The 121,896-nt window shown below is 43.6% G+C and overlaps 7 protein-coding genes and 2 long non-coding RNA genes across 18 annotated transcripts in view; 6 read left to right on the top strand and 3 right to left on the bottom strand.

Annotated features, from left to right (window-relative positions):
- Positions 1-6,279: 6,279 nt before the first annotated feature.
- commd7 (COMM domain containing 7) lies at positions 6,280-10,660 on the bottom strand. The gene is made up of 9 exons (XM_046397849.1): positions 10,479-10,660; positions 9,553-9,606; positions 9,272-9,374; positions 8,727-8,783; positions 8,524-8,561; positions 8,294-8,384; positions 7,020-7,069; positions 6,850-6,898; positions 6,280-6,462 (listed from the first exon to the last, which is right to left on the bottom strand). Exons 1-9 carry the CDS (start codon positions 10,557-10,559, stop codon positions 6,386-6,388), a joined length of 600 nt encoding a protein of 199 aa, XP_046253805.1. The 5' UTR covers positions 10,560-10,660; the 3' UTR covers positions 6,280-6,385.
- A 966-nt stretch (positions 10,661-11,626) lies between these two features.
- Positions 11,627-40,136, top strand: dnmt3bb.1 (DNA (cytosine-5-)-methyltransferase 3 beta, duplicate b.1). Of its 5 annotated transcripts, none has more exons than XM_046396779.1 (22): positions 11,627-11,827; positions 17,685-17,793; positions 26,290-26,440; positions 27,450-27,535; positions 27,916-28,050; positions 28,985-29,128; positions 31,328-31,486; positions 31,581-31,688; positions 33,140-33,281; positions 33,373-33,480; positions 33,818-33,862; positions 33,949-34,028; positions 34,449-34,561; positions 34,655-34,838; positions 34,978-35,062; positions 35,630-35,775; positions 36,530-36,620; positions 37,080-37,225; positions 37,426-37,511; positions 37,623-37,692; positions 37,781-37,899; positions 38,016-40,136. In XM_046396779.1, exons 1-22 carry the CDS (start codon positions 11,820-11,822, stop codon positions 38,155-38,157), a joined length of 2,457 nt encoding a protein of 818 aa, XP_046252735.1. In that variant the 5' UTR covers positions 11,627-11,819; the 3' UTR covers positions 38,158-40,136. The 5 variants fall into 5 exon arrangements, with proteins under 5 accessions (XP_046252735.1, XP_046252734.1, XP_046252738.1 ...); XM_046396778.1 differs by having other exon boundaries at positions 37,077-37,225; XM_046396782.1 differs by lacking the exon at positions 11,627-11,827 and adding an exon at positions 11,890-12,075 and having other exon boundaries at positions 37,077-37,225.
- A 3,273-nt stretch (positions 40,137-43,409) lies between these two features.
- LOC124063104 lies at positions 43,410-58,173 on the top strand. The gene is made up of 26 exons (XM_046396432.1): positions 43,410-44,217; positions 44,600-44,743; positions 45,365-45,510; positions 45,686-45,845; positions 46,505-48,018; positions 48,102-48,263; positions 48,472-48,570; positions 49,187-49,445; positions 49,561-49,620; positions 49,912-50,009; positions 50,980-51,117; positions 52,144-52,251; positions 52,362-52,503; positions 52,709-53,197; positions 53,309-53,353; positions 53,582-53,661; positions 53,763-53,875; positions 53,993-54,176; positions 54,364-54,448; positions 54,854-54,999; positions 55,160-55,250; positions 55,819-55,967; positions 56,245-56,330; positions 56,514-56,583; positions 56,705-56,826; positions 57,238-58,173. The coding sequence occupies exons 2-26, from the start codon at positions 44,662-44,664 to the stop codon at positions 57,455-57,457; spliced, it is 4,848 nt and encodes a 1,615-aa protein (XP_046252388.1). The 5' UTR covers positions 43,410-44,217; positions 44,600-44,661; the 3' UTR covers positions 57,458-58,173.
- Positions 58,174-59,317: 1,144 nt separating this feature from the next.
- On the top strand, positions 59,318-67,855 carry LOC124063099 (microtubule-associated protein RP/EB family member 1-like). 2 transcript variants are annotated; one of them, XM_046396427.1, is made up of 7 exons: positions 59,318-59,539; positions 61,386-61,519; positions 62,813-62,958; positions 64,286-64,487; positions 64,599-64,705; positions 64,846-64,998; positions 65,908-67,855. In XM_046396427.1, exons 2-7 carry the CDS (start codon positions 61,399-61,401, stop codon positions 65,950-65,952), a joined length of 774 nt encoding a protein of 257 aa, XP_046252383.1. In that variant the 5' UTR covers positions 59,318-59,539; positions 61,386-61,398; the 3' UTR covers positions 65,953-67,855. The 2 variants fall into 2 exon arrangements, with proteins under 2 accessions (XP_046252383.1, XP_046252382.1); XM_046396426.1 differs by having other exon boundaries at positions 59,321-59,539; positions 61,389-61,519.
- Positions 67,856-72,492: 4,637 nt separating this feature from the next.
- acss2 (acyl-CoA synthetase short chain family member 2) lies at positions 72,493-93,449 on the top strand. 4 transcript variants are annotated; one of them, XM_046396396.1, is made up of 19 exons: positions 72,493-73,315; positions 74,615-74,810; positions 81,155-81,246; positions 81,370-81,473; positions 81,605-81,677; positions 83,176-83,251; positions 83,489-83,600; positions 84,467-84,511; positions 86,280-86,417; positions 86,954-87,124; positions 87,285-87,418; positions 87,615-87,747; positions 87,944-88,000; positions 88,525-88,605; positions 88,701-88,809; positions 88,962-89,030; positions 89,287-89,463; positions 89,739-89,813; positions 90,713-93,449. In XM_046396396.1, exons 1-19 carry the CDS (start codon positions 73,189-73,191, stop codon positions 90,838-90,840), a joined length of 2,097 nt encoding a protein of 698 aa, XP_046252352.1. In that variant the 5' UTR covers positions 72,493-73,188; the 3' UTR covers positions 90,841-93,449. The 4 variants fall into 4 exon arrangements, with proteins under 4 accessions (XP_046252352.1, XP_046252351.1, XP_046252353.1 ...); XM_046396395.1 differs by having other exon boundaries at positions 72,494-73,315; positions 84,464-84,511; XM_046396397.1 differs by lacking the exon at positions 84,467-84,511 and having other exon boundaries at positions 72,494-73,315.
- A 2,302-nt stretch (positions 93,450-95,751) lies between these two features.
- Positions 95,752-101,130, bottom strand: LOC124063100 (galactose-specific lectin nattectin-like). The gene is made up of 7 exons (XM_046396428.1): positions 101,007-101,130; positions 98,882-98,947; positions 98,161-98,179; positions 97,912-97,991; positions 96,841-96,975; positions 96,613-96,721; positions 95,752-96,027 (listed from the first exon to the last, which is right to left on the bottom strand). The coding sequence occupies exons 2-7, from the start codon at positions 98,945-98,947 to the stop codon at positions 95,963-95,965; spliced, it is 474 nt and encodes a 157-aa protein (XP_046252384.1). The 5' UTR covers positions 101,007-101,130; the 3' UTR covers positions 95,752-95,962.
- A 5,390-nt stretch (positions 101,131-106,520) lies between these two features.
- Positions 106,521-107,206, bottom strand: LOC124063110. Its single transcript, XR_006844053.1, has 3 exons — positions 107,152-107,206; positions 106,991-107,009; positions 106,521-106,733 (listed from the first exon to the last, which is right to left on the bottom strand). It is a non-coding gene; the product is annotated as an uncharacterized LOC124063110 (long non-coding RNA).
- A 3,738-nt stretch (positions 107,207-110,944) lies between these two features.
- Positions 110,945-112,302, top strand: LOC124063108. Of its 2 annotated transcripts, none has more exons than XR_006844049.1 (5): positions 110,945-110,959; positions 111,076-111,181; positions 111,434-111,649; positions 111,798-111,816; positions 112,090-112,302. It is a non-coding gene; the product is annotated as an uncharacterized LOC124063108 (long non-coding RNA). The 2 variants fall into 2 exon arrangements; XR_006844048.1 differs by having other exon boundaries at positions 111,057-111,181.
- A 6,966-nt stretch (positions 112,303-119,268) lies between these two features.
- LOC124063948 (ER degradation-enhancing alpha-mannosidase-like protein 2) overlaps positions 119,269-121,896 on the top strand; it is a 5,669-nt gene continuing 3,041 nt past the window's right edge. The window contains exons 1-5 of the mRNA XM_046398117.1: positions 119,269-119,558; positions 120,443-120,553; positions 121,015-121,054; positions 121,246-121,351; positions 121,449-121,574. Of these exons, the coding sequence (XP_046254073.1) occupies positions 119,467-119,558; positions 120,443-120,553; positions 121,015-121,054; positions 121,246-121,351; positions 121,449-121,574 (475 nt within the window). The 5' untranslated portion in view covers positions 119,269-119,466. The remainder of the gene's footprint in view (positions 119,559-120,442; positions 120,554-121,014; positions 121,055-121,245; positions 121,352-121,448; positions 121,575-121,896) is intronic.

Genomic DNA, 121,896 nt, shown 5'->3' with positions numbered 1-121,896 from the left:
CAGATATTTTTTGATGTGCAAATTCCAGAATCGTTGGATACTGAACTTTAAAAGTTTAAACTAATGTTCATTTAAAGCTCCACTGAGGGATTACCAGGAAGCTTATGCACCTGCAACAGGCCAAACACTTTTGGAGGTATGAAATATTAAACCTTGTGCTTTATGACATCGAGAAGTTACTGCTGCTGCTTCCGTTCTGGGCCCAGCAGCTGCACGGGGGCCCCAGGCTGAAGGAGGATGCCCCTCCTCCACCTCCAAGTCCACTTTAATGGGGGTTGGGACGTATACCTACAAAGTACTTTGTGTGTCGACCTTTACTTTAGTATTTTTGCTTTATGTTACTTCAAACTTAATCACTACCTTTTGAAAGTATAATAATTAGGAATTTGTCACAGACTGCTTTTCTACAACTCAACAACTCACAAAATTGCACATTTTGAAGGGAGTCTTTATGAATGACAAACTGCATTTGTAAAATCTGACATGTTTACGGTCAACAAAACGTCGCCTTCTGTCATACATTTAAACGATGAGATCAGTAAGATCATTTCTATCTGCGGGGGCTGCAGCCAAACTCCATCAATAAGCTCAATGATCATAAGAAACATTTTTCTGACTGTGTCCGGTCTCAGCAGAGAGGGAACAGCGGAAAAGGACCACATGGCTCCACAACATGACGTGTGCATGAAGTGGGATGTTTCTCAGCTGGTTTTCAGGGAGGCCTGAGCCCTTGTGACTCCTGATGCTCCTGGCTTGTGAAACGTGCCTGGACACTGTCCTGTATTCACTGTAGGGCAAAAACGTGGTCTCTTTAACCCAAAGCTGGAACCTCTGATGAAGTTCAGGAGACACCGCACTCATACATTCACAGCTTGTTGTCACGTACTTCCTGTGTGTTCTCAGCTTGGGGGCACAATGAGAAGTAAAGTGACAGTTGTGAGCTATTGGAGTTCCCAGGAACTTCCTCTTCTCTCCGTAGGTCCAACGGTAAAACACACACACACATCTTCATTTCCTCTTTTTCCAAACATTAATCCCCACTGGGAAAACACAGACACTCAGGTTGTATCAGTCCAGACTTTTGAATCTGTCAGCCAAACGGAGTGTAACATTTTTAAATTATTACCTGAGATAGTCAACATAATTCAAGCTCAGATCAAAGTGGGTTCTGCAGATTTGCACCTGACAGCTATGAGTGGGGTATCAATGTTCTCATTTATTGTATTTATTTATGTTTCTGTTAGCATAATGGTGAGGTAACATCAGGAGAACAAACACTTACTGAGAAGACAGAGATTTAACATTTATCAACATGAGCTCGATTTCAGGTTATTTTATGCCACAACACACCCGAGCAGAATAGCTGACATGTGCAAGTTTACATACACTATATAGACAAAAGTATTGGGCCACCTGAGCATTATATACCAATAGGGACTTTAATGACGTCTCATTGTAAACACACAGACAGCTTTGCAGCTCTAACAGCTTCCACTCTTCTGTGAAGGCTTTCCACAACATGTTGGAGTGTTTCTGTGGGAATTTGTGCCCATTCATGCAGTAGAGCATTTGTGAGGTCACACACTGATGTTGGACCAAAAGGCCTGGCTCACAATCTCCGTTCCAGTTCATCCCAAAGGTGTTGGATGGGGTTGAGGTCAGGGCTCTGTGTGGGCCAGTCAAGTTCTTCCACACCAAACTCATCCAACCATGTCTTTATGGAGCTTTGCTTTGTGCACTGGGGCACAGTCATGCTGGAAGTCAGGGGCCGAGCCCAAACCCTGAGAAACAAGCAAATACTACACCTGAACACAATAATAAAGAGGTGTGTCCCAATACGTTTGTCCATATAGTGTGTTAAAGATGCTTAACATATTTAACACCCAGCATGGATCTCAAAGGCACTCAGATGCTCATAAGAGATGTGTTGACTGTGCTGTGTGGTCCGTCAGTCATAGCGTAGGTTTGGGGATTAATTACCCTCAAGGTGTTGGTTGTAATGAAATCAGTCAGTGTCAGACATGTCATATCACACTGCTGGCTTCAGGCCTTCCATTCGTAAAACAGCATTTTTCCAAGGAACCCGAAATGTTGTGCCTCACTCTGTCTGGCTGGCACAGCCTGACTTTGGCTGGTTGTATCCTGCTCAGGGTGACGTTCAGAGCTTTCAGCACTGTGGCTCACACACGGCCATTGAAAGTCTCTTTGAAAACAAGACAAACACAACCTCATATTGTCCAGCAAAATGAGGACATGTCTGTGACCATCAGCTGAGACTGATGGTGAACGTCTATTACCTTCAAGACAAATGAGTTCACAGAGTGCTGATTAAGCCCCTCACCACTGGATAAAGCTGTGTGTGTGTGTGTGTGTGTGCGCGCGCGTGCGCGCACACGTGCACTTTAACAGTGATTGTGTAATTACTCTCACTGCCAGAAGGGGGAAACAGACTGTGGGTTTAAATATGGAAAATTCTTGTCACGAATCCCAAAGTTGAAATGTCCTCAGGGTTTTCACTAAAGTTTCCCCATAACCTTAACCAAAATGAATTTTTCTAAGCAAATCCATTAAATAACTGCTGAGGTATTTTGCTGCTGGAGCAAACTACCAAAGATCAACCTTTTGTCTGATCCCGACCGGCAGACTGACTTCAGACTTTCATTGTCATATATACTAAGAAAGCAGGAAAAACTGGTGGAACTGGACATCAGCAGATGAGCAACGGTCCATTCGTATGAGGTGGTAAAAACACTTAAAGGTTTCCAATGCAGTGTTATAACTGAACACCTGACCTTGTCCTCACTGGCTTCAGAAAGGCCTGGCTGTACGGTGCTCTGCAGTGCTGTGGCTTTAGTGTGGAGGATGGTGCTCGTTCTGCTCTCTTTCCATCCCGGGATCTGAACCAGCGACCCCATCTGCAAGCTTCTGCTCCTGAATGCTCTCAGTTGTCTTAAACTTGTCATGTTTCACAGGGCTGTGACTTCAACATGGGGCCTGTTCGATTATCTCTGGGCGGGTTTTAACGACAAACCGAAATCCAATAACAAAAAGAACAATTGAGAGAAGCAGGGGAGATCTTCAGACGTTTCCTGAGTGGCTGAGAACATGCAGCGACACGCCGGGTCACACGATGAGAGGGAGGAGAGGCAGCAGGAACAGAGAGAAAGACGAGGACGAGGAAGTGAAAGAATGTGAAGGTAAAGATGAGAATGAGACAGAGCAGAGGGAAATCCCTGAGAGAGGAGAGAAACCAGGAGTTTAGTTACTGTGCCTCAAGCTTTGTGAGAAGGACATGTAACAGTAAGAAAGGAATTTTTGCAAAGGGGGATATTTGCTCAGAAAGTAATAAGAGGACAGTGTGGGTTCTATTGGGGAGGAGACGTTGATCTGAATCGGTGAGAACAAGAAGAACCGTCCTTTGGTTAAGAAAGCGAGGCTGAGGATGGAATAAAGCCCAGAATATGAAGGTGAAGCAGACGGGTGGAGGACACAGGACTCTCAGTAGCCTCCATTAGCATGTCAGATGAGAGCCAGGCTACAGAGTGATAACAAAAGCCCCTGGATTAATACATTCCTTAATTCCTCAATACACTCATCCTTGCTGACAAGAAGCTGATAAAATTGGGTGAGTCTGCAGCTCCACTGATTGCCAAACACATCAACTGATTTTGAAGGTGTAATTCTATTGGCCTGGAAGGTTTACGAAGTCAGCCCCTCCATGCTGCCCACAGACAGTCAGGTTGTCCCTTCGTTACCTGAGCTGTCCTCAGCCACAGACGAACTGCAGTCAGTTTTTACTGTCTGTGTATTGGAAAATGTCGCCCCATCCAGGAGACAAAACCTCAGGTACAAGCATCAGGGACTGCGGCGTTTCCTGTAACTTTGGAACGGGGGACGGCTTGAGGACATGTTTCAGGAAGACATTATTATGCTGCGTTCATTTATGGCTGAAAGAGGAAATGCAGAAACCATATGTTCATGTTTCAACAATTTCCTGCGGGATCAATAAAGTTCTTATCTTAAGCCAACACACACACACACACACACAGGCACCTGCAGGATTTGCTCTTTTGTTCCTTAAATATAAATTATGAATATATTATTATACATAATATTTATTGTCTGTTAAGTCAGAGCCCCTTTTTGCAAACAAACTTTGAATTAAATCTAAAAGCATTCATTCTTGTTGATCTGACTTGAGGTCCAGAACTTGCGAGATGTTAGGAGAGCACATCTCCTGAAGACGAGATTTATGCCTCCAGCCTGGGAAAGAAGGAGGTCCGCAGTTGTCATTTGCTTATACAAGAACATTCTCGCAAACGAAGGCGCAGCATTACAGGAACATCGGGGGAGTGCTGAATGCAGAGCCATTAGGGGTGAGTTTAAAATCAGGAGAAGATGTGAGGAAACACTGAAGACACATAATTACACAGCCAATAAATAAAGTTAATCATACGGTTTCAGACAGAGCGTGTTCAGACCGGGTCCTGACTGATTCCATCACTGCCACATGGTAATGATGGATGGGGCCAGTTCAAAATATCATGTTTTAACTGGGACACGATTGTCAGTCACCTGATGGCGGGAAGGATGTCTCATAGACACTGCTGGCTGTGAAGGTTATACACATGCAGCACTTCCTGAGAGGAAGAGCTGGCGAAGCCCAGCGCGCAGGCGGTGTGTTAGAGGTACGAGGTACATTATGAGTCTGATCTTGCTCATGATTATGATAAATTGCATGTTTGAGGACAAACACAAAGTGGGTTGGGACGGTAGGAAAGAGGCAGACGCATCACTCAGTCACCCACATCCCACAGCGAACGCTAAATAACAACCATCCACAGCTAAGACGTGCAGCTGCAGGCTGTCAGAGGCAAACTGTGTGTGGTGTCTAGTGAGAGAAAACGTAATACTGTATGGATAACTTGAAAAGGACATAAGCTCCAATAACATAAATGACAACTTCCATCACCCTTTATTAAAACTGGAAGAGTATATACACTGTATGGACAAAAGTACTGGGACAGCTCCATAACTGCCCATAAAGACACGGTTGGATGAGTTTGGTGTGGAAGAACTTGACTGGCCCACACAGAGCCCTGACCTCAACCCCATCCAACACCTTTGGGATGAACTGGAACGGAGATTGTGAGCCAGGCCTTTTGGTCCAACATCAGTGTGTGACCTCACAAATGCTCTACTGCATGAATGGGCACAAATTCCCACAGAAACACTCCAACATGTTGTGGAAAGCCTTCACAGAAGAGTGGAAGCTGTTAGAGCTGCAAAGCTGTCTGTGTGTTTACAATGAGACGTCATTAAAGTCCCTGTTGGTGTGATGGGCAGCTGTCCCAATACTTTTGTCTATATAGTGTAAGTATAGAAAAACTGTTCCTAAAATATGCAAGACATACAAGCAATTCAATCAACACTGGAACATTTCATTCTGGCGAAGGAGCTGAAATATCTCCATCGTGAAGTTGCACTTGTTGTTGTTTGTTTTGGGGACAAAATGTTTCCCTGACAAAAACGTACATTTACACTTTTGCACAAAGAGACGTCGAAATGAAGTGCAATGAAAGACGAGACATCACGTGAACTCGAGGGCAGACTGCCATAAATCTGATGGATTTGCTAAAATGGAGCAAATTTCTAAGAGATAAACATGTTTCTGTCATCTCAGAGGGCCTACAGCTCTCAGTTAATTGCTGACAGCTATTGTATTTTGTAAAAGAGCTGAGAAGCTGAGGAATGACGAGGACTAGCAGACACACGTACAGCTGAGTCGCTCGCTGCTCTGAAATCTGCCTCAAGCTTTACAAGCACGAGTCTGCGGTATTCATCGCCATGTAGGCTTCCATCGCCACTCGTTCTATCTCCCTCTCGTCTACTCCGACCGCTGATTAACATTTTGTTTGTTTGTTTGTCTTTTTTGGAAGACAACAGTGTGTGCTCTCAGGTGGAAAAGGTCACCAAGCTTTGTAATGACTATTACAGCAGCTGTCTAAATGTAAACAGTGTCGTGTGGATGTATTTAAGTCATATTATTTCAGTTCCAATTAATTCATCGTTCAGGCAGAAACTCCAGGAATAAACGTGATCAAACACGTCTGCCTGAGGTTAAGTTTCAGTGTTTGATTTGGATCAAATAGTCGAAAGCTCCCCCACAGATCAGTTTCATCTCAGCAACAGAGAAGGAAGGACAAAGCTTCGATGAAACGTCAGATTTCATTCACTTCCCCTGCGAATGCCAGAAAAAGAAACTCAGTGACAAGACCATTTGCTTTTTATTCCTGTTTATTATTACGTTTGGCAAACTGGCAGGCTCATCAGTGTCCCACACACACACACACACACACACACACACACACACACACACACACACTCAGCTGAAACACTCCATGCTAGCCTTGGCTCTCTCCATCTCATGCAGGAAGTTGTAAAACTGGGGGAGCGTCAACTCTGGAAGAGAGGAGGGAAGAAAACAGGAAGGACTGGATAAACAGATTTACTACGACGCCTCCACTAAATCCATAAAAATGTCACTTTGCTGACTTCCTTTCATGCGTTTTGATTCCGTCTGATTTCGCTGGTGACGGTTTATCAAAACAATGAAACTTGAGGGTGAGCTTCAGCATCACATTACAGCCCTTCAGTGAGTCCTGACTGCATCACCTTCGTGCCAGCAGCGGCGCCGAAGCTCACCCTCACCGCTCCATTACAGCTTCTTCACAGTATTTAACACCTACAGAACCTCTTCAGTCGAACGCTCACTCGCGCTGCGTCAGCTTCTTGACATCCAATAAATTACATGATTGAAGTGTTTTCTGTGGAAGTGCAGTCGCTCACCCATGTAGACGTTTTCAGTGGAATTCCCCTTTCTGACCACCAGCTTCAGCTGCAGGAGGACAAAGTCTGCGTTCAGCAAAACTGAACAAGTCATGTATGAGTGTGTGTGTGTGTGTGTGTGTGTGTGTGTGTGTGTGTGTGTGTGCACAGGCTTTACTGGGCTTTCGTACCTGCAGAAAGATGTTTCCCACTTTGTGCACTTCACTGGTGCCGACAGTCACTGTGGGGGTCAGAAAAGAACAAAATGGTCACCGTCGTGTTTTCAGCTTTACGAGTTCACAACACAGAGGATCTAAAACTGCACACAGACTGCTGACTCTGTGTGTAAATGTCAACACAGTCAGCTGGTGGAGTTTGAAAACATTAAGCTTTTCTTTAAGTGCAGGTTAAGTTTCCTTAACATAAAACTGGTTGCACAAAGCGCCCTTCGGTCTTCTCCTTAAGGCTTCCTTAAATGTTCAGTGTTTAAGGTTTTCTTCTGATCCTGGTCTCACACTGAAGGAATCCCTTAACATCATGAGTACAAAAGCTTTGGCTTTGCAGCCAAAGTAAAGAGAAACACTAAAGTTTCCTCTGACTTATCAGATCCTGGAGAACTAATAAATAAATAAGTCGTTAGCAGAAGGCGTCGCCTGATTGTCTTTCACCATCAGCCGTATGACAGTCAGCCTAACTTCAACGGTTAATTCAAGTAAGTTAACATTCCTTCCTGTGATTGGTGATCTCTTGTTTGACTAGAACAGACAAGTTTTTTTTGTTTGTGGTTACTTGCGGATCAAATTTACCTTTCAGCACATGTTTTCTTTTATTACATTCCTCCTTAAGTGTAATCTTTCCCTGCTCGCTTCAGTCTGGTTGTCTTGTCTGTTTTCCCCTCTGCTGAAAGTGCAGAACTTTAGTGCAGTAAAATCCCTTTCAGTGCCGTAAATACAGGAAGACTTTGGGGGATTCTGTGCAAAGCCCTCAGTGTTCATGTCGCAGGTAAGGAGAAAACAGCACCTGGACTGTCTTTTTTAATCCCTCATCACATACGTTCAGCATCGTCTGAGACCCGACTGCAGACCTGTGGGACGAGCAACATGCAGAGACACGTCCTCTTTGCATGTCAATAAGTGTACAGTTGTGTAAAGCACAGTGGAGGGACACTCCCTGCCCACTCCGCATGAAGATCACCACTAGCTTAGCATAATGCTGATCGCTCTGCCGCATTAGCACTTCCATGCCCTGCGAGTCCTGTGGGTCATTAGGCTCATCAGCTGCACACCTCTGAGCTGACAATGAGGGAAGGACACAAGCTATGCTAATGCTGGAGCCTCGGTGGCTGTGAATATGTACAGTGAGCCTGAGAGGAGAGACAGCTGTCGCCCTGCTCAGAAGTGAGCCAGTAACTCTGTAAGGAGTCTGATGAATCCCATAAGGCGCCCGCTTGTCTGCTTGGTCTCACCTCCAAACTTCCAGTCCATGTCCACCAGCTGGTTGACCATCAGAGTCTGTCTGACGGCGAGTGTGGACAGCGTGGCGTAGTGTTCGCCCCACTGCAAAACACGGTCACAGAGAATAACATGTGGTGTGACGAGACGCCACACAGAAGGCAACATGAGACGCGTCTGTGAACGGGAAAGTCGGCACAAAAGCAGTTTGTGGTGTTGAACTCGGGAATTTATTGAAACTTACCTGCTGTGAAAAATAAGCTGCTTTGTCTTTGTTCAGTCCTGAAGCATCAACAGAGAAAGCAGGTTTGGTTTCAAATACTCACAATAATGAGATTAAGAGCTGGAGTGCACTTCATACTGTAAGACTGGCTGTCAACAGAGAACACCGTCCAGCAGCCAGACTTAACCACCATCGAGTCTGTGGTGAAAGATCTGGACGTGTACCTAACGTCTCCAGGTCTTCTTTGAGCTGCTCGGCTGCCAGGTTTTTCTTCAGGGCTCCTGAGGAGACAACGGGCGAGTCACGTGACCGAGACGGAAAGCATCCCGCCGCTGAAGTCCCCCTGGACGTTTTTTGTCTCTTCCTCTGAGACAGAGTCGGAAGAGAAGGTTCATACTAATCTCGTGTTCGTACCCTCAACACACAGCCAGCAGCCAGCGAGCTTAGCACAGCATTATCAAACTGCAAGCACCACAAGCTTGGACTTTACGCTGAGCTGGGTGAAACGGCTACATATTTAGTGTAGCAGCATCAGAGCTGCAGAGAACCTCTCATCTAACCTCTAATAATGGACGATTTTTGTCTCATCTAAGACAAAAAGTGAGGAGGTGTATTTCCAAACTGTCGAATTACTTTTTTAAAGAATGGTGTGTTTGAGGACAGTACAGAGATCTCAGTTTATACTCTACACCAGTCCGACATGTTTAAAAACTGTTGCTTTCCCCCACCTGCAGTGTTGAACCAGTGTGTGTGTGTGTGTGTTGCCCACCCTGTGGCACCAGGAGGACGCTCTTCATCAGGTTCCTCAGAGGGCCGGCACTTATCCCATGTTCCCCTGCAAACTCACTGAGCTGCTGCATGAACTTCTCGGTCTACACACACACACACACACACACACACACACACACACGCATTCATTTACACACACAAACAATAGGGCAGGCAGTGTTTTGTCTCGGTTCAGTTATCAAGGCTAATCACTCTAAAGTCCATTAACATCAAAACTGTTTGTGTGTGTGTGTGTGTGTGTGTGTGTGTGTGTGTTTTCACCTCTTTAGGCTCCAGCAAGAACTGGAACAGAATTTCAATCAGACGAATAAATTGCTGCACAAAATGAAAAAAGAAGAAGAAAAAGAAATCAGAGTTAATGTTTGAAAAACCGTTTGGAGTGTGTGTGCTGTCACACTTTGATCAGCTTTTTAAAATCACGATGACTGGAAAGGTTGAACTGTTTTTCAAATTTTCACCTCAGCATTTTGTTGATCTTCTGACTAAAAGTGTCAGTTTGTACGTTGGTGACATAAAAAATAATATTAGGGATCTGCATCACTGACTGAAAGTTCACTGTCGTGTTTTTTAATGTATCAGTCTAATCAAATATTATTATCAGTGCAACACCTTCTATGACATCCATGTCTATAATGCACACTAATCGTATCATTATAGTTATGAGGACTTCTTAACTTTAAGCACTGAATTGTTTATCTACATAATAAGTGAAACCATTCCACTTATACGTGTATATGTTTATAAGAAATATACGGTATATCGTCATAGAAATCGTTAGAATTGATCTGAAAAATCCAATATCGATGAGGTTGTGTAATGATTTTCATATGTTTTGATGACAACACAGAAATACGAGATAACTCTGCTCATTTACAGACGCGTGGACTGTAATGTTGGGATTTCAGATCCAATGGAAACAACAGGCTGCTGTCACATGACCGGTCAACTGGTGCGTTTACAGACAGCTCGGGATACAAAGCTAAATTTCTCCCCAAATTCAAAACCACTAGTCCTTTCATTCACCTTTAAAGCCTGAAACCCCACTCACACACTCTCAGCTCTTCACAAATACGCTCGAAGGAGAAATAAAGCTCAGAAACGCGTTGAGCTCGGACACACAGCTCAATTAGCTGACCCGCTGCTCGCCCGTTTCTGAGTAATAACCAGTAAAAACCTGCCGCATTCACCTGCTCGTTGAACTTGTTCAGGTTCTGGAAGTCGGTGCTGACAGAATCCGGTAAAACATCTTTCGTGAAATGGAGCAGCATCTTCTTTTTTATCAGCAGAGTTTGCCTGGAAAGCCCTCAGAACTACTCCGCTCTATTGTGCGGGTCACTTCCGGGTTTTTATATGCGCATGCGTCCCAAGCCTCAGAAGTGAGAGACGAAGGCAGAAGTACAGATGTTTTATCCTAAAAATACTTTTTAAACAGACAGGCAGTTAAAACTGTCAGTGTAAGACTATTACATGCTGCTAACTTCAGCTCAGTGTTTTTTGACCCAAAGTGTGTGACAGAAAGTTTAAAGTTTGTGGAGCATTAAAAGAACGTTCACTTACAAAACAAAAGTAGTTTTTAAAACATGAATGACATTCAGTTGTAAATGCTTGCCCCATAATTCCAACATGAATATTACAGCTGCAGCTGGGAAAACGAAGAGGTTGCATTTATGCACAGAAGTACAGTGTTGAGGTACTGCGTAGCTCTGCTCCGCTCCATGTCAGGATGGAAAACGTTTAAATCTGACCGAACCATTGGAACATAATCGCCTATTGACTCTGGTGTCGGCTACATGTAGTCTGTGCTCTGCAACAGTTTGCGGGGAGACGGAGGCGTTTTTCCTGTTCACATTCTTAACCTGTGGGGACAGAAAATGGGAGTTGACTTTCACACCTGGGAAAACCTCGCGACCAGTCCGCTCTCCCGACTGTCTGCAGGTCTGCAGGTGACCCGAGGCACAGCGCAGCTCACGCAGTGTACGGAGGGACACACGCACACACAGACAGACAGACAGAGAGGGAGGGGGGCGGGAGAGAGGGAGAGAGAGAGAGGGGGGAGGGAGAGAGAGAGGGGGAGAGAGAGGGGGGGGGGAGAGAGAGAGAGAGGGAGGGAGAAAGAGAGGGAAGGGGGGGGAGAGAGAGAGAGAGGGAGAGAGAGAGAGAGAGAGGGAGAGAGAGACAGAGAGAGACAGAGGGGGAGAGAGAGGGAGAGGGGGTGGAGAGAGAGGGGGGGAGAGAGAGAGAGAGGGAGAGAGAGAGGGAGAGAGGGAGAGAGAGACAGAGAGAGACAGAGGGGGAGAGAGAGGGAGAGGGGGTGGAGAGGAGGAGGGAGGGGGAGGTGTCTGCAGCAGCCTGCTCCCACACTCTGAGCTCCTGCCGCGGGACAACACAGACTCCTGATCCGCGCTCAAGTTCAGGTCTGAGTTGTGAGCTCGCTGAAAGCCTCAGTTTTTCTGCACCAGTTCGAGTCTGCGGACAACAACACGCCTTCCCCCTCAGCTTCCTGCCGTGGATGAGTGCAACACGCGTGGATGGTTATGTAAGTTTTTCACCGGGAGACCGTTTTGGGTGTTTTTTTATTGCAGCCACTGAGCGAACGAATTAAAGAACGTGATGAAGACTGCGAGTGTTTAAATCGTTTTGGTTGTTGTGTCTGCGGCGGTTTGCGGAGCCGAGCTCGCTGCGTGTGCCGCCTTTTCATTGATTTCGCCGTGCACTTGTGAAGTTTGTGGCTCGGTAGTCTTTTTGTGTCCATGTGCGCGACAGACCGAGATGGAGCCGAACCTGGTGAGCTCACGCGTGATAACCATCAGTCACAGTGTGTTTGTGTCGAGTTTATTGGGACTTTACAGCAGTTGCTGTCGAGTTCCTGCAATAATCCCACCGAACAATCTCAGTGTCGCTGCTGCGGTGCACATTTTGCGTTTCAGCGCGTCTCTCCGACTGAGCACACTCGCCTCACGCTCGGCACCCGCGCGTCTTTCTGTCATACACATAACATTTGTGCTTGTGGTGAGTTTAAAGTCTCTGCTCCTCAGTCACGTCGGTACGTTATAGCGCTGTTATTACGACTCAGAGCCGAGTCCGAAGTGATTTGGACGCGGGTTTCGGACGCCCCTGCGGTGTTCCTGTGGACTGAGCCGCGCGCTGATGTTGGGTCTGATTTGGCGTGAGCTGTTGGGATTGCACCACAGGGTTTCCTGCTTTTCGGCGTGTCCGGACTGTGGACGTTAAGCGGCTGAACTGCCACGTCCCTTGGTGATACATTAATAGGGCTGCTGTTGGCAGATCAACACACAGATCAGATGGTGGACATAAGAGCGCGGTGTGATCCAGGCTGGAGTTCAGAGGGAAGCCATGCGGTGGAAGGTGAAGGGGAGGAGTCCTTTGGAGTTGGTTCACTGGGAGGTTGACATGATTGGGGTAGGTGGATCAGATCCTGAAGGAGAGGCGGACGGACCTCCCGCCAAGCTCCATACTTTAAACACACTCTTAGTTTTTAGTCAGCTGATGATAAGGTGTGCGCGCGCTGCGGAGAACGTGGCCTCTCGTTCAGCCTTCGGGACATATTTTTGACATTTTGTGCCACATCTCTCCGCCATTTGGGAGCGTTCACAGAATGAAGGTCAGTGGGTTCACTCTTTAACACTTTGGTGAGTGACTAACTCTGTCACTCACAACAACTTGTTGTGAGTGTGGCGTTTGTAAGATGACAGTTACTGATCCAGAGCCTCATCCAAACTCAACACCAACGCCAGAATTCCCACTTTTTCCAACATTTCATCCCAAATCAAAGTGGCTGCTGCTAAAGGTCTGGCTGTTCTGTTATGACATACTGTTAGGAAAATATCTGCCCAATTACTAAGCCATCACAATGTTAATATTACTGTGCATCACATCTGTCAGATTTTAAGCAACAGCAGTCATCTTTCATTCAGTCACTTTCAGTTTCCAGCCACTAAATGTGAGGAACGACTGCTCTGATTTACGCTGTCGTAAACTTTCAGATTTTTCGAAAGCCACCCCAGGCTTCAGGGGGACGTGATGGGCAGGTTTATCTGTTTCATGACCTTTTGGTGGACCGAGTCATTCTTCAGGGTAGTTGCGGTTGTACTGATGTTGAAGACTAGACGTCGTATTTATGTGTGTCATGTGTGTGTGTCGGGGCTGAAGGCCGAGGAAGAAAAACGTTGAAGCTGGTAAAAGTTTTGCCTGCAGGCTGTGATTAACTCTGAAAACCTGCTGTGTGTCTGAGGCTTCGAGTGCGGTTCACCACATTCAGTTTGCTGTCTGCATATCCACAGCTGGACGTATGTCATTCACACTGCATCCTTCTAATTGCTCACCTGTCATGGTGACACCTGGAGCCAAGACTTTCTCAAGAGGGCTTCAGGAGAAGCTGAACCACCTGAACGCCGAGTCGTGTCTGCATACCTACAAATCGTCCACAATTTATTCTCAGGCACGAGGACAAATTAGGCTTTACAGGTTGTAGTGGCTGTTAAGGTCTGGTGGGGGGGGGGCAATTAAAGGGACAGTTCACCCCAAAATTTTGTTTAGACAGTTTTGATGTGAGCTGCGGTGTTTTGGTGACATCGACGGTTGAGATGTTTGAACATGATGGAACCGGACGGCACTTCGCTTCACAAGTTGCTTAGCTCAGTTAGCCAGCCTGTCATCCACGAGTAGGTGCACGTTTCCTCCTGAGCCGCGACACGGAAGGAAAATAGTTACGACATGAAACTGCCCACAACGAGGCCTGTGGATTATCTTGAATAAGCAGGTCATGATTCCTGCTGTTGAGTGACGTGTCAGTTAGTTCAGTTATATGCAAGAGAGGGCAGGCAAAAACCTGGCAAAACGTAAAGTGAACTGCTCAGTGCACATACAGGCAGGTTGTCGGCGCTGAAGAGATCCTTTGTTCGTTTGGCGTCGGTCTAATGTGGCCGTGAGAGCTTCTCCATCATGGCTGAAGTTTATTTAACGTTTCATCTCAGTAGTCATGTGATGTAACCTGACTGGACAATTTATACTTTAAACTACTGTGGGTGCCCTTCATCACTTGGTATTAGCTTCTTTCGGGTCTGCTGCTTCGGTTGGTGAGACACAGCACATCGTTGTTACCCTCATAGTTTTAGGCGCTCTTAGTTTAGGTTTGCACTGATCTTCGTCCGGTTTGCTGACTGGATGATATACTGTGTGAGCCCGCGAGCCTTGGGTCGGTACAATAGCTGACAAAGTAGACAATGTATAAAGTGTAGGGCTCGATTTGAGCTGGAAGGGGCCATAAAGTACAGGACAGACAAGGAATGCAGCCCCCAGAGGGAGACCCAGAGGAGCTGACCCCCCCAACACACACACACACACACACACACTTGGAGTGAACAATCCCCTCTTGCAATGCAGTCCCTAATCTCCAACCACCAGACACAACTTTGATGTGAAGTCCCCCCCCTCCACCCACCCTTGTCCTCCGTGTCCCCCTTTTCGAGGGCCCCTCACTCTCTGCCCCCCGTCCTTCCTCGCTTCTTCTAATTCATCCTGGCTTGCAGCCCTCTCCGTTCCCGAAACGTGTTCCTGCAGGGCCACGGCGGACAGACACCTCAATGCATCGATGCAGACGTGGTATGTGTTCGTGTCTTCCTGGTGAAGCCGCTCGGTCGAGTGAGATGTGACAAATAACAAATAAGCACAGCTATGAGCTAACGCTAACCGGACAGTTCAGTATTCTAAAGACAAGCATGGACTGAGTTAGGTTGCACTTCCTGTCCTGAGGCAGGTGGAAGGGGTTTAAGATCCTCCATCACAATTTATGTGATTTTTATTGATAAGGGATCAATCAGTGACTCTTTTTCTAAAGGCCAGTACAGATTATTAGTAATCAGGGAGACTGATGGGACAGTTAAAATCTTACTGTCACAACTTGTTACATTTACTCAAGTGCTGTACTGAGAATGAACTGAAAATGGACGTGGAGTGAATGAAACAGCTGACATCGTACCTCATGAAGCGCAACAGAAATGATGCCTCACGGCGTTTGCTCCTTTGCTCCAGTAGACGATATTTAGCATCAGAAAACAAGCAGAGTCTCTGTAATGTTGTTTGCTGCAGACGAATAGCAGGTCGATCACATTTATCACGTGAGTTGGTGTTTCGCTTTTAAACAGACAATTAAAATCATGTTCAGTGCTTCAGTACAACTGCTTAACTGTTTGTTTTTATTTTAAATACGAGACATGAGGAAGCGCCGAGACATGAGGTGAATCACCACGAGAATCAGATCCGCATGTGAGTGTGGGTGAAATCAAAGCTTTTAGCACAGGCAGAGAGCTGGCAGGTGCCTGTTTGCTGTGTGTGTGTGTAGGTGAAAGGTCGAAGGTGTGTGTGTGCAGGAGACTTCCTGTCTGAATGATGATCTCCTTCACCTATCTGGTACCTGTTGAAGGGGGAGCCCCTCACTCATTAATATGTATTGATGTCAGGTCTGAGGTCATTGACTCCCTCCTGCCCGTGTGGGACAACATGGAGGTGTGTTTGTGTTTGTGTGTGTGTGTCAACTTGACGTTACCTTTCTGATTTCTTTCAAGTCTGTTTCAACACAACAGTCACATGTGAGGCCTGAATCACAGACAGAAACGCCCGGTTTGAGGTTCTTGTGGTGTGAGTCACGACTTCAGAGAAAAGTAGTTTTTGCCCCTCACTTTCACTGAAAAGCAAAGTGTCAAAGCCATGAAAGAGACATGCTGTCGGCCATTTTACCGGTAGCAGATAATTCGGTTCTGATTAACTGTTCAGATGAGAGAGTTTTGTGTTGCTGACGTTGCCCTCCTGTCCATACTGGCCACGAAGATCCCTTTGACTGCAGGAGGCCAACGTCCACGGTCCTCACTGTACAGTTATTGGTTTCTGTGCCCACGTGGATCCGTGTGGTCTCTTCAGTGCAGTTTGCTTGTGGTGAAAGCGTGTTGGTGTACGTCCAAACGTGCATGTTTATACACCACATGCACCTCACACACGTGCTGGTTATCTGAGCTTGCGATCACGAGCAAGCAGAAATACATTAAAACCCCTAAGGTGTAAGAAGACGTCTCCACCGCTCCTTCAATACAAACTTATCATAACATCCATCTTGTCTTATGTCTCACGATGAGACGGTTAATCAGGCTTTTGTGGAGTCTGTGCCAGTGTGCCAAGACTCTGTGTCTGCTGGGTCCAACTGATCTGACAACCTGTTTGGCAGCTAACCAAGCATCGCGCAGAAGCTCATTAATTTGATCTTTCAGTAGCTGAATGTTGTGATCACATAACATTGTTATTCTGAGAAACCACCACCCAAAAATAAAACTCATGTCTGGAAGGCTTTTGTTTTGATTGTGTTTCTTGCTCTTGGTTCATCTCATTTACTTTATGGAGGAGCTAACATGTCAAGAACGTCTCCAATCGGATTAAATCCAGTGTAATAAGTTTGATGAACCAGTACACAAGTGTGGGTTTGGACTGAATTACTCAACATAAAGTTGTTCCTATTTGTCTCGTCACTCTGCTTTTGTATGTTTTCTCCGTTATGTTTGTATATGTGTGTGTGTGTTTTTAAACGGTTCTGTTTGTGTGTGTCATCATGCGATTTGTGTTTCTCTGATGAGAGTAAATCTCAAACTGTCACTCTGAGGTCTGCAGGTCTCTCTGCACAGGCTTGTTTGACAAACACGTTGACCTGCCACCTCATTGAAATTTAAACCACACACACACACACACACACACACGCCGACAGGCCTGTGTTTCTGTTTACTCCAGGTTTGCATGGGCTTGTCAGATCGTCTCTCATGGAGAACGGCAGCGTCGTCCTCTCCCGTCCAACTCTTTCTCTTTCTTTCCCTCTGTCTAATACGTTTGTCTTCTTTTGCTCCAAAAGCTGCGACGATTCGTCAGAAGGAAACCTGGGAGGTGTTTCATATGCGCCTGGTGTCTGATAAAGTTGCTCTGACGCGCTGAGGGCCAGTTAACGTGGATGTTAGCGAGGGCTCATTTCTCTGGATATTTTACACACATTTTTAAAAGCGCATTTTGGGTTAGTTTGATTGTGGCTGCTTCAAGGATGAACTGGGCCAAAAGGTCATCCTGATTCTGTCTCTCAAATACACGTTTCAGGTCAGACTTTTGATTTCTCACTTCCTGCTGTCCCGTGTCTCTTGTCTCTCTCCACTCGTCTGTCTCTCCATCCACGTTCTTGGCTGGACGTGAATTCTCTTCCTCATCCCGTCTTTATCGTCTCCTGTGAAGGCTTTGGTTCTGTGGACTACTGCTCCCGAGACGACGCTGTGATGTTTTTGGCTTTTTGTAACTCGAGCTCCTGAAGTAAACATGTTGACTTCCTGACTGGTTTGTGTCTCGCCCAGGTTTGAAAAGGAGTCAGGACAGAACCTGGACCAGTCGACCGCGACAGCCATGCCTTCCAACAAATACTCTGCTGCCATCATGGAGGAGAGCAACAACATGACGGCCACTGTGAGTCGCTCTCACACACACACACACACACACACACACACACAGAGCCAGCTGTAGTTTCAAAGAGCGTGTGTATCAATGCCAAGGCAGATGCCCGGACAAGAGAGCCAGCATGTTACACGAGTCTAATTGAGAATGCATGTTGGCTGTGAGAGCGTGCATGCATGTGTCACACACACACACACACACACACACACACAGAGTGCAGCTGCATAATGTGGGACAGCTAGAAGGATGGGGGCAGCAAAGGAGAGAGGGAGGAAGTAGGAGCAGAGGGGAGTAAATGGACAAAGGAAGGAAGAAAGGAGTCAAGAAAAGGAGGATTCATGGAAGGACACTAGCTTCTTTATATCCACTCATACACACACACACACACACACACACGGATACACACATGTTTCCTGACTCCCTCACTGTTTCACAATCTGTGCACACACTTTGTTTCACATGTACCCACACACACGCACACTTTCACTCTCACACTTCAGTAACTTGCACACACACACACACACACACACACACTTAATGGGGCTCCTGTCGTCCGTTATCACTTCTTCCTCTTTCTCGGTCTCATATATCTCTCCGTCTGAGAGGGACACTTCCTTCCCTCCGCCATCTGCTTTTCTCCCTCGTCATGTCTCTTTTGTCCTTTCGCCGTCTCCTCTTTCTCCTGCTCTTTCGGCTTCCCGCTCTCTGCATCTGTCTTCGTTTTCTCCTTACCGTCGCCGCTTTAATCCCCCTCTTCTGTTTATTGTTTGCGTGTTAGCCTGCATAGCTGCCGTCCTATCACGTGTGACGTGAGGTCTGGAGTCCGGAGGCGTTCGCTTCATGTTCAGACAGCGGGCTTGTGATGACTTACTGCTTTTCACAAAGTATTTTCAAGTTTTCGCTTAAAGCGGCACACTGGCGTGATGGGTGGTTTTCTCCCGAACACTTCCTGTGTCAGGATCGTTTCCTCTGCCTGTTAAGCTGACAGGTGGGGGAGTGGTTTACCACAGAAGACTGGCAAGGATTTGGCAAGGACGCTGGTCCCTTGTTTGTTTGAACCCCTCGACCACCAAAACTCACACTTTATACCGAATTACCTCACTTTTTTCCCTTTTTGACATTCGTATCTCAAATGACACGAGCAAGGCTTCGTGCAGACTAAATGCTGTAACCCGGGTGTGTTATTTATGCTCCAGGCAGCCGTACACTTCATCCTCTGATAAAGATTATGAGATATGATTGAAAGCTCTGAAGGAAACTTTTGGAATATTGTTTTCTTAATTCAAACAAACACTTTGTTGCATTCAGCCTTTGTACATCAACAATGTTGTATGTGACTTATTATTATAGATTTGCAGAACAAACCTGGTGTTATACCATCTTGGCACTGGATTCACAGTGAGAAGCTACGAAAAGCCTTCCATTAAAGTGAATTACTCTGGATGTTATTCCCATGTAATGCATAACAACACCCTTAATCTTATTTTATCAAAGATGATTCAGAAGAAGATCTTGAAAAGCCTCTTTCTGGTTTGGTGTCTGTCCAAACAGAAGCAACATTTAAGAAAATTGTTGGTCTGAACTGAAGTTTGGAATTGCAGGAAGGTGTTTCGCCTCGGGGTGGTTTGAGGCCGGACATAAACTCAGGCCTGAGTTAGTCAGGCGAACATCAGAGCCGCAGAGGGAAGCATTTTTAGCCCGAGCAGCAGAGAGAGAAGACAGTAAGCTGTGGCCTGTCTGTGCTGCGATAAAAGTAAATAAAAGTTTGGTTTGGAAGGGAATGAAATCTGATGATTGACTTGACGTGAACTTTACTGTCCCACAAAGACACTTTGTGGGACAGGAGTCATGCGAATGCTCGTCCGTCTGCTGTGAGCCGGACTCAGATGCACAAAGTGTTCTTCTGCTCTGAGGAGTGTGCAATAAATACTGATGAAGATAAACTGCTCCGTAGCGCTACGAGAGGTCAGAAACGCTGCGGTTTGCCTTTAAGTTGACTGGCTGTCAGACTTTGAGTCCCGTAGCTGCAAAACATCTTAAGCCTCTGTAGTTTGGACTTGCAGCATCACGGGCGCATTGTGGCGCCTTTTATGGCACAGTTATTTATTGACAAAAGCTAACAACTGTGAGGGCCTTAAACCCCCGCAGGTGACGCGTTTTGGAACAGTCCTGTTCAAACGTCAGTTCATTTAGGCTGTGCTAAGATGTTTTGACAGGACTGTCAGAGCGCCGCAGGCAGGCTGGTGCTCACTGTGGAATGTGTGTGTGTGTGTGTGTGTGTGTGTGACGTAGGCTGCTGAAATCAGCACAGTGCAGGGATTTACACACAAACACACACACACACACACACACACAGAGTCATATGTGGAGTGGAGGAAGCTGGATAGACTCACACCCCACACACTTGCAGTGGTAGCAGTGGTAATAGAAATAGTAGTAGTTGTAGTATTTGTACTATGAAAGAGCGAAGGGGAAGGCAGGGGGTTGGGTGGAGGATCATTTGTGCTTCATCGGGCATGTTCATGTCTGCCAGCAGCAGAGAGAAGGAGCAGGACGAGGAGTGATGGATATCCAGGATGGCAGCTTAATGGAGTATAATGACGATGGTAAAGGTCCACGCAGCGACCTGGCCAACATCAAATCCCATTTTCTGTTCACAGCTGAAACTCAAATGAGCGATTAAACATTTCACGTAACGCTTTCGAAGGATTTAACTGACGCTCTCATGCTGGCAAAACCCGAGTGAGGAGGGGAGGCCATGAAGCAAACTCATTTCAGCAGGTTTCTGTTTTCAGCTTCTGCTCACATCTGCTCCTGTCCTCCATGCACTTACAGGAGGTTTCCCCCCCTCGTCTTTTACAAAAGACCACCTGGCCTGGTTTTGTCTGGACAGAGAGAGGGAGAGAGAGAGGGAGAGAGCAAGCGAGGAAGAGAAAGTCAAAATGAAATGAGCTGAAAAGAGGAAATTAGAGAGGATGGGTGGCCGGAGAGCTGAAGAGGACTCCACAATAAAACTCAATTTGTTTACATCAGTCAAGTTGGAGGAAAATAAAATAAAGCTTTCAGTGATTTTTTTTTAAATGTTCCTTTGCTAAGAACGTTGAGCATTGAGGGAAAGCTGCTGTGTGTCATTTTAAGATAAGTCATTCAGTGAATGAATGAAAACACTGTGAGCGATGATGAAGGTTTGTATTGAATTTAGTCAGACTGAACAAATTATCAAAGCAACCAAAATTAGCTGCTCTGAAGTGGAAGCTTGTTTAGAGTTATGTTATTTTGGCTCCTGTTAGCGTACATCATGCTCACATTTTTTACATTATATTATAACTTATCCTTTGTTGGTGTTGAGCGGGTTAGTTGCATAATATCCAAGTCCCACAGGTGTCCTTGGACATTATCTGTCCCACATTGTCTTGCAAAAGCGGACCTCTGGACATCAGCAGGGAATCCCTCAGGCAGCGGACTCGATGTCAGAAGTCTTGTGGTTTCACTCAGCAGCAGCCAGGTGTGAATGTGTGTAACTACGTGAAACAGGAAGCAGCTGAAATGAGCCCCGCGGCCAGCATGTCTGGTCGAATCTTATGTTGTAATGTGGTAGTCAGCGTGACAGGAGTGAGCCAGCTGTGGTCCTTCTCTCAGGACAGTGAAGTGTCACAGAGGAGATTTTGGAGGTCTCCGTTTGTCCCTTTTCATTTTTCACACTTCCTTCAGGGGGAGAATCAACATCTTGTTTTCTACAACATGTTCAGCTGTGACTGAAAAACATCCACAGTTATAAGAAACAAATGAATTGTGTAACCTTTCAAATCCAAATAAACTGAATGAACTGAAGTTGAATCCCTGCCTTCCATTCACACCAGACTTGGACGCTGCAGCTCCAGCCCGTCTGGACAGATGGACAGAGGTTTACTTTACACAGTAGTTAAGATTCAGTGTTCACATCTGCGATTGCTCTTACAGCAGCTGTTCCCTCTCTCACTCGTTCCTCCTGTAAACCAGACTGCTCGCTCTGCAGTCGCTCCCCACCTTGGTTCACCTCCAGAACCCCCCTCCAGTCTGTCTCCGCCCTGCTGCCTCCATGAAATGTGACAGGGAGACACAGTTTCACTTAGCGTTCGGTGTTATTTTTTTTGTTTGCTTTGCACGTGTCTCAGGCTTGTAGTAACTGAGAAGTTGCTGGCCTGTTCATTGAGGCGTCCAACTCAGGTCACATACAGTTGCTAACTGGAGTTGAATACTCAGCCATAATGCAACAGGCTCTTAATGCTGCGTGTTCTTATCTGTCTATCTTAAAAATAAAATAAAATTGAATCAATGTGATGGGCAGACGTTTGAGAATATAATCTACTGAGTTGTAAAAATATTAATGGTGAAGTTTCTAGTAGCAGCATGTTTGCTCTGTTAGTGGTTGGTCAGTCAGTGGAGCCCATCTGATAAACTGACAGAGATGATCTGGAAAGAGCTGAAACAAACTTAAAGGTGCAATTTATATGAATTTTAGTTTAAAACATTCAAGAATGAACAAATGTCATCAGCGGAAACAGCGACAGTGTCCGTGTTGCAGAGATGTCTCCTGAAGCTAACATGCTAACCAGCTAACCACTTCCCATCCCGTCTGTAGTACCACTTTGTACCACTAGTAGTGCTGGTCTGATTGTTTGCCTCTGGCCTCTGGAGGTGACTGTTGCCTGACCAATTGCGCTACTGCCCTCCTCTAGCAGCTCCTGCTGGTTTCCCAATCCCAGGGGACAGGCCACCTGGGACTATTGTCTCCAAACACTAAGACTCGTCCAGTCCTCTGAGCTCCCAGTCCAGGCAGAGTCACCTAATTAGACTGCTAGCTGCAAGGCTAATCAGGCTAACCAGCTAGTGGCAGCTGCAGTTAGTGCTTACACTGATGATTTTCTGCCCGTTTGTTTGAATTACATACTGCACCTTTAAGGGATCCATATCAAAAATGTTGCCTGTCAGAAAAGTGAGTGAATATCAGCTAGAATATCTTGTGTAAACTCCACAATACTGAAACTGATCATGCTGCATGTGTCAGTCAGTCATGTTATTGGTCCCTTTATCTGTCTGACACTTTGATCCAGTATAACTGCTTGCCGGATTGCTGTGAATTTGGCTATAGGTATTTCTGGTCCTCCTGAGATGATCCATAACGACTCCCTCACCTTTCATCTCGAGCAGCCATCGGGCCAGATTTTCCCCTTGGCCAACTTTTTGTTTCACGTCAGGGTACATCAGCTTACAGACTGCCGTTGCAATTTTAATGTCGCAGAAATGTTCACGGTCTGTGGGACGCCATTCCTGGTGTTTTCGGTGACCCCGCTGACCTTCTTCTCTCTGTCTCAGCCCCACTTTCTCTCCTCCGTCCTCTCGGCAGTTCTCGCTCAACCATCTTGAGTGCACACATGCATGCAGAGGTTCACTGAGTTCATCTCTTACAGAGGAAATTTGGCATTGCAACATCGCACACCACACGCATTCCCTGCTTTACGACGCTTAAGGATCACAAGCAGCCTCAGATCTGCGTGGCTGCGATCTGCCTTAAAAAGTCAGCACAAAGTCTGCTGCACAGCTGCTCCTTCTCGCCTCCTGTCTCTCTGCTTTGTTCAATCGCTTGTCTCTTTTACGGAGAATGACCGTTATTTGTCAGATAAAGACTAAAAACACGTTTCAGTCAGGAAAACCACGTGTTCGTCCACCACATCCACTCATTTAGCCTGTCGCATTGAGTGCTGTTTTGTAGCTGCTCGCTAACATACGTGAAGGATACTTGAAAGTATTTGAAAACCTTTCCGTGAGTTGCATTTGCAAGATTTAAAGGGGCACTTCACCCAAAATCGAAACTACACATTTTTCCCTCTTACCTGTAATGTTGTTTATCCGTCCAGACAGTTTTGGCATGAGTTGCAGTTTTGGAAATGTCAGCATGTGAGGATGTCTGCCCTCTCTTGAATATAATGGAACTGGACGGCAGCATAGAAAATTTACATAAAACAACCACATATTAATTTACCAGCAAGGTGATTTTTCAACAAACAAAAGGAATAATAATAATAATTAAATAATCTGAAGTTGCTCTTTCAGGTCCGCAGCCTGGTATGCAGTAACTAACAGGGTGTCTTTTATTGCCAGTCGTTTTCTTCTTCTCACATACTCACGTCTGCACACACCAATCAGCTGCAACTTTAAAACCGCCTGCTTAATATGTTGTAGGTCATATAAATGTGTTGCCATAACAGCTCTGACCTGTCAGGGAAATGGGGGTGTGTGTATTTGGTCTGCAGTGTCAGAGAACACCCACAGGATCGCCAGAACCCAACACTGCATTTCAAACAGGTAGTGAATGTAATTCACTTCGCCTGTCAGTGGTTTTCGTGTTGTGGCTGATTAGCGTGTATACGTTTGACATGTGCATACGCCCTTAAATACATGTTTGCAAATCCGCACAAATCTCCCAGGTGTTATCGATACCTGCTATGGACACGGCTGGCGGCTGACCTATGGGAGTGATGCAGGGAGAAACAGTAGTAAAAGCTTTCCTGCCCGGCTTCAGGCCCTGTGCTGAGCTCTCTTTACCTCACTGAGCCTTTTGGCAAATAGGGTGCTCTCTCTAGACAAATGACTCAGTGTGCACAGTGTGCTCAGTGTACTCACAGATTCCTCATCTGCCATATTGTTCTTGAATGGTTTCTACAGTGTTTGCCGTTGGATGTGCAGGCATGTCACCCCTGTGTCAACATGTTCAAAGATATTGTCTTATTTAGTCAGTGTCAGATTTTGGTAATTTTCTCACCTTTTCTGAGACATTTGCAAGAGCAAAGCAGGAATGTGTTTCTTTAATAACAATAACACCCTGAGGGAAGGAAGGTTTTAGCTCCATGTTGCAAAAGGTATTCATGCCTGGGAGCTTCTGGTTTTAAATAATTTGTCTTATCAACGGCCATGTTGTCATACCTTTTGTTTGGTCAACAGTAACCAAAAAAAGTCACGCTTCATTTTGTTTTCCAGTTGCTTGCAAGACGTAGCTTGAACTGAACGTTTGGCATCAGATGTCAAACATTCAGCTCTTGCACTTTGGGGATTAGAAGCTTTGGGATGCACTCTCAGCCGTGATTCAACGCCTTTCACACTTAGCTCAGTGTTAACCGTGTTGCGAATACTGTGTTATTACAGAATTACAGGAATATCATGTGACAGTTTAAGAGCAGACGTCTTCCCTGTGCAGCCAGAGGCACGGGAGTGTGCTTCTCTTGAATGCTGCAGACATCAGGTATAATGGACAGACTGGCAGACTTTATCTGAGGCTTTGGGGAATGTTGAGAGGTGATATCATCTCTGTCAGGTTCTGGATGTGCAGCCAGCACATCAGACGCACTGCCATCAACCTCATCTCTGTGTGGGCTGGCAGGGAAAGGCTGTGTGCAGCGCTTCCTGTTTGTCTCTGAGTCAGGTCTGAGTTCGTCTCACGTGGCCACACCGTCCCCACTTTGTTTTAAATGCTGTGTCAGCGCTGGGAAAAAGGTCTGAGTGAACCATCGTCATTCTGCCACACGGGGGAAATGCTCTGACCTCTTTGTATTTCTTTAACCCATCACTCTTGCACTAAGCCCAGGATGCGGCCCCTGCAAACTAGCATTGGTGGGAACGTGATTTGCTCAGTCCTGGAGTAAAAAATTACTAATGCAAGAGCTGCTAGCTTGTTTACGAGCAGGTTACAGTTTGGTTGTGGGTTACTGTTTCTGTTGTTGGTTTTGAAAACGGTATCACGCAGATAGCAGAAGGAGAGAAGAAGTTTTTTTTTTCTCAGGATGGCGAAGTGATGACCTGCCACACTTTGCATCTGGTTGAGTGGTGCTCATTACCTTTGTTAGAAGGGTTGGTTAGGTTTAGGCGTGAGGGATGAGATGAGCACTGAGTACAAATATGATCGATAATTCTTTCCTACAGAATCCTTTAGGTAAACATTATGACCGTTGACATAAAGATGGCCGACGCGTCTCCACTTCCTCCCACTGATGCGAACGCTGCACTTGAGCACTTGAACAAATATTAGCTTGATGTTTGTTCAAGCGTGATAAGAACTACCTGAAATGACAGAAACCATCTCTGGGAAAAATTTATCGGACGTGTAGTCTGAGTTTTTGGTTGTGACCCATGTGCCATCTGGCTTCACTTTAGTGGAGCTCTCATGTCGTCCATCTTTATATGCAGTCAGCGGTCGTGACCGGCAGCTTCAATTGTATCACCACATTAAATACAGTGACACTGTTCCTGTGGATTACAGGTCAGTCATTAGCACAGAAAATATCACAGAATCTGGAAGTTAAATCATTTAAGCTGCCAATTGATCTTCTATGAGATGCACGTTGGGTGGTCATCATCAAAAGCCCACTCTAAGTGTTTCTGTACGTGAGCTTGTACTTTGAACTTGCTGAAGTGGACATATCAGTCAGGTCAGGTCAGACGAGAGGAAATGACTTTCTCCCTCTGTGTCCTCAGGCGCCAGTGAACGGAGACACACCTCCAGCCGAGGGCCTATCAGAGAACGACAGTGGAGTGGAGCTGACCAATGAGAACAGCCCTCTGACTGCGGCTGAACCGCCTTCCCCCTTCAGCCCCAAGCAGAACGGAGATGCTGCCTCACCTCAAGGTAACACGACGTTTGTGCTGCGGAAAACTAGTTAAATAAAATTAAATACAATTTAAAAATGTTAAAAGTGGGTTTTTTTTAAATTTACAGTCAGTACAACTTTATTTTATAGGTCCTACAGTTTTCTGTAATTTACAAACTGTTTCCAGGGGCGTAGATAACATTTAGCACAGGTGGTGGTGCCCTCATGGAGTCTGAGTTTTGAAATGACCTGAGAAGGAAGTTTACCTTCGACATTTATCCATAAATGAACCCAGATGGGACTTAAAGAAGGGATATGATGCAGATTGTTTCTGGGTGTAGATTATTAAAGTTTGCATGTTTCAGTCACAAACAAACAAGTTCATGTTTCTCCACGAGATGAACGTTCCTGACGTCACAGGGAGGGCTTTGACACCGCATTACATTTTAACAGCTAAATAAGGTAGAAAATGTGAAATTGTTTGTTGCCTAATTGCTTGCAAGAGAGATCAACTGTCTTTTTGTTCTGTTTCTAATGTTGACATTTCCATTACTCTTATTAGGTTCAGACCTTCTTACCTTCTTCTTTTCTTTGCTTTTTTCCTGTGTTTGGAGTCACATAATCGCTGCAGTTCACACATTCATCTTTATAAAAATGACCCATCTTTTTTACAGTGTAATTAGAGAAAACAAAAACAGAACATCTGGTCATAGATAGATGTCAAATAAATGTAACTTAGCATTTGATGATCACTCTGTAATCTGGAACCAAAATGTTTCATACAGATTGAGAGTGAACAATCAGATTTAATGTTGGTTGTCAGTGGGTGATGCTCCATCAGGCCTGTAAAGCTGCCAGCTTCACACACACATCAGCTGACGAACTTTGCCTGCCACACAAATCCTCGTTTGTCTGTCCGAGGCCGAGTTAGAGAGGCCAAACGGCAGAGAAGAAGCGACCGTCCTGCTTCTTTCAGTCTGCCTTTTAAATATTGGGTTTCTCTTGTGCCATCTGTCTGACCTGCTGCTGCTCTCGCTCTGCTCCCAGATGATAACCAGTGCTCGAGGGGGAGCAGGAAGAGAACCAGGAAGAAGTCAGAGGAAGAGGAAAGTTCCTGGGACTCCTACGGCGAGGTATGGCCGCCCACGAACACACACACGCACACGCACACACACACACAGCGGAAGTGTGTGAATGCACGTTGAGCCAGTTTGTATTTTTATAACATGCCTTTTGCAGAACTGTAAACTCATCTGCCAGTTAAACAACAGAACTAGTAGAAAAGTTTCTTCTCGGCGTAACATTTTCAGTAGAGTGCAGTTCGGAGTACACAGCCATACTTTTGAGGTTGGTGCTTCGTGTGCTGTGGTTTGTGTTTGCTGCACTGAAGCAGAAACACGATATTTTAAGAATCTGAACATGAACTGTTTGCTTTGCACGAGGTTTGATGGGCATGTGTGTGTGTAGAGCATTGAGAGAAGTGTAAACTGTGTGTGTGTGTGTGTGTTTGCAGGTCAAGTCTACAGGCGTGTCTCAGTTGGGTTTGAGACAGACACCTCAGCCCAGAACCATCTTCCAAGCTGGTCTGACGCCGCACACACACAGCAAACCTCGCAGGCAAAACCGCAAACAGGACAGCACATTGCTGGTAAACACACACACACACACACAGACTAACTAACTCCTAATATGACGTCATGGGTTCACCATCAAAGTGATCTAATTCTCAGAGTTCTCCACCTGCCGCGTGTCAGCACATGCCAGGACAAATGCAGCTACTTTTGACCCTCCCGACTTACTGTAGCCGCTCTTGGCACCCACTTTTGCAGTGCAAAGGAAAAACAGACAGTTCAGTCAGTTCAGCCAGGTTTTCACTTCCCCACATCCTGGTGAGAGGGTAAGAGGAGTGATGAAGATGTGGTTTCATCCAAGCTGTAGAAACAGAGTGTCCTGTTGAACACATTTAAGGAATAAGAAGGATTCATCTGTTAGATTTTGTTTTTTTGTCCCGGTTTAATTTCTCTCTTTTTTCCGTTTCCTCTCCAGTTTTTTACTTATTCTTACTCATACCTCTCTGGTGATACCTCCTACCAAATGTCTTACAAATCATAAGGAATGTTCCTAATATTCTGCAAGAAAAAAACGAAAATCTGAATAGGACAAAATTTGTACCTCCATTCTTTCTCTTTGCTTTACGTGGATCTGGAAGCTGCTTCATGGTGACTAACAAAGTCATCTGTTACTGACCTCAGTCCTGCATAGGAACTTCATGTTTAAAGCACATAAAAGGTGAACTAAATATCACATCTCCCAAACTGATGAGCCGAGAGGGGAGAGATGAGGGCGTGAACTGCTCTGGGATCAGGCTGCAGAGACCAGCCGTCCTTCTTTTTTACTGGTTAAGTGAGGAAAACACACCTCCCCCTTGGGGGGTGGGCGGGTAATGACAGCTGAGCAGATGGAAATGCAGCATAATTATTGGTGGTGTCACACTATCCGGTCATTTCCTCTGACCTCAGTTCACTTCTAAACATTTCTCTCAGTCTAATAGACTCCTCTCCCTCTCCCGATCCCTCTCTCAGTGTGGCGGTGGTCCTCGAGGGGCCATGGGCGTGTCCGGCAGGGTCCCTGAGGCACCCCGTCTGGAGCTGATGGAGCAAGACTCCAAGGACTCAGCCCAGAGCAGCAGCACCTCATCCAGCTCTGAAATCCTGCCGGAGTACAATGTAAGTGTGTGTGTGTGTGTGTGTGTGAGAGAGAGAGAGAGAGACACTGACAATGAGTGTATATGCGTGGAGGAGGGAGAGGGTGGGAGGAGGAACCAGACTTCCATCCACTCATAGGGGCAAATAGACGACTTGGCAGAAGCCCAAAGACACGAGTGAAAAGAAACACAAACAGGACGCCTGCAGGTGCTGAACGTGTCTTGAAACGTCTGAGAGCTTCGCTAAAGTGTAAAAGCTGACTGTCTCACGCTGAATCTTGCTGAACCTGGATGATGATCTGTCACTGTGTCTGTTCTGATTCAGATTAAGAAGCAAACTGAGCTTTTCTAAACAGCCATGGAGGTTTGATGACTCTGAGCGCTTCAACGTTTAATCTGAAATCAAGCAGGGAGGGAAAGGGTTAAAGTCTCCCTTCGGTCAGAAATGTGTTTTTCGTCTTGTTCCCACAGTTGAATGTTTGAGCTTCACTGTGCAGGATGATGTCTGTGCTCAGTCTGTTCTCACATTCACCGCTCAAAGTGCAAAGTTTCTCCGAGTGAAGATCTGATTTTAAGGTCTGAGACAAGTTGTTTAGAAGCCAGTCGTGGTCCTGATGCGGAGCCCTGAGACTTTACGGCGAAGCAGCAGACGTCTGGTGTCCAGCAGGAAAGTTTATGAGATGAAAGATATTTACGTGCTCATATATCCTGAGGAGGAATCTGTGCCATTTTAAGGAGCTCCTGCAAAAGCCATGTCAGACACACACACATCATGTCTGCTTTAATATGTGTGTGTGTGCGGGGGAAGTCTAACAAAGAGAGAGTCAGACTGAATATTTCAAAAAGAGGAAGCGGAGGTTTGCCTCTGAAAGAAACACGAGTAACTCCCTGCACAGAGCACACAACCTCCTCCACCTGGCCTTGTGTTAGTGCAGGTGGCCACACACACACACACACACACACACACACACACACACGCACGCACACACACACACACACAGAGTCTGGCTCTGTTTGCTCTCTATCAACAGTTTCATTCAGGTCATGATGACCACCAGCCTGCATGGCAGGGCCTGTGTGTGTGTGTTCGCATGTGTTTTTTGTGTATATTAATCCACCTCGGCGTGTTTTTGTGTGTTGCCACTCGGGCCCGGCCGAACTCAGTCGAGCGTAGCTTCCTTCAGTGGAGTCAGACTCCATTACAAAGCCTAATGGGTTTTTCTCTCTTAAGGAGGATCACATAACCTGGGCTCAACCAGGATTTGTTTGCAAGCACAGAAATCCCATCGGCTCATAAACTGGCACTCATAACTTCCAGATGAATGAAAGACAGAAAGAAAAATGGGTCAGTTACGGGATTATCAGCGGCGCTCAGTGTTTTCTGCCCACAAAAAGACTCAAGTGCTGAGCTAACAGCAGCAGAGACAGAAACACCTGAACAAATGAGGAAGTCTGCATGTTTTCAGACAGGTGCAGACGATGTTTAAATACTCCTTAAAGGTCTGCACATTTCATCCCGATAAGATTAGGATATTTTTTGATCCGTGCGGGGAAAGTTCAGCCATTTGTTTTAAATGTGTTTTAATTTTAAGTTAATTTATTAATCTGTTCATAGAATAAATTACAGCGAGAGCTTCTCGTAAAATACATGGATGACTAAATTAATAAACAAAAGAATGTAAGGTTTCTAGAAGGCCACTTTTATCTCATTAGCACTACACTATTCCTCACCTTCTTCCTTAGCTTTGAGATGTTTCCTTCAAAACTTTCCTCTCCCATTTCCTCTGTCCTTTCTCTTTCCTACGTCTCTGTCCAAGATGAGAAGAAGACATGTCCCATCTATTGTCTTTATTCTCCATCATGTTTCTTCTGTCTACTGTTTCTTAAAACCTTTTTTCCGCTTTTGGATAACTCAAAGACAACATGGCAGACTTTTCGACATAACTTTCTCTGTTATCTTCATTTTTCTTCTGATATTTCCTCTAATCAAGCAGACGTTCCTGCCAAAGTGTCCAGTTTTCTCTCCTCAGTTGTCCACAACTGCAGTATCAGGGAAAGAAAAATGTCAAAGCAGTAACTTTATGTCTTTATCTTCTTCTCTACTCCCCAAACCTGTTCTTGACAAAATATCGGTTGGTTGAATCGAACTAGACAACAGCAAGTCTAAGATTGTGACCTTCACCTCTGCATGTTGCTTCTGTATTCTCCCTCATCCATCCAGGACAACAAGGGTTTTGGGATCGGAGAGCTGGTGTGGGGGAAGATCAAGGGCTTCTCCTGGTGGCCCGGCATCGTGGTGACGTGGCACGCCACTGGCAAACGGCAGGCCAGCCACGGCATGAGGTGGCTGCAGTGGTTTGGAGACGGCAAGTTCTCTGAGGTGAGGAGGGAGAACAGAAACAGCCCAGCTGAGGAGGACAGGAGATCATATAACGACCGTAGATCTTTGTTTGACGCCATGTTTTCCTCTTCAGGTTTCAGCAGACAAACTGGACTCCATCACTGCCTTCCCCAAGTTCTTCAGCCAGGCGTCCTACACCAAGCTGGCCTCCTACCGCAGAGCCATCTTCCAAGCACTGGAGGTAAACCTGAAAGCTGCTCCAGTGCGCATGTCTGCAGTGACACTCACTGTGTGCAGCGGCTAAATGTTGACATTCATGTAGGAACAATTCAGGAGGTCTTCAGATGCCTAACGCGTCAGAATCTGACAGAAAATTGGCAACCCACTGCTATGATAATTGAAGGAAAAGATGAAAACTCAGTGAGGGTGAACCACCGTCTTCAGTGCTACGAGCATCACATTTTTGTCTTCCAAATGACAGAGAAAACAGAAATCACACGAAAAGCCGTTACGACCGCCATGACTGCTGTGATGGAAGTCGTACTGAACGATGCTTGTAGTTGCTTGTATTAGGATGGATTAACACAATGACTGAAAGATATGAGTGTGGACATGTGTGCTGTGAAATGTGTGTGTGTGTGTGTGTGCATGTAGTAGTGTCTGTAAGGGATTCCTCCTCGCTATCTACTCAATCTCATCTTGTCAATAAAATAAGGTAAAGTCATGCAGACACACGACCGTTTTCCACAGTAAGACAAACGAATTAAAAAAACTAATTAGTCAGAGAGGCTCAAAGGGTAAAACTATATCAGAAATTCCAGATGTCCATGATGTAATTTTAACCATGCGATGTCAGGTTGAAACAGTGTGTGTGCTCAGCAGCAGCAGGTGAGCTTGAAAGGTACAAGTACAAACTTAACTGGTCACCCAAACGTGAACCTTCAGTCGTTGTCAGCCCACATGCCAATGGACAGTCAGGTGACATGTCTTATTCCACAAAACTTTTCTTGGGGTTTCACAGCAAGCCAACCCTAAAACAAACAAAAAATGGCTCCGTACAGTCTCTGGAAGCCCCAAGATCCCACATTGACCGGTTGTTTTGTTACACCCTTTTCGAAGCCAAAATCTTCTGTAGCTGCTAAGCGAAACGCGATCGAACGCTCGCTCATGCGCAGCCAGACAAACTCTGCATGCCTCAGGGTTTATCTGCCACCTGGAAGCTTGCGTCACATCTCGTCCGGCAGTGCATGCACACCTGTGAGAGCACTAAGGGCAGGCCCCTTTTACTGAGAGCCCTGATTGGTCAGCTCTGAGGGAACCAATGAGCGGCATGACCGCGCTGCACAGGTGGAAACCGGTCATGTTGTTGGCACCTGGAGAGAAAACAGGAGGAAAGAAAAACACACAGCTGGTACTTTGCTCCTGTTTGACAATCAGTCATTATAATATTCACTAAAGGAAAATAATGTAACACTGACAGAGGACAAAAGTTCTTTTATTATTGATACTTCTACATCTTGCTGATAATACTTGGGTACCTTTCCTGAAGTCAGATGGTAAATGCAGGACTTTGACTGGGTGAATGTGAATGTTTGTCCAACCTCTCAATGTTTAATTGGTTTGCTTTGCTTCGTCGAAAACTGACGCTTTGCTACTTCATCATCTTTTCCTCTCGCTTGCTCTCTCACACAGATGGCCAGTATCCGGGCGGAGAAGACGTTTTCACCCTGCGAGTCGGACAACCCCGAAGACCAGATCAAACCCATGCTGGACTGGGCCAATGGCGGCTTCCTGCCCAAAGGGGAGGAGGGACTCAAGCCGACACACACCACCAGTGAGCACACACTGTCCATCACTAACAAGCTGCTGTGCGCCCAAATTTCCCATTTAGCCTGGAAATAATCTGTTTCTGTGGGTCTCTGCAGGCCACCAGGTCCTCGATGTGTCCCTGCCAGACTATTTCCCCAGCGCAAAGCGGCCCAGAGTCAATATGTGTAAGAGCAAAGCCACCCCCGAGGAGTCCTACAGCAGAGGTAGAAAAAACAAACTGCAAAGCTTTAATTTTATCTTAAATTTAGCACATCGTTGTTTTGAGCTACCAGTCTGTGGCCCCGAGTTTTTGAGGGCCCACACAGGGGTCCCTTTTAATGTTTCACCGATCATTCCAGTATGCAAACATTTTCACAACATCTGGAATGAAGTGACTGGAGACCAACTGAGAGCTCGTTTCCCAGCGTTGGGTGCAGACAAAGTGGACTGGAGTCACCACGTTGTTGTTCATATAATACACACACTTCAATCATCCAAAGCTGGCTGAAAAAGGTTTTATCCTGCAAATCGTTTTTAACGCCATCCTTCTACTTCTCACAGAGCAAATGGTGAATGAAGTCCTGAAGAATAAAGGAAGTATAGAAGGTAAAGACACTTTCACATGGTGCGTCTCTGTGAGTTTAGTTCATAGTTCAGTCTTCACTGATGATGTTGATCGATTGTTTCGGCAGAGTTCTGTCTCTCTTGTGGAAAGATGAGAGCAGCAACCTTCCACCCGCTGTTTGAAGGAGGCCTGTGCCAAACATGCAAGGTAAAACAAACAAACAAACAAACAAACGATTTCATGACTGTATTTCCATGATCAGCCATTTGTCTCAGTGTCACACTCATGAAACCTTTCTACACCCACTAATGGGAATAATAACACTGACCGCCAAACCATTAAAAACCCTTGAATTTTGGTGTTTTCAAGTGCTTGAAATGGTAACTGTGTTACCTAATAATAATCGTTTTATGGCTCAGTCAGGTTATTTTGATGTCAGGTGTACTTACTGTGTGAAGCTTCTGGGAGGACTGACGATGTGTGTGTTTCTGTATTTTCATAAATAAATAAATGTGCGGACAAATGAAATGTCTTCCAGCACTGCGTTATATGTAGTGTCCCTGGAAACAGACATCTGAGTAACTGTTGTAACGATGATTTGTAATGTGTTTCTGTCTGTGTGATCAGGACGTGTACCTGGAGATGTCTTACATGTACGATGATGACGGTTACCAGTCGTACTGCACTGTTTGCTGTGGAGGTCGAGAGGTTCTGCTCTGCGGCAACGCCAACTGCTGCAGGTCCGACACTTAAAGGAACAGTACGCATTAATTACTCTTTCTGCACTGTTACCTGTCCATTCAGCTCCTGTTCACTCTCCCCTCCCCCTCCAGGTGTTTCTGTGTGGACTGCCTGGACATCTTGGTTAACCCCGGGGCGTCTAACAACGCTCGATTTATGGACCCGTGGCGATGTTACATGTGCCAGCCGCTGCTGCAGTATGGCGTCCTGAAACGACGGCATGACTGGAGCCTCAAGCTGCAGGAGTTCTTTGCCAACGACAATGGACAAGAGTTCGTGAGTCACTTCTTTTTTTTTTAAGTTGAAAAGGCATCCCCGCTGAGGTGTTGTGGTAATATTTCTGAGGCAGAAACTCACTTTTGCCTCCGTAAGAATGAGCTTCCTGCCTGAAATATGATTTCTGTTTATCCTCCAGGAGAAACCAAAGATTTACCCAGCAGTCCTTGCAGAGCAGAGACGACCAATCAGAGTCCTCTCCCTGTTTGACGGCATTGCCACTGGTGAGGACGTGTGTGTGTGTGTGTGTGGGTGTGTATGTGAGCATTGACATATACAAAGATGGCCAACGCTTCTCCACCTCCTCCTACTGCACAAAAAGCCAAAATATCCCACATATGCGCGCTACCATCTTGTTCTGGTGACATCATTTGGAGCCAGAGTCTGTGCTGTAGTGACCCCATCTGATCCAATCAGGAGCAGTGCTCAGCTTTAAATTATGTTGTTTTGTCCCCTTTTATAGCATCAAATAACTAATTAAAACCAACTGATCAGAAAAATGAACACACATCAGTGCGATAAGAACTACTTTAAATGACAGAGACCATCTTTGGGAAAAATTCAATTGACGTATATTTTGAGTTTTTAGTTTCGTGTTCAGGCTCACATCCCACCTGCTAACACGGAGGGAGGGGGGATTTATGAAATGTACTGCAGCCAGCCACCAGGGGGCGTCCAGATGTTTTGGCTTCACTCTGTGGAGCTCTCATGTTGTCCATCTGTACAGTGAATGAATGTGTCTTTACTGATGCATCTCAGCATGTGATTATACAAACCGTGTGTGTTTGCAGGCTACCTGGTTCTAAGGGACCTGGGTTTTAAGGTGGACCAGTATGTGGCGTCAGAGGTGTGTGAAGACTCCATCTCAGTGGGCGTTGTGAGACATGAAGGAAAGATCCAGTACGTCCATGATGTCAGAGACATCACAAAGAAAAATGTAAGAAATCTTGTTTGGGAAAATTTCAGTCTAAAGAGTTTGTTCCTTTGTTTCCTTGTTTGAGTGTCTAAAACACCAGCTTTCATTACATGAACTGAAATGAGTAAAAAATCTACTGCATATACTGCATCTGTTCAGCATGCTCAAGTGGATCAACACAGCGGAAGGTTGAAGCTTTTTCTGCTCCCCCAAAATAAACTTACATGAAGTATTTCATGTCTTTGGTTGACTGGGTTGTAATGAATTATTAAAGAGATAACAAAGTTACATCAGAAAGTTAATGTTAAATATAGTAAACCTGAGTTTTGCTTTGTGTAAAATCATTTGGCAACAGGATTAAGCACATCAGAAGTGTCATCATGAATTTATGATAAATTATGTTTTTTCTCTTTCTTGTTAAAGAACACTGATGTTGGTGGTGGGTTTGTATGTGAGAGTGTGAAAGAGGCCAAAGGGCGAGCAGATGTTAGTGTTAAATTAGTTGTCTTTTGCCTGGTTAAATGAACAAATTATATTCAGTTCAGTTCACTGATTCATCAGCCAACAGAAAATGGAACAGAAAATATTTCCAAGATCAAAAGTTAAAATTTTCACTTAAATGTGAATATTTGCAGGTTTTCTTTTTAGGATTGTCTTTACTGCACAGATAAGTTTACATATTATATTAAAATATATATAAAACAAAGGTTTTATCAGCCTGCAGTAGCTGTCACTCCCTCAGTCTAACACTTGGTGGTGCTGTTGTCTCCCCCAGCTTCAGGAATGGGGCCCGTTTGACCTGGTGATTGGAGGAAGTCCATGCAACGACCTGTCGATCGTCAACCCTGCCAGGAAAGGCCTCTATGGTAGGTACCTGCCAAAGGAAGTGATATCAGAGCTCTCAGCTCAGTTATTTGGCATATTTAAAGTTTGTTTTGCTAAATTACTCTTCGTTTAAAGGCATCATTGGGTTCAAGAGTTTGAGCAGTGAAGTGACACATGAAAGTCTATTGTCAACCATAATCATTTTAATTTCATTATTACGAGTTGAGGTGAATAATTTCAATCTAACATGATTGGCTAAAGGTGGATTCTGATGCTTTCCTACTGTGTGACACAATTATAAGTAAAATATTCAATTTCTGAGGTATAAAACAGTCAATCTTGATTGTATGGTGAATGTTGACTGTTTCATCTTCTGTTTCATCATCTCCTCATCTTTAAGATGTTATGTGTAGTGGCCACTTGGAGGTGTTTATGATCCTTAAGTCCATTAGGAAGAAAGGTTAAAGATGTTTTCTGACGGTGTTTTGTTGCTCCAGAAGGCACAGGGAGGTTGTTCTTCGAGTTTTACCGCCTGCTGAGCGAGGCCAAGCCCAAAGAAGGAGAGGACCGGCCGTTCTTCTGGATGTTCGAGAACGTGGTTGCCATGGGCGTCAATGACAAGAGGGACATCTCACGATTCCTGGAGGTAAGTTAGACCAGATGACATGGACCTTCAGTGTGCATGAAACGGGTTTAAAAAGACATTATTTACAACCTTTTTTAATGAAATCTTCACTGTAGCCACTAAGCTAATTTTCACTTTATGGTGAACTGTTCCTTTAAGTACTGTATATTGATGAGAATCAGTGATCACTGTTTGTCTTTGCGTGTTTATTTATTTTGAAGTGTAACCCTGTGATGATTGACGCCATCGAGGTCTCTGCTGCTCACCGTGCGCGATACTTCTGGGGAAACCTGCCAGGCATGAACAGGTTGGGCAAAGATGTTCAACTCAGAAACACGTTTGCTTCCTGGTTCATCAGATATTACAGCACATATATGCAGTTTATAAGACTAAATGTGGCTTTTCCTTCCTGTTTCAGGCCTCTGTGTGCCTCTGGGATGGACAAGCTGGAGCTGCAGGACTGTCTGGAGCACGGCAGAGTTGCAAAGGTTTGATATTAGCAGAATAAAGACACTTCTCAAGGCTTGCACTTGCAAAATGGCTTCTTGTTTGAACGGCTTATTTTTGGTTTTATAGTTTGGGAAGGTGCGTACCATCACTACCCGCTCCAACTCCATCAAACAAGGGAAGGATCAGCATTTCCCCGTTTTGATGAATGGGAAGGAGGACATCCTGTGGTGCACTGAGCTGGAAAGGTGAGCAGGAAACACACACACAAACCTTAAAGCTTTTAAAATCAAATATGAGCCATTTATTTTAAAGGAACTCTTTGAAATAGGCTGGTGCTGGTTGTGTGTTTCTTACCCTGTAGGATCTTCGGCTTCCCTGTCCACTACACAGACGTGTCTAACATGGGTCGCGGTGCCAGACAGAAACTCCTGGGCCGGTCCTGGAGCGTCCCCGTCATCAGGCATCTGTTCGCACCACTGAAAGACTACTTCGCCTGTGAATAGACACCACCTGGATACAAAAACACCAGCTTTTCTATGGTGATAACAGCTCTAATAAAAAGAGCTGCAACTTATTTTCTGTCAGGCCAGTTTCACTAAAAGTCAGTGGAGTTGGGAAATAGTGAAAGTAGCTGTTAGTTTGATCGTGGTGATAATGCACTGCAGCCTTAACAGACACTAACACAGAGATACACAAACACACCACGGCTGTGGTTTATCACCACCCCACAGTGTCGGAGAGAGAGGGAGGGTCAAAGGTCAGGTGGCAGATGAAAGTGCAGCCTGTCAGTATCACTGATCATCCATGACGGAGGCCAGCAGAACATTTGTCCTTTCAGTTTGCTCAAAAGGGGCAAAGGACGACTCTTCTGCTTTGTTTATTAACGTAAGTCCTGTGTGGTGATTTTAATAGGATTATTTTCTTTCACAAAGCCCTCTGAAGGCACTGTTTTTAAACTGACAACACTTAGAGGTTGTAGAAAACACAGAACAAAGTGGCATCAGCGGTACAGCTGTTTAAGTGGCTCTCCATCAAACTTTTTTAGGATGTTTAAAATATTTCACACATCCCTGTGTTGAGCTGACGATGAACATGTGTGACAAGGCAGCTGCTGATAACAGGCAAAACACTTTAAAGCTCATTTGAACCAAAGTCATAAGATGAGACAGCTGAAGTCCTGTTGTTCTACTAGCCTCAGTCCTGAATGTGTTTTCTCCCTAAAAAGTTTGTCTCATTGATCTGTGTGGTTTCCTGTCAAAACACAAAGATAATAAATATGAGCGGACGTACTGGATTATACTGAATGGTTGTTTTGTTAGTGTTCAATAGTGTCAGCTGACAGGTGCTGTAAAGGCCTTGTAGGAGCTCTTCAGTGCTAACAAATTAATCCAGTCTTTTATCTGGACAGTAGAGTAGAAGGTACCTCTTTTGATTCAAATGTTGAAAGAGTTTTCAAAAGACCAATGAAGGAACCCCTCTGGAGGGGAATACATTCATCGACAGAAGCTAGTGGGCCACATGCTAACCTGGAAATGAAACAGGATTTATGTTCAGAAAAGATCATTTTTGTTTTTTGTTACAAAGAAAGAAAGAACTATGATTTTACTTTTTTTGCTTTGAGATGAGCTCATATGAGCAAAATAGCTTACATAAAGAAATAAAAGCTATTAAAGATTATATAAAAGTTTTTGTATGGATAGTGTGAGATTTTTCCCTGATATACAGATACTTGAAACAAGTCAATGCAAAAACAGAGATATAGAGAGTGGGTTTTTGTCTGTTTGCCAAATATTCGAGACAGCAAAGAGCTAAAGAGCGATGGCATTCATCCTACTGTTTGGATTTTATCTCAAAAAATAATTTTAGTTTACTGTAATGGCTGGATGCCAGTGGCTCCCCATGTGGGTGATCCTGGATAAAAGAGGTTTTAATCCAGCAAAAAGTGAGCGTCACTGTGTCTAAAAAAGAAATGGTGGGAAACACTGGTGAATTTTTTTTTTTTTTAAATTAGCACTGACAAAATCTTGTTTAAAGGAGTCTTTCAGTTCCAGTTGCCATGAAAATCATCCCTGTAATGCTGGCTGATGCTTTGTTTCATGTGGTGAACATGGACAACGCGTCTCCACTTCCACTGTACAAAAGTGAAGCCAAAATATCCCTGATACGAGTGCTGCCATCTTATTCTGGTTGATGTCATCTGGAGCCAGAGTCTGTGCAGTAGTAATGGGGAGGTTGAGCCGCCATATTGAGTTTCCACCCACATACCCGTCTGACTCAAATTTCTCAGAAAAATGAACACTTGAACATCATCAGCGTAATAACAACTACTAAAAATGACAGAAACCAACAAAATTTATTTGACGTGTACTTTGCGTTTTTAGTTTTGAGTACTGCAGCCAGCCACCAGGGGACATGCAGGTGTTTTGGCTTCACTTTTGGGGAGCTCTCATCATATACAATCAATGGATACACACGCTTTGGGATACAGTATGTGTAAATAATAACTGTGATTACCCGCAAAGTGAGAAGGGTATGGATGTGTAGTGCAAATTCATTACCAGTAATGCAAATTTTTAACAACAGTAGTTTGCAAAAGAGTCTCCAGGTTATTAACATTTCTGAATTCTTGAAGAATTGGAAGAGTTCCTGTTGAAAATTACTTGTCATACTGTTTGCTTAAATGTACACCAGACAGCGGACATATTGGACTGATTTGAACAATGGACCAAAGTCACAAAAATCCCATGTAGTCATTTAAAATTTAGTACTGCATTTTAAATGTTGTTGGCTGTCACCGAATTGTATTAAATGGGCATTACCTCAGACAAAGGGGCAACTGGACATTACTCCTCCTGTAGGATCTCTGTTATGTGAATATATACTGTAGCTCTCCCATATGCCATGTATAAACAGCTTGTATTTTATTATTGGAACTTTTTTTATACAATGTTTTGTGTACTGTATCAGTAGAAAGGTTTACAAGTGCTTTAACTCTTGTTTGACCACGAACTACATTAATGTTTGTTTTTACACAAAATGCACAACCCTTCTCCTTAAAGAACTTCATAATTTCATTGAGAAATGTATAAGACTCCTAAGACTCCTCTATGGTGCTCAAAAACCCCCTTAAAGTGTCAGGAACCTTTTTTTTTTTAATTTTCATTTAAGTCCTTTAAAAAACCAAAAAGTAATTGTTTACATGCTTCGTTAATACTGCTGATTTTGTTGAATGTTTTGCTTGAAAACAGTACACAAGAAAAGTTTTTCTTTGTTTTTTATAACTTTTTAAAGACTTTTTATATTGAGAACACATATAGTATATCTTAACACAGTATAAAGCTTGCTTCAAATTTGTGATGTTACAGTAGAGAATATTAATCAATAGTTTTTATATAAATCTTGTGTTATTTAGATGTAAACCATTTCAGTGCGCATTTGTAGGCTTGAGTGTGAATATCTGAAAACAGTTTCCTTTGTTTTTACTATAACCTTTTTGTGCTTAATCTTTTATCATGATCACGCGAGTATTTTTGCTTTTTTGCCTTTTTATGAACCTAAAGTGCAGTTAAAAAGAACAGATTCTGTGCTATTTTTTTACTTCATTTGAATTGTTAGTGGAAAATGTTTGTGTACTTCTTATAGAAACGTATGTAAGTTTTACTCAATAAAAAACAGCTTAACTGCTAACAAAACACATCTGCGTGTCCTGTGAAATCCAAATCCATTCAAGTTCATTTGTGTTTTGTTTGAATATTCATCTCAGGGGTGAGGGGTCTGTAATTATTGTGCAGTTTTTAAAATCATCAAAGTGAGATAGCTTATTCATAAAGTGATATCTTAACCCCGATGTAAAATTTCCAAAAGTACAGAAGAATACTTGAAAATGGTTGGAATATTTCATGTCAAATGAGTTATCAGCTCTCAGTAGCAATTTCATGTGAGATGTGCCCTACATTTGAACTTCATAGTTGATTATTTCATCACCTCTTAGCACTGGTTCAGAACAGGAAGTTAGAAGCTAGGTTTATTGAAGTACCACAGTCTCAGCACTCTTTAATTTACAAATTTAAAGGAATAACAAGTGTAATACATTGTAATCTATTCATAATACATTTTTACAGCAATACCCAAAGATTTTAATTACATAATAAAAAAAACGAAACACATACAACCAGCTACTTTATTTGAATGAGAGTGAACATAAAAAAGCTTTAAAAAAAATTATATCTACTTGTCTCACTGATAAAGTCAATTTATTCCACAGAAAAAGCAGCACAATATGGAAAACCTCTGCCCTCAAAGACTGCTTATTTATCTTTATCTTTGTTTAAACGTGTGGATTGAACAGTTCTGCCAGGAAAGAGTGCTTATTTCCTAAAAGCTTACAATATGAAATATTATATGTAATAGATAAAATCAAACAGGGGTAAGGTGGGGAGAGAATCTGTGTTAAGTGCTCTGATGTCAGATGATCTCCTGGTGAGGTAGGAGTGAAAAATGTATTATGTTCCAACTGAGCTCCAATATGGTAAAAAGAACAAACACATTGGTCCTGATACAGAGCCTTGAGGTACCCCACAGTCAGAGTTGTGTGTCGTGGCCAACAATAATGAATATGAGCATACAAGTACAGTACTATTCATGCTAATATTAAGTTTGTCATTATGAGTGAAACTTCTCTCTCTGGTGTTAAGTAGTAGCAAGAAAAACTAGAAGTTGTGTGGAGGGGTTTGGGGTCATGGCTTTGTCAAAATGGAGGTCATGCACATGGAAACATGAAGTGCTCATAATACGGAGTAAGATATTTGAGGAGCTAATTTGGTAATAGAACACACTAAAGTTTATTTCAGCACACATCATTAGCACGCAGCATTGGAGAGCGATTAATGTATTTTCTAACACGAGGGGCGCAGTTGATCAAGCTAAAATTAGCTTCAAAGGCTGTCAGGAAGTTTGCTAAGCGTGGTCTACCTAGCTTAGCATGCTAAGACGGAGACCTTCATAATATGGGTGTGAGAAAAGCATATACGTTAGTGGTTATGTAACGTTATTTTTAACCACTGTTACATTAATGAGCGCACACTAGCAATTTGGTTTTATTTCCAGACATCTGTACTACATTACACTGACAGTCACTCATTTCTTAAACACTAACTGAACGAAGCGCTAATGTTAGCTTAGCCGGCGTGGGTCGGTTAGGGGGGTGGGGATTTGGGGAGGCTTTTGACCCTGATACCAGTAGGTTAAATACCCCAAGGAACAAAACAGAGAGGGTGAGTACACGAGGTTTTCTCGGCAACACACAGACTATATCTGGCAAACACACACTGGCAAACACAGCTCAAATACCGGGTTACTTTTGGAACACAAAATGTGTTCACGCAGCTCATAGTTAAATCACCCACTAAATCCGCCGTGAGCTAACGTACGCCTTAGTGCTGTGAAGTTATGTTAACTGTAGTTCACGTTTTAGCTTGCACTGTGTAGCCGCACCGGCGAACGACTTCACTTGTGTCAGCTACTTCAGCTACTGTTAAAGTCATTCCCAAGATAAAAGTAATTTAGCTCTACCGCAGGGCATTTATAGAAGCTAGCCAACTTCTGTATGCATTTCTTTAAGGCTGTAGGTGCGTTTTATAACGTTAGCTATCCTTTGTTTCGGGGTTACGTTGACAGGAACGTAGCTACGTCCCAGTACAACAACAGTTTTATGGATATGATTTTTGACGTTTTAAGCTTAGTTTACAACATTATGAAAGTTTTGTGAAAGGTTTCTTTTGTAATACTTTATGTTCCCTAAACATTTGCTAGCTTTGACAGCGAAAGTTAGAACTCTCTGTTCATTGTTCGTGTGCTATTGTTTGGACTTCTCTTCATGGGTGTGTTGTAGGATTATGATACGTCTATGGTTCTTTTAGCAAATGTTGAAATAGAAGAAGTTGCTGTAATCAACTGGTCTGAACTGTGAACACAACTTTCTTCTTTTCCGCATCCGTTTCACAATGCTGTATAATGTGACCCCGTGTCAGCTTCCGGAAACAACATCAGGGTTCTCGAACCATCTGCGCCGATTCCATAGTTTCTATTGGTCAGGATGATACCGGCGCTAATTTGATTGGTGTAGACAAGAGCCAGTAACGTGTGGCTGCATTGGACGCAAACTGTTGTCTTCAAGTGCACACAGTGAATTGAATGCGAGGTTCACAAAATATTTTGTTATTTTATTTAACTTGATTTCGAAACGCATTTCGCAATTGCTCAGTGTTGTTCATTAGTGTAACGCCTACGTTGGTGACTGGTTTTGTGGTTTTATGGAAGGCAAACGTTCCATTGTAAACTACAAATGATGAATGAATTTTCTTCAGATCTCACCCGCAACACCAGAACTCCTGAATTAAGAGGTTGTTGAATAAGGGCAGTCAGATTAGTTTAAGAACATCGCCAAATATCCAGGGTTGTAGGAGTTTGGTTCTCTCTTTGGTTGAAGCTGAGATTAACGGAATTTTGACTTAACTGGAATGCCGCATTTTCGCGGGAAAAGACCCAAGCACTAGTACTAGCCTGTAAGTATGTGTATGGGATGCTAAACAATTCATACAGCACATCTTCTTTGTGGGACTGTTTATGGACAATGTTTTTACAGGATTACATTTTGAAATATAAGTAGAGCTGTTAATTGTGGGGGAGTGATTCATGGATGGTTAACGGATGAATGATTTTATTCCTGTTTCTAAGGAGTCACACTTTTATGAATCCACAATATAATTTAAGATACCTCCTTCATTTTTCATGTGTGTTAACTTCCTGCAGCTTAACTTGATTCCACTTGTAGGAAGCACACTTAAATTATTGTGAGAGTTTCAGTAATGTGACATCTGTTTAGTTCATGGCCAGTGTTCATGTTTGTCTGTTATTTAAAGGCATATTTACATGGTATTTTTGCAGGTCTGTCCCTCTTGGAGATGGCAGCGAATGTGAAAAAAAACACAACTGTGAATTTGAGACGTATGAACCGTTCTTGTGAACTTCTGGTTTGGCTCAATGAAACTTTACAGACAGGCTTCACCAAGCTCGAGCAGGTGTGCACAGGTAGGTCATTCATGTGTGGTTTTAACATCCCAACAAGTGTATCCTTTTGGATCTGTGTGGGGCAGCTTTTATGGTCTTTTTTAGCATCACATGGCTGCATATTATGGCCTCATGTGTGTGCATGTACATTGTATTTATATGCATGCAGGAGGAGGCACCTCCACACGTCCTTAAAACAGTTATTACCATATATGAGGTGCTCTGCTGTGATTATTTTAGTTACCAAGTACTTTGTGACAAATAAGTAACCGAACAGTACATAATGCTCTCAGTCTCACCTGTTGCTTTTGCCTGAGCTGGCTGCTTTCCTCCTCCTCCACCTCTCTCTCTCTTCATTGCTACAGCTTCTCTTCCTGAATAAATTTACCCAAATAAGTTTTTGGTAGAGCTAATAATACTGGTTGACTCTGTTCAGCTTTCAGACATTGGTTCCTTGAGTTTTTAGGTACTGTGTTTTGCTAATACTAAAGCTGCAACAGTTAGCTAATTAATCGATTTGTCAATCAAAAGAAAGTTATTTGCGCCTTAGTGAGGATGCTGAATAATTTTTCCATGCACAAATATTAACATTTGCTGTTTGCTTGTGTGTGTGTGTGTATTTGTCTTTATTTGAATATTCAGGTGCAGCCTTTTGCCAGCTGATGGACTGGTTATTTCCTGGATCCCTGGATCTGTCCGATGTCCGATTCCAAAGTGATAACGTTGTAGACTCCCTCCACAACTACAGTTTACTGGAAGCTGCATTCAGAAAAGTTGGAGTTGTCAGAGTGAGTATTAAAAATTTGCCTTTGTCTGTGTATGGTGGTCAATAAGTCACAACAACAGCTCCAGCTTACTAATTACTTTTTCAGCGTTTTTTTGATATTTAAGAGGCTTATTTATTCCTCTCAAACTAGCAGATGAATTTACCGTCAACATCTTTTCGTTCGTTCCTCTCACCAGTACATCCCCATCGAGGCGCTGCTGAAGAGGAACTCTTGCATATCTCTGACATTCCTGCAGTGGTTTAAGCTGTTCTTTGATGAGAACAACAACGGCAGGGAGTACCAGGCATTGGAGGCCCGAGGCGGACAGAGTCTGGTTCCTGACAAATCACACAGGGGTATACAACACAGGGAATGTTTTTTTATTTAGCAGGTTTTTATTTAGAAATTTCTCAAATGTAACCCACATGTATAAATGAAATATCCTAATTATTTTAACATATTTTGGACTATATTTTCCTTGTTTGTAGCCTACTGTGTTGGCCTATAGCACCCACTGTAGGTTAAAAATAAAACACACCACTGCAGGAGGAGGGTAATATTGGAAAAAAAACTTGGAAATTCATTGAGATTAAAGACAGTCTGTTGTTTCCTTCTAAACAGGCCAGATTCACAGGAATGTCTCTCATGATTGATTGTGGGCTAAAATCTTCTATTTTTCCTGCTTGCTAAGTCTGATTGCAAAGTTTCATTTAGTCAGATCATCCACTGCAGGCATAATACACGACAAGTGGTGGGGTCTGCAGTGTGGTGAGGTTGACCCAGCTTTGTCAAGTGATGTGGTCGACCAACAAAAGCAACAAAGTCAGCACTATCTGATAGCATTGTGGTTCTTTCTGTAACTCAGATGATGAAATCCTCGATGAACATTTATGTAACAGAATCCTATCTGAATGACAAAAAGCTTTTAATAGAGAGAGGAGGCCAGTAACATTACATGCTCCATCTCTGTAAAGCACTTAATTGCATTTAAATGTGCTTTTTATTCTCGTCATAGATGGGACCCCTCCTCAGAAGCTGTGGGTCATTGTGAAGATGGATGGCAATACAGAAGAAGAACCAAGAAAAGAAAAGCCACGAGAGAATTTGAACGGGAATGCAGATGTGGTATTTATATCCGATGATGAGGATGATGTGGTATTTGTGGAGCAGAAAAGAAAGAAAATAGCAGTGAAAGAAGAGAGTGCAGAGCCACAGCAGATGAAGAGCGAGGAGCAAGCACAGACAGCGGTGGAGAATAAAACTCAGGGGAGCAGTTTCCAAGACAGCTATGCTTTGTTGTCCTTCATCAGAAGATACTGTAATAATGTGGATACTAACTTTAATACAAGTCCAGACACTCAGGTTTCTGACCCTTCAGCTCTTTCCATCTTGAGTCCAACCCACCGCAGAGACATCATTCAGGCCTGCTATCAAACGCCCTACTGTCTCTACCTGTATATGAAGGTCGAACTGGGGGAAGGACAGAGCACAAGCGTCATCCTGATTGGCTACGTCGACCAGGGCTTAGGGGTCAGCGTGGTGAGGCTGTTGTGTGCTCTGCAGATGAGCGTTGACTCTGATCCACGATCATCAGAGGACATGGACACGAGCACAGGCACACACAGTGCAGATGCTGATGCATGCCTCCTGATTGAGACGTTGAAGAACTTTGGCCTCCATCTGTCCAATCTTGTTGCATTTTACTGTGATGCTTCACACCCAGCAGTGAGCCAGGTGTTTGTATCCCACCTCCAGGCCTTCAGCCCGAGGTTAGTGTCACTCTGTGGCCTTCCTGGGACGGCAGAAAGAGCCTGCCAGGCTGGACTCTTGCCTTCCTTTCGTTGTGTGGTTGACCTGGTTAGAGACATCCACCATCATTACTCTACCTGCATTTCCATCAACGACAGCCTGAAAGAGATATTTGCTGGTGCAGACTCTTATAACCCTTCCCATCCTATCTCTGCACAGTGTTTGTTTATCATCAACACTGTGCAGAGGATGGTCAGCAGCTGGAAGGATTTAGTGGAGTATTTTAAGTCACTGAGGCAATCAGAGGAGACTGAGCGGATCAGAAACCAGCTGCTGGATTATAAAGTCAAGCTGCACTTTCAGTTCCTCTCCCAGACGTTGGAGCCCCTCCGAGCTCTTCAAGTGCTGCAGCAGTACGGCCCAGCAGACGTGGCTGGGGAACTCCAGCTCAGCTCCGTTCTGGTTCACTCCTACGCAGCCTGTCTCCTCCGGCCCTCCGCTTTGGAGCGCTTTCTTAAGGAGCGGGACCAGCATGTCCTCTGCAGTGAGAAGGAGCTGCTCCCCACAGTAGAGGTGGACATAGGTTCTTGTGCCAGAGACTTCCTGTGGGCCACTGCTGTGGTGGATCTTGGGGAATGGGAGAGGAGTGACTTCCTGAAGCATGCAGTGACTTTCTATAAAGCAGCTCTACAGAGTTTAGTGCAAAGTGTTCCGAAGACTCTCGGAAACGCGGCGCTCATGAACGTCAGCAAAGTCCTGAAACATCCTGAGAATATAAATGTAAGGAGATTTATTTACATTATAAATAAATCTACCAACATTGCATTGTCCTCTGATATTAATCGCATATTTATTGTATTCAGGGTAATCTGACCACACATGTGCTGACAGAGTTGGTGGTCCAGCTTGGTCTGTGTTACCCCGAGTCTCCAGAAACTTATCAGCTGGCGTACGACTACTTCAGTGCCATTAACAAAGTGAAGGAGAAGCAGATGCAAGGAACAGGAAGTCATTGCTGGGCAAAGGTGAACTGACGACACAATGACTCAACATTACTGACCTAATCTGGTACCTTGAATTTGTTTTGATCTGCTTTTACTGCTTTTATGAATTTAAGAAGTGGTGAAAGCAGTTGACCCACTGTAGATGAGGTGCTCGTTCAATAGCTTCTGTAGAAACAGTGTAACTGAACATTTGGGTGCCATTAAAGGGTTCCTTGCATTGTCTCTACAGATGCTGGATGGCATTAGACCACACTCTGTTCTGCATAGATTCCTCCTGACCCTCCTGGCCCTGCCGAGCTCTCTGTGCAGGACGCAGGTGTTTGCTAAGGTGAGTGTTACAATATGGACTTACGTTGACTGACGGTTCAAGTGGACACAAAAAGATTAAAGTTGTTTTATTATGTGACTCAGATATTAAAATGCTACACCTCTAAGAAAAACACACTGGGAAATGAACTAGTATTGAGAGGCACGTGGAGTCCGACTAATTTTCTAGCATTTAGCATCAGATTTTTTCCACTGGAAGAACATCACAGGCTTTTTTAGATGTTTTGTTACAGAAAGTACATGAAATTGAACAAAATAGTCTCACATCCTGTCGTTGTGTTACTTATGGATGAAACTATGGTGAAAGGGCAGTTGCCCCCCTGCACCCCCCTTGTATGTGCCAGTGACGGACAGTTACCATTTTAATGCATTTTCATCCTGGAAGGGCTTTTTAACAAATACTTATATACAAGTACTTAAATACTTTTTGGAATTCATTTGTTTCTAACACAGATAGTCTGTCCTTCAAGAAGTTTTTCAGCTAGAACACATGATTTCAGATATTGATTTTCTTCGACACGTTCATTTTAGTTCAGATTTCAAACAGGTAAGTGATACCTCCTCATCGCTTTGGTGTGTGTGTGTGTGTGTGTGTGTGTGTTTTCTCCCTTCACAAGGCGTTCAGCAGCACCAGGGCTCTTCATAACAGCAAGGAAACCTCTGAAGCCTCACGTCAGCTGGGCAGTTGGGTGCGAAGGCCCCGCCCCCGTAGAAGGAGACAACCAGCCCAGGTAGGTTTGGGTGGCGGGAGAAAAGAAGATAAGGATGACGAGACTTCATCAGATGACTGTGACGCTTTTGTGGCCAAACCAAGTCTACGTATTCCCTTCAAACCCGACAGCAAGGACGACTCAGACTACACAGACAATTCCTCAGGTAAGACTGTCAGGTGTGAGCTGTGCAGGTGTAGCTGGAAAATTTAACCTTGTTAAATTCGACTACTGAAGTAAATGATAATAATTGATTTGACTGTGTGTTCTGTTTTTGTCAGATGTGGTTGATGTCACTGAAGAGTCAAAAATGTGCCTGACCAGTTTAACAAAGGCAGAAAGTAAGAAATGTGTAATATGTAATGTATATAATTAATAATCTATTGAGGAATGAGAACAGAGTTACTTTTCATAATTTTGATGTTATTTATATTTATCATAGGCTTGGGGTGAGGTGGCCAGTACCTGATTCCTCTTCTTTATCTTTAAATTCAGTATAAAATATACACATGGTCTTAATTAATTTGTGAATTGGCAACATGGTGATGAGTCCAGGTGTTCACACGTGTGTATGAACGCATTCAGGATTGAAAGTGCAGTAGATTCAGCAGCTTGTTGTCACTGTGTTGTAGGTCCCACAGCTTCACTGGCTGAGTTTGTGTACATTGTGAGTGAGGATGATGACAGCATCGTTTTGACAAGCAGACCAACCAGCTCAGAAGAACTTCTGGTAAAATCAACATTATTCTGATTAGCATCAAGTTTAAAATTCATGAATTTCTGATAGCAAAGAACAACAAATCAAAGCTGGACAAAAGAAAAAAATCACTTCAGGCCCTGGACAAGTTTGAGGGCCATTTTTATCTTATTTTTAAATTTTTCATTTTTTTTTTGTTTTTTACTTGAAAGAATAAACAATGAATGCTTAAACCTAAAAAAATATTCTCAGATAATTGTGTCAATTATTGAAAATAATCCTTTGCAGCCCTGTGTTTTAGTGCAAGATCATTTGGTGGCGGGCGGCATGGTGGTGCAGTGGTTAGCACTGTCGCCTCAAGCAAGAGGGTTCCAGGTTCGAATCCCGGTCTGGGCCCTTCTATGTGGTTTGCATGTTCTCCCTGTGCCTGCGTGGGTTTTCTCCGGGTTCTCCGGCTTCCTCCCACAATACCAAAAACATGCACATTAGGTTAATTGGCTGCTCTACATTGCCCCTAGGTGTGAGTGTGAGAGTGTGTGGTTGTCTGTCTTTGTGTGTTGGCCCTGCAGTTGACTGGCGACCAGTCCAGGGTGAACCCCGCCTCTCGCCCGTAGTCAGCTGGGATAGGCTCCAGCTCCCCCGCGACCCTGACGGATAAGCGGTATAGAATTTGGATGGATGGATGGATGGATCATTTGGTGGCCATGCTGACATCTGTGAACTCTGTCTTGACCATAGACCTTAATGATAACTAAGTGGACGGAGCTTCTGCGTCTTCCAAAAGAAGCCAATGCGCAAGTGCTGTAAGCCTGCATTCTTTCTAATGTCCAGCAGGGGGCGACACCATTGATTTCAAAAAGAAGTCTGGTTGCACTGAAGCTCATGAGAAAATGAGCTTAACTCTCAGTTGGTCTCAGCTGCTTGTTTCAGGTTTTCTTCATCACAGGACGATGTTGGTGGTAACTTGAGTCAAAATAGACCAGTGTGTGTGTGTGTTGTACAGGGTGCCATAGGGGAGCTGGTCTGGGTTGAGGCAGAGGGCTTCTGTCCCTGGCCAGCTGTTATCGTCGCCTGCACGGGGGAAAAACAACTTCCAGGGAAGAGGATGGTGGAGTGCTTTGGACAGAGAACGCACTCTCAGGTGATGATCGATGCAGAGGGTGAAAATCGGGGAATCGGAGTTCAGTACGCCATCGTGTACACAAATGCTTCATGTGCACATACATCTTGAGTTTCCCTCAGGATCAATGAAGTATCTATCTATCTATCTATCTATCTATCTATCTATCTATCTGTCTGTCTATCTATCTATCTATCTATCTGTCTGTCTGTCTGTCTATCTATCTGTCTGTCTGTCTATCTATCTATCATGCTGACAGTTGTACTCGACAAGGAAACAGCAGTTTAATGTGGTTCCGGGTCGTATCCTTGGAAACAGTTTGTGACTGTTTTGTGTTTCGACCACGGGCAGAACTCTTTTAAATGTTCTCAACCCCTTTCACCTTTTTCCACCAGCAGCTGGGGAACAGAGGAGGACTTCTTGGTCTTGAGAAGCAGCACCATTTATTAACTGACAACTGATAACTGACAACATACAACATGCTTTTCTGGCGCTCACACACATTTTGTGTTTTTTCTCCTCGATATGTGGTAGGGTGGTAAGGAAACAAACTTTGTTTGAGAAAAGGCTGCAGGCGGCACTAATAACTGTAAAAAACCCAAAATAACAGGACAGTTGGAAGGCGTTACATCGACATGCAGGTGGTGAGACGAGTGGCCAGTCAGTGGTCTGCCGTCTTTTAACTCCATCTTTTAGTATCGAATCAGCATGTTGGGTACCTCAGCAGGTGGGTAATAGAAACAACTGGACGGGATGCAGTGGAAACTGGGCTTGTGTAAACAAAGGGACCACTGACGCTTCTTTACTTGACATTTTTTAAAATCCCTGAAAACAATTTCCCAAGCTGCTTTGTGATGATGTTTTTCTGTGTCATTATGTTGTGGTGGATCTGTCTCGCTTCTTGAGTTTGGGATTGAAATTTGTCCAACTCACATCATTTATTTATTGTCATCATTTATGTTTCGTTTTGCCTGCTAGCTTACTCATATGGGTTACTTTTCATATCTGTTTCCATTCTCTACACTGATTTCTTGGCTCTGATTCCAGGTCAGTTTGCAGGCTCTGAAACCATTCGCTGCCTTTGCCCAACACTTCAGCGCCAACTCTTTCGCCATCCTTATCCCCTACCGAGAAGCCCTCTTCTTGTCCCTGCAGGTCTGTGGCTCTCTGTCTGTTTTCCCATGAACACAGACAGGACTTTGAACCCGTTCATATGTGATGCACTTTTGTCCTCCTGCTCAGACATTTGTGTTTGTGTCTATCAGGAGGCAGCTCTGCGTTGTGAGAAGCAGTTTTCTGAATGTCTGGGGAAGAGAGATGCGTTGCTGGAACAGCTGTTAGACTGGGCCCTTGATGGATTTCAGCCCATGGGGCCAGACAGACTCAGACCAGCAGCTGCCATGAATGGTATGACCTTCATCACGCATTACTTTCTGATTGAAGTGGGAATAGAGAGATCAGTGACTAATGGCAGAGAATCACCTCTAATATTACAGACTAGTGGTGTATAAGACATATAGGTTCATACAGGTAATACAGTTCTGCAGGTGTTATGTATCTTGGAACTTTAACTGATGTCTGATGGTCGCATGTGTGAATGACTTCTGTCCAGGTGTTATGACAACAAACGACAGACCAAAGGTGAAGAAGCAACTCTTCTTGAATGCTGACTCTTCTCATCGCTCCTTCACCTCCTCCAGCAGGAGCAGCAGGAGCTCAGAGCTGAAAGGCGTGGCCGTGTCCATGAGCAGACTGTCGTGTCACTCTGAAGATAAGTCTGCCCACAAAGGCAGAGGTGGAACGACTGCATGGAAAGGAACTGATTCTGTGGGGAAAGACACTAAAGGAGCGTCCAGAGGAAGGTGGGAGGTAGAGAGAGATGACTGGGGGGGAGGAGGAGGAGGATGGGAGAAGGTTAAGGCAGGATGGGGAAGAGGGAAGGGAGGGAAGGTTCATAAGATGAAAAACAGTCTGATGGATGGATTCGATGACGACACGTCGCCAGACTTTGTGCCGTACAGGAAGAGGACCATCGCCAAACCTTACCAGAAGGTCACCGAGGCGAGCAGCGTTTACACCCAGCCGGACCAAAAACTCAGAGGTGCCAAGCACAGATTAAAACATTACGACTTGAAAGAAGAGTTTAATGCCAAAAAAGGTCTTTACAGAAAATTGACCAGAAATAAGAAGTTATTGGTTTCTTTCCTTGCAGAGAAGACGATCTGTATGATTATGAACATGAAGCTCGACATTGAAGGTGAGTGTTGGACATGTTGTATGTTTTTTTTTCTGAATCAAAATCTGTTCCCTTTTATACATAAATATTTGTTTTTTTTAAAAAGTGATGTGCAAAATCAGCCATTCACATCCTCAGCTTTTGCATTATTCTTAAGTTTAAGAGCTTGTTCTGTGGTCAAACATAATAAGAATATTGTCTTGTGTAATTTCCTGTATGTCTCTGTGTTGTGTTGTGTTGTGTTTGCAGGCTTCTGTTTGTGTTGTGGAACAGAAAACATTGAGATATTCCACCCTCTATTTAAAGGAAGTCTCTGCCTGAAGTGTAAAGTAAGAAATCATCACCTTTCTGTGAGCAGTTAAAGTTCCTCAGCAAACTGTGAGTGAACTGAAGTGTTAAACACTGTGCTGAACCTTGTGTGTCCCTGCAGGACAACTTCACAGAAACTCTGTATCGCTATGATGAGGACGGATATCAGTCCTACTGCACCATCTGCTGCTATGGGCTGGAAGTGGTACTGTGCGGCAACGATAGCTGCTGCAGGTTCGTCTCTTCAGCTCCTGCTCCACATTTCAGTGTTGCTGTCTTAAAAACGGTGACGAGCAGAGCCCAGTTTTCCCTTTGCTTATTGGTCTTCCTGCACATCCTATGCGTTTGCAGATCCTTTTGTGAGGACTGTCTGAACATCCTCGTCGGTCCTGGGACGTTTGATTCGTTGAAGCTGCTGGAGCCGTGGATCTGCTACTTGTGTCAGCCGCATCGACGTCACGGCGCTCTGGTTCCCAGGGAGGACTGGAGCATTCGTGTCCAAGAGTTATTCCTCAACAACAGCGCCATGGCGTTCGTGAGTGATCTGTTTCCATCACTGGACGAACTCCCACGCTCTCTGAATTGAATATTTTCAGTGTATTTACACACATTAAAGCATATTCTGACATTCATTTTTATTAGTTACACCAGATAAACTGTATTGATTTCTTGATTGATTTCTAAACAACAGGTTTTCATTAATGAGGACTCTTATTTTGTAGGAGCCACATCGTGTTTATCCATCCATCCCTGCCAACCTGCGCAGACCTGTCAGAGTCCTCTCGCTCTTCGATGGCATAGCAACAGGTGAGCACGCAGAGCTGAGCCCCTCCCTTGCCAAATCAGGATCAAATTTCAAGTTAAGACCTTTTCACATGTTTAAAAAACACCGAACAATATAGTGGTGAACATTAACAGCAAACATTAGCCTTCCAATCGTTTCATTCGCATGTAACAGCGACACGGTCGGGATTTTAGTACATTTACAATAAATATGACAAAAAAACTTCTGAAACACGTGACAAACTCTACCTTCTGTAAGGTTTGTAAGATGGATTTTCATTGAAGATAAGTTAAGACAAGCTGGGCCTTCTAAGTCTTCTTTTACATCCTTTTCCTTACTGTTTGAATCAGAGTGCGATGATGCTCTCACTCCACAAATTCTGATTGCGATCATGCTGTGTATTCCATGTCTGCTGGTGTTTTCCTCAGGCTTCCTGGTGCTGAAGGATCTTGGCTTTAAAGTGGATAAGTATGTTGCCTCAGAGGTCTGCGAGGACTCGATTGCTGTGGCGACAGTCAACCATGATGGGAAGATCATCCATGTTAGTGACGCCCGGTTCATCACCCAGAAACACGTAAGTTCACTCACAGTCCGTAATGTTAATATTTCTCTGTTCAAAACTGTGACTTTGGTTGGCAGTGACTTCACCGTTGTTGTTTGGAGTCATTTGAAGGTGTTTCCAGCTCGACTGATCCAACTGTTAACCAGCCGCTTGTTCATCTTTGACCGTTCAGATCGAGCAGTGGGGTCCGTTTGATTTGCTGATTGGGGGCAGCCCCTGCAACGACCTCTCCATCGTCAACCCGCTCAGAAAAGGCCTCTATGGTACGTAACTGCTGAACTGATAAAAACTGATTCAAGATACACCGTGTGGCATTTCTACATTAAAATATCTAAAAACTACTTGACCTTTGTCATGTATTTTGTAGGGCTGTGGCAGCGTTAACGTATTAGGGCTGGGCAAGTCAATGTGATAACTAATTAACGCCGACAATTATTAGTTTATATTTTATCATTTACGCAGTGCATTAACGCAGTTTTTTCAGTGAGAAAGTGAGGAATGGTTAGTTAGCTAGTGAGCAACGGACTTTAAAAATAATTATTATGATAAAAACAGCTATTCAATAAAATAGTTCTTGGTGTTAATTAATTATCTCGTTAACGCATGTGCGATAATAACATGTTGAATTGCACAGCCCTAATATTTTGTTGTGTAACCCTTATCCCAAATGTTTCCAGCAGTATTAACATCCAGTGGAATCTGTAGTTGTTCAAATGCAGATCTCATTACTTACGATGAGATTGCTGTAAAGAATATTTTTGCTCGTACGGATCATCCCGAGTGTAAACGTACGGGCGGTTGGAGGCTGTAAGTTGCCCTTCTCTCCTGCAGAGGGCACCGGCAGGCTGTTCTTTGAGTTCTACCGCATCCTTCAGCTGCTGAAGCCCGAAGAGGAAGACCCCCGGCCGTTCTTCTGGCTGTTTGAGAACGTGGTCTTCATGAACACGCATGACAAAGTCAACATCTGCCGCTTCCTCGAGGTTCGCCGTCCACACCAACTTCTGCTTTCATTTTCATATCTTGTGCGGCTGCACCGCCTGAATTTCCTCTCTGGGGTTCAATGAAGGTTTATCTGATATTTTTGTGTATATTTCTTCCTTTTGTGTGGTGTTGCTTTTTCCTCTCGTCCCTTTGCCTTCATGCTTTCTTCCCACCCTTCCTTTTCCTGCTTCCTTCCTTCCTTGCTTCCTCATTGCGCTGCTGTGTTTTCCTCACCCAGAGAAAATGACTGTTACTGCTGTGTGATTCTTTCGACAGTGCAACCCGGTGCTGGTGGATGCAGTCAAAGTTAGTCCTGCACACAGAGCTCGTTACTTCTGGGGAAACATCCCAGGGATGAGCAGGTCAGACCTCCATGAATGACAGGGTTAAATTACTCAAATGGGTTCAGACGACGTTCTCGTGTCCTGCAGCTGTAAAACCAGTAACATGCATGTTGTCTTTCTTTTCTGCTCTTCTCTTTCGTGTTTCTTGGTCTTTGTAACCTCCCTCTGAGTAAAGTGTGTTTGCTGCGTCTCTCCCTTCAGGCCCATCATCCCCTCCCAGAACGACAAGCTGAGTCTCCAGGACTGTTTGGAGATCGGTAGAGAAGCCAGGGTCAGTGACTGAACCTGCTGTCTCATTTTGTCTGCCGTCCCTCTTCTCAGTTCACGTAATCAGTGAGGTCCTGCAGTCATTAAGGTCCAGTAATCACTCTGTGCTGACGTTTTTGTCTCAGGTCACGAAGGTGAGGACGATCACCACCAACAAAAACTCTCTGAAGCAGGGCAAAAAAGTCTCCCTGCTGCCTGTCCTCCACCACGGCCGAGAGGACAACCTCTGGATCACCGAGCTAGAAAGGTGGGCATCGTGATGCTTTTAAAACAGATGTGATACTCTCACACTGGACAGCTGTGAGCCCCCACCGTCACTCTGCTACTGGACCCTCCGTACTGATGAGCACTCAGTTTCCAATAGAGATCAGTTAAATGCGTTTAATTTTTAAAAAAATATATTTTCATGGCAAATAAATACAGTGTGACTTTTATTATTTTATTCTGACGTCTTGCAGTTCTGTTCGCCATCATGTAAGATTCATAGCCGAAATATGTCAAGTCTGCGCCCAGGTTTAAAGTGTCTTCACTTGTTTTGTCCAACCAGCCGTCCAAAACCCGAAGAAAACACCCAATGTTCACACGTAAGAAGCTTATTAAGAGTTTATTAGACTAACTGACTAAACACGTGTGTCTCTTCTCCTGCTTTCGCCGCCAGAATCTTTGGTTTCCCCAAACATTACACCGACGTGAGGGACATGAACCGGCAGCAGAGGCAGAAGGTGCTGGGGAAGGCCTGGAGTGTGCCAGTCATCCGTCACCTCTTCGCTCCCCTCAAGGACTACTTTGCATGTGAGGAGCTGCCTCCTTTGTCCACCGCCCACTCCTCCACCTCCTCGTCCTCCCCAGCCTCTCCAGAGCTGCAGCGACTCAGATAGGAACGGGTGGTTTTGCCTTTTTATGGTGTTTTATAGGGATGTGTATGTGTGTCTGTGTGTGTGCGTGCGTTTCTCTTTTACACTAAACTGAAGGCCTTCAAGACTCTTCATGCTGCTGTGTTGTTAACAAGACCAAAGCCACGCTGACAATTAGAGATCATGTGTGTCGTGCTTGACTTGAGAGAAACTGTGAATGTTGTGACATGAAACGGAGATGCAAAACGTCTGAATTTTATTTATTGAAGGCCACAGAAGATCTATGAATGCATGAAGACAGAGAACAGAGTTGATCATTTGTGTGTTTTCACTTTTTTTTAATTTGTATTTTAGTGTCAGCTGGTTCTTTTACAACAGAATAATTACTGTCAGTTTATTCTTATTGGTATTAACTTGGTATGCTGCCATTTTAATTTCTGTCACAACTGAGAATATTGTTCAGTGATGACTAATCACAGAGGCACCTGGCCCAATTGACTGAGTATTGTAAGTAATAGTAATAGATGACTGATGATTGTATGAGGAACATTTTGAGAAGAGGTTGTTGGTGAGTGGACTCTGCAGTATTTTTGCACACTGACACCAGAGGGATGGATTTTAGTTCTGTGTATTGCTCATTTTGATCTATTGTCATTGGTGTATTTGACCAATTTATTGAATGAAATAAGGGATATTTTACCTGGGGTTGTTGGCAAAACCAGTAAAGAAAAGACATCCCATTGTTGGCCTCTTTTGTTCATTTGTGTCTCATTTGTCATCTGTTGTTGATTTTTTTTTTCTTTTTTCTTAACTACAGGAAAAAAATCTAATCAACACCTCAGTATTTCTACTCGTCAGTCTCTAGGTTTTCTATGAAAACCGTAGTTCAGTATAATGTAAAGTATAATTTTTCTGGTGTGCCAACAATGGAGAGAAAAGGGGATCTTTTAGACCACAGAATAACCTGATTAATAAACATGACATTTGAACCCTTGCAAAATGTGCTTTACAAGGAAAAATTCCACGTAAAACTTTAAAATGAAAACTCCTTTATTTTAGGGGTAACAAAAAAATGTCTGATATTTCACATGCTTCACAAAAACTAGATGATCAGAAAATTGTCACTGTGGGAATATCGTTCACCACACACGACACGTGATTAAACATGACATTCCCTTCCGCTCATGGTTGTGTCTTTGTGTGGGATCTCGCCGTCATTACGTTCGGGTGTCACCCAAAACCCAAACGTAAAGAAACTCTTAATAGGAAGGATTCCCACTCTGTGGATCTTCCGGTTATCTAGGGGGCGCTCATGAGGTGGTCCAAAATGAATGGGGGCTTATGGAACTGTAGCCCCAAAATGTAACGTTCGTGGTGCAAAATATTTTGTCAGTTTTGTTTATATTTTCGGAATAAGCGGTATAGAGAATAGATACAGCTGAATTAGATTGTATTTTCGTGGCTTTTTGTAATGAAGTACATTTCTGTGCTCTGTGTATCATTTAAGTATTTATTTAAGCATTGTTATGTAAGTAAATGAGTAAGTTTGTGTTTTGTTTCACCCAGACTACTAAGCTCTGCTGTAGCTATCGACAGTAAAACATAAATCCGCATTATTGTGGTTATGTTCTGCTAGTCGTAAATCTTTAACCGACCAATTAGCATACATTAGCAGAATGCTAGCGCTTTATTGGCAAATTCGTCTGCCCTGTGAGAAACTAAAACAAAATTCAGGCGTTACCGTCTACAAGTAGGTGTAAATAATTGTTTTAGCCACTGTTTTAGTCACTCCTGTTCATTGAGGACTATCTCGCGAGTGCCCCCTAGGTGAACTGCAGCCAACCTTCGGTACAAAGGGTTTTAATGGGGAGTGGTCAGGCTGTCCGTAGAAGGGCTGTGGCGTTATCCGTTACGTCCTGATGTCATCAAATTGGTTCTTCCGCTGCCGGTAGAGTGAACGTGAACTGCCAAGAAGGAGAAGAAGAAAAGCAGAAGTGGCGATAACGTCGAAACAATTACAGATAGGCTGTAAGTATATGACAGAGCACCACAGCCGAGAAAAATAAAGCATCGTATCCAAGAACTGTGAAAGCCAATCCAATCAAGGTACGTTCAACGGCGCTCACACACGGTATGATTAAGCGTTATTTGCCGGCATGTGAGACGGCGGCAGGTTGGGGAGGTAACCAAGCGCCGTTAGCTAAGCTCCCGTTAGCCTGTGACTCGCAGTATCCGGGAGACGGCTGTTTGATTCCCGAGTAAACCATCTCGAGCGACGTGTCTATACTTCTATAACCGTTAGTTGAAAGGCGGACAAAGTCCGTACTTTCGAGCCCAATACTGAAAGTTAGTCTCACCAAGCTAATCTAAGTTAGCTCCGTTAGCATCGGTCTCGGTGAATTTCAGGGCGGGGAAACGTCTTAATGTCTGTGATGAAACGACTCGCATTAGCCGATTGTCGTGTTTAGCCAGCAACATAAACGTGACTTATTTTAGCTGTGTTTTTGTCTGTATAAGTAAATTAGTCCATTAACTAAATAAATTGTGAGGCGGTAGCTTGCTCGTTAACTGCTCATGCGGACTGGAAGCCGTGGAGCTAGCTATTTAGGAAGCTAACCTAAGCTGCTATTTGGCTAACTACCGCTACCGTTAGCCTTTCAAGTTTTTCAGCTGGGCCCTGTTGCGTTTAGCTAACTGCCGTTGGCCTGGATGTTGGTTACTACATTAGTGGAGCACCAACTAACGTTTATTCCATTTTGGCAGTCGGGTGATTATTTTCTCTGCTAATTTTTTTAAATGTATAAAAATGTGAAAACATGCTCTCAGGGCACAGTTTGAGGTCATTATGTTGCTTGTTCTATCTGACTAAAATGTCCATATTAAATTTACAAATGTCTAAAACACTGGAACGATTAGTCGGCGTTCTTGAGTCCTTATACATTTCAGAGTAAACTGTTGGGCTTGTTCTTCACGTAGTCACGTAGAGGCCACTGATTATGTGGAAAAATGTGTAAACAGCAGGTGAAAGACAAACAATCTTAAAATATGAACAGGCTACGCAACCTGCATTTATAATCACTTGTTATGAAAGCTGCTCATATGCTCGAATGTTTTCACTAGTGCACTCCAGAATTATCTCATTTAGTTTAAAAATAGTAGGGCAGGACTGTATTTTGTACATGCTAACATAAGAGCTGACTGCATGTGAAGTGAAGCTCCCAGCTGAGGAGGAAATTACTGGCCTGGAGATAAACCTCAGCAAGGCACTGTGGATGAGGGTTTGTGCTGTAGAGACCTCATGGAGACTGTCATTACATGTACTGTGTGCTATAGTGCACACATGATCAGTCACTTCTTGTAGTTTCTGATTTGTGTGAAGTTGATAATACTGCTGGCATCTTCTCCTAACATATGACTGCTTTAGTCTAAAACAAATCTCCATGATGTCTTCAGGGCGAGGTTATGTGTTGATAGATGGGTGCCGGCCAGTGCAGCAGTGGACTGTGCTATAAAGCTTCTAACTACAGCCTAATGCTGTAGTGCCTAATGATGTCAACTTTCCAAAATCTGTGGTTCAGATTGCTTGTAATTGGATTATTTTGTTGTTTTGGTTGATTGTTGATTGATTGGTTAATAGAATATTATTCAGCAACAGTTTTTATTTAACTCATTGTTATTAGTCATTATTACCTGCAGTACAGTTCATAAACTCCTCCCCCTCCATGTTAGCAGATGCCACATGGACCAAACTAAAACCTCAACGTACTCATCAAATGCGTTTGTCTGAAAGATGGTTTCTGTCATCGTAGACATTTCTCTCACGCTGATGTTTGTTCAAGTTTTCCTTTGTTGTAATCAGTTTGGTTTTAATTCGTTATTTGATGAAATGTCAAGATTGACAGCTGAGTGTAGATTCTCCACGCGCTTCACACTCGTCCTCTCTTTGTGTCAGCAGGTGACCGACGATGGCTGTGAACGTGTACTCAACCTCAGTGACCAGTGACAACTTAAGTCGTCACGACATGTTGGTCTGGATCAATGAGTCTCTACAGATGAACCTCACCAAGATAGAAATGTTGTGTTCAGGTAAGAAGTTTTTCTCTTTATCTTGTTGCAGGAGGAATAATTTCCTCTGTTACCAGCTGTTGGAGTTCCTGAAATGGATCCAAGATGGTTGTTCATATTGGGACATGGAGGTGTGATTATACATGATATTTTGGATGCTCGTGTGACCTCATTGGTGTTGAAACAGTCGGTCGATTGATGCTGATACTAGATACATTGACAGTGTGATAGAAGAACACACAAAGCTCCTATTTAAAACCTGAGCCAATGTTCTCGTTGAAATTTAAGAGTGTAAAAGTTTCAAGACTCTCCCAGTTTAAAATATTAACTGAAATGAATTTAGCAGTTGGCAAACTGTGAACAGCTGACTTTTGCAACATTTGAGCAACACTGTGTAGTTGTTCTGCTGACATGTTTGGATGTAAGGCGCTTTATGGATGGTGCTTACGGATTCTTGCATGTGACACGATGAAGAAGGTGAACAGTAAGCAGTAAATATTCCATCAGAGACAACAGGCAAAAGTTGGTATTTCACCAGACTCTGCTGCAGCGAGTCCATCAGTTAGTGGCCAGTCTGTGCGGCCCCTCAGTGGCTTTAAGTTTAGCTTTTAATAAAACTGAGTTTTAAGAGGAGATTTAAAAGAAGACTTTCAATACAGCTGTCGCTGTTAGTGACAGAGGCCAGTAGAAAACTCTCCTACTGTCCTATGAACAGTTAATATCCTTCAGTCCTTTGTTTCACAGCCACCTGCCTGTGCATGCATGTGTTGTGCCTCTGCAGCTTGTCTGCCATGTCAGAACAGCAAACGGCTTACCTTAATCCCTGGTTGACAGATGTATCAGTCAGCTGAATTTTCATCTGTATTGAATGTCAAAATAAGATGGTATCGCTTTTATTCTTGGACAAAATAAAAGCAATAAAGTGACCATTCACAGCCTGCTTCCTCTGTGCTTTAGAGCTGTTTTGTTCTCAGGTGATCCTGCAGATGCATCCAGGTGCATCTTTGTACTGTGAGCACTGCACTGCAGCACACTGTTTGGCCAGTCATCCTGTTGCAGGAAGAAGCACACACGGCTCAGGGCTGACATTGTTAGAAGAAATTGCTGCTGAACGTCTTTTTCTATCCCTTTATTTTATTTCAATTTGTGTGTGTAGCATCAGTGCTTGTTGTCACTTGGAAATTAACATGGACCCTATTTTTATCCTTTTCTGTCTCATTCAACATGTTGTAATTGTCCTTGTACCCAGTGAACTGTGATAGACACTGGAGGACTTGTTATGTAATATTTGGGGGGTCTTTTTCTTTTGTCCAGGCGCTGCCTACTGCCAGTTCATGGACATGCTGTTTCCCAACTCTGTGCCTCTGAAGAAAGTTAAATTTGGTGCCAAGCTGGAACATGAGTACATCCACAACTTCAAGCTTCTGCAAGTTGCCTTCAAAAAGATGGGAGTTGATAAAGTAAGTCACGGCATTACAGATGGCTTCAAATTACATGATGTGCACTACATTTGTGGGGAAGGCATTTCAAATGAGTCTGCAGGCTTCCGTTAAAATAACATAACACTGTGTGTTTTTGTACAAAATCTCTGACAGAATCAATTTTGGACTCTCTCCAAGCCAGTCAGGACCAGCGCTCACCTGTCAATCTTGACTTTTCAGCTCCTTTTTATAGAAAATTAAAGCCAAACTGATCAGTTCAGGTTGAACACACACCAGTGTGATAAGAACTACTTAAAATGACAGAAACCATCTTTGGGGAAAAATGTGTTGGATGTGTACTTTGAGTTTTTAGTTTGGCTCATGTCCCATCTGCTAACATGGAGGGGGAGGAGTTTATGAGCTGTACTGCAGCCAACCACCAGGGGGCGTCCAGAGGTTTTGGCCTCTCTTTTGGGGAGCTCTCATTTTGTGACATACATGCACGTGAACTGTAACCTGACTGACATAAAGAGCGTAAGAATTCTGAAACTCTTTCGCTACTTTTTTCACTATGCTCACCCTGCACCAGCGAACTGATTTTGCGGTTGATGTGTCGCTGCGTATCCCCGCCAGATCTTATCAGCAGCCCTGACTTAATGTCCATCATGGTGCCTTACTGTTGAGGATTCGTGAGCACTGGGAAACCTGCCCACTCGTTGCTGTGGTGTGGACATGGCAGCTGTTGGTGTTATACTCCCCTCTCTTCTGACACACACTGTTAGCCACGCAGTAACACAGTGCAGTTTGAAATGAATGAAAAGTGTTTTGTTCCGTCGTATGCCAGCAGTCAGGCTACTCTTCACCCTCAGAGGCTTTAAAACGTGATTTCTTTAGATGTGGACTCTTCATCATGTCTTGATATTGACAGAAGGGATTATGGAGCACAGGGCACCCCTTGCTCAGTCACAACACGCAGCAGCTTGCAGGAAAAAGCTGCTGTCATTTATTTATGAGTCAGCTTCCTCCTGTCATCCATTTGTTTGAAGTCTTCACTGTCTGCAAGGCCTTCACTCTGCTGTAACAGATGTGTGTAGAGCACATCGGTGTGTTTAGAGCTGATGTGTCTGCATTGTGACCTCCTCTTTGCTTTGTGTTTATTTTGGAGTCTGCACTGAAGCATGTGAGCTGCATTGACAGTGTGACGATGCCAGTTCACAGTTCATTTCCTCAGCCAAACCCCAGTTAAGAATAGAATAGATTAGAATGCCTTTATTGTCACTATACACATGTATAATGAGCTGAGCTGAAGCTGTCGGGCAGACCTGGCCTGTACATCCTGGTCTTCATTCTCTTTTTCTGCTTCCAGATCATTCCAGTAGATAAACTGGTCAAGGGGAAGTTCCAGGACAACTTTGAGTTTGTCCAGTGGTTTAAGAAGTTCTTTGATGCCAACTACGATGGGAAGGAGTACGACCCAGTGGAGGCGAGACAGGGCCAGGACGCCATGCCCACACCCAACATGGCCACTTCGGCTCTCAACAAACCCCCCAAGAAAGCCCTCAGTCAAGGTCCGAACTTTGAAAGTGATGCTGAATTATGCGGGTGGGAAAAATCTGTTTAAGTTTCCTCAGTGAGATTTTCCCCCCCTCTTGATAGTGACTGTCTTCTTGTCTCTTCAGCTCCTCAGAGGCCACCTGTTGCTAAGGTGGCACCCAAGGTGGCTAACGTGAGCACGAGGAAGCCAGGTGGAGGAGGCGACGAGGAGAGGGCGGAGCTCCTGAATGAGGTCAGCACACTACACCACATCTCCTTCTCCATACTGTCCCTACAGAAAGTCAAATAACCAAGCAGATAAAGATGTAAAGTGAGTCACCTGAACCAACAGACGCAGACCTCAGTGCTGTTCTTGGGCTTTTTCCCCCACAGATGGAGATCCTGAAGTCAACCATTCAGGACATGGAGAAGGAGAGAGACTTTTATTTTGGTAAGCTGAGGAACATTGAGCTGATTTGCCAGGAGAAGGAAGGAGAAGGCGACCCCACGCTGCAGAGGATTATAGACATCCTCTACGCCACAGATGTGAGTTCTTCTGTTTTTATGAAACTTTTATTCTGCTGAAAGCTTTAGGACGCTGCTCTTTCTTCTTCTTCTGATTTCCTCTTGAGCACTCGAGATCCCAGTGTTTGAGTCCAAGTAAAGAAAAAGCCAAGTTGAGTCCTATACTGATCTGAGTCAGGTCCAAGGTCCAATATCCAAATATATATAATTGTATAATTATTCTATAATATTGAACTTAACATAGATATTATCTTATGCCAAAATACTATGGTATGTTACATAAAATAAAATAAAATAAAAATCTGAGGACTCGACTTTGATTTACGAGTCTGAACGCGGTTAATGCACAAGTCTGAGTCCAAGAAACAAGTATTCAAAATTGGGGCTCAAGTCGGGCCTGAGTCCGAGTCCTGTACTACAGGCCTGGTGTAAGCCTTTGCTGCACTGCTTTCCCTCGTATCCGGAGGTGAAACAAGTGAAGTTCTGTTACTGCGTAATAAAAGCTTCCGCGCACGATTAATCCTAATCTGAAAGCAGTGACAGTTAAAGTATCCTGTGTGTGCTGTGTGACATGTCGGAGTTCAGCGCCAGTTTAAAGCCCACATGTGACAGCTGCTGATGCCGCTGTGGATTCCTGCAGAGGAATGGAATGCAGCCCGCTCACTGAGCCCCAGCGCTGTCGGCACGACCACTTCTTCACATGGCATGTTCACTCATCCTACATGGAAAAGTATTGGACAAGGCAGAGTTTTAAAACTGTGTGTTAAATGTAAATCATTTATATCACCAACTGGACAGATTCATGGAAAATGAAAGTAAAGATTAGCTGCAGGTCTAATCTTCATCCTTCAGCACATGACGCAGATCCTCATGTTTGGTCAACTCAAGTGTGTGTTGCCCGTTCACACCACCTTCTGTCTGTCTCTCCAGGAGGGCTTCGTGATACCGGATGCTGAGGACCAGGAGGAGTTTTAATATTCAAGACTGCGAGCAGATATTCACTTGGATGCTCTGGTCTACAAACCCACCTCGAGATCCTTCCTCAAGCCAAGACAGCCAGTTTGGTTTTATATCCAACACCAAACTTGATCTCGATTTGTGGTCCCCTCCCTCCCTGCCTGCCCGCCCCTCCTGAACCCCACACCCCGACCTCCTGGACTTCTTCCTGTAGCCTCCAGCTGCCGTACAGCTCAGCTCCTTCTTTAACTGATAATCAACAGTCTCAGTCACTGCCTCTTCTTCCTGCACACCTGTCAGTCTGCCCCGACCCTCACCTGTAACCCCATCCTCCCCAAAACCAGATCGAGCAGTGCATATCTGGTTTTTGTAATGGACTTTAGAGTATGAAAAACACGGTGATGTTTTGTGTGTGGTTCTATATATGTGTGTGTGTGTGTGTGTGTGTGTGTGTGTGTGGTTGTTTGTGTTTAAAAAAAAAAACAAAAAAACAATTTAAAACAAATCAAAGAACCTCCACTGGAGACGCAGCTGTCTGTCCACTTTGTCCCAAACAAACCCTGACGGTCTGGTTCTCGTCCAATGGTGCCGCCGCCGCCATTTTGTGCCTCCCCTGTTGACACTGAATATTTACTCTTAGCAGGAAGATGCACATACTTAAGTGCGGAAAAAGACGGAAAAAAAACCAACAAAACATTCCCGACCAGAGAGACCATTTTGAACCGCGTGTGACGTGTGCTTCTCGCCAGCTGGTCCCATTTTTAGTAGCTGACGATGCTTTGTGCTTTGGAAACAGTGAAAGAGCTGCTCCCATCGTTTGGCAGTCATATGTAGCCAATGAGAAAGCAGCCTGTGGACTGAAGGGCTCAGGGTTTAGTCTGGGACAAAGCCGCAGTCGGCTTCCTCTCTTGGCCTTTTCCTCCACCTGTGACTAACCGTCTTCACCGACGACACCATCCTGACCTTGTCCTGTTCACCATCAGAAGCGCTTTTGTAAATTTATGCCACTGTTTTATCACATGCCCCCCCACCACACACACTCCGTTTTATTTTATTTTATTTTATTTTTTTGGCTTGTTTGTCTTGTTTTGTCTGTTGGACATCGGTCAGTCGTCCTCCCTGAGCATGTTTGATTTCTATGCAGGCTGAGCTCGTCTCATTTCCCAGCCAGCACAGCACACAAACGGACATTAAAAATCGCTCATTTTTGCTTTTGCCAACGTTCACCTTTCAGACTTCCTAAATGTTCTTAATTTCAGGAAGACGTAGCTGCGAGTCGATGTGAGATGCGATAAACAGAGCAATCAGCAGTGATTGTTTGCGTGTTTCTCCCTGTGGAGTTTTAAGGCACATGCACTGTTTTATACCAGTGGCCCTTAATCAGAACAGTTTGCTGAGGGGGCGGCAGGAGATCCCGACCCGCCGCGCTCCAAACACTGAGCTGTGACTGGCTGATCAGTGTGTCGTTACCTGCCAGGCTGAGCTGTCGGAGTGTCCGACTGACGAGTCCGCTGAAGGCTGATTCCCTTCCTGTGTCTCTCCCCCCCCCCCCCCCTTTTTGTTTCCTGTTTCCACACCCCGATCGACCAGTTTTAATACTAATGTTGTATGTTGTGGATCTGATTTGAGACCCGATTTCCACTGTACTTTGTAAAAATGACGTTTTTCACACATTTGTACCTAATTTGAGACAACACACCGGTGTTGATTCCACACAGCAACTTCCTTGTTGTTGGAATCACTTTGGAATCAATGGCCTTATTCATAAACAATACATTTTTTTTCATAAGCAAACATTTTTCAGAACTTTTTTTTTTCTTTTTTTTTTTTACTTAAATGTAAGCTGTTGGGGCAAATGTTTGTACTGTTAGTCGTATTTTTTATGTGTGCTGAAAATAAACAACATTGGAGGTATTTTGGACTAAAGCTCGGACGTGTCGTGGTGCAGCGGACCACCTGTCTTCCATCAGATGATCACAAAGCAAACAAAAAATAGATACTTATTTTGTTTTTCCTGCTTGTTTTCTTTCTGCAGATTTTAAGTGAAATCTTCGTCCTGTTTGACGAGCTGATGGAGCAGCTCTCGTGCAGACCTTTTGGATTCACGTGTTGTAGCTGCGTGGTTTGGTAGTTGGCCTTACAAACGCTGCCATGAGTCGAAGGGCTGAATGTTGCACAAAATCAGAGGGTGCCTGCGTATTTTCTATTTCCTGCTAGTTGCCTTCAGTAAGACTACAACTAAAAATGACATCTCTAATCTCCAAATCCTCCTTTTTTCGGAATGTATGCTTTAGTTTTTAACTGCAAAGATGTGATCTGGAGGGGTTTCGACCTTGCAGTGTGACGATGTGCAGCTCTTTGGTTGTTTTGTCTCGGTGCTCCTCAGCACACTCGTTAAATATGACTTTAAAGTTCAACTGATTCTCTGCTTTAATTTGAGAGTTTTCACATTTGTTCTGTGTGAACCCTGTTGGACTTGTAGTCGGTTTTCGGACATTACAGCAGGAAAATGATCGTGTGGACAAATCGGCCTGTGAGTTTTGTCCGAGCTCTTCAGTCATGTTTCAGTTTCCCCTAAAACGTGTGAACGTGACTCCAGTGAAGGTGTGACAGCACATCTCTAAGGGTCCAAGTCTTCAAAGAGTCGTGGACCAGATACAAACACATTCTGGTGGCCTGAAACTGGAGCACACGTGGCCTCGCATGGAAAGCAAGCTGAAAGTCAGAACTTTAATTTCCAGTCTAAAGTGCTGAAGGCAGCACAATTAGAAACTTAGTGAAGATGTGCAGTGGCCTCCAGAAGGCTCCTGGGTGTCAGGATCATCTCTGGACTGCATCACAACTCCATCGCCTGTTACCAGTGAACCAGTCAAACTGAGACCCGTTCCAGAATGACTGGTGTCCTCGGAGCAGTACGCGACTGATCAGAAATGTGTCGCTGGAGTCACATTCAGAATAAGCACGTATTTACAAAAATCCATGAAGCTGATGAGCTAGAACATTAAATACTTTGGGCATATGTCAAATGATCACCTCCTGTAGCTTGCGTTGAGTCAGAGTTGAGGTTGCTCTTGTATTTGGGGCTGTGGTGGTGAAGCTGTCAGTTAGCGACACTCAATCAATCAATACACGTGATAACATCCTGCAAATGAGCCAGCAACTCGTAAACCTTTCCCGTTTTTTCTGTCCTCGTTTTGTCTTAGTCAGACCTTAATGCTGGTCGCCAACCGCCAGGAAACAAAGACAAAGGAGGTGCAGTAACCAGTCAGCGGCTGCCGTTATGTGGCTGCTACTGCTGCACAAAACCCCCATCGGGAATGCTGCTCAACACCCCAGTATACCAGACATGCTAACCAACAGACTGTCTGGATATATTACGATAATATCGACATCGCGAGTCCTTTAGGCCACGGTGATCGCACAGTGACGACCTGATGTCGCGACAGCCCTGAGCTCAACCAAAGCAAACCAAGTTGTTGAAAGTCAAAGTGATTTCAGTCTCCGAGCAGGTTAAAATAAATTGGCTCTGCAGTAACCAGTTTTCTAAAGAGATCCTGGTAGCAGGCCGGTCTCTGGGGGCTTAGAAGACAGACGTCCCCCGTCTCTCTTCACTGTGAGCCTCCCCAAAGCAGGACAACTTGAAACCCGTAGACAGAAGGCCAGTTAATCTAAGCGGTGTGTGTCGTCGAGCCTTGTTGAAGAAGTGCTTTTTGTTATGCAACGTCAAAGGGGAGCGCGTGTCCCCCTTTACATAGTGGCCTCTGTACTGAACCCAGTGCCAACGAAACCTCCCGCCTCCTCCCAGCGGTCTGTCGTCGGAGTTGCTTGTCAAACGTAAGGAGGCACATTTCTGCCCGTGCGACGGAAACGCACACTCTGCAAGTCTTCACGATGAGAAACTTTCCTGCAGAATATTTCTTTTCCTTTGGGTTGGTCGAAATGAGCTTCAGTGAAGCGTGATTTGTTACGTAATGAGCCTTTATTTTGTTTGGGTTTTTTTTTTTTTTTTTTTACTTTCATTGCTTCTCCTGTTGTTTGGCAGCTTCAAGCCTTTTTTCCTCCTTTACTTCAGTTTGTGTGTTGACTCCTGTCTGGTTTAATGATTGTAGAAGACGTGTTGCTGAAAGTGTTTCTGAGAAGGACTGTGTGTGATGTTTAGCTTTGCTCGTTACTTCTCAGTCTCACACACACACACACACACACACACACCTGAAGGAGTTCGTGGTTATCTCTCCACCAGCCGTGCAGGTGTGTGTTTGCTGAAAGTGTCTGAGCAAAGTGAAATAAATGGCTTCAAAAGGTAACGGCGGCGCAGTCAGTGCTGACAAGCGTGTTGTACACTGTGGGCCGAGTGCCACCCGAGTCTCCTCTGTTTCTGCTGGACTTTGATGTGTTTCTTATACTCTCGTAAACCTCTTCAAACAAGTTTGGTACAGACAATAAAACAGTATTTCCACGTCAGCAGTGTGTGTTCCTGTGTGTGTGTGTGTGTGTGTGTTCTGTGACTCGCAGTACGTTACGACAGCATGTCACAAAATGCTGATCTTAGAAGTGTTGGGTCAGCTGAACTCCTGACCCGATGCAGGCTCATTCACCCTGATGGAAATTTGGATGCGTGGATTTCGTGGTCATCCGTCCTGTAAGCGTGAAGACATTTCCAGCATGGCGACAGAATGTCTACTGTTCAGTTTTATGTTGACACTGTGCATAGAAAGCATGCAGCCAATCAGAAGCGCGACAGGTCAAAGTTAACCGCAGGCCACAAAGCAGTCCTTGTGGATCACGCAGTCCAGGCCTGCGGTCGACCTCTGACCTCAAGCGGTCCAGAGCTGTGACATCAGCACGGAGGGCTTCAGAGGGTCGTCTCCTCCCCGTCGCTGCTGCTCTGTTTCTAACTGCCCTGCTGTGTTTAGCGCCCCCTTTCACGCATTTCACACAACCTGTTGTCCTCCTGCGTGTTTTCAAAGTGTCCGAGGGAGGATTTGAAGATATGTTTGTAATTTTAGTTCTAACAGGATTTCTGAGTAACTTTCCTCTGTCTTCATGCACGCGCAAGTTGTACTTCAGCTTCCCCAAAAACAGCACGAAGCTCCTGCGGCCCATGTTGAACTACTCCGACCAGAAACCTTTTTCTTCATCCTGTCAGGCTCACCTGTCTGTCTTCTGTCTTCAGTCTGCTGTCCTGTTCGACATTGTACTTATGAAACATTTTTAGATTAGATTAGATTCAACTTTGTTGTCATTACACATGTACAAGTACAATGCAACGAAACGCAGTTTGGCATCTAACCAGAAGTGCAATAAGCAGTAAGTGCCAGATATACAGTATTTACAGTATGTACAGGGTATGTACAGGTGTCTATGCTACAGATATACTATAAACATGATATACAGATTGTTGTCATAATATACAGGGTTTCTAAGTACTATGAACATACTATACAGATGGATATGTGCTTTAATGTGCATCCAGTGTAGGCGGAAACTATAACACAATTTACAAATGATATTTACAGATGTTATATTAAGCTATAAATCACTAGTGCAATGGACAATATAGTGTATACAGCGATAGGCAGTAGGCTAACTATATTAGCAGTGAGGTAGAGGAACTAGTGCAACACTCAGTTACGATAGGGTGGTGTAGGGTGAGGGTGTTAGTGGGGGGCTGAGTTCAGTAAGTTTCATAAGTACAATGCAGTGTGGTGTAAATACACCCTCTCTATGTTTTTATTTTCCATTCAGTATTTGTGTTGTGCAGTTTGAAACACTGCATGCTGTTGTGTCATTGCTGTCCATGAGGCTTCAGGTGTCAACATTATGACCACCTGCTGTTTGTCAGGTTTGGCCAAACTTTAGTACTCAAAAGAACCATCATTCACGCTTCATCTGATTATTTATTTATTTATTATAGATATTTATTTTATGTATATGCATGTGTTGAGCTTCAATATTCATTTTCCCGTCCTCTTTAAAATATAAGTTCAATACACAACATTGCCGATAGAGGGCAGAGCTTGACAACTGTTGCTGTTGTCTGAAGACACTGATGACCATTAATATTTTGTCTGCTGAACAGACAGCAACGTGAATTATTGTGTCCAGGAGATAATTATCGGACAAATATAAATATATCTGTCAGCCGTAAAAGTCATGTAATTAATCACTGGGGGGCTGCTTCATTCATATTCAACAAAATTCAAACATGCACCACATAACTTGTAACGTAGAATAAACGTCAGCATCAAAGTACCTTAAGAATACCGTTACATCAAAAATAACGTTACGTCATTAAATGAATTTCTATCGATGAAAAATAAATAATGACGTTCACATACGCTTCATAATATTTTCAAACAGATTCAAATAGTTTTTGCTTCCAAAAAAATATTTTTTTTTCACCGTAACAAAACACTTCCTTTTAGTTTATAACATTTACGACAGCCATGAATGCGACGAGAGGTCGCTTTTACTACTGGCTGTTATTTAATTTCCGAGCTTTTGGGGAGTACGCGAATGCACTTTACGCTCTGATTGGCTGCTGCTCAGAGCCAAAACAGTTCAGCGCCACACGCTTCATTCGCCTTGTCCATAGAAGAGGAGAAGCGCTAACTGTCAGCGCAGGAACAAAAACAGTTCACCTCCGCCCTCCAGGAGAGCACGAAATACACTCTGCTGAGTGAAAGGAAGCGTTTAACCTGATAATTTGAAATAGATTAAATCTGTACAGCTAAACTAGGGAGGCGTCGTCGAGAAGTGCACCTCGCTCTTTTCTTCTTCTACTGGCTTGAGCTAGCTTAGCCTGATAGCTTAGCAGGGCAACCAGCCGTCCGTGTCCGACCGTGCAGGACTTTGTCATCAAGAGCGTAGAGAACCCGTCGTAGCTGCGCCCAAACTCAGCTGGACTTTACTTAACAATTATAACTGCACGCATCGGGTGCAAACACGGCGTTTGCATGCAAAGTTTTAACAAAACTGGAACGATAAACCTCCTGCTAAACAAGGAAGTCTGAATGAACTTTGCTGCTAGCCTGCTAGCCAGCACATAGCCCGCCCTGCAGGTCATTGTGCCCCCTGCTCCGGCAGCTGAAGGGGTCCGTGCAGCCTCTTCGCCAGCCTCTTGATATTCCGTGAAAGCATCTCGTTGTACAGTCGGTATTTAGTTCGCTAGCTAAAGGAGCCAGCCTAGTCGTTTGCTCTGCCACAATCTCTCATCTGTTAACTTGGAGAAAAAGTCGAACAGACGTGTCAGAGATGATTCCCGACAAAGCGCCGAAGGAGGACGTCATCCACGGCTCTGAAGACCTGAAGAAGGAGGCTCACATCAATAGCTTTGAGAAATATAAAGAGCTCTACTTGAAATCCGTAGAGAACCCCGATGGTAAGTCCTGTCTGTCGCTTCACCTGCCACCTCCGTCATGAAGGCATCTTCTGACTCCATGACACGGCAGTAAATTAGATTTTTGAATTTAAGTTACTTTATTAATCCCAAGATGGGAAATTACTTCTTTGCATTTAACTCATCACTGATTGAAACACACAAGCATACAACAAGCAACATGCAGTGAAACACACACAGGAGCAGTGGGCAGCATCAAGCGCCCGGGGAGGATATTGGGGGTTAAGTGCCTTGCTCAAGGGCACATCAGCCGGGGCATTTTTTTTCGCATTAATCACTTCACCATAACCACGCAGGAGTACGTCCACACTGACAGATTATTAATGAAGGGCAGAGTGTTCAGAAGGTGTTTAAAGTTTTGTCATCCATAGTAAGTCTGAACTGTTATTAAATCTTTCTCTCAGAATTGTAAGAGTAGGTGATGGAGCTGCAGCTCGTGGTCTGTTTTTACTGAAATCATTTAGTCAGTTAAATACAGAAAGAAGTGAAAATACCTCTTATAGTTTCCCAGTGATCAGGTTTTCAGATAACTTATGAATATTTATCATTTCAAAGATGTAAAACAGAAAATGTGCTGTTAAGTTACTCAAATGAAGGGTCTTCCAGAGGGTTATCTTTGGGCTTTTTTACTGCTGTTCACAGGGAAAAAAGGCAATTTTGAATATTTTACAGACCAAACAATTATTCAGGAAAATAACCAGCACATTAATCAGTAATAAAAATAACAGCAGAATATTTAAAATTATTCATGCAATATTTTCTTACACAGTATGACTCAGTCTGTGCTGCAGAGGTTATTGTGGGTCTTCTGATAATAAGGAAGCACCTTTGGGTGGTGGAAGCTGTGCTCAGCACAGACTTTAATAACATTTAACAATTGAATTACAGTAGCTTAATGATAAATGTTAGCCTAATAAAGCAAAAGTTTCAAAGAGAAGATCACTTAAGTCTGGGCTCGTTGTGAGGACTGAAATATATTTATGTGTTATTTAGAGCAGTGAATGAGAAAGTGAATAAACTTTTTCAATAATCAATTCATGTTTTAAGCCATTTATTTTCCAGGTTTTCTGGTTACAGAAGAACGACATTTTGAAGACATTTCGATTGAGTGAAAAATTCAGTAAAAAGTTTTTCATTGTTCTCTCAGTATTGGCAGCGTGGTGGTTTTTCATCAGATGCATCCGGTTCTCCTGGTGCTTCGCAGGAGTGCGACTGGTGAAGATGCTCATTTTCTCACCAGAAGGTGTGTCCCTCTCTCGTCCTTCTCTTCCTGTCCTGCAGAGTTCTGGGGTGACATCGCCAAAGATTTCTTCTGGAAGACCAAACACACGGGTCAGTTGCTCGACTACAACTTCGACGTGACCAAAGGGCAAATATTCATCAAATGCATGGAAGGAGCGTCCACCAACATCTGCTACAACCTGCTCGACCGCAACGTCCACGAGAGGAAGCTCGGCGACCAAGTGGCCTTCTACTGGTTAGTGAGAGTGTGTGTGTCACCAGACCTGTGGCTGAACGCACACTCGTAATGTTTCGAGAGTGAGCGTGTGGTTACGAAGCTGTGTCTGTGTGTCTTTATGACTGATTGTGGTCGGTGCTTTTGGTTGTGGTTCACTGAGCTTTCACTTCTTTCATTTGGTTGCACATGTCTGCGAGTGCGGCGGCGAGTCCTGCAAACTTGACGGCACGTCTTCTCAGCTTCTTTTCCTTCTTTTCTGTTCCTTTACTCGACCAGCTCAGAGCCATGTTGAGATTTAAATAGTTTTCCAGAGAATGAATGCAGACAATGAAGCCGAAGAGCAGAGATTATATTAGTCACAGAGTTTTTGTGTCAAGCAAAGTTTCTGTTTATATCCTCACTAGAAGGTATTGAACGAGTCTTTGAGGTCGAGTGAACATGTTGAGTATGTTTACTTCACAAAGCTGATTTTTGATGCGTGTGTGTGAATTTAGGAACTTTGTTTGTTCGTTTCCCTCCGTGTTGATGTTCCAGTAGAGGGCTTCACGGGTCCAAACATTCGTGCCCGAACTTAAGAATAAATGTCCTACTTGAGCCCAAACGGGACTCATTTTTATCTGAAAGCTGGGATCTGAACCTGGTGAGGAAACACAGACCTGATCGGTTTCACAGCTGATTGGTGTCTTGGCTAACGTAAAGTGAGTCATCTGCTCACCTGGCCGCGATGCTCCTTCCCACCCTCAAGAAAGCTGGTAAATTACATCCGGGTTTTCTGTTCTTCCTCTCCTGTTTGTTGAAACAACACTGCTAATGCACTCGTTTTTTCATCTTGAAAGTCCGTTTGTCGCCTCTGTGTCTTGGATGACAAATGTAACTCATTAAGCGTCAGTTTTGCAGTTATGTTGCCTGTAGCATAATGAAGATGACTGACTGTTTGTCCTTTTGAGCTATAATAATTATTGCTACAGCTGCTAATGCTAGCGTTGCTGATTTGCTGTCATCTGTGTGCTCCCCCAGATGAGTCTGACCATTTACTGATTGCTCATAAACTCAAAAAACAAAGATGGTTTTTTTTTCTAGGTATTTATTATCACGCTGATGTTTGTTCGCATCAGTTTGGTTTTAATTTGTTATTTCATGCTATAAAAAGGGGCTGAAATGTCAGGACTGGCAGCTCACTGCAGCTTCTGATTGGCTCAGACGGCATCACTACTGCACAGACTCTGGCTCCAAATGACATCATCAGAACAAGATGACAGCACTCGTATCTGGGATATTTTGGCTTCACTTTTGTACAGAGGGAGGAAGCGGAGACGTTTCGGCCATTTTTATTATGTCGGTGTCCCTGACTCTTCACTTCCTGAGCAGGGACCCTCGCACATTTAAGGATTTGTTTGTAATGTTATCATTCAGGTGCTGTTCGTGGTGACTGAGCTTCCTGTCGTATAAACGAGGTTAACAGGTCCTCCGTCTCTCTGTTTTAATTCTTATCGAAACTCCACAGGCAAAAACCCGAGAGACACGGAGACGACGCTGGAGGAAGGGAAAGAAAAGGAGGGATAATGAGGGGAAGTATGTGAGAAAGACAAAGGAGGGAGGACGACTGCAGCTCCATTCATTTTATCTGTTAATATTCAATCCTGCTATTGTGTTCAGTGAGGAGAGCCCTCACAAAGAGCCCTCACACACACACACACACACACACACACACACACACACACACACACACTTGTACTCCGGCAGGATTTCAGAGCTGGTTATTAAGATTCAGGTTTAGCGTTGGGCAGTCGTCTGTGATATCATTCAGTGAGATCGCAGATCAAATCGCTGTGGGGGCGCGTTTGCCCGCAACACGTTAATGAAATGTTTTCTTACCCAAACTTTTTCACATTGCAAACCCTTAAATATAACAAATAATTAATTCTGTGCCTTATTAGGTGTCAACCTCAACTTCACACTTATCTGTAAAAAAAAAAATGCAGTATCACAATCCAAATCGAGCCCATGACTTCCTGTCATGGGAGCAGTTCTTATGAAGACAGACACTTCAGTCGGTGATGTCAGGAGTTTATTTTGTCCTCTGTCCACTGCAGCGTCACGCTCGTCTTCATGAACTCACACCTGCTCTCTGTCTCTCGACTTCCTTTTGTCGAAACTCTTGTTCCTGTTTGTCCTGAAAGACGCCCGTCTCGGTCTGCGTAGCAGCGATATCAGGAAGCGTGTCCATCGCTGTGGTTATGGACGCGGCTGAGATGGTTTTTACTCTAACGACTGTTTCTGGTATTGATCGTTTCTCTGTCAAACCATTAACTGTATGATGGTGTATGACGTCACAGGAGCTAAAGCCAGTGAATTTAGGATTAGTTTTTTCCCTTTGGAAGCGAGGATGGAGGCCGACGTCTCGCCTCTTGTCCTCGTCTCTCGTTGCACTCACGATAACAGTGTGTATGAAGTGTGTGAGTAAAGACTGATCATAAGTTTGCTTTGTTGCAGCAGCTTAGCATGACGGTGTGACGTCCTCAAAAAAAGTGTGTGTGTGTGTCCCACAGTGAGACATGTCCTCACTGGCCCCTGACATTTAAAGCCACAGTGTTGAAAATGGCTTTGGCTGTTGTGTATTTATAGGTGTGTGTGTCCTGGTGCTTGACCCTTTGTGTGTGTGTGTGTGTGTGTGTGTGCAAGATGACCTTCACTGAAGTGTTTCTGTCGTGCAAACATGTTGAACCAGCCTGAACGCTTCACAGTCAGTGGCAGAACAATAATTAACCTCTCCAGAAGCCAAAATAAAACATCAGCAACGGACAAAGTGAACACCGACGGGGATCAGTTAATCATTTATTCCTCAAAGTGTTAAAAAATCATATAAAGTGTTCAAAGGTGATGATAAACAAATAGTTTGGGATTCATGACTTCATATTTATCATAAGTGCAAAGAGAAATCATCACATTTGTACTTCTTTCTTGTTGTTGTTGTCGAGCTTTTCTCACGTGTCACTCGTTTGGTGAATTGCTGAGCTCGTTTGGGCGTATCGTTTGAGCGTCCGGCTGGTGTGGTCGAGAGTCCAGAAGGTCGCCGTGTTCATACACTTCATTGTCACATGATTCTTACAGTGAGTCATAATGACACTCAGTCACTGCGAGTCTTTCCTGTAAACGTGAATCTGTCCCTGATATCTGTTATCAGTCTCAGCCCTGCTTTAAATGTCGGACTCAGAACAAACACGTCTTTGTGCTGGCAGCTGGACACAATGTGCTGCGTTTAAGGGTCCGCTTGTTTTCGGTGCTCGGTCCTGGAGGTAAACTGAGAAATCAGGCTGATGTGTCAGCTCATGTCAGCTTGTTGCAGATGTATTTTGTGCTACCGGAATCTGCTCCCAAGCTCCGCTCCTGGTCTGGTGAATGCTGAGCACCTTTGGGCTGCATAATTTCTGTAATTTGCCCTTTAGTTTCTTGCTGTAGTTGAACCAGCACACGTTCAACACGTCAGCTAGCAGCAGCTCGAGGCCTGCTGAGGTTTGGCACCACCTGGGTGGATCACTTTGATGTGATCACACAACTCTTACTCAGAGTTAGGAAAAACTGCATTAAAGTCACCTCCCTGTGGAGTGCAGTATAAGTACACAGTGTGCAGTACTGTGTACTGCACTGTGTAGTGTGTATGCAGTCAACCTGCGTTGTCTACTTGTTTTGGCTTGACAGCAGCCTGGTTGCTGTCCTTTTGTGAGACGGTCAGGTCCAGACCTGAACGTGTGTGTAGACCCGATTGTGAGCACACAAGCAGCAGCTCAGATATCCTGTTGGAAAACGTTTGACCAGAGCCTCAGTGATTCTCTGAACGCAACTCCAACCAGCTGCCAAGTGGGTTACAGAGACCTTTCAGCTATGCAAGCTCTCCTCCTACCAATGACACACACACACACACACACACACACATTTTACTGACAGCTATTACGCTGTTAACTGTAAGAACTCTCTGCTCACTGCTGGAAGATATTTTGCAATCTTTTGTTTTTGTTGAAGTGCGTTTTGTGCTGGAAGGCAGCGAAAGGCGAAGTGAAGTGTGTGTGTGTGTGCGTTAATGTTTTGGCCACACCTGCGATGGAGAGAGAAGACAAACACGCTGGTTGATTTTCCTCCATGTGTTTCTCTGCTCATTAGAGGATGAAAGTGGGTGAATTTTGTCTGTTTCCTCCTCATAATTAGTTTCCCTCTCCTCTCTGTATGTTTCCTTCAGGGGCAGTAACTGAATGGTCCACATGTGTGGAAGTGTGCCTGTAGTTCCCCTGTGGTAGATCTGACACAAAGGCGGTTGAGGACATGTTTGACCTTATGACCATCTCTTCATTTCTCAGATTTGTTGAACTGTGTGTGAGTTTGAGGGCTGCACAGGCTGGACTCAGTTTGCTGTTGGGTCATCACTTTCCTGCCCTCTTTGTCCTCATTTTTGTAGTTTTTCTCCTCTCGGCACTCCCTCTTCTACTGGCCCTCCATCTCTCCTCCTCCTCCTCCTCCTCCTCCTGCCTGAACATTTCATCTTTCCCTCAGGTACAATTAAACTTTGTTTTGCCCCAGTTCTGTAGTTCATCTTTCTAAGCATTCATTCATTCATTCATAAGGAACATCAAGCAGGCAGCCGAGCCTGAGTGTGTTGAGTCCCACGTTGAAAGAGACTCACGGCTGTGTGTCTCGCTCTGAAATATGACGGTGAGGTGATTCGTTGCAGTTGTTTCTTCATCCATGCTGTTGAAATCAGCTGAATATTGAGCCAAGACTTGAGAAATAAATTTCCTGCAGGCAGTTTCTCTCAGTGAACTCCAAATCAACTCAGCAAATCACCTCTCACGAGGTTTCAAACGGCTCTTACAGTATACACACCTGTTTGTTTTTTTTTTTAGCCAACGTTTGACCTTACAGATTGAATTGTGTTAAGTTTTGACAGTTTCCTTTCCTCTCAACAAATTCTGAGTTTAAACTTCCCTTTTAAACATGAGCAAAATGAGCTGATAGGAACATCCCTGTGAGCGTGATATCGGCCGTCTCAGGCTCTTGTCATCTGATTGGCCTTTGAGAAATGCTGTGGATCGACGTCTCATTTGTGTACGTCCTTAGACTGAATGTGAGCGAAGTGGAGAATAGCAGCTCAACACAGACCGCCGAGTTTTTCAGTTTGTAGACTGTGATGCCAGTAATTTAATGATCTGCAAAGGCAGAGCTGTCACAACTCATGTATTACTCTGTTCCTGAGACTGTGTGTGTGTGTGTGTGTGTGTGTGACCTTGAACGATGCTTTTGCAAGCGTGCAGTTCCTCAAATGCACAGGATGACACTTTGTTGTGAAAAATGGGGAAAGTTGACATGAGCGGAGTTTCCCAACAGGGCTGATGTTCTGCCCTTCAGAAGATGGCTGCGTTTGCGTTTGTTTGGAGCTGCTGCTGTGTGCTCAGACATGTTGGCAAAGCTGGATCAACCTGCTCGGTCACCCTTCATGTCTCCCAGGCTTTGTGCAATCTGTGCACTTCTTATGTGCTGGAATAGTTTGAGAAGCGCAGATTATTTTAAGGTTCGTGTTTGTGCTCTAAAACCCGAACTGGCTGATTCTGTGTGTACTCGCTCCTCAGCACTTTGAAAACTAAAGTGTGTTAAAAGCAGTTCATTTCATCTGACAGGTGTTCGCCTGTGATGTGCTTCTGTGTGTAGTTTTCTAGGTTTTTACTTGCTTTACACTAAAATGAAGGCATGCTTTGGTTGAAACAGCTGCAACGTGAACTACGTTGCTGTTTCTGCTCCAATTCCAGTCATCAGAACAGTCGGTTTTTCAAGAAGAAGAATCATCTTTATTGACAGTATATATATTTTTACATACACACACACTGAATTCGTCTTCTGCATTTGACCCATCCTTAGTTGAACACACACATGCAACACCCGGCAAATTACATGCAGTGAAACACACACAGGAGCAGTGGGCAGCATCAAGCGCCCGGGGAGCATATTGGGGGGTTAAGTGCCTTGCTCAAGGGCACATCAGCCAGGGGGAGCATTTTTTTCGCATTAATCACTCCACCACACCCAAATTGATCCTGCCCGTCCGGTGGGGGAATCGAACCGGTGACCCTCCGATCACAAGCCGCTTCTCCAACCTCTGCTCTATTATGTACTCGTTCATTGTCAAAGTTGGTGAACATTTTTCTTTGATTGAGGAACTGAATGAACGTGTGGTTTGAACTGGGAAAACAGATACTCATTTATATTTAACTTTCACTTTCTTGTTGCTTATGTCTTCATTTTGCAAATGTTGGAAACCAGGGGTCCATTGTTGTTTGTTCATCCATTTTTCTGTGTGTTTTGGCGTTTTGTTTTAGGGAGGGCAACGAGCCTGGAGATGAGGCGACGGTGACCTACAGAGAGCTGCTGCAGAGGGTCTGCCAGTTCGCCAACGTCCTGAAGTCTCAGGGTACGTTCAGACTCCCCGATCTACACCTGTGTCCATCATGTGTTAAAACATGACAGCGACGTCGTCTCATGTCTGCCTCTGTCCCTGCTTTGTCCACTCCCGTCCTTGTGTCCACGTCTGCAGGAGTGAAGAAGGGCGACCGAGTTTCCATTTACATGCCCATGGTGGTGGAGCTGGTGGTGGCCATGTTGGCTTGTGCCCGCATCGGAGCTGTTCACTCCATAGTGGTGAGTTAGACGTACTTACAGAAAGTGACTGGGCATCCAGTCAGCACACAGCTTGCTTTTAGGCTACTGAGAAAGCTTTGAGTTTGGGCCAGTTTGAGATTAAAGATGTTAATGTGCGCTGCTGTTTGCAGTTTGCAGGATTCTCCGCTGAGTCTCTGTGTGAGAGGATCCTGGACTCGCAGTGTTCACTGCTCATCACAGCAGGTGGGTTTCAGATAAACAGAACTACATTTCGGGTCGCCACAAGAATATTTGAAAGGCTTTGTGGGGTCCGGTGACTGATGTTCAGATCTGCTGCTGATTGGGCTGTTTCAGGACTGTGAAACTTCCCTCTGGCTCCTCATCACAAGGTGCTGAGCTGTGACCACTAATCAAAGTCTCATTAGCTGGATTAGAGTCTGGGGATATAAACCTGTTAATCCTGTGAGTTAAAGGCCTGCGGTTGGAGTCGCGTCCCCCAACACACAATCACACACACACACACACACACACACACTTTTCCTCATTCATGGAAGTCCTGTAAGCGGATCTTTGTCCTCCTGGCTGATAGTGTCTTCATAGAGTTTTATCACACTGTAAAGGGAGCTCCTGCTGCTGGGTTCCAAGTTTTACTGCTGTAGATGAAGTTTTGTAAACCGTGTCAGCGACTCCTGAACCTGCAGGGTTGGAAGCCTGGCTGTGAAGCAATAAATAGCCGATGTAACGCTCTTGTTTCTCGTCACTCTTCAGCTGGCGATGTCTTTTAAACCTGATGAGACACAAAGCTTGAGCATACATCTCTGACCTGCTCCACCCTTATGGTTCCTGTAGGTCCACTCAGCTCCTCTGACCGGTGCTTACTGGTTGTCCCTGGCCAGACTAGACTGTGAAGAGAAGGCGGTCCTTGAAGTGGTGGCTCCGTCAGGCCGTCTCTGTGTAACATGATGTCCTCTCTTACAGATTTGCTTTCAGACAGTGTAATCAGCACTTATTGTGCCATTTCTTTTGTGTGCCCTGCACATTCGTGTGCATCAAAGGCCAAAGTGACGTTGCTCTAAAAACGTTTGCGTGTGTGATGTTGAACTGCATTGCTTTAGCACGACAACACATTGCAATTGTTCATCTCTAATGATGCAGTGCAGTGCACTCGTCCACAGCCAAATTGAGTTTATGTTCATTTCAGCGAAACATGACTGCTTTTTTCTTAAAAATGCTAGCAGAACATGGGCAGCAGAAAAGACTGGGCTTCAACAAGGCTGGAAGCGACGGCGTGGACAGAAACGGAGGGTTAAACAACGGGTCCATCTGTTCACATTGATCACATGTTAACTGGCTGTGAAGAGCTTTCTTTATGGCACAAGATGGGGGACACAGCACCTTCCTTCTTTCTGTCAAACTGATAGGAAGCTTTTGGATTCCTTCAGTACAAACAAAATGATCGCAGCAATCAAACATACATAATAACACGCAGGTCTTGTGTTCAACCTGATCATTTCCAGTGATTAAAGCTTTGATTAAAGCGTCACTTCTCATCTTGTGGAATGCTAATGTTAGCCTGTTAGCTGCCTCCAGCAGCTTGTGTGAGCACCCCTGCTCTCATTTACAGCCCCGTGTGCTGTTGGCCTCAACAGATGCGAACATTTCTTTCTTTCTGACTGCAAAATGAATCATGTCTTTCTTTTCTTTCTCTCCCCATCACTCTCTTCATCGCTCACTTGTTCAGATGGGTTCTATCGAGGAGATAAGCTGATCAACCTGAAGCTCTTAGCTGACGAAGCACTGCACAAATGTAGAGACAAGTAAGCTGTCTAGACACACACACACACACACACACACACACACACAGACGATGCATTCCTCAGCCCCCAACATCAGAACTAAATGTCTAAGCCTGATTCTAAACTCAACCTGAAACTCAAGTCTTGACACAGAGTGATGCATCTAACCAGTTTCACACGCCTGAAATGTACAGGAACATTTCCTGAGTGAGGATGATGTGATGGTGCTGATGAGGTGACACGTCTTTGTCTCCGCAGGGGCTTCCCGGTCCAGAAGTGTATCATGCTGAAGCACTTGTCCAAGGAGACCGAAGAGACTCCTCTGGGTTCTCAGTCTCCTCCGGCCAAACGATCCTGCCCTGATCTGCAGGTAAAACACAAACTAGAATCCCAAACCGGGCTGTCCCAGACCAGACCACAGGGTCGCTGGGACCTGTGCCTCAGACATTAGCTACAGGTGTACTGTGTGTCATTAGATCATACGGTCCCATTGTGGTGCGTCATTTGGGTTCACATTCGCACCAGTGAAGGAGCCCTGCTTTGCTTCCACAGTGGGGTCAGTCTTTGGTTGGGACAGTTAGACGTGTACAGCGAGTGCAGCCGGCCTTGTTTCTCATTTCTGTTTCTGTACGTCACTCGTGTCCATGAAGTCAGAGACGCTTTGGGACTCTGAGCTGCTTTTATGTTCTGTTTTGAAAAACCTCAGAAGTTCTTGCATCTTTTTTTTTTCTGGTGACTTCAGTTTTGTTTTTCAGAATCCTTCCTCGTTAACTTCTTCTCCCTCCTCCTCCCTCCTCCTGCTTTTCTTCCTCCTTCTCCTCTCTCCTTCCTCATCCTCCTTCCCCCTCCTTTTCTTCCCTCCTCCTCTGTCTCCTGCTTTCTCCTTCCTTCTCCACCTTCTTCCTCCCCCTCCTCCTTCTCCTTTCTCCTTCCTTCTCCACCTTCTTCCTCCCCCTCCTCCTTCTCCTTTCTCCTTCCTTCTCCACCTTCTCCCTCCTCCTTCTTCCTCCTTCCTCCTCCTTCTTTTCCTCCTTCCTCCTCCTTCTCCTCCTTTCTCTTTCCTTCTCCACCTTCTCCCTCCTCCTTCCTCCTCCTTCTTCTTCTTCCTCCTTCCTCCTTCTCCTTCCTCATCCTCCTTCTGCTCCATCCTCCTCCTTTTCCTCCTTTCTTCTCCCTCCTCCTCCTTCCCCTTCTTCTTCCTCCCTCCTCCCTCCCCCCTCCTCTCCCATCCAGCAGGAGAAACAGACAGGAAGAGTAAAGAAAACACGTCCTCTTCCGCAGGTATTTTCATCCCTTCTTCCCTCCACTAAAACTTTTGTTTTTGCTTCTTAAAGGAGAGTTTCACTCAACAGCAGAGTTTTCGTGTTAGAATAAACAGAGTAAAGAGGGCGTTTATTTTGCAGTCTTCCAGGACTTATTGGCTCTTTAAATCTATGATTCTACTTACATTTTGTTGCTGAAGCTGATGTATTGTTTTTACCCATCGAAAGCAGTTTGTTATTGCTGTGATTTTTGATCGGTTACATTTGTGAACATGAAAAATGATGTTCTCTCATTTAGAAGTGAATTAAGCTGAATTTTGCGACTGATTTTAAGCCATAACATGAGCTTTAAAAATGACTTAAATCTGCAGCAGAGTCAAAATTAAAACCAAAAATTGAGCAAAATTAGAAATAAAAAGATAGCAGTGTTCTCAAATGTTGGCTGTCTGAAGTCACTGGAATGAACTGTAAAGTCTCTGGAAGTGTGGAAACCAGATTAACAGTTTTTCTCTCTTCCTACGTGTTGTGAACTCACTGTGAAACCTTCGACTGCACTCCTGGTGGAGTTGAGCACAGTTCGTTCACGGCCCGAAATGAGCTGCTGTTTTCCTTACTAACGTATCTGCTGTGTCACTTCTCTCCACACGGCGGGACGAATCAGACGTCTGGTGTCGGCTCGGTCAGCAACACGACGATTCATTTGGAGTCCTGATGAATCTGAGTCCAGTAGTCCTTGTTCTGGGGCTGTTTTAGCGACTAATTTATCCGACGTCGAACCAAGCGCACATTTTGTCAGTGTGTAATTAAAATTTCAAACTTAAAGCCACTGAGGGGCTGCTGCACATCACTGCTGTGTGCTGATGTGAGTTTTCCTTCCACCTCTGGATTTTCAGCCTTCAGGCTGAAGTAAAGCTTTGATTTCCTCTTGGTGTTTTGCCGATCCAATCAGACCCCTGATTCTTCCTCACTAACCCGCTTTGTAATTGAATAAAGACTTTGTCCCAGAGGTTGAGCCTTGTGTTTCCTCTTATCTGTGGCCTCGTTACTGTACATTTCGTCAACGTTGCCTCGTATCTGGGACCCATAACTTCTTATCTTCTGTGTCAGTGACACACACACACACACACACACACAGTAATCTTTTTTTCTTCTGTAACTGTCGCAGCTTCCAGACTCTGCTGTTGTTTTCTCTAAAACCTCTCAACATGTTTGCTCCTGATGGGAAACACGAGGCCCAGCCAACATCCAGAGCTCGCTGTGAATTATGGGATATGTAGGACGTGGAGTGGAAGTTAGATTAAAATCAAACTGAAGCCCTATTAGAGAAAACAACTATGTTGTATCACATTTCTGTCTGTGTCTTCTTTCTGCTTTTTTCTTTCTCATTTCTCAACCGAAATCTTTCTGCTTATCTTATCTTTCCTTACCTTCATCTCTTTTATCTTTCTGTCAGTCCAAAGATTTTCTACACACGTCCTCCCCGTTATTCTTTACACTACATTTAAGCTTGGCTTCATACTTTGGTTTGAGCCTCGTGTCAGGTCAAACATTAAGTGGAGGAAGGAAGTCAGTCCCAACCAAACGTGCATGTTTTCTAACAGTTTTTATTCAGTTCTGTAGATTTCATGTTCTTCTCTTGTTACTAACTTTCTTTCGCTTTTGTCGTGTGTTTTGGAGACATTTGAGCTTTTTAGTGTTGATTGACTGATTGACGGGGATTTGATCGATAACTTTGTGTGTTCATGTGCCCGATCTCCTCTATGTGCACTGTGTGTGTTTGACCCCAGGTCCCGTGGAACCCCGAGGTGGACTTGTGTTGGCACACTCTGGTTCGTGGAGCCTCAGACGAGTGTGAACCCGAGTGGTGCGAGTCTGAAGATCCTCTCTTCATCCTCTACACCAGCGGCTCAACCGGGAAACCCAAGGTTCAACTTGCACACGTGTATCATGTGTCAGACGTAGTTCACACACTGTTAGCTAACTAATTGATCACCAGAAGATTGTGTGTTTGCAGCTGCTCATTTTGGATCTTGCTGTAAAAGCTCCAGAATCTGAGTCGAGTAACTTTAATATGAAATGTTGCCAGGGTAAAAGAGCTCAGTGGCTCAGGCTCGGTGCAGATTCTGGCGGTAGAGCACTCAAAACTGTTGAGTGGTAACAACTTGATGCTGGTTACTGGAGCCAGACCGATATATCCTGGCCTGTCAGAGATTATATTGGTATACATCACGATCCATCCATCCCTCTAAAACAGTTGAATGAAGGTATTGGTGGGATGAAAACTGTCGTTCTTGATGACGGTCGTTACCAGGACACAGATTTGATGTTGGATGTTGGAGCATCACGGATGTCTGTTTTACCTGTCTGTCTTTTTAATTCATGTTAAGTTGGGCTTTGTCTTTGCTCTGTGTCACCACGTGTTCGTATCCGTCGCCTCTGCTGACCCTCCTGCCGTCTGCAGGGAGTTCTTCACACGGTCAGCGGCTACATGCTCTACACGGCCACCACCTTCAAGCTGGTGTTCGACCACCAGCCTGATGACATCTATTGGTGCACGGCAGACATCGGCTGGATCACCGGACACTCTTACATCACCTACGGCCCGCTGGCTAATGGGGCCACCAGCGTCCTGGTGAGTGCAGACCGAGGGACTTCCTGTTTTCACAACCTTCGGAAAACTCGGCTGGTGCTTGAACTGATGCAGTCCCAGTCCCCGCACGCCGCCAGTGCCGAGCCTGGAATGTCACATTGGTGTTTCTGAGCTTATATTTACTCTTTTGTTTGTGTTACAGTTTGAGGGCCTGCCTACCTACCCAGACGTAAGTCGTATGTGGGAGATTGTGGACAAATATCGAGTGACCAAGTTCTACACAGCTCCGACCGCCATCCGGCTGCTGATGAAGTACGGCAGCGAGCCGGTGCAGAAGTGAGTCATCTCTGACCGTCACAAGCTTCACCCTGGGTGATGCTCATTGTTGTTGTTTTTCTCTGTTTTATGATGTTTTCAGTCAGGAAGTAAACATAAAAACACAAGATGTGGAAAACCAAACAGGAAGTGATGTTTTTGCACTGGTGTGTGCAGACAGTTTTTTAAAGATTTTGTGGTAAATCTCCCCCTGCAGGTGTAAGCGAGAGTCCCTGAAGGTTTTGGGGACGGTGGGAGAGCCCATCAACCCTGAGGCCTGGCAGTGGTACTACAACGTGGTGGGGGAGAAGAGATGTCCGGTCGTCGACACCTTCTGGCAGACAGAAACTGTGAGTCATCACAGCCTCAGCATTCCATTAAGATGTGCAGCATTTATCCACAGCCTTAGCTGTTTTTAACCAGCTCATTCAGAAGCAGGAGTGATTGCAGACTGGCCTGTGCTGCCCCCTGCTGGACAGGTGGTTTAGTTGCACAGTGTGGGATTAAAAAAGAGCTTTTGTGACTGGCTGTTTTCTGGCACATCAGGGTGGACATGTGTTGACTCCGCTGCCTGCAGCCACACCCATGAAGCCTGGATCTGCTGTGAGTAAATAAAACACTCAGTATTTATTGAGTTCTTATTTATTTACACAAGTAAAATTCAAACATGAGGCAGTTTCAGAATGCTTTGGAGATGTTTAAAGGGACAGTAAAAGAAAATGTGAAAATGTATACAAATCTGCAACTAAGAAACTGCATAAAATTAAGATTTGAAAGCAAAATGAATGCGATAAACACAACGTTAAAGAGCGGCAACATAGATAAGTCAAGAACAGTAACAAAAAGTTTAACTGACAGTGAATACATTTATTTAAATAAAAATGAAGCCCAACGCAGAAGGTAATCACAAGATAATAAAGATTTATTAAACATCATGAATTCAACATGACAACATATTCTTTTTTGCCAGTTTTTAATTTTTTTCTGATATTTCATGTACATCTAGTTTGTCCTCAGATGAGATGAAACTGCGTCGCGGTTACATTTCACTCAGACCTCATAATTTAAACGTCATATTAAATAAACACAGTGAAGGAGCTGAACATGTGTCCTCTTCTGTCCTGCAGACGTTCCCGTTCTTCGGAGTCGTGCCGGCCATCCTGAATGAGTCCGGAGAGGAGCTGGAGGGGCCAAGTGAGGGATACCTGGTCAGCCTAATTAGTCTTCTTATTTTTTTTCATGGTTTGAATCCTTATTTCTGTGTTTCTCTCTCTGACATCATCATTTGTCGGCCTTCACACAGGTGTTCAAACAGCCGTGGCCAGGTGTGATGAGGACCGTGTTCGGAAACCATCAGAGGTTTGAGACCACCTACTTTAAGAAGTTTCCTGGATACTACGTGACAGGAGACGGTGAGAGACGACGTCTGATGTCTTTTCTCTCTTTGTTTCTTTCTTTGAGTTATGTTTGCTGTTTTGTTGTGGTTCTAATCTTTCTTTATTGATTCCTACCTCTTTAGACTCTCACACTATGCACTTATTTTATTGACATTTTCAATGTGCAGGTTGCCGTAGAGACAAGGATGGCTACTACTGGATAACAGGGAGGATAGACGACATGCTGAATGTGTCAGGTGAGACTGACTGCTGAGATTGTCTGACTTAGAAGAGGATCACACCTGTCAGTTTGGATGTATTTTTAATTTTCCCATCAGCTCCACCTCAGGCTAACTTTGCTAACCCTTTTCAGAAACAAACAAAACAAGCGCTGAGTAGCAAACCCTGCAGCTCTCTAAGCGACGTTAACTCCTCCCCCTGCAGGACAGTCAACCATATGTCTCCATAAAGGAACTTCTTCTCCACCTCCCTTTCCCCCTGCTTTCCCCACAGGTCACTTACTGAGCACGGCCGAGGTGGAGTCGGCTCTGGTGGAGCACGAGGCCGTCGCTGAGGCTGCTGTGGTGGGCAGACCTCATGCTGTGAAAGGAGAGAGCCTCTACTGCTTCGTCACCCTCACCGATGGAGTGACGTACAACCGCACGCTGGAGGCAGAACTCAAAAAGAAAGGTGGGCAGCTTTTGGAAAGATGTTCTGGAACAAACTTCTGGAACAGCTTTTAGATCAACATGAGACACAAAGTCTCCACTGAAACTCGGTGTGAACCAACTGCACAGACATGAATGAACAGATATGCAAAAAAAACAGAAAGGATGCTTCATTAAATGTTTCCAAAATAGTTTGTTGTATGGTCTAAGTTGTTTTGGCTCAGATATGTTTCTCGTAAGGCATCTTAATTTCAGTATAACATCTGTGATAAAAGGTTTATTTTGGTGTACACGCAGTACGGGAGAAGATCGGCGCCATTGCAACACCAGACTACATCCAGAACGCTCCAGGACTCCCCAAGACCCGATCTGGTAAAGTCACCAAATGACAGAAAATTTGAATGACTTGTGGTCAGAGTAAAGCAGGTTTTCTGTACTCACTGAGGAGGAGGTTTGGATGAAGAGCCACACCTGACTGACGTAGAGCTGCAGCTACATCCTAGTTTAGCTTCTGTTCTCCCCTGTGATGTTAAACCGTGACGAAGATGCTGATTTTAAGATTTCTCTGAAATGTCATCCTTCACCCTGACATCAGTTTGATGTTGAACTTGAGTTTGCTGTTTGAGGAAGAAAAACCTGTTTGAGCTGACGTTTTCTGTCCTAATAACTGGAGAGAATGTTTTCCCAAATGAAACATCTTTAGCCGCCTCTGTGGACGAGTGTTAATGTCAGGTAACATGAGGACTCAGAATGAGTGTAAACACACATGCTTTTGTAATGACACACCAAATCCACCTTTTTAAGTTAGTAAATTACATGTGCAAACATTTTATATGTGTATTGATCATGTGTTGATCACTCATTTCCATTTCTCAAGAGCCATCAAGAGTCTCTAAAAGTCTACAAAGAGTCCAAATTCTGTGACCAGTCAGGCAAACAATAATAATGTGAAGATGTTGTGGCTCGTTACTCGGTGTCATGTTGTAGACAAAGAAATGGGGTTGATGAGGGTCCTTTCAGTCGGACACATCCTGCCAAGCAGAGCCGACTTCATCCTCTCAATGGACGTCCAGACGCCACAGATTTCTTCTTTTACTGTCCTTGAAGAAAATCTAAATTTGATTGTTTGTTTTGTTTGCTGCTGGGTTTTCTAGTTTGGCATCATCATTGTGTACAAGCCTCATAATATTAAAGTTTCTTCCTGGGTTTTGATGACCTCCCTGAGCAAACACAAACACACCATCGTCACCCGTGTCCTCCCCTCTGTGCAGGTAAAATCATGAGAAGGGTGCTCCGCAAAATCGCCTGCGACGAACGAGACTTGGGCGACATCTCCACGCTGGCCGACTCCTCGGTTGTCGAGCATCTCTTCCAGAACAGATGCTGCACGGCGGTGTGACGACATCTGGGACCGTTGCAGGGAGGCTCCGACTGCCGCCGCGTGCCAGCGGCCACAAACCCAACCAGGCGAGAGGAGGAGGAGGAGGAGTTCCATGAACACGGTCTTATCCAACAAACAGCCTTTAGCTCCTGATGAGTGTCACACTGTGTAGCAGAGCCTGTATTTAAAATGACCCACCCATCATGATATGTGAGAAGAAACAGCAGCAGGTAGAGATGCAACATGTCTGCTTACTGAGAGATATTTTCCATGTCTTTTGTCAAAACTGATTTTAACAGCAACAAGCCGAGTCTATGAATTAGTAAGTACATCAGCCTGTTGGTCTAAAGGTTTTCCAGACGTGATAGAGTTGCTGTTGCCACTCAGGTTATTTCTGTGAAGGGCTGTCTTGCAGTCCAACTGTGTGGACAGGGAGAACAGGGAAGCACTTCTCCTGGTTTTGTCCAGTTTCAGACAGTACAACAGAGGAATATCTGCTGCTCGGTTTAAGTATGAACAGCACTTGTACCGTCACAGTGAGTCCTGTGTCACTGCAGCAGATTTCCTCTGCTTTCTGCACTGGACTAAGGCTCATGTGACGTGCTACCTGTGCCCACCCTGTAGTCGCTATAACAAGTTGTCTCCTCCCCTCGCTCGCTGCCATAGAACTGTTAATGTACACTGATGATTAACTAAACTACATACTAGTTCTAATTTCTATTGTCTTTTTACAAACAAATATAATTTTGTGTCATTTTCTTTTCATTTTTATTGAGATTTTTGACAGGATTTGTCGGGTATTTCTGTTTGTGTGTCTGCACGCTTGCTGCCTGCTTGGTGCGTTCAGCCTGACGTGGCTCAGGAAGCTCAGCTGATCTCACGAAGGCCCACAGCTGCAGCTCTGATGTCGATTATGTGACTCTGTATAAGTATGCATTGGATTTGGAGTTGTCAGAACTGCAATACGGTACAATAAAAACCATATGTCATGACGTCCATAAAATCAAAGCTATTAAAAACAGCTTTGTTTATTCAGTTTCCTGTTTGCAAAAGAACATCAGAGCGTATGAACTCTTCTCAGCCATCTTAAAGGACGAAGCGGTTCAGATTGTTTTCGTACTCCAAAAGAAAAACCAAAACTTACTACTTTAGTACTTAAAATATCACATTTTAAAAATGCTCATTCATTAAACAGATGCTCACTGTAACTTTTAGCAAATGTTCCAGAGTTATATGGACTATTTTCAGTTTGACGTGTAAAACATGTCAGAGTGAATTTTCTGGACACAAGGACATTACATGCTGTGAAAACAGTCGTGATGTCGCTCTGTGGGTCTGGAGGAGCTTCATCATCACATCTGAGTGTGAAAGATGTAAGTATTTAGCGGGCAGGGAGCGTCTAATGAGAGGAAGGAAGTGCAGGATCCAGTATGTCTGACCCAGATTAAACGCCAAGGCTGAATCCACATTTCATCAGTGGGGCTGACATATGTCAGGTGTGACTCTGACTGGCTGAAATGTTAATTTAAAGATCTGTAAAACTATTAGACTTTTGACTTGAACATATTTTCACTCATGACCGTTTTTTAATATCTAAATTTAATGTGTAATGGAAATTGTATATATCTCCTATATAGTTGTTGCAGTACGAATCTAGTCTTCACTAGTTATGGTTCCAAGCTGACAGACCAATAATTTTACTTTGACTCCAGCTGAACTGTAGATATGTAGGATATCTGAAATGTAAGGATGACTGTGGATAATCAGTAAAGTCCACTAGTGAAAACTTAATTGTTGATGTTATTGTTGAGTTGTAGATAATGATTGTTACCGTAATTAGAATTACAACTATTCAAAATTACATGAGGGATCTGTCAGCTTGAAATGATTACATCTGAATTATGGATACCTATAATTGTAATTAACTTACAGTGTCTACAGTGAACATTTTTACCAGTGAGAAATTAAATGTTCTCATCAGGCATTACAGTTTTGACTGATGAGAGGTGAGCTGTAGATATTCTTTAGTTAGAATTATTTCTGATTTAATGTTGAACGTGCTTGCCATAAATTAAATGTCCACCTTCTGGACATCAGTGCATTATTTCTATTCCAAAAAAGTTTTACACACACACACACACACACATGTACATATATGTATTCATGACTTACACACAGAAATTTCACTGTTGGTTTTGGTCTTTTAATGGGGTTTATGTCACCTCTGTGGTTTGCAGTTGAAGAAGAGAATGTCTGTAGCTCTTCAGCCTGTGGATAGAAACAAAGATTTCCAAAGCAAAAGTCAACATCAAGTCAACACTTTAATGTCTTTAACTGCAGAGAAGCTGATGTTGAAGCTGACGTCAAGGTTGAAGCAGCACACGGTTCTTAACCATTTTCTGAATGTGTTGCTGTTCAGCGTGCCAACATGAATAACAGCAGAGCTGGGTGTGCAAAAGCAAATAATAGCATCTAATGTGCTGCTCATTTGATTGTCTGTATCATAACTCGGGTGAAGGAAAGAGCTTTGCTGTTTGTTTTCCTTCTCTGTTCATCTTCAGTTGAACTTCCCTGTTTGTATCAGTATGTATGCAATGACAGTAAATGGACATGACTACGGCCTCTCACCCTCTGTCACTGGCTGATCCTTTGAAAGCCATTTAAGTTTGAGTTTTATGCCTCTTTCGGTGCCTATCAGACAGCTGTATGATAGGAAGCTGTTGTGTTCAGTGTTGTATACTCATGAAGAGCAGGATGATATTCAACATGAACACCAGGGGCCTCTAACACACAGTCAGTTCAGCTGGTTAAAAGATGGCTCTGGGTTAACCTTACATGTAATGTCATCAGAACTGTGAATGTACCATTTGATATGAAATATGATGAAATGCTGATAAGGCTTCAGTAAAAAAAGGGATGTTCAGAGAGGACTGCAACCTATGAAATGACGAAATATGTCACTTTCATCTTCATCTTTCTAGTTTGATAACTTGTGAACAAAAAGAAATAAACTCAAAAGATTGTAACTGTTAAAAGGCTAGTGGAGCCAGGTTGCATGGTCTGTAGTTTGACATCAAAATGGGAATTCTGAATTTCTGACATTTGAACACTAACATTGGATAGTTGATTTAAAAAGTAATTTAAAAACATCTCAAAAGCTCAGAGAAGAAAAGCTCAACAGCTCACAGCTTGACTGTGACTTGTGAACAAACCAGCCACTGTTTAATCGCAATCAAATTGCATTTCATAAGATGATCAAAATCAGTGCAAAAAGTAACTTGTAACTCCAGCTGCCAATAAATGACAGTGAATGAAAAACTACTATAAATCCCATGTGAAATGTATGATAAAATGGAAGTACTAAGGTGAAGTAGAAGTACCTCAGAATTGTATTTAAGCGCTTGAGTAAGTATTGAGTTACTTTATGTAGGAACCCTCAAATATGTTGTCTCGTTTATGGCACCGTTGAAATTAAAATAAATAATTTTCTGTGTAGTCTGTGACCCCAGAGCACTGAGCTCAAATATAAAAGCTGCTGGGCAGTACTCCAGTCCACGACGAAGAAATGATGCGCCATATTGGATCTTACCTGCGGCCTGTTAAGGTAGTCTGGCCTGACCTCGACCTGAATTCACTGAAGTGTATTTGCCGTTTATTGTCGGTCGTATTGACGTCAGCTTCGTTTACTATGAAAATAGTGCGACAGATGCAAGCTTTTAACAGGCCGGTTAAAACTAATGCTGCTCTTGTGAAAGTGGGATTCCAGTGCCAACCGTGATCTGACAGCAGCAGCAAAACAAAAGATAACTAAAGAAAAAACCACAGTCATCAGAGAGTGTTTGGTGTGGCGCCGACAGACAGCAGTTCAGCGAAACAGGCAGTAAAGCCGACTATATTGGAGACAGCGATGGCGGCAATTTGGAGGGAAACTGCAAAGAAAATGGCGACGGGTCAAGTCATCATGGAAGCTCCTGCCCGTCTGGCATTAACAGGACACTAACTACATTTCTTTAGATCACGAGTATGGTGAGCTACAGTGTCACTGGTAAGGAAAATCTTCCGAGCAAGAAACGTATTATGCCGTCCTCCTGAACGCCGGATAATTTGCCGCATTAGGTGAGTGGAACATCGCCATCAACTGCCCCCGCTTTCTACAAGGTCAGCGGACTCGTTGGACTTGAAGGGAAAGAAGGTCCTCAGACGGTAAGAGCAGTTTTTCGTTGACTCTGTGCTGCGCGGTGCTCGTTTGGTGATGAAGTGTGAAGCAGGTGTTTTTCATGCTGGGCCTGGTGCTTCTGAATGGGATGTTCGTCATAAACCAACATTATTTGTATAAAGTGCGCTTCGTTATTGGAGTAAAGTGCTGCAGTCATTTTAGTCCGGTTTTAATTCGGTAGTCGGCTGTTGGTGCACAAATTAGTGAGCAGTAAATTCTTGAATTCTTAGAATCCGCTGCTCAGACCATGACCTGGATGACTGAGAACCTACACCGACACACACAAATGAGTGCAAAGTCTGAGTGCGTGTGATGATGGTCCCGTCAGCTCTGCACTGTGGTGTGTTTGCTACGTCATGTAGCACTTCGCAGCTAGAAATGGGTCGCGTATTGTAAAGCTGTAATACAGTTGACCAGAATTTGTCCGAGCAGAAACAGTGGGAGGTGGACTCATACGATCAAATTGCTTTCATTTAGGCCCAGTTGGACTGTTTTTAATATTTTCACATTCTTTCACGTTCACGTTTCTCTCATTTTTAATAGCCTATGAATTCTCGATCTGTAAAAGGAAAATAGGTAAAGGGGCATCTAGAACATTTTTTTAAATTCACGTTTTTAATCCTTTTTTGTTTATGCAGTTTAAGTGTATTATTGCTTTTACAATATTGTTTTTGGAAATTAAACCCTTAAATAAGCTAAAGAAACAAATCCAGTTGAAATGAAATGCATGGAAAGTTTATTTTTCGGTTTGTTTTGACACTGATTGAGACTGAAATTAAAAAAAATCATAATGATAGTTCAGTTTGTTTACTCATTTGGAAGAATTTTGATTTGGAAGTTTAAAGTTGGAGGTGAATCATTTGAACAAGGACAAAGTAAGGTCATCGTGGTGGAAGTGAGGTCATAGCGCTCCACAGGACAGGATCACATGTTCCTAGCACAAACAAAAGGCTTACTGTGGTGACATGGGACGTCATTCCAGTAGTATCCTATAAGACAAAAAGAATCAGTTAGTACAACACATAAAAGTTGACACAGTTTATTAGACAGACAGATAGACAGACAGATAGATAGATAGATATACTTTACTGATCCCAGGCTGGGTAATTTTGACCTCTTGTGAGGTTTCAGATGGACACATCTCCCTGAGAGAGACTTGTGGTTCTGCTTAAACAAAAATGGTTTTATTCTTTAACAAAAACAAGGTTGGGATCCTTTCTGCCATTTTGTCAGACACAAAGTAAAAATCTTAGCCTGTGAGCGGCCAAAAAAGCACTTTAAGCAGATGCAACTCTGGGACAGTTTCAGTTGTTCCTGAAAATTATGTTTCATCTGTGTTGTGGTTGCCAGCTGAGTTGATCTGTTAGACCAATGTCCAAATGTTTGGTACGAATGAATCGCTTACAAGCCAGAATATAAACACAAGGCCAGATTTAAAAACACTGGAATTACTCTTCAGTATATCAGAATCAGAAAAGACTTTAGACTTTATATGAACTGTAGTGGATATACAAAATGTTAATATATTACTAAATTTAAAATACCATCAGGTGGTTAAGAAATAACAATTGTACCTCGAAAGTTGGTCTCTGTGCAGTGCTCTCCTCCTACGTTGTTGGGCTCTCCATGACCCCAGTGTGTGAAGACCGTTTTTGAACCATCGGTCCACAACCACTTTCCCTCCTGGGGGAGAAAACCAATGAACATCTGAGCTAATTGAGTATTATTTATGTGCTAGTGGATGACACAGCGTTTAGGAATGGCTGGTCATCTACAAATCTACTGGTCTGAAAATGTTTCACCTGTACTGCATCATAGAATCCAATCCAAGCAGTTGCATAAAATCGACAGATTTGGTAAATCAGATTTCGAATGAAGAGGTGTTCATGGATGTTGCGGATTGAGGCCAGGTTCCCACCAAGAGAAATGCAGGTGAGCTGATAGAGAAGATGAAGTGATAAACAAAGAGACAAAATGAATATGAAACATCTGTCAACATGAACAATCAGATAGAGGAGAGCAGAGTAGACATGCACCATAACATTGGCTTATGCTGATAAAGGCTTTAAAATGAATGTCTAAAAGGATAAAATGAAGTGATGGCATTTTCTGTCCAAAAGGTCAAAGGTCAGCTTCACTGTGACATCATGATGTTTCCTGTCCATCATTCAGCAGCAGAACACAGGAACTGAAGGGCAGACTGGGACCAGATCTCACATGGGGTCTCATACTGACTGACTGACCGACTCTAATCCTGAAGCTGTGCTGATTGTATTGATGTTCTGTGCTGCAGGGTTGACTGTGTGTGTGAAGCCTTCATGTTTTACAATCTGCCGCTTTTTCTTGCAGTAACATCCATATTTGAAGCGTTGTTAGTTCACCATAAGCTCATTGGTTTGGAGGACACTGAGCTTCAGGTGGTTGTTGTTGTGGTGAAGCTCAGTGTCAGTCGCTTCATGTGTTATGAGTCCGGACAGACATGGAGGGAAACTGAAACCTGACTGCTGTGCGGAGGCTTACAACCACAAGGCTGTGATTTTTACCATTTTACCCAGTGAATGTGTACATTTAGAAAAGCATTGTATGTCTGCAACTGCCAGTGGGCTGTGATGGTAACAATCATAATCTTAATTCCACTACAGGAGAGACTTGACGATATCTGGGGGGGGTAAAGATGATTTCCGGGAAGAATAAATGCATATACTGGTATTGAGGAAGAAAATGAGTTGGAAAATATCAGCATATCAGATATCAACAGGAATCCAATGTGATGCATCTCTAGAGGAGAGAAGTCCAAACAGCCTACCTAATTGTAAATGGCTAAAACACTATCACCAACATCAAGATCAATAAAAAGTGATTAAATTATGTACCTCTGCATCAGCCATGGACCTTCTGCTGGTTTGAACGGAGAAACAACGAGCGCCATACTGAGCCCAACCAGAAGGACAGGCTGCAACACAAGTGTTGTGTTAGACTGTAAGGAAATGGGATGTGACTGCAATCTGACTCAAAAGGTTTTACAACTGTGTATGAACTAACTCCCTCCCACACCTTCAGAGTAATTGCATCAAATTAATGAACATATAACATCCAAGAAAAACTAAGTTTCAGTTACTAACCTGGACTTGAGAAGGACCTCTGTGAACATGAACAACAAATTAATAAGACTTTTTTTTTATTGTAGCCTCGTTCATCTTAAGCAGTTTTCCTTGTCGTGTAGCTGCTCCATTAAAGCTCAGTGACAGATGGGTTTTGCGTTAGCACTCAGCTGTTTTTACTATTATTTATGTTCATACAAGTGCCCTTTAGTGTATCTTATTCTATACCCAGTATTTTGTGTCATTGTGTGTTTTACTGTATTGAAGTATACCGGACTGCTATGACAACCTAATATCCCCTTGGGGATGAATAAAGTCATCTATCTATCTATCTATCCATCTATCTATAAGCAACTCTCAGCATTTAATGAGCTTGCCCAGGCTGCTATGTGTTTGTCTGGCTCTTCACAGTAGATGGCTCAAAGGGATTTTTCTGTTGTCTTTGCTGTTCTTGCTATATTCTGGAGTCAAAGGACGGGACGGTTTTAATTTGTAAATTAATTCTGGTATGTTGTGCCACTGAACAGGTATGTTTTAATCATTGTTAGGGCTGCACCTAATCCATTATATTCATTTGTCACTCTAACCTTATCGCAGATTCAAGTTACATCAGTTACAGCAAAGCATAAGTGGTGTACTGCACCTGTAGCACAATTCATAAGGTATGTGCAGTCAGAGTGATAGTAGGCATTAGTCTGGTTGCATTGGTATGGAGCTGTTAAATGAATAAGATTTTACTTACTGATCCTGAAATCAACAGTCCACCTATCAGACTTAGGAAGAACGCCAAGTGAAAGCCTGATGCCATCTGTGGAAAAGCATTAAACACAATCACTTCACCTCGTGACCTTATCTCGAGCATGAGTTGTTGAAGTTAAGTTTTATTGCTTTTTTTCCACTGCGTTTCTTTGAAAGTGGTCCTTCCAAAACAGGTCACTCGGCATTTGTGGGTTGCTGAAATCGGTCTGCTTGACAAACAGAAAAGAATTCACCGCTTTACTCTGCATGCATGCAGCTTATCACTTAGAGTTGAGTCGAGCTGTACCTGCGGTGGAAAAACGCTTTCTGACGATCATATTTAATATAATCACAGTTCTTTGAGGGACCTAGTGAGCTCGGTGTGTTTTCGCTGGGAACATGGTAGAGTTTAGAGTTTCTCGCAACTCTGCTGTGAAGAATGCACAAGGTCGGCTAGTAACGCTACATGATAGTGAACACAGCACAGAGTTTCAGTCATTCTCGTTCTTACTGAGGAATGTTGCAGCTGAAGTACACCGCCTACCTGTCGTACCTGTACATACTGGTACTTCTCTCTGAGCGAATCACACCACAACCCTGCTAGAACAGGCCACCTTCCTTAAGAGGCAGAGGATGCTAACTCACTGAAATAACATAGTACCTATATTAACTGATACATTTCTAAAATTAGGAGTTTGTTTAACTTGATAGGCAGAAAGTGGCAGTGGTGAAGTACTCTGCCTAATAATACAGCAGAAAATCCTTACATTTGCGATACTGGGGTGATGAAATATTTTTGCATGAATTATGAGAATTATCAAAATAGTTCATTAGCCTGGTAACATCTCCCCATGCAGGAAACATTTTGTTACACAGGAAACATTGTACTACTATTACCATATAGCCTGTGACGTTTTGTGGCCGTATGAGAAATATTTTGAACAGTATTTTTTTTTTTCCAGTCCACAAGACATTGGCAGATAGACAACAAAGTAAATTTTGGATACCATCTATTGTTGTAGTGTAAGCGGCTCTGTTCAAGACAGTTTAAATTTGTGGTAAAAGTTTAGTGGTAAAATGTTTATGTCTGACCTTCATATTGAGCTTTTTAGTGGGGCTGTAATCAACCAAAGAAATTCTTGGTCGACTGAAGCCCTCAAACCTCAACTAAAATCGACTATCGACAACGACGACTAGAAAGACTAGTACTCTGTTTGCTTTATATTAAATTTAATTTATTTTGCACTGAATTAATTAAACACTCGAGTCTGTCGGCTCTGACAGCGTTATGCATCACGTGCACCTGCACAACATCATAGCCCTTGATTTCCGAAAATATAGTAATAACAATAATAACTGACAGACACGATCATTTCGCGCTGTGCATGTCCTCGCAGAGCGACACTGAACATCGGAGCTCAGCTTCGCGGCTGGGACACGAATAGACTATTAACTTCAAACTTTTACTCTTAAACATAAAAGGCAAGTCCACTTTAAGAAACGAAATAAAGTGCATAACTGAAAAATAAAGTATAAGCTCAAAACAAATAGCCTACAAACAGTGGGCAATAAAGAGCGTGGTCCAGGTGTATCTGAGGGACGCTGTCGGTGTTGCGGGCGGGTTCACCTGTAGTTATAAAACGATTATTAGACTAAAACATTGAAATATGCCAATTCAGATATGTTCATAATACTCAAAACCGACGGAGCAGCCTAACGCAGACAAGTTAACCTACCGTTTTTAGGTAATATATCTTGTTTGTAGTCGAGCTGTGATATGCAAACTGTTGCTTGCAAACTTTACATTCGACATTCGTTTTTTCCGTTGTCTATTTTTATAAAATGCTGCCACACTGCCGATGTCTTTGACATGGCAGAGGAGGACTGACTGTAAACGAAACGCTCAAAATTAAATAAATGTTCTTCACACCACCGGACCTAGGTCTTCTACTATCTATCTGTCTCTAGTGGGTTGGACTAATCCAAAATAGTGAAAACATATAAGCATATAAATCTTTGACACAATCACTGTTATCTCTATAAAACTTTTGAAAATATTTAGTAATTTTACAGAGACAAGAAAACGTTGTCTTTACAAGTTTGGAAGGAGTCAATCTATGAAAGATTACCTTTGCTGTAATGGTGCCTGATGCAGAGAGGCTGAACAAACTCAAGTTTGTCCTGGAGAAGAAAGGCCTGAAGTCACCTTTTATATATCTGTGTGTGTGTGTGTGTGTGTGTCGGTGTCTGTGTTGGCAAGGATTGTTAGCATGTCAACTTCAGATTATCAGATTATTAGATATAGGGGTTTTTTTCCACCTCTGTCGACAAGGAAACGCATGCATATTTTTGTGTGAACATGCATGTGGTTTTTAGTTTTCATTTTGGCTCTGGTTTACATGCAGTTTTGTGCAGCTCTGAGGCCATCAAATTTCTTATTTAATGCTTTTTGAACATCAGGCGGAAGTTTCTGTTTCTTAGTCCGTTCTGGTTGTTGGTTCAGTTAAAATGACAAAAGTTATAAATGGTAGAATGTATCAGCTGTAGCTAATTCACGTTCATGTCTGAATTAATACAATACTATTACAATAGCGAATAGTGTGCACTACAGAAGCACAGAAGGGTGTTTTTATTGCTGTGTCAGTATTTTAAGCTAACCACTGGTACCAGGTAGTGTTTTTTTCTAAAAGCCCATCGAGGATGTGGAGTGATTCCCATTGGTACACCAGGGTCCTCAGTGAAATCATTACTGCTGTCCTTCTTACAGTCTTGCTTTTCTGTTTGAATGCAAAAAATGGAGACTTACTACAGTATATGATTATACATTCTGATTCTGATTATTGTAATATTCCTAAAAAGCGGTACATTTTAACTTAAATCTGCAGAAAGCCAGTGCAGTTTTAAAACTTCTGTCAGGTGAGCTAATTTAGAGATGAGGAGGAAGCAAATACAAAGTGCTGAAAGTCGAGATACAGCTGCGGAGGTGGTGAGTTGCGTACAAGGAAATGTTTCTCCTAAATCTGCTTTTTTTTTTTCACTTCCTTGATAATGGTCACGGTGAAATCTGGAATTATAGCTATGCAAAGAGCAGTAAAGACAAGTATGTTTAAGGAAGTATAAAACAGAGCATCAAGTATCAGAAATGCATGAACCACAGAAAGCAAAAGGCCAGAAGAACTTCCAATTCTGCTTGTTAATGGATGTATTGTGTTAACACTGGCAAACTCACAGGGCAGCAACTTAGAAAGTTACTGTGTGTCTGTTCTTGCTTTTGTTTAACCTTTTCAAATAATGCTGAGCAGTTAATTATAGTCATCAAAGCCAACATTATGACCAACAGACCTACTTTTAGTCTCATCGAGATGTTTAATTGCTTCCTCATTAAGGCTCCATGAGTATTGTTAAGATTCTGAAAGTATTACTACTCATACCGGTCCTCTCAACAGGTCTTTTTGATGTTTCTATGAAAACGAAGTTATCATTGCTTAATTTTCTCACACACGTCGCACTGATGATGTCAACTGTGTTGTCTTCAGTAAAATTTTTAGGCTTTTTGTTCCAGGTATTTGGTCAAGATCTGAGTGGTGTACTGATTTCAACTGTCAATGTCACATTGGGCTTTTTTATACTCATTTAATACTCTTTTTTGTTTTTTGTTTTTTTTTTTGTTTTGTTTTGTTTTTTTACCAATGCATTCAGTTGGTCCTGCAGAAGAACATGTTTGTCCTATTTTATGGGAGCGCATGCAGGGCCTGAAAATAAAAGGGCTTAATGAAAGAAGTTAATGGCTGTTATTGTGATATTCATCTCTGACTGGGGTTTAAGGTTTTGTTCAGCCAGTCCAACTTGCTTTGTAGGACGACCCTCAAATCAACATCAGACCAGGAAGCAAACACAAACTGTGCTGAAATGAAGACTACCATACAGGTGTTCCTAAGAAAGTGGCCTTTAAGTGTATAGTTACACACTCAACCTGTTGGGGCAGAATGTTGTTCTGTACAAGGAAATGTTCTTTTAAATTCATTTTCCTTCCCTTGATGAGCATCCCTGGAATTCTTCTGAAGAAGTCTGCAAGGTGCACTTTGATAATCTGATTTATGCTTGTTTTGTTATGTTTTTTTGTTTGTTTGTTTGTTTTTTATTCAATGTAAGCCAATGTGTTACGGTCAGCTTTTTTTGTGTGTGTGTGTGTGTGTGTGTGTTGGGGAGGGGGGTGTTTAGGAGTTTAGGACAGGATTCAACTCCACGCTTTGATGTCTTTTTAAAGGGGTTGTGCATTGGCAAGAATGTAGCGTTGCAGTACTTAACACAACAGGGTTTACGATTCAGTATATTGTGACCCTGATAGGTGATATATTTTCCTTGACCTGTGTTCTTTGTGTTTATTTCAGCAATATGTGCAGACTTGTCTCACTTGATGTCATGTTGGTGTGGGTCCTGGGTGAATATAGAGTACAGCACTGCTGTCTAGTGGTCAGGGCTTTAAACACAACACACAAATCTATTGCATGTAAACTGTTAATTAAAAATCTTGAGTTTTTGAGATTCAAGACTGTATCACAAAAGAACATAGAGTATTCAAATGTATCAGTATTTTCTTAAATCCCTAGTTTTAAGTGACAAAAATAACTTTTTTTTTATATAAACCCAAACTACTTCTTTGGTTGAAACACACCTTAACACCCATACAATCCAGTTCATCTCACCTTAATATGGCCACAGCAAACAGTACTTGCATATGGGAGAAAATGGATACAGTACATCGTGTAAGAAAGAATCATGTTGATTAATTCATCCAATCAGCATTTCTATATAGTAAACTTATTTATTGTAAACTTGATGGTAGCAACATTTGTCAAACAAGTTGGGACAGGGAAAGTTGCTGATGGCTTTAAAAAACATGTTTTTAGGATATCCTGCTGATAGACAGAAGTGGATCTAGGATGTACTCAGCTGCAGCATGCGTCCTATTTGGTAGCTATTTCCAGAGTTTTCCATCAGTGTTGACTGCCAGACAGGTGGCTGGACATTAAAACATGTCCATTGACTGCTTTCTAGCTGTATCACATCACAGCACTTTTTAAAGTCCTGGTTGTTTCAACTAATGCTTAATCTTTTCATAAGACATTGCTCATGAAAAAACTGAAAGGTATATTAGTATGGACTTCAGGCATTGCTCTCAGATTCAAGGAGATGTTCTCATGTTTACTTCCTTGTCAAGCATCTGTGGAATCAAGGATATACACTCAGGTAAGATGTTAGTCAGAAACCCAAATATAAAGTTGCGGTATAAATGGCCGTTGAAAGCATAACACCCTTATTAGTAAATCGATTGATCAACATATTGAAAACTCAATATTATATTAACAGCCCGGGGATTTGCTGTTACCCAGAGGCTGTTTCCCACTTTGCCCTGTAACACTCGGCATTGGAGCTCTACTGTCTGTCATCAGGGCTTAACATTTGCTAGGTCCTCATTAGTTACAGTTCACTGCCACAGAGTGCTGTATGTGGCAGCTGCTGCTCTTCCTCATTAAAATATAGCTCAAGTCACAAAGAAGAAAAGAGAATCACACCAGCACATTAACACTCAACCCCTGCACTCAGACTGTTAATCATAAACCCTTCCCCTTTATCACTCTTTTTGTCTTCTCCAGTTCTGTTTTCACAACACCAGGTGAGCCTTGTGCAGAGGAGGCTTGACAATGTCCATCCATCCATTTTCTATACCGCTTATCCGTCAGGGTCGCAGGGGAGCTGGAGCCTATCCCAGCTGACTACGGGCGAGAGGCGGGGTTCACCCTGGACTGGTCGCCAGTCAATCGCAGGGCCGGCTTGACAATGTGTTCTATTGAAATGACTAAAACTAATAGCATGTTGCAAAACAACAGCCTAAGAAGGTTCGCATAAAACAGGAGATGTCGCACCGCAGTCAGTGCATTTACAGGACGGAAGCAGTTAGTTTAACTGTCAGAACAGCAGTTTGGAACAGTAAACCGGTTCAGTGGTAACAGGTGGCAGCATCAAGAGTGGAATCCTGGAAAGACTCAGCCATTCACAAGCGAGGATGAAGTGAAGTTCTTTATTTTGTCAGACACATGATTATATAAAAGACACTACTACATGAGCTCAGGAACACTTTGTGAAATCATTGTTGGTGAACTCATATTGCTTGCAAACGATTGCATTCTTTTTCTTATTTATGTTTCACACAGCGTCCCAACTTATTTGGAAGTGGGAGTGTACTTGTACTACTGACTTATTTGTGAAGTTTGGGAACAGAATTAAAAAGACACAATGTAGCACCATTCACCTGAAAAGTAGACCATGGACGCCCTCTATCCATCATTATCTAAAATCATCAGATCGCCCACCCATACACTGAGGTAGCTGTAAGCGGAGCCAGTCAACCCTTGATGAAGCAAATGTTGTCAATATGCGACATGTCACATGGGTGCAAAAATAGGAAATGGCTCCTTTTCTGTAAAAAATCATCCAAAATGCTAAACGCTGCCATTGTCGTCTCACAATTCCAATCAGTACACACATCTGAAACTACAAAAACTCCGAAATGTGATGCACTTCTGTTCCCTGAACGTAACGTGACACAGGAAGGTCCTCATCCTTCTTTGTTATGCTGTCACTCATGATGCCACGCCCCCCACGCCGGATCCGGGCCAAAAGTTTGAAACTGTAAAAAATAAGACCTCAAATATTGAAATTCAAAATCAAAAGATCATTTTTTTCGAAATTAATGATATTTTTATCTCCATACACATCAAAACATATTTATGTTTGACTCATTTATATTTATTTATAGCTCATTGAAACACATGCAGTTAAAAGTGAAATTGAAAACCATGTTGTCCACAGTGACAAATTCTGCTCATAGATATTATTCATAAATGACTGCATATTAATCATCAGTGTACAGTGACCTAATCATCAGATCAACGTACAAGTGAGAATTTGAAATCTGCTCGACTCAGCTTCCTTCTGACTGGCTGGCCACGTTTGCTTGTTCTGCTGATCATAATGCTTCTATTTGCAGGGCGATAAACATCAGTTTTTGCTGTTTTTCCCATCTAGATGCATATTTGGCAGAGGTTGAAGTTATTAGTAGGACTGCTATGCTACTATGAAAATAAACTTCATTTCTCCTTATTTTATACAAATACATTTAGTAGGCCAAATCAAACCTTATGACGAGCCAACCCTGGAAAGCTCTGCTCTAATAAACCGTGTGGTGAATATGTCTCATGATAAGTTGTTATGATATCTCGTGGTCTGTATGTTACATAACAGCAGTTAAAGCTCAGATACCTTGAATTCGGGACAAAATGTGATTGGACAATGGACAATGGACAAAGCACAGAGAAAGACATTAGAGATTTTTGTCAGAATTGTTAAAAACAGGAAAACTGGGGAAGATTAGATAAGAAGTTTTCCATTAAGTGGTGGGTGGCTATGAGATATGAATATCATTCTATTCTCATATATTCAGTTTCTTTGCAATTCAACAAGTCCAATTTCAGGTTCTTCTGTCAAGCACCAACCAGGGACACGACAACACAAATCCAGATTTTAGAGATCTGTTGAGCTTCATATGGATGAGACGTCATATTAAGAGGCCAGACAGATTATTGGGGAGTTTGCATCTGTTTATTGATTGTGCTGAAATTTCATCAGAACTGTCAATAGATTTGCCAGCAGTGATGTCATACTGCTGGAAGTGACATCATCAGTGGGGATCCTGATGGCACATGTGTCAGCACCTGGTGGGGATCTTCACAGGTGCCTGGCACAGAAAGAGGAGGCCTTCCCATCACAGTCGCTATGGCTGCCATCATCTCTCCCTGTGGACAGAAACAATAACGGCACGTTAGAGGTCTCCGCTGCCCAGTTTTCACGCTCACATCGTTTGTCTTTCCTCACTTCAGTAAGTCCCACTTTATTTCTAAAGCCTTCTGCAAAACTGTTGTTAGAAAATGCTTCACAGCTGCAACAAAGATATGAAATAAGCAACAAGAATCCAACGTAGAAGTCAAATGATTTCTGTTGAAGTGCAGTCACAAAGCAGCAGGATGGAGCAACAATTCAGAGGAGAACCAACCTGTAGATGTGTCGTATGCCTGTGAAGATAAAGAAAAGATCTTTACTGAACCCCACTCAGCTTGGATCTGCCTTTATTTGGAACTTTACACTTGAATTAAAAAAGGTGTTTTGTTCAAAGATCTGTTTTAACATGAATCATTTAGTGTGCAGATTACTTACATGTGCTCCCATCAGTATTCCCCAGTGCAGAGGGGGATTATAAACATGGCCTGTGTAAAGACACACAGTGTTTCAAAATTGGCTTAAGTTTATGATCAAAAGTAAAGGAGTTTTTCAAATGAATAATTCATTGTGCACATTACTTACACCTGGTTCAAGCGACATTCCACAGGCCGTAGCCGTGAAGAGAGGAATAAACAGAACAATACCCATCTGTGCAAAGACTCAGTGTTTAAATGTGAACTTAAATGACAACATTAAAACAACAGTTTCTAAACTGCTCTTTTGGTGATGTACAAGGATAGAATGAAAACATGTTTTGCACAAACAAGGCCTTGAAAAGAATTACACATGAAAAGAGGATTTTCTCTTGACGTGAACGCCAAATGTAATAAAGATCAGAAATGTTTTCTGTAGAATCTAAACAGCTGATGCCATGATGAAAGGTAAGAATGAGAGACGTACCTTGTTGTGACGATCAGGTGAGTTTGCACTTGCAGCAGTAGCAGGTAGCAGAGTGTCTTTGAGAGGGAAATCCAGTGCTTATATACCTTATCTTCACCTCCCTTTGCTTTGATCACAGGGACGGGCTTCATTATTATATTGAACAAACATTATCTCTTGGCTCTGACGTGTTTTCATCAAACAGTGTTTTTAAACTCTGTGGACTCTGTGGGTGGATCTTACCCTGTGGGCTGTTTTCAGCAGCTTGTGGTTAAACGTCTCAGTCTCAGTGTCAAACGATGACTTTGAGGACACGAAGCTCCCATCAGTGAGCTGCAGACGTTTCGGCCGTCAAATCAATCAATGTTTGATCTTGTAATCGTGTAGCAACACTCACGGCCCTGCCTCACTTTCCCCTCTTCTAAAGGCTGCTTCACCAAACTCCCTTCAGAAATCAAACAGTTTTATCCTCCCTTCCTGCAGTCCTGCAGCTGCTATAGAGGAGCAAGACCTGCTGCTTCTCATGTGTTATATTATTACATGTGGTATGTAAGTCATCAGATCGTCTGGTCTTCATCTGTACCGTCTGACTTAATTACCATTTTTCACATCCACAGCTTTGTTTAAATCCACTGAGGGAACAGTAGCTTCAGTTCCATCCAAAGATAAGCACAGCAAGCAGTATGGTGAACAGGTTTTGTAGTGATATGCTGCCTCCAATACTTTTGGAGCTGCCTTTGAATTGTGGCCATAATTTACAAGTTGCTGCCGTGTTGGACAACTTAGTGGAGAACAGAGACGTAGGCCTGGCCCTCGCTCTCTGCAGGAGTGGCTGTTTGACTTCAACACACCCTGGATGTCTTTTCATCATCTGGCTTCACAGGCCCAACAAGCACAGTCGCATGAAGGAGGTTAGCAGCTCCATAAGTCAACTCGATGTAGCCGTGAGCGTGTTCACATGACTGAGGAGGTGTTCCAGCTGCAAACATGGGCAGGTCTGCTGGCAGCAGGGCGGCATATTTTACACTCCAAGAGCAAACTGGAAGATGAGACAAACATGAAGAAGTTCAATACAAAATCCACACTAAAAGCAGCTCAGTTCAAGCTGCCAAATGCAGGAAGGACAGCCGGCAAAGCAGTCGCAGACCGTGTGAAAGTGTGAGCTGCAGGCTCGTAACATCACTGCCCCACCATGAGGGCACGAGCAGAGCCGACTGTCATTACATTTGTGTATTTCGTGACATGAATGTGCTGCTTTGATGTATTCTTGTGACCTTCATCTCCCTGACTCTGCTAGTGGGCTGCACTCTGTGATCACACACGTGGTAACAAGTACTGCGATACTCCTGTCATGTGTAAACAGCTGAACTGGGATCAGAACAGGACGAAAGAAAAGGCATGAGACTGGAGACTTCAGTCAGGCCTGCCTAACACTGTATTCTCACCTTAGAACATTCAGTCAAATCTCCAGCTAAAATTACCAGCTAAAATGATGGACGAACGTGTCAAGTCAAGTCAAGTCAACTTTATTTGTACAGCCCATTTTTACAAGCAGTTTGTCTCAAAGGGCTTAACATAACATCAGCAACATCCTCTGCCCTTCGACCCTCACATCAACGAAGGAAAAACTCCCAGAAAAACCTTTAACAGGAAAAAATGGAAGAAACCTCAGGGTGAGCAACAGAGGAGGGATCCCTCACCCAGGACGGGCAGACGTGCAATGGATGTTGTACAGGCAGGAAAGCAGTTAACAACATGAGAACGACGTTACTAAAAAGACAAGTAAAACAAAATCTCAACTGTTTAGTTTCACTTTTGCTACCACCTCAATATGATTTTAACATTTCACAAGACTGAAATTATAATAATGAAATTATAATGAACTGCTGTAACATTCATGTATTTTTTATGTGATGTTGAAAATCACTATCCTATCAGTTGAATTTCGGCCCGTAGGGAGAACCACCCCGCCCATAGTCGGTGCACAGAAGAATGACAGGCAGTATGTCAGCATGTCAACAGTAGACATTGGGTTGGTCATAGAGCCGGCCACAGTTCAACTTGAAGATCTGGATGGAGAGATACCTGCAGAAAGATACAGAGAGAGAGAGAAAGAAAGGGAGGGAGAGGCACAAAACTATGAAGAGAACTGGACACACAGTTAGTGACATAAAATAATGAACTGCATGTTAATCTGACGAGGGGAGAGGAAGAAGAGGAGAAGGAGGAGGGGAAACTGCTTGGTGGATCATGTTTGTGTCCCCCGGCAGCATAGGCCTATAGCAGCTTAGCTATGATAGAGATTTAAAGATTAACAGTTAGTCAGACCTATTCTACCTGTGGCTGTATATCATGAGGTGAGTGAAACTTGTTACAGACAAGTCGGTCTTTGTGAATCTTTGGTGAGCTACGACTTCTGGAGCTGAAGGTTCACTTGACGTCAGCTTTCTGCATGGTTCAACTCCAATAACTCATGCAGGTGAAGGTAAGACAACTGTGCGAGACACACGTGAAGTGCGCTGAAGGGAGCCTTTTGACCAACTTTAAGGAAAACTTCAGCACATTCAGGGTCTGTTTTCATGTCTGTTGATGTCTGTGTCCGTCCACAGATTGGACCGAAACTTCAGTACTGAAAAACATGTGAAATGTTCCCAGGGTGGATCCAGTGAACACAGCCTGGGAGAAGAAAGTGGCAGACATCTCCTCCTTTAAACAACCTCTCGTGAGTGTTTACTCAAGATGATTCTGTTTGACTTCAACCTTCCCAGCTGCCAACGGGTAGAGGACGATCCTGAGGTAAGTACTGATAGAAGCAAACACTCAGTCCAGCAGCAACATCGTCCTCACAAGCCCAACTGCAAAGTCTGACGGGACGCTGTGTTAAACATCATTCATTTGCTGTGTACGACGTCTCGTTGCAGTCCTTGACTGTAATCTCATAGAACAGAACAGAATAGTGTTTACTGTCACTGTACATGGTACAACGAAATTGAGGGGGGTGTTCCCACAGAGCCACCGTACACCACAAAAACATCTCTGGCAACAAGAGGAAATATATACCGAAAATAAACCGCAAACAAGTGGTGCAATATGAAATGGCAAGTACATACATGTGAACAGTAGTGCAGTATGAAATGAAAATATATATACATAATGAATATTCTGGATAAATTAAAGCTATAGACATAGTAAGGCTCTGTAAACATCGTCATGAGTGTTGCTACGCGATTACAAGATCAAACATTGATTGATTTGACGGCCAAAATGTCTGCAGCTCACTGATGGGAGCTTCGTGTCCTCAAAGTCATCGTTTGACACTGAGACTGAGACGTTTAACCACAAGCTGCTGAAAACAGCCCACAGGGTAAGATCCACCCACAGAGTCCACAGAGTTTAAAAACACTGTTTGATGAAAGCACATCAGAGCCAAGAGATAATGTTTGTTCATTATAATAATGAAGCCCGTCCCTGTGATCAAAGCAAAGGGAGGTGAAGATAAGGTATATAAGCACTGGATTTCCCTCTCAAAGACACTCTGCTACCTGCTACTGCTGCAAGTGCAAACTCACCTGATCGTCACAACAAGGTACGTCTCTCATTCTTACCTTTCATCATGGCATCAGCTGTTTAGATTCTACACAAAACATTTCTGATCTTTATTACATTTGGCGTTCACGTCAAGAGAAAATCCTCTTTTCATGTGTAATTCTTTTCAAGGCCTTGTTTGTGCAAAACATGTTTTCATTCTATCCTTGTACATCACCAAAAGAGCAGTTTAGAAACTGTTGTGTTAATGTTGTCATTTAAGTTCACATTTAAACACTGAGTCTTTGCACAGATGGATTTTAGTATGGGGATTCCTCTCTTCACGGCTACGGCCTGTGGAATGTCGCTTGAACCAGGTGTAAGTAATGTGCACAATGAATTATTCATTTTAAAAACTCCTTTACTTTTGATTGTAAACTTAAGCCAATTTTGAAACACTGTGTGTCTTTACACAGGCCTGGATGTATGGCCTCCCCCTCTGCACTGGGGAATACTGATGGGAGCACATGTAAGTAATCTGCACACTAAATGATTCATGTTAAAACAGATCTTTGGTGCTGAACAAAACACCTTTTTTAATCCAAGTGTAAAGTTACAAATAAAGGCAGATCCAAGCTGAGTGGGGTTCAGTAAAGATCTTTTCTTTATCTTCACAGGCATCCGACACATCTACAGGTTGGTTCTCCTCTGAATTGTTGCTCCGTCCTGCTTCTTTGTGACTGCACTTCAACTTATTGATCAGCCTGCAGAAATCATTTGACTTCTACGTTGGATTCTTGTTGCTTATTTCATATCTTTGTTGCAGCTGTGAAGCATTTTCTAACAACAGTTTTGCAGAAGGCTTTAGAAATAAAGTGGGACTTACTGAAGTGAGGAAAGACAAACGATGTGAGCATGAAAACTGGGCAGCGCAGACCTCTAACGTGCCGTTATTGTTTCTGTCCACAGGGAGAGATGATGGCAGCCATAGCGACTGTGATGGGAAGGCCTCCTCTTTCTGTGCCAGGCACCTGTGAAGATCCCCACCAGGTGCTGACACATGTGCCATCAGGATCCCCACTGATGATGTCACTTCCAGCAGTATGACATCACTGCTGGCAAATCTATTGACAGTTCTGATGAAATTTCAGCACAATCAATAAACAGATGCAAACTCCCCAACAATCTGTCTGGCCTCTTAATATGACGTCTCGTCCAATGAAGCTCAACAGATCTCTGAAACAGCTGAACATTTGCAGTCGAGCAAACCATCAGTGTAGGAGCCAAATTGGTTATTGTCTTTGTTCACAAGTGTTGAATGCATTTCTGCCAGTAGGTGGCAGTATCTTGATTAGGCCATGGTTTGTATCTATATAGGGAGGTGGGTTAATCAGGGTAGTGGTGCACGCTGGGGAATCCACACAGTTTTTGACCGTGCCATGGTGTAACTTCTCAGGTCAGAATAATATGTTATGGTTAAAATGAGTACCTTTGAGTTGACTGTATATAGACTAAATAAACCTGAAGTACAATCAGCAGTGTTTTGGACATTGGCTGTGTTATGCATTTACACCTGCATACACCTACACAGGCACGCGTACAAGCCAGTCAAACAACCAGCGTGCGCGGATAGTGACAAAGGGCCACTATATTAGTCAAAAACTCGGTTCCCATCGGACTCGTTGGGAAAGCAATAATCGGCCTTGTGGTTCCTGTCGGCCTTCGCTGGGTCTGGAAAGCGGCCCGTACCGCATGGCGCCTAGAGGAGGTGATCGTGGGAGGACGATCGAAAGGAGCTGCTGTTGCTGCTGGGTCTTGGCGTGAGGTGGAGTTCGGCTACGGAGGGCCGCAGCGATTCCGACGGAATTCGGCGGTAGTTGGAGGAACGGCCGCAGCGGATCGGCGGACACCGGAGCCAGGCGAGGCAGCGGAGCATCGGATCAGCTGATCACCGCATAGCGCCTAGCTCACTGATGCCGAGGTATGAGTAGCGCTACAATAATGGCCATTGGACCTGTGTGCACACAATTAAGGGGCATAATTCCAATGCATTGGTGGCCTAATTGAATACGTGATCGACTTTGTGTTAACTTTGTGGTTGTTGCGAACTGTGGAGCGACTGAAACATGGAAACCGGAAGCGGACGAAAAGTTATAATGACTGAAAAGGCGCTTGCTGATAAGCTTTTAAGGTTGCAAGCGGAACGAAAGGCAAAGCTGAACAAAGCCGCCAATATACGAAACTTAATGAAAGATCTCATCGTAAAGGGTGATAAAACAATGGTTTGTGATGCTTTGAATGAATTAAGGGTGGTGTGTGATGATGCAAAATGTATCCATAAACAGCTGTTGGGTTTAATGCCAAGTGATGAACAAGAAAAACATGAAATATGGTTTAAAGCAAAATTTCTGTCTTTAAATGAATGTTTTCATGATGCAGAAATGTGGGTTTCAAACTTGGAAGGTAATATACAAGAAAATGTTGGTGTTACAAACAATGAGGGTAATGCAAATAACAATGAGGTTGGTATCAATCAAAATGTCACAAGCAGTGAAAACAATGCACATGCAACTGGGCTGGTGGTGGATGACATTGGCCCAGATGATAGCATTTCTAATGTGGAAAGCAAACCTTCAAGTAAAGGAAGTAGAGCCAGTGGAGGATCAAGCACTGCTTCAGCACGCATAAAGGCTGAAGCAGATAGAGCTGCTCTTATTGCCCGTGCTTCAGCTCTTAAGGAAAGACACGCATTGGAGGAGCAGGAGCAACAACTGAGGAGGAAACGAGAACAGCTTGACTTGGAAGTGGAAATAGCTGCAACAAATGCTAAGTTGGCAGTATTGCAATCCTCTGGTGTGGGAAGTGCTGGTTCAGGATCCAAAATTGCAATAGGCTCTTACCTGGAAAATAAAAAAGGGAAAAATGGGTCTGTGGTTGTGTTAAAGTCTTTGGCAAATGAATATCAGCCTGGATTGTGGAAGTCGATGCAACAACAGTGTTCAGTAAATCCAAATAAACCACTGGATGTGCGATCAAAGGAACATGGCTCAAGTTTTAAAACGGATTCTGAACATCACTACAATATGCATGACCACCAGAAAAGCATGGGAAATTCACACCGACTTAAAGGTCAAATGACAACTTCTCAATTAAACAAGGAAATCCGTCAACCCCAAATCACTCATCAATTCACTCATCCTTGCATAAATCAAATTGCATCTGAGGACATACTTACCATCATGCACAGACAAAATGAAATAACAGCTGCTTTGGTGCAACAGCAAACTGCAAGATCTCTGCCGCCGAGAGACATTCCCATATTCGAAGGGAACCCTTTGCAATACAGAGCATTCATTAAAGCATTCGAGCAAGGAGTGGAGAATAAAGCAGAAGCAGCAGATTGTCTTTTTTATCTGGAGCAATTTACCAGAGGACAGCCACAACAACTGGTACGTAGCTGCCAGCACTTGGCTCCTGATCGCGGCTATGCAGTGGCTAAGGACCTGCTGCAGGAGCATTTTGGAAATCAATATAAAATTGCTAATGCTTATATGGAAAAGGTTCTAGCCTGGCAGTCCATAAAGGGTGAAGATGTTAAAGCACTCCAAGCATATTCTTTGTTTTTGCGTGGCTGCTGTAATGTAATGGAGGAATTGGAGTATATGCAAGAGTTGGATATGCCTGCAAATATGAGAGCCATTCTTGCAAAGCTGCCATACAAATTGAGGGAGCAATGGAGATCCATCGCTTATGGAATCATGGAACAGACACAGCAGAGAGCTCACTTTGCAGACTTGGTTGTATTTGTGGAGCGTCATGTTAAAATCCTTTCTGATCCTCTGTTCGGTGACATCCAAGATCCTGTATCTGGTGCGGCTGGCACAAAGACTGTCACCCAGTTTAAGTCTTATCCTGGAAACAGGGTGAAAGGAAATATTGTTGCCACCACTGTAACATCTACAACCCTGTCAGAAAGGGGGGAGGAGCCACCAGCAGAGCTTGGAAAGTCAGTCAAAGCAGGATGCCTTTGCTGTTCATACAGTCACACATTGGAGGAGTGTAAACAGTTTAATGAGAAAAGACACAAGGAGAAAATTCAACTTCTGAAGGAAAAGGGAGTTTGCTTTGCATGCTTATGTGATGGTCACATGAGTCAGGAATGCGAGAGGCGCTTGACATGCAAAGTCTGTGGTCAAACTCATCCCACTGTGCTGCACATTAGTAGACAACCACCTGCTCCAGAGCAAAAGAAACAACCAGCTTCACAACAGCTAAAGGGCCCACTGAGTAAACAACCAGTTTCTTTCCAAACATGTGGGCATACAGGGGCCGGTAAGGATGACTGTGTTCTCCCAATTCTTCCTGTAAGAGTGAAGTCTGTAAAAGGATGTGACATCATACAAACATATGCATTTCTGGACCCTGGTAGCTCTGCCACGTTCTGCTCCGAAGATCTAATGCAGAGGCTGAATATTACAGGCAGAAGAACCAGTGTTTTGTTGAACACAATGGGCCAGGAGACTGTTGTTCCATCTTATTCCATCACTGGTTTGGAGGTGGCTGGATTAGAGGGCAATGACTTTTATAGTCTTCCAGAGGTCTTGAGCCAAAGGAAAATGCCAGTCACCACTAATAATATAGTAACAACTGAGGAACTGGATAAATGGTCTTACTTGTCGGACGTTCACATCCCACACATAAAGGCAAATGTTGATTTGTTGATAGGAATCAACGCTCCCAAATTGCTGGAACCATGGGAGGTCATCAACAGCCACGGGAATGGCCCGTACGCTATTAAAACTGTGTTGGGATGGGTAGTTAATGGTCCACTGAATGGAAGCAGTGGTGCCTTGGAGACAGAGTTCCCCTCTGCCACAGTGAACAGGATCTCTGTGAGGAAGTTGGAGGAAATGCTCACCAGTCAGTACATGCATGACTTCAATGAAGAAGACGAAGATGATGATGATTCCGAGGAGGAGTCTGAAGAGGAGGCTCCCCCACCAAAGAAAGCATCCAAGCCTGCCGCTAAACCTGCTGACAAGGCCGCAGTGAAAGCTCAGCCTGCAAAGGAGTCATCTGATGATGAGGAGGACTTAGAGGAAGAAGCCCCACCTCCCAAGAAGGCTGCTCCAGCTAAACCACCTACAAAGGCCAAGGCTGCCAAAGAGGAGTCTGAAGATGATGATGACGACGACCTTGAACCTCTTACACCCAATCATATTCTCCTCCTAAAAGGCAAACCTGCTGTACCACCTGGACTGTTTGTGAAGCAAGATCTGTATGTCAAGCGACGGTGGAGACAGGTAGACAGGCAGAAATGGAACCAGGGGAAAAGAAGTTTTGTTGCTGGGGACATCGTCCTAGTGGTGGACTCGACGGCTCCTCGAGGCTCTTGGCTGCTCTTTAAAGTACTGGAAACCTTTCCTGATTAGAATGGGTTTGTGAGATCTGCCCGTCTCAAGACAAAAGCTGGTATTATGGAAAGGCCTGTTGATGGCAGCCTGTGATGATTAATTGGTTTATGCACTAATAGGATATGGTGTGTGTACATGTATCACTCAAGAACATTTGGCTCCTTTTGTTTTTTGTTTGTTGAATTGTTATGCTTACACACCATTAACAATTAGGGGCCGGTGTGTAGGAGCCAAATTGGTTATTGTCTTTGTTCACAAGTGTTGAATGCATTTCTGCCAGTAGGTGGCAGTATCTTGATTAGGCCATGGTTTGTATCTATATAGGGAGGTGGGTTAATCAGGGTAGTGGTGCACGCTGGGGAATCCACACAGTTTTTGACCGTGCCATGGTGTAACTTCTCAGGTCAGAATAATATGTTATGGTTAAAATGAGTACCTTTGAGTTGACTGTATATAGACTAAATAAACCTGAAGTACAATCAGCAGTGTTTTGGACATTGGCTGTGTTATGCATTTACACCTGCATACACCTACACAGGCACGCGTACAAGCCAGTCAAACAACCAGCGTGCGCGGATAGTGACAAAGGGCCACTATAATCAGATTGTGGTTCCGTATGAAAAACATCAGAAAATCACACACATCACAGCACCAAATCAATTAAACTTCAAAAAGTAAAAGGAAAATATGTTGGTTGTGTCTCAGTTGTCTCTCAGCCTCTCATTTTGTCAAGGTTTCTGCCCGTTTCTAAAAATGTCTTCAGTCTAAAAGCTTTCCTTTCATCCTGTCCTGAGCCTGGTTCAACAGCAGCTTTTTGTCTCTATGGCAACAAGTTCAGCTGGAGAAGAAACACAAACCTGTTTGACTGATATTCTCTCTTTCTTGGTAAGAGTGCATTCATGTGGTGTTGGAACACTTGGACAAAAAGAGTCACAAACTGGGAAAATTCATGTGAACGGCACCTCAAAATCTGCTACAACAACTTGGACAAGTTTGTTACACTTTGACATCATATACAGAAAAATTTCAACTGATGTTTAGAAACGTGTTACGAATCCGAGTTCTGAATATCAATGTTTTGCTGACATGTAATTTGTAGTGTGACTTTCGGTTGTAACTGTTAGCTGCTGTCCACGTAGAGTCGCCTGGATGAGTCACATGTTATTTATTAGCATTAACCCTGAAAACAGGCCAGCTAAAGCAACATTTTAATGGAACAATGCAACAAGTCTGGGACAAACTCCCTTGGTGAACCTCTGTCCTCTGGGTTTTATTCCGTCTCGGATTGTTCTGTAGGGCGGTGGGTTGACCTGACTGTCGTCCATCTAGAAAAACATGGGGCTCGACCAATTATCAGTAAAGTGAGCACAAAGGACCAAATATACATCCAAAACGTAGTGGACCACAAGTACGAAACAGCAGAACGTTGAAATACTGAAAGTAAGTACAATTTTGACGTACTTGATCAAAATATTCTCTGTTTTTAAATATGACATCTACGTAAGTTTAACGAAAACCTTTGGGGTCAGTCGCGGTTCGACTGTGGCTTTGAGCAGGTGATCTCGTACGTTTCTGTCTGTTCTGAAAGCTGCAATGCTCCTGTGGTCTGCTAAGATTTCACTTCCTCCTGTGATATTGGTTTTTAAATTAGTAGTCACAAAGAGCAGCACTGTCGAAGGTTCTCCTAAGCAGAGAGCGACAGCGCCATCTGGTGGTTAAAGCTGATGGGTGAAATCCCACAGGACTCGTCTCTTTCTTCAAGAGACGAGTGCTTGTCTCTTGAAGAAATCTCCTGGAGATGAAGCGGAGAAGAAAGTTTACCAGAAAATTGTCCTGAACAGAAGACCTGAAAAATAAACCAAATTATAAAAGTGTACCTTAACTCTCTTGTTGGCATAGTTTTAGACTCGTCTGCATACTACAGCAAAATAACAGAATTCACAAAGTTCAGTTATGACTTTTTGTTTTGCAGGGCAGGAAAGAGGGAGGGCAGGAGAAGAGTCTCTTCAGGGCGTAGAGCTCCTGCTGGGACCCAAGTGGAGGTGTTAATGGAAGTTTGACATGAACCCACATTAATTACAACTGACTCAAATTTACCAACTCAGATGTACCATGAAAATAAAACTGAAAGGTAAAACCAAAGAAATACATGTATTAATTAACAAATAAAATCTTAATAGGGAAAATAGCAGATATTACTTCTTAATAGTTTGTGTTTTCCCCTTTGGCAAGTCCTTTTATCCTCATTTGGTTATTAGTTTTAATTTAGTCTTGAGTTTTTTCTCAAACACAGCACAGCCGCTTTGTGCAAATAAACTGAATCCCTTTGAGTTAAGTTTGGTACCGCCCCTTGGAAGACAACAACATCCACCCAACACACAAGTTGAGAGCAGTCATCACACTAGTCTGTTTCCTGTTTCACTGTGCACAGAATTAACATAAAACCTACAGTAAGCATTTTCTCACCAAAGTGACCGTTTTTGTTGTCTCAATTTCAAAATAATACACATTTACAAAAATGTTGCCAAAACGCACGTTTATGAACGGCTTGTGGTTGAGCGCAGCACCAAAAGATTACTTAAAAAACGGTTTACAAGCGAAAAGTTCAAACTCTTTCGAGATGAAAACAGCAGCTACTGAATGAAAGTCGACATACAAACCAGCATGTTCCCCCGTTTGTTCCGTGCATTTTGAGGACTGTAGTGTAGCTCCAAGAGATGTGTTCTTGAACACAGCTCGGGTTAACTTCTATGACGCTTTGCTCGTCAGCGCCAACGGCAGGCGCATGCGTACACTCTTCACTTCCTGACAGCTGCACAACTGCCATAAATATACCTGTTCTCCTACATGTCTTTCAGTTCTTTAGGTTTTGTTGTATTTTTTGTGTCAGAGTACACCTGTACCTGTGTCTCGCCTCTCCTCGTGCCTCTCCATGCGCGCTCCCGTGTACATGACGGTGTTTGTTTGGCTGATGAACGATGCGGCGGCTCGTCAGTTCACTGGGGAGGAGATGGCTGCTATCAGGTAACCGAGAAAACACATCGGGATAGAATCACAGTGAAATGAGCTCCAGGTGTGGAAGAAGTATTCGTATGAATACATGAAGAAACACTTCATTCAGCTTGTCACAAACTTCGGAAAGTAACTTGGTCACAATCGACCAATCGTGGCAGCTCCGCTGTAAAGCTCAACAAGTCCAACTTGGTAACACACACATGAAAAGGGGCTTTCAACACAATATTCATGGTGAACCTTTCAAGTCTATTTTAACGCAGGGTTGACTTGTACTAAACACCACCAAGTTCCAGATCTGAACTGCTCTGATAATCAGTCAGCTGTTTAAATATTTGGCATCTAACGAGCTATTGCCGGAAATGTAGTCGATCAAAAAGAAATCAACATTTTCTCACTTAAAAAACAACCAGCTGCGCATGTTGCTTCATCGGATTTGCAGTGCGTGTAGTTTTTAATTGGTTACAGATTTTGTCCAGTAAAATCATGGGTGTGAATTGTTACTTGACAGATGCTTGAAAAATGACAAAAGTCAGATGTTATTACCGCCACAAGCCTATGGAATTATATTCGTGCCACAATTCTGAGCGCGCACAGGGAAATTTTGAGCGCGAAAAAATAAATTCGACTTTTGGTTGAACACGCAAAAGTCGGTTCTGTGCCCTAGAAACCAACTCACACAGAGGAAAAAAGAACATTGAAGCAGATAGTCATTATAGTCGTGTTGCACACGCTTAACTCAGGATCAACCTACTCAGAGTTGACTGGACTAATTCAGAGTCAGGTGTTCTGAAACCGGAAACTCAGAGTTTGTGGACTTCCTTATTGAAACGGGTCAGATGTGAAATAAAAAGGCAACTCAAACCGTCCTCTCCTTAAACTGTTCCGTTCTTTAGACAGCGCATCAAATCCATGTTCTACCACGCCTACAACAGTTACCTTGACAACGCCTTCCCCTTCGACGAGCTCCGCCCACTCACGTGCGATGGGCAAGACACCTGGGGCAGGTAAAGTTACCATATTATTATATAGTTCATGTATTATATCCTCTTCTTCCCCTTTATACCGTTTGTTTCTCTATTTTTAATCGTGTTGTTTCAACTCTTTATTTTTTCCTCTTTAACTTTTTTGATGTATTGTAAGTTCTTTTGGTTTTGTGTAAGGAGCCAATAATAAACACCCTCCATCAATGATTCCACAATATCATGTGCACTACTACCTGTCACTCTATCTTTGTGACTTGTTCTTTTGTGTAAATGCTGTTGTTGCGTTAGGCACTGGTTTTACGTACACATTAGAATCAGTGCGTGGCCCTGACCCAGGACATGCAATGGTGTCTTAGCAATTTGTTTTGTAATTTAATTTGTCTTGAAGTTGTAAATAGTGTTCTGTAATGTGCTCTTTTAAGCAACCTCTGGCGCAAGACTTTCCTTCAGGATTGATAAAGTTCTGTCTTATCTCCCAACAGTTTCTCACTCACACTGATCGATGCTCTCGATACTCTGCTGGTAAGATCTGTACAACACTTTTACAATTAACTTATGCAGAAAAATTATAAAATGAGTCTGAATTATTTCACTTTAATACGAACCACCTGTGTTGACATCTGAACGTCTGAAGCTGCGTTCAGGTGTTATGAAGAGTGACAGAATTTGTGTTGTTGTAATGAAGGGAATGTTTTCAAAATGTCGTTTTAAAGGTTTTGGGAAACCACACAGAGTTCCAGCGAGTGGCATCGCTCCTCCAGGACACTGTAGACTTTGACACTGACGTCAACGCCTCTGTGTTCGAAACCAACATCCGAGGTACAGAACCAAGTGGATGAATGAATGATGGGCCAGTGTTCTGTGTCCCATTGGAGTTTTCTCTTTAATAATTAAAATGTACTCTGTGTGTGTGTAGTGGTGGGGGGGCTGCTGTCTGCTCACCTGTTGGCAGGTAGGGCGGGCATGGAGTTGGAGCCAGGTTGGCCCTGTTCAGGACCACTCCTGAGGATGGCCGAGGGCGCCGCCAGGAAACTGCTTCCTGGTACGAAAACACACACACGCACACCCCAGAATCGGATCAGAAGAATCAGAATCAGCTTTACTAGCACAACATTTACTTGTGGAGCCTTTACAACACAAAAGTGACCAAAGTGCTTTCCAATAGAATCAAAATAAAACAATAAAACAGTTAACAGACAATAAAATTTCACAAGATACAATAAGTGTCCCTGCTAGGTGTTAAAAGCCAGTCTGAATAAATAAGTTTTGAGCCTGGATTTAAAAAGATCCAGGTCTGTGATGGTGCCGGAGCCTATCCCAGCTGACTACGGGCCAGAGGCGGGGTTCACCCTGGACTCGTCACC

Source organism: Scatophagus argus, chromosome 8, assembly GCF_020382885.2.
Source record: "Scatophagus argus isolate fScaArg1 chromosome 8, fScaArg1.pri, whole genome shotgun sequence".
Lineage (NCBI taxonomy): Eukaryota > Metazoa > Chordata > Actinopteri > Scatophagidae > Scatophagus > Scatophagus argus.
The sequence above is the reverse complement of the archived record's forward strand: the minus strand, read 5'-3'. Positions and strand labels throughout refer to the sequence as shown.

What these genes read in the sequence shown, in the direction of transcription:
- commd7 (XM_046397849.1), bottom strand. Translation starts at nt 10,559, where the DNA reads ATGCTGCTCCATTTCACGAAAGATGTTTTACCGGATTCTGTCAGCACC. An exon ending in TGAACAAGTTCAACGAGCAG is followed by an intron (nt 9,607 to 10,478) that starts GTGAATGCGGCA and finishes CATTTTGTGCAG; the next exon opens with CAATTTATTCGTCTGATTGA. An exon ending in CGTCCTCCTGGTGCCACAGG is followed by an intron (nt 8,784 to 9,271) that starts GTGGGCAACACA and finishes TTGTCTCCTCAG; the next exon opens with GAGCCCTGAAGAAAAACCTG.
- dnmt3bb.1 (XM_046396778.1), top strand. An exon ending in AACAGGACAGCACATTGCTG is followed by an intron (nt 28,051 to 28,984) that starts GTAAACACACAC and finishes TCCCTCTCTCAG; the next exon opens with TGTGGCGGTGGTCCTCGAGG. An exon ending in ACGACAATGGACAAGAGTTC is followed by an intron (nt 34,839 to 34,977) that starts GTGAGTCACTTC and finishes TTTATCCTCCAG; the next exon opens with GAGAAACCAAAGATTTACCC.
- LOC124063104 (XM_046396432.1), top strand. Translation starts at nt 44,662, where the DNA reads ATGAACCGTTCTTGTGAACTTCTGGTTTGGCTCAATGAAACTTTACAG. An exon ending in CCAGCTCAGAAGAACTTCTG is followed by an intron (nt 50,010 to 50,979) that starts GTAAAATCAACA and finishes TGTGTTGTACAG; the next exon opens with GGTGCCATAGGGGAGCTGGT. An exon ending in GGTTCATCACCCAGAAACAC is followed by an intron (nt 55,000 to 55,159) that starts GTAAGTTCACTC and finishes TTGACCGTTCAG; the next exon opens with ATCGAGCAGTGGGGTCCGTT.
- LOC124063099 (XM_046396427.1), top strand. Translation starts at nt 61,399, where the DNA reads ATGGCTGTGAACGTGTACTCAACCTCAGTGACCAGTGACAACTTAAGT. An exon ending in CAAGAAAGCCCTCAGTCAAG is followed by an intron (nt 64,488 to 64,598) that starts GTCCGAACTTTG and finishes TTGTCTCTTCAG; the next exon opens with CTCCTCAGAGGCCACCTGTT. An exon ending in GGGCGGAGCTCCTGAATGAG is followed by an intron (nt 64,706 to 64,845) that starts GTCAGCACACTA and finishes TTTCCCCCACAG; the next exon opens with ATGGAGATCCTGAAGTCAAC.
- acss2 (XM_046396395.1), top strand. Translation starts at nt 73,189, where the DNA reads ATGATTCCCGACAAAGCGCCGAAGGAGGACGTCATCCACGGCTCTGAA. An exon ending in TTCACTGCTCATCACAGCAG is followed by an intron (nt 81,678 to 83,175) that starts GTGGGTTTCAGA and finishes TCACTTGTTCAG; the next exon opens with ATGGGTTCTATCGAGGAGAT. An exon ending in CTGCACAAATGTAGAGACAA is followed by an intron (nt 83,252 to 83,488) that starts GTAAGCTGTCTA and finishes TTGTCTCCGCAG; the next exon opens with GGGCTTCCCGGTCCAGAAGT.
- LOC124063100 (XM_046396428.1), bottom strand. Translation starts at nt 98,947, where the DNA reads ATGGCATCAGGCTTTCACTTGGCGTTCTTCCTAAGTCTGATAGGTGGA. An exon ending in GGTCCATGGCTGATGCAGAG is followed by an intron (nt 96,976 to 97,911) that starts GTACATAATTTA and finishes CTTCTCTATCAG; the next exon opens with CTCACCTGCATTTCTCTTGG. An exon ending in GATTCTATGATGCAGTACAG is followed by an intron (nt 96,722 to 96,840) that starts GTGAAACATTTT and finishes TTTCTCCCCCAG; the next exon opens with GAGGGAAAGTGGTTGTGGAC.